Source organism: Armigeres subalbatus, chromosome 3 (assembly GCF_024139115.2).
Source record: "Armigeres subalbatus isolate Guangzhou_Male chromosome 3, GZ_Asu_2, whole genome shotgun sequence".
Lineage (NCBI taxonomy): Eukaryota > Metazoa > Arthropoda > Insecta > Diptera > Culicidae > Armigeres > Armigeres subalbatus.
This window is the reverse complement of record NC_085141.1, coordinates 294,839,004-294,983,182: the sequence shown is the minus strand read 5'-3', so window position 1 is coordinate 294,983,182 and position 144,179 is coordinate 294,839,004. Positions and strand designations below refer to the sequence as shown.

Here is a 144,179-nt window from a genome sequence, read left to right as displayed (position 1 = left end):
CTCCTAAGCGTTATGTAATTTATGGATATCCCCAAGAGGTTAATTTAAATTTTTCGAACACATCAAATTTCTACACTCAGCGAACTGGACTATCGAAATTCATAATTGGCGCCTTATGAATCTTCGACTGATTTTTCAACCAACAGTGCAAAAAGAAGATAGATAGCTATGTTTGATACTGCCCTCGATACTGCCTTCCTTCTTTTATCTCATCTTTTCAGGGCTCAAGAATTCAATTTTTGGACACTTCCTTATTTATGAGCAATCAAAATATTGACTGCTGAGAACGCACTGGAATTTTTGCTGAGCTGAACCAGTTTGACTTCAGCAGCCATGACATGGACGAACTAAATTGGTGAGAACGTTCCAATTCTTCACTTTTCTTTCATTCATTGTTTCACCAATATATAAATTCATAGAGTTTACCACTAAATACGCACAGGGCACCGTTTGCTACTATTGCCGCGGATATTGTAAGAGTCCCAGGTATCCGGTTCAAGCTTTAGTCAGCTACGGTGGCTCTTTTCGACCTTCTACTCCCTGAGTAGTTACTACGAATAAGGGCGTCCTTGTGATGTTTTGCTGTACCGTTATGAACAACTAGTACACCTGTGTTCAGAATAATAGCAGCGGAAGCCGTTTTTCATACAAAAAGGTCAACTTTGACAAGCTGTAACTTTGTACCCCGATGACTGATTGGGCTGAAATTTTGGCACTGAACTACAAATATGATGAGATTTACAATTTTTACTACGTTTCTACTACGTATCAATTTTTTCGAATGACGCGTTCAAAAATTACGCACTAGGTCAAATTGTTCAAAATAATAGCAGTTTTTGTTTTGTTATCAATTTGAATTCAGGTGCTGCGAGGTATATAATTCGGGCCTGGTGGCCTCACAACTAGATCTCAAACAACGAGCTCCATCGTCGTTGTCACCAGAGGCCGATAGCAACAGAAATTCGGGATCGGAAGTGGGGCTGGGTCGGCCACACTCTACGTAGGGGCGGAAACGAAATCTATAAACAAGCATTAGACTGGAACCCAGCGGGACATCGCAGCAGAGGCAGACCCAGAGGCTCATGGCGGCGAAGCCTCAACGAAGAAATAAAAGAAGTCGACCGAAATCTAACCTGGCAACAGGTTAAAGCGATAGCCGGGCAACGCTCAGGATGGAGATCTTTCAAGTCGGCCCTTTGCACCACCAGAGGTGTAAAGGATCCATAAGTAAGTAAGTAAGCTGCGAGACACTAAGTTTATAATTTAAAAAATATAAATTGTTGAATTTGAATTGGGCAATATATCATAAATAAAAACTTCTATTTTTTTGAACAATTTGACCTAGTGCTTAATATTTGAACGCGTCATTCGAAAAGATTGATACGTAATATGTGTAAATTTCATCATATTTGTAGTTCACTGCCAAAATGTCAGCCCAATCGGTCATCGGGGTACAAAGTTGCAGCTTCCGCTGCTATTATTCTGAACACAGGTGGGGTCGTACACTTATAACGCAAGCAATTTTTGTGGTTGTTTCTACCCCCCCTCTCCACATGTTAGATTTTTAGATTTTTTCAGACAAATGATTTTTTATTTATATGAAGCGGAAGGTATTGACCGACCCCCCTCCCCCCAAAAATGCTTACGTAATATGTGTAACGCCCCTTTCTTGCTTCAGAAGTGCCTCCTTTTTGTGGTACTAGTCTTTTTAACGAAAAGGGCACCATTACAGATCATGAGATCTGATCAAATTTTTCGTAGTACTACTTGACCAACACCCCCAGCTGGCAGTAACCTTCCCGAGTATTCAAGCGTTGATGGGCATGTGGTCTACATACCGGCATCCCGACCCTGACGTCCATGGTTCGAACCTAGTCTGCCGCACTTTATTTTTTTTTTTTTGAATGAAAATCATCATTCATAAGGCAATATATTAATATTCATACCGATTCCTTGTGGGAAATTTTCATAAGGCGTTTGATTGAAAATCATACGTCCATTTTCCTCAGTGAGTTCACTTGAGCTTAGATTAGCTTAGCTTAGACTGACTGTACATATCAATGGTTGCTACTCCGTGATTGATCAGAACTGGTGCAAATTGCACTACGATCCAAGTGAATAATGGTTGGGGTTTACCATTTATTCTCGAAGTGCACTTTTCAGCACCTCACAAATGTTGATCAATAACGGCGCCGGCCAAGTCCTTACAGTCAGTTGGGGAAGGGAGGAAATGTTAGTGTGTGGTTATTGTTGCCACTAGAGACCGAGAATACCTCTGCATCTCCATAATTACCACGGGAAGGAAGTTGTGTTAGTTGGCTAGGGTAATCAGTAACATAGATCGGGATTCACCATTGAAAGTGATGTGACTATGCAACTTCTATACTACAGTATTAGCATTTCCTTGTTTTGTTCAATTGTTTATTCTTCGCGAGAATAAACAATCAATAGCTCAAAATGAGCGATTGTTCATTTGAATTTCGGATGAGGCGCCCGCGGCATCATTTCTTCAACACAAGAAAAGTAAAAAAGAAACGGGATTTAAATTGAAAATAAAATAATAATCACGGCTGTTCAACCAAATTGATAGTAATCGGAAAGCTAATTATGCTATCTCTATTTGACGTTAAATAAGAATGTTCAGCCAGACATATTTTGTTAATTTACGTTTATTTTACATGTCGTTTATTTTGCATTACTTTCGCGCGTGTTTTTGTCGCTTTCCGTGACCAGTATACCGTAATCAGGATTTCACTGGTATTAATCCTGATGGGCTTGTGCGCTTTGAGCGGCACACGGTCGCTTTTCAGTCAATATAAAGTCGTACATGGTGCAATACAAGATGCTAAAATGGAGACGATATAAATACACGATATACATACATATTGTATGGAGAGGCACCTATATCGCCTCCACTTCGACACCATATACTTCCATGTGTTGACTGGGTTTGATAGGGCCTGCCTATAGACACATGCAGCTTTTTGCAGAGGTTCAACAGAGCCCACTGTCAAACTCCACCACATCCTAGACAGGCCCCCTAACTCGCAGTGGCCATGGGAGGGGTCGTCATGCCCTCAGTGAGTTCACTTGAGAGAACTAAGTGGTAGTGATGCAAGGTTAGTCCCTAATATAAAATAATTTATTTGTTGTAATTTTTTTGTTTTAGTTTGTTACGATTTAATTTGTTTGAGACACAATTGTTAGATTAGATCAAATAATTATACTGACAACGCTGTAAATTATAAACTAGTAGGAAAATAGGCCCTGTTCCGTACGCCGCAAGTGAAACACCCCTGCTCCTGCACTTCACTCTACCAATGCAACGCTCTGCAACGATACAAGCATATGCAGTTGAAAACCAGTTATCGGACGGCATGCTAAAGCCCGTTAGCAGACACACGCACACAAAGGCGCATCGGGAGAGGACTCCGGGCAGCCAAATAAACGTCGCGTCGCACAACGAAAAAACAACACTCACATCTATCCAGTAGGCGACAATCACAACCCACTGCGAGAGGAGAGAGAAGGAATAAAAAACAGAAGAAAATCTACACACGACACTGCTGAATGTCAGAAAATCACACGGGAGAAAAGGATGGCCACAACTCTCTCGTTTGTTCGACTGCTCTGAACGCAGCACTGATCTCCAATCAACGCGCGTCGGGCAAAAGATAGAGAATCGTCAGATAGTTCACATTCTCCAGAGGAACAAGTCGTGCGCGATCTACCGTCGTCGCGTTCCGTGAGCTTAAGTAGTGATCAGTACGGCAAAAGTTAAAACTCGCGGTAGCGACTGACCTTTGAGCGGTTTGCAGTAGCTCGGTCGCGAATCCATTTAGTCGGTTCGCAGTTTGAAAACCGGTGTTTAAGCGCATCCAAACCCGCTGTGCGGTGATTAAACACAGCACTGGGTCTAATAGAAGCCGTTAGAGAGTATTTAACGCCAAGTCAGGATTGTCGTTTCCGCTCCGTGCGCCGGAGATCAAGGCGGAGGTTTTCAGCAGCAATTTAGTTGCCCGGGACGACAAAAAAGACCAGTGAGTTCACACGACGACACGACGCCTCGAGGAAGAAGAAAGGAACAATCGCACCATTCGAGCACGTGCCAGTGGTTCCTAAACGCCCCTCTGTTGTTTTGACACGCCAACAAAGGAAACCATCTCTTCGTCGGAAAAAAAGGCCCCTTCACAGGGGTCTTTTCGGCGGATCTTATTCCGTAGATTTGGTCCTTTTGTTTGGCAGGTGGTGATCGTCAGCTCGTTGGGGATTGGGACGAAGGTGGATTGCGGTTCAAGCCAGGAAGTCACGCCAGGGCTCGCGTTGACCGTTGACGCCGAAAGACAGTGTGCGTAGAAAGCATTGATGCTTAGTATACCTGCGAACTCAGCGAGGGAGTGAAGCGTGGTCTGCTAGGTGGCCAGTACGATCGACGCGGGAGTCGGAGGCAAAGCTCGGAGGCTAGAAGCCGGCAAGGCTGGCGTGGTAGTGTGTGTGCGCGAAGCGGATTCAGAGCCAGCATGCAGGAAGAATGTGGCGTACGGAGGCGGCATAGATCGCGAAGCAACGTATTCTTAATACAGTAAGACGGGCCCGTCCGTGAGTAAAACTAGTTTTAGTATGAAAAATAGCCATTAGAAAACAGCGTAGGATTATTAGCCAAGAGCTAAGAAGAGAACCAAGTTCGGATGAACAATAAACGTATGTAAAATGTAAGATTTGTGTCTGGGTGCTTTTTGATTTGTGTTTGCCTAAGTATTCCTCAATCGTTAAAGGTAGATTGCTCTATGCGCTACCGGGAACTTGCAACAAGTTTTTTGATTTTTTCACAAAAAACATATTGTCTTAGAAGTGCCAACCGATAAAAAACATGTTGTCTTGAAAGAGCAAACTGATATGGATACTCAAAATAAAAAGATAGCGATTTGATCTATTCTATGACAAAGTTTTGGTCCCAAGCGGCGATGATGCCTTTCTCGTGCATCATAAAATGTATTGCTCTACAAAAAACTGAAAAAAAATTAAAAAAATCAACAGAAAGGTCAAACAAGCACTTTAAGGGAATTGATTGCATGTACCCTCGAAAAAAAAAACAATGCTTTTTCAATAATTCCAAAATGCAAACAATGGGACCGCATCCCCGTCGAATGCATCTTGTTGCGAGTTAATCGAGTAATGCTTAGTTCTGTGTGTCTACCAAATTTGTACACATACACACATACAGACATCTGGCTGCAAAATGGTGAGTTGACGTCTGGGAAGGAGCGACCTACACAGCTCTGGTCCTCACAAGTTCCAATCTCACGCTTCCACGGGTCTTCCGATGACAATCGACCGCCAGCTAAGGGTTTTGTACTTAGCTGGTAGTGCAGCCTGGGCACTTTTGTCATTCTGACATCAGCTAGAGTGAGGTGGTGCGACCAGGGGGATCATCGTCCCTAACCCCTAATCCCAAGGCGTTGAGCGACCCGTGCCGAGGGGATGTATGGCCAGGGGGGGTGAAATAAGGGGAGCTTGCTGAAACTTCGAAAGTCGATGTTGGACGACAAGCTGGAGAGGGCGGTCGGGACGGCCAAGTGCAAACCCGTGAAATCCGTGGAGTCTAGGTTTATCCAGACTGAGGCCCAAGGATTCGTGGACTCTGGCAAGGTCGAATCGACCGAGGACGTGCCAGCGAAGACGGTGGTGCCAAAGTCTACCCGGACTGAGGCTCAAATATTCGCGGGCACGTCGGGGGTGACTGCTCCAATGGAGCAGACACAAAAACAGGGCATGAGCTCCCTGGGGGCCGCTCCAAAACGCGGAGAGTTACTACCCCGAACAAGGGTAGTGGGGCTGGTAAACTGAACCCCGGCCAGGTATCTACAAAACCGGGAGAGGAACAAGTTTCATTCGACGGGGAATCTTGTCCCATTCTTTGTTATTGAAAATTGGCTAGATCGGACTATGGGATCAGAAGTTATGGCCAAAATCCTATTTTTTATGCCCAAAACACGCCAAAAAATATTCTTTTTTTTTTGTAGTATTTTGTGCTCGAGAAAGGCACCAAACCCGCTAGGTAGATTAACCAGAGTCTTAGGGATTATGTCGAATAAACTTCAAATCAAGATTTCTTGAGATTCCTCCAAGAGATTTTTTTTTAAATTGCTCCAGAGGTGCAGTATTACCACAAAAATCGAGCCCTCACTTTGGTTTCGATGGTCATTTTTATTTTATAATAACGGTCTACCGACGCACCGTATGGTATATATGTTATGTTAGAGGAGAGCACCCCAGTCAGCCTCGTATTTTTTTTTTCTTGCTAAGCAATGGAGGGGGGATCAGCTCAACAGACATCCTGAGTTGTCCAGGAAGTGCGGGGTTAGGGGCCACCTCCAACAGCAAACGAGGGAGGCAGGACTGCATCCCCGACTCGCTAAACCGTTTCCATTGCCGCCAAGCCCATCGTCCCTTCGGTACAACCATAAAGAAATGCTTTAAAAAGGGGCCAGTGCACAACGCACCCTCGAGGTTGGCTGCGTGTCCTTGCAGCATCGAACATCGTGACTCGATTTTTTCAGAAGAACACCATGGTATCGTGCCAGCGCATTGCCGGCTTTACAGGTGGCCTTACCACGCCCTATGTCCTCGGAAGGTGGGGAGGGTCGACTTCGCGCCTGCTCGGCCTATTCGCCAACACACAGAGGGACTTGCCGACGCGGTGCCTACGCCTGCCCCAGCCTTGACCAGGACCCCTTTCCATCTTCGGGCTCGGAACCCGCCCGGTGGATCGACGCTGCGAAAGCGACGATACCATGTTGTTCTTCGCGCGGCCACTTGTTCGATAAAAGGATCGAGTTCGACCACAGGGCACCGGTATGACCCATGAAGCCGACTCCGAACCCTTGGACCACCTCTTATTTGCGATTGAACTAGCCATTCCTCGAGTCCACGCGCCACCTTCTGTGTAGCTCCGAGACGATTTGAACGATAGCCGATAAAACGGCGTTCCAGCCAACTTCATCTTTACACATCCTCCGGACTAGGTTGTCCGGGGTAGTGTCCAAACCACATGTGGCAAGCATGTGGTCACGCATTGTGCGAAAACGCGGGCACACGAACAACACGTGTTCCGCCGTTTCCTCTAAACCTACGCACACCGGACACTCGGGCGAGGCCGAGTGTCCGAACCGGTGTAGGTACTGTCTGAAGCAACCATGGCCTGTATGGACCTGGGTCAGGTGGAAAGTGATTTCCCCATGGCGCCTCTTGACCCACGTATCTATCTCCGGTATCAACCTATGTGTCCATCTACCCTTAGTGGAACTGTCCCACGCACGCTGTCATTCGACTATTGAGGCCAACATGACAGTCCTACGGATGCCTCTCATGCCGCGCATTTCGAAGCACTCTATGTCTTCACCGATAACGATGTCAAAAGGCATCATACCGGTGATGACGCAAAGTGCATCGTGCAAGACGGTACGGTACGCGCTCGCAACTCTTAGGCACATGAGCCTATACGTACTTTCTAACTTCGTTCTGTAGCAGTTAATACCCAGGGCTGTGCCCCAAGCTGGCCCCCCATACCTCAGTATGGACAGAGCGACGCTAGCCAGAAGCTTGCACTTGCTGGCATAAACCGCAGAGCTATTGGACATCATCCGGGACAATGCCACTATAGCTGTGGAGGCATGCTTGCAGGCGTAATTGACGTGGCTACCAAAGGTGAGCTTATCGTCGATCATTACCCCCAAGAGTTTAATGGAGCGTTCAAAGGTGACCGCGCAGTTGCCTGCCCTTATCACCGCTTGTTGCTCTGACTTTCGGTTGTTAACAATTTCCTGGAACTCATCCACTCCTCCACAATTGCGATCGAGTGGGCTGCAGTCAAGTCCACCTCTTCAATCGATTCGCCGTAGACCTCCAGCGTAATATCGTCAGCGAAGCCGACGATTACCACGCCCACCAGGAACTTCAACCTCAAGACACCATCGTACATGACGTTCCATAACACCGGACCCAGGATGGAACCTTGCGGAACCCCTGAGGTTATGTCAACGCACTTCCGACCTGCCTCCGTGTCGTATACCAGTACTCGATTCTGAAAGTAGCTTCCAAGAATCTTGTACAGATACTCGGGTACTCAGGTACAAGACGCAGGAGCGCATCTGCAATAGCTGCCCAACTGGCACTATTGAAAGCATTCCTCTCGTCGAGAGTCACTACTGCACAATAGCGAAATCCCCTCCTCTTACGCTGGATCATCCTTATTTATGCAGACGATATGGAACTATTTATGAAATTCAAAAACACTATTGACAATGACATCTATTTGAACAAAAAACGCATATTTGATAACTAGTGTAACAAAAGTTTACTACAACTGAATGTCAAGAAATGTCATTTGATCACTTTCAGTAGAAAACACTCCTCGTCTTCCCGGATGATCAGCCCGACTGGCATCATGCTCGATATCACGCAGGTTGCATCGTGTGATATCGTGCGGTAGGAAGATATCACTCTGAGACACAGCAAGCGGTACGTGCTCTCTAGCTTCCGCAGATAGCTGGTTACCCCAAAAGCACTCGTCCAGGACGGACCACCGTACCTAAGAATAGATACGGCAACGCCTGCCAGTAGCCTACATCTACTGGCACACACCTTGGAACTGTTGGATATCATCCTCGATAATCCCGTAACATCAGTCGAAACCTTCTTGCACGCGTAGTTGACATGGCTGTCGAAGGTCAGCTTGTCATCTTTAACGAACACCATGTTGAATCATCTTGCGGTTGTTAACGATAACCACCTCCGAATTATGCTGAGTGAGTTCGAGGTCTCTAGCGATCATCCAATCCGCCACCGTTCTGATCACGTGTGCTGCGTTTAATTCTACCTCTGGAATTGACTCCCCGTAGACCACCAAGGTCACGATCTTAACACCAGTAATATGAACGCTCCTCTGACCGGCATCGGTCTCGTGTAATAGTACACGGTTCTGAAAAATAGCTTTCAAAATCCGGTACATGCCCACTGACAGGATAATCCGGTGTAACAAGAGCGCGATGGTATTCCATCTTGTGCTGTTGAATGTGTTCTTCACATCAAGTGTCACTAACGCCCTCATTATCGAATACCTCACCATTTCTGATGGATCGCTATCTGGGCGGTTTTTACCACCGAGTTAATAGTGTCCAACGTGGACTTACCCTTGCGAAAACCACACTGACAGGTCGATCCTCTCTATCAACTTGCCCGTCGTGTCTATAAGAATGAGTGGTCTACACGCCGATGGGTCGCCCGGTTGCTCCCTGGCCTCGGCAATAACACCAATTTCTGCCTTTTCGATCTTTCGGGGAATCTACACTCATCAAGGCATCTTTGCATTGCTTGCCTGAACATGATCGGGTTCCCTATGATTGCTGCCTTGAGAGCGCTGTTCGGAACTCCATCAGGCCCTGGAGCTTTGTTCGTTACCAGGAATTCGGCCACCGCGAGTAACTCCTCGTTCGTCACCGCAGCCACCACTTCGGCCGCACACAGATTTCCTTGCGGTGCAGAAATTGAAGTATGCGATGTTGCATGACACGCTTTGATTAGCAAACGGAAATGTCCCCTGCTGCATTTTTTCCCGAGGAATTCCCTGAGGTACCCGAAGTGGGCAATGAGGTAGTTCACTCTTTTTGAAGAATTCCGTTGTTTATTCGAGAGAAATCATGAACGTCCTTTCGCGTTTTGGTCTGCAAACGTAAATGTTTCTGCCTACAGGTTCCCATGAGGAGCTTCGTGAGGTTCCGAAAGTGACCAATAAGATCGTTTGCACTTTAAAGACTCACCAGAAGTTTATTTGTGAGAAGTCACGGCGAATGATGATCAGTCGCATGCCCCGATTTGGTTCCCAAATAGAAACGTCATCTTGCTACACGGCAGGCTTGCCAAAAACTCCTCGCCGAGTAGAAAATGAGCAAGAGTAAGCGTTTTTTTGAGGAGCAGAAGTAAGCATCAAAACTCACAACATTGTGCATCATTAAACCCGAGCTTGTGCGTCGCAAAACAAGAGCGAGTCTATCTGTTCATCTTTTTCTTGTGGTGCGTCACTCACTTACACTCACACTCAAAACAGCCTCCAAGATTTTTTCACATACAACGCGTCGCTCCGGAGGCTCAATGGATGCTCTTTCGCCCGACGCCTCACTCACATGTGTTTTTATTTTGCTTTTCCTCACTCTGCGTTTTTGTACCTCTGCTTTTTTACGCTTCCACTCAATTGTGAGGATGCGAAGGCAGTATTTTGCTGATGATGATTTTATTTGACTCTAGCGAGGGTGAGGAGTTTTGTCAAGCCTGCTACACGGTTTTCCGACGTACTCCATTTGGTTCCGGGAGTAGCCGATAATGTGTTTTAAGGTCACTCCTGACGTAATCCAATGTTAAAAGTGCTCGCGTTTTCGGGGGCACACCACTCGATACGGAAGCCTCGCACAACTGTCATTTTTATTATTTGACGCAGCAAAGCTAAATCAACAAAAATGACAGTTGTGCGCCGCCTCTGAATTGAGTGGTGTGCCCCCGAAAACGCGAGCACTTTTAATCTTGGATTCCGTCAGGAGTGACCTTAACTACATAAAAGATTTTAGATGTTTATTCGTGAGAAAACATGATGATGGAACTATCGCATGACACGTTTTGGTCTACAAATGAAAATGTCCGCTCCTAAAGGTTGCCCGGGACACTTTCCGTGAGGTTTCGAAAGAGGCTAATGAGATCTTTCGCACTTTACAGACTTACCACAAATATATTTGTGAGAAAACTTGCAGAAAAAACTCTGTCGCATGACGTGTTATGGGATAAAAACTTAAATACCCCATCCTACAGTTTCCCACGAAGCACTCCATTTGGTTCCGTAGGTGTTTTGCACTTTACAGTTTTACCATAAGCTTATTCGTGAGAAAGCATGACGAACGAGCTGTCGCATGTCACCTTTGGTTGCGCAAACTGAAATTTTCCTTACTACAGCCCAACAAACATTGGGAACGGAAAAAGGGGTTACTAGCTTATTCAGCTAAAATTGTTTGTTGGGAGTGTGGTGAATCGATCGAGGTGACAAGCCTCGATAACATTGATTCGCAACAACGACTGTACTCCATAACAATACTTTAGAGACTGATTTTTCCCACAATGCCGACTCAATCAGACCCATTCCTCAAAGACGCTTTGAGCCGACCGGACCCGAATGAAACCGAAGGTTTTCGTTCAAATATTTCGTGAAGTTCCGCTCATCATTGTTTTGTTCATTATCATCTATCATTGACCAAGTTAATGATTCATTCAATCAAAAACACACATAAAGCAAACGAATCAGAATAAAATCAATTTAACTTTCATAAGTATCTAAATGCACTAACTAGCATTGAAATGCATTTGGCTAAACTGTAGAAACAATATAGAAATATTACGATCTGGAGGAAGGATACCAATCATATATACCACAGGGAGGTTCCCCCGGAGCAATCCCTGAGGTTCCGGTGGTGTCCAATGAGGACTTTTGCACTTTGCTGACTTACAAAAGATTATGTTTGAGAAATCATGATAAACAACAAAGCTGACGCGTGACACGAAGTGGTCATAAATCGGAAGTGACTCCTTCTACAGGCTTCCCCGGGACACTCCATGATGTTCCGGAAGGGGCCAATTGACCATCATAAAATCATCAGAAGATTAGCGCATGACACGGTTTGGTCTTCAAACGGAAATGTCCCTTCCCACAGATTCCCACGGAGCACTCCTTGTGGTGCCGGAAGTGGCCAATGAGGTTTTTTTTTCATTTTTCACCCTTACCAGAATTTAATTTGTGAGAAACCATAAAAATAAGCACGTTTTGGTCTAAAACTGGATATGTCCCCTTCTATTGGTTTCCACGGGGCACTTCGTGATGTTCCGAATGTGGCCAATTAGGTCTTTCGCACTCCACAGACTAATAAGACGTTTAATTGTGAGAAATCCTGAAGAAAGAGCTGTAGCATGACTTGTTTTGCGTCAAAAACTAAAATGTCCCTTCCTATGTAGCCTTCCTGAAGAGCTTCGCCTTTTGGGTGTTGAGTTGAGTTACTGCAACTAGTGTAATATTTCCGTTATTAGTGAAATTCAAACAACGAATCATTTGGCAGTGTTGTAGAAAACCCTTCGCACTAGACGTCCACCATACAATACATTTCGAAATTCCGCCTTTGGAATTAGTTATTGACCAACTGCCAAATGATTTATTGCAAATCTCTACTAGGGTTATGCGCTAATTCGTCCATGGCGCTAGCATTCGTCATATCAAATTCTAAATCACTAAATAATCGCGAATCGTAAACTAAAATAATGAACTAATCATCTGGCGAGATAGAAAAAAGTGTACACTAGGATCTGCATTCATTTAAATTACATTCCGGTGTTACTTACTTGAAATACAGTTAAATTTAACTTTGCGGCAGTGACTTTTGCACAATTTTCTACGTTATCCGTGCGACGAAGGAAAATCCAGTTCATTCACCGCTGTAGAAGACGCGCAACACCGTCACCAATATCAACGTAATTCACTGATTTTCACCGCAGTTTTTCACATAAATTTCTCATTGCGCACTAAATAAAAGCAATGTTTATTGCTCAAGTGAAAAATAACTACCGGAAGGCGTTCAAATGATCTGTATTTTCAAACTTTAGAGCATTTGAAATTTATTTTCTTCGTCGCCTTGTTTATAGCCGAAAAACGCGTTGCCAAACTGGCGGTTTGAACAGAAATAATCTTATGTTACACATCTGATAATACATCATGTAGTCAATGAAAGTGGGTTTTTCAATTATTTTCCGCTAGTGTAATAAAAGAAAAGTCTTCCAAATAAATATTTTTCATACACACTCGTCATTCACACTAAAATTTTCCACTATTCCAAAAGTTTGAAACAGGAGAAATAATTTCATAACAGAAATCTGTTGGCAGCACTACCCACGTACATGTTAAGGATGTGTGTTAGTTGTTTGACAGACTGAGGCATTTAACTGAATGGCAGCACAATCGAAACCATTTTTATGCGGTCGAAATGGGATTGCAATAGGAAATTTTTGTTAACTGGAACCGAAAATAAACTTTATGGTTTGACTTTCAAAATTGACCGAAATGATAGTTATTCTGCATAAAGTCACAAATAAGTCGTCCAGTTATCTAAGAAATGGCTTGGGCTCAGGAACAAAGATTTGCAGTCCTGTTTTAAGTATAGTACATGCTCCTTGTGGTACAGAGAAAAGATACGTAGATGATCAATTTTCCGGTTTCAAATATGGAACATGCTCTCTGTAGTACAAAGAACAGAATGCGTTCACTGCATATGTTCTTGGTCATCCAAGAAATCCCTGAAGTAAGGCCTTTCGATCTACACGCGTAACTAAAGATCAATTTTCCGGTTTCAAATATGGTACATGCTCTCTGTAGTACAAAGAACAGAATGCGTTCACTGCATATGTTCTTGGTCAATCAAGAAATCCCTGGAGTAAGGACTTTCGATCTACACGCGTAACTGAAGATCAATTTTCCGGTTTCAAATATGAAGCATGCTCTCTGTAGTACAAAGAACAGAATGCGTTCACATCATATGTTCTTGGTCAATCAAGAAATCCCTGGAGTAAGGCCTTTTGATCTACACGCGTAACTGAAGTTCAATTTTCCGGTTTCAAACATGGTACATGCTCTCTGTAGTACAAAGAACAGAATGCGTTCACAGCATATGTTCTTGGTCATCCAAGAAATCCCTGGAGTAAGGCTTTTCGATCTACACGCGTAACTGAAGATCAATTTTCCGGTTTCAAATATGGTACATGCTCTCTTCATATTGAATACATTTGTGTTGAACTTGATGTTAAACTTAAAAAACACACAAATAAAGGGATGATTCAAATACTTTTGAGATTTCTAGAATCCCCCTCCCTCCTCTGTCACGCTTTTTTGTATACCTTGTATATGCAGTGTCACAAAACATAAGACCCCCTCTCCCCCCTAAAACCAGTGACATCATTGTTGAACGACCCCAAAGAAAAAAAAAACCCAACTTAATTCACCGAATAGTGATACTGCCTTTCTCGCATTTAGTCAAGACACCAACCTTATATGTCGCTTATATGGCTCGGTTCAATGTACCATTTTCGTAATAACTTTCAAACGCGATCAACTAGGCTTTGCCTTCTATCGTATAAAACTTGTTGCGAGAAAATTGGCTAAGGATTACTATAAGAAAAGTTGTCTAATGTTTTTCTTAGCTTTCGTGCACACACATACACACATGCATACAGTTCGTTGAGCTGAGTTGATTGGTCTCCGGGCCTTCTATAAAAAGTTCATTCTTGGAGTGAAATGATAGCCTTTCGGTACAACTTTGTTGTACGAGAAAGGCAAAAATAATGGGTACATTATATATTCAAAACAGGCCTTTTGATCGTTGCCCGAATAAAAAAGTCCAATAGAATTACAATAGAAATTATTGTAACAATACGATAAATTTAATTGTTATTACAATAATATCTATTGTTGCTCACAATAGAATAACAATTAAGAATATTGTTTTCCACCATAAATCCTATTGTAAATGGCAGTTTTACAATAGAAAATAGGGGTTGTTAGTTACCGTAACAATAAAAAAATCGTTTTTTCCTCAAACAAATTTTTTCAATTACAATAGAATTTATTGTAATTTTGTGGTCAAAATTTTTCTGGCAATAGATTTTATTGTACGTTAATTGGAACAACAATAAGGCAATTTAATTGTAACAATAGAAGAACAATAGAATTGAATGTTCATAAATAAAATGTATTGTACTTTTATGATATTTTAATGTAATTCTATTGTAGTTTCTATTCGGGTGGTTACGCGTGTCGATCTGAAATGATCCACTTCAGGTATTTCTTGGATAACCGCGAACGTCTTCCATACGCAGATTCTGTTATATGTACTACAATGGGTACATGACATTTAAAAAAACAAGCCTGTAGATCGTTGGTTACGCGTGTAGACCTGAAGGCATGCACTTCAGGTATTTCTTGGATAACCGCGAACGTCTTCGATACGCAGATTCTGTTATATGTACTACAATTGGTACATTACATTAACAAAACAGGCCTGTAGATCATTGTTTACGCGTGTAGACCTGAAAGCCTTCACTTCAGGGATTTCTTGGATAACCGTGAAGATCTTCCATACGCAGGTTCTATCATATGTACCACAATGGGTATATTACATTTACAAAACAGGCCTGTAGATCATTGGTTACGCGTGTAGACCTGAAGGCCTTCACTTCAGGTATTTCTTGGATAACCGCGAACGTCTTCGATACGCAGATTCTGTTATATGCACTACAATTGGTACATTACATTAACAAAACAGGCCTGTAGATCATTGGTTACGCGTGTAGATCCAATGGCCTCCACTTCTGGTATTTCTTGAATAACCGCGATTGTCTTCCATATGCAGATTCTGTTATATGTAATACAATGGAAACATTACATTTACAAAACAGGCCTGTAGATCATTGGTTATGCGTGTAGATCTGAAGACCTCCACTTCAGGTATTTCTTGGATAGCCGCGAACATCCTCCGTACACATATTCTATTCAATGTTTCACAATGTACACATATCATATTCAGAACAGGCCAATATTATTTGAATTTATGTTATTTTTATGACACGGTATGATACCGCATAAAAAACTAATTTGGTGTACTTGTAGAAATCGCACACCAATACCAACAGATTTATTTGACAGCAATCCATCGAGTTTTAGACTGGACGAATGAAAATTCTCATGGACGTAAACAGATTTTCATAAGACAAATTTGAAAAATTTGAAGGGTATTTTTGATTGCCGATTCTCAATAAACTATGATTTGTTCAATGCGCTAATAGTACACAATGAAAACTAGGAACTCTAAAATACGTGTTACATACAACTTAGTTAGAGTAAGTAGTTGGGCTGGCGTATAAATTAGATTTGAAAACCAAGCACTACATACTACGACGGGAATTAGCTTACTACCCTAAATGATCGAAAACATTCTTGCTTCAATGGGAAATGTGATATTATTGAAGGATTTCAATAGGGGAACATCCATTGTTCACAACGCGTCTCTTCTTTCCCATTGTCGCGTTTTTGTACCGGAAGCCTGAATTTTCGTAGAAAGAGCATGGCGTAATGGATGGCCGTTCGTCAAAACAAGTTTGCATTATTTTTGTATCAATTAGTTTTATTTCAGTTTCATATTTTGTTCATATAACAGTAAATATCAATAAGTGCCAAATATTTTGTTTCTTACAGATCCGCCTTACTTGCTTCTATTTTTCGTTTTTTGTTTCATTTTTTTCTGTTTTCACATATTAAAATTAGTTTTCAGTTTTTCGTTTTGCTGTTGTTTTCGTTCATTCCAGAATTTTCCACTTTGCTAATTTGCTCATCCCGGCATTTTCTCGTGTTTTTTTTTTCTTCGAATTAAGTATATTACAATTTTGAAGAAGTTTGTTAACTACTAAAACAAATGATCAATAGAAAGAATAAAAATCAAAGTTGAACAAATTCAGAAAATTGAATTTTTTGAACAGAAGATCATAAAATTCCAATAGCTCTCGAACAATTATCGCCTACTCGACTTTTCTTCTTCTTTTGTTTGCTACACTTATTAATTTTGTGTGTATTTTTAGTTCACTCTTTTTCAGCCAAATTGAATTTTGATTTTCAATTTTTGTTCATTTTCCTTACGATTTTTCCTTCTATAAATAATTGTGCCTAAATAACAGTTAAATTTTTACTTTCATTTGCCTAAATTGCATTCCATTACAGTTTAATATTATTTATGTTTTTTTTTGTTTACGTCCAAGTCACCTCTGGATTTGCTTTTCTTACGTGTCGTTTTTAGACTTTGTTTAAATTTTACATTTTTCCTTACTGCTTAGTGCCGAAAACATTTCTCTGACTATAGTTGCTTACCAAAATCTCTGGTACTCTTTATTTACAGACAGCAATAATTTTGTTCCTTTCAAAACAACCGTTAAACTGAATAAGTGTTCCTTTTTTTATTTGGACATAAAACTAAGACAAACGTAGAATCGTTAACATTACAAATTGATATCACATATCGAAAAAGTACAAATTTCAGATGTTTTTACTGTATTTCTCTGGGCTCGTATTCCCGACGGTTTTGCTGCAATCGAACGATCGCACACGTGAACGCTTTACATTTCTGCTTAAAAACCACCTGAACCAGTATGTCGTTAATCCATTGTTTGTCGTAATGTATTTTTAAATTCTATTTATTTTATTTCTGCGCTCATCATTGTGTTGTTTTGTTTTTGTTTTGTATGCTTTGTTTAATGTATATGAAATTCATTAAGTTACCCTGTTTTATTCTTTCCGTTTTTCATTTGTTGTTTCAATTGTGAGCAGCTGAACTTGTTTGCGTCTGGTTGAACTGAGAGTTTCCTTTTAATTTTGATTCAATCCGGATCGGGGTAGATTTTTGGATGCATTGAAATGCGGTAACTCAAAAATGGTCTCATAGTTTTTAACCATCGAATCTTTGGGTTTAAAGTAGATTGTCTATTGCTGAATGTTTGTCTTCTGGATGCATGCTGAGGTTCATTGGAGGGGATAATTTCCATTGCCAATTCGGAGATGTTCAATCGGTTCAACTGAAGTTTGTTCTGTATCATTTTGTTCTCCGTATTATTGTAGCTACGTTATTTTGTACATGTGGTTTACAGAATTACATTATATTTAACCTAATATATTCTTCAGCTTCCAATTTGGAATGTGACAATATTTTTACACCTGTTTAATCACGATTTCTTTGTTTGCATCTCTTTCATCGCTGCACTGAGATTCCGGGTTCTCCTCTTTCGGGAAGATTAAATGGCGACTGACAGAAGGTTGTTTGCTGTTTTTGAAAAAGTGTGCTCACTTCGAATGTTTCTCACGATATTTCCAGCAAAGCTGCTTGCTCCTTCAATTTTGACATAATTTAAACAGAGTGTGTGACATCTAGATCCCAGGTCGTATACTAATCCGAAAATGTCCTTTTGTTTTCGTTCGTTTTGTTTGTGGTATGCTCGTGGGCTAATTCCTACACAAAACTAAACGTGGTCGCATCCGCTGATTATTTTTCGTTTTCCGCGATATTAAATTTGCACAAATATCTCCTAAATTCAAGACTTTAAGACCTTACAACACTCAGTAGATTTTGTACATTCCTTAAATGTTAGTATTTGGTTTTGCTTTTAAACGTGCTTCTTCCTAAATTGAGTTTTGCTGCCAAAAGATACAAAATAGACTGATACCTCAAACCGTTTTGTGGTGCACACTGGACTGGTGGGAGATCAAACTAATTTTACAGCAAATATTCGAAATGGTTTATTAGCAAAGTAAGAGTTCGCCATTTTGTTTCGCTCATGTTCGGCTGCGCCGATTTCACGCTTCCGTTAAATCTGTCGTATTGCAATTGTGTTCTGTTCTGTAGTTCCACTGTAAATAATAAAAATATATTCGGTTTTTGGCTCTATTGGTAAGTTTAGTATATCACTGTGACGTTCGCTGACTATTAACATTCGTCTCTATCTGTCTCGTGTGTTCGGTTGCTCCTATATTGTTCGTTCGGTAATAATAGTTGTAGAGGCGCCCCACCTGACCGTCGAACAGCGACGGCAGGCGTGGGAGCGAGGGGTTTGTAATAACGAAAATTGAAAAATGCATCCCGTTTCTATTGTAAATCCTGTAAGTCATCGGCGTTTGTTTGTATGAAATTGTATAAATAACATCAAATGTAATAATAAGTTATCTATAGGTAGTGTCCTGCTATGTGACTGGCTGCTTCAAAATTTCTTTGCAAGCAGCATTCTTTATGTTTTCATATTTTTTTCAATTTAATTGTTTAGTTGACTATTGCTTGTGAAATGGATTTGTGAATTACTTTCTAAAAATTTTAGACATTCCTTCAGCAAAATATTTTTTAACATACAAAACATTGAACTAAAATTAAATAATGGATAAGTACCCTGATACCGTTCAAAGTTACTTATATGTATTTGGATTTCATATCCTATTTTACTCATGCAAACTTTTAGAAAAATAGTTTTTTTTTTCTGAAAGTATGAAGTTATTTTTCACAATTCAAAAAATTCACTGCGCCGAGTCATGCCTCAACTATCGAACACAATTATAGCAAACATTGCCGCCGAAACATGTATTCTGAAGAATCGCCGATTTTTAGATCTCAAAAACCATCGATTAGATTACATTAAAATGTTGTTGGATTTTAAGTAATGTGACCAGACTTCGTTTTACAAATTTACTACAATTCATACAGCCTGACAAATATTTTTACATTTTTTTTGGGCCAAAAACTAGGCGAAATGCTCTTTAGGAGGATTCACTTTCAAGCCAGTGACGCTATCCAGATAGCCGTCCCGCGTTTTGCAGGACGCTTGCTGGAAATTAGGACTTACTTCTCCAGTCAGCTATTTTGATATCAACTTTCTACATCTCTGCCTCGAAGGTCATGTTCTGCGCAATCTGAAACGAAACAGATTCAAAGCAGTGCGAAACTACACCAACTTAAGAAATCAAGAATCAAAGTGTATCTTAGCCACTAGTCCCTCTACTTCCGCCACACCATACGAACGGACTGTTCATGACTTCCAAAAGAAAGAAAGTAGATATACCAAACGCAGTGTTTCTGAATGCTGAAGTGGCTGATACAAACGAATCAGTTTACAAACGTTGTTCTGGATGCATTCAACAAATTGAAATCCTCACCGGTCCCTGGTCCTGGCGCTTTACCATCGATTGTTTTGTAAAAATATGTCATTCGGCTGAAAAAGCCGTTTGGTCGAAATGGTCGTTTGACAAAAAAGAGCCATTTGGCTGAACAGGTCATAATGCCGAAAACGTTGTTTAACCGAATGGTTCATACCGCCGAACAGGTCATGCAGATTAAGATGCCATTTGATCGGATGTTTTGTTTGGCAGAAAGGGTCAATTGCCTAAAATTGTCATTTAGCCGAACAAATTGTACGGCTGTAGTTGCTGTTTAGTGAACGGTCTTAAAGCTAAAAATGTCGATTTTTGTGTGACGTGAAAATGATAATTGGGAAGTGAGAAGTAAGACATGAAAAGGGAAAAATAAAAAATAAGAAATGAGAAATAAAAAGTAAGAAGTGAGTCATCTTACTGCTCACTTCTCGCTTCTCACTTCGCAATTATCACTTTTAACAATGAGGAGTGAGAATGGGGAAGTGACTTTGAGAAAGTAAGAAATAGGAGGCACAAATCGAAGAGGGAGAAGTGAGAAGTCAGACGTATCAATTCTCACATTACACTCTTTATATTTCACTTCTCACTTTTCACAGTAAGATAAGACCAAATTGAGAAGTGAGAAATGGGGAGAAAGAAATAAAAAGGGAAAATTTAAAGTGAGAAGTGAGACTTATCACTTTTAACTTCTTATTCACTACTCCTCACATCTTAATTATTATCTTTAATCACTTAACACTTTCCGCATTCACTATTGTTCGGCCAAACGACATTTTTGGCCACATTTTTACATTTTCGACAGTCCAATGACATTTTGGGCATACTTTCCACCAAAGTGGCAATTAGGCCAATCCGCATTTTCGGCCAAACGACTTTTCCAGTCAAATGACTTTTTTAGATCATAGGCATATGGCCTATTTTATCAAACGCCATTTTCCGCCGTATGACCCCTTCGGCATAATGACATTTTCTATCGAACGACCATTTCCGCCAAACGACATTTTGGGCCATGCCCCTTGCGCCAATTCAACCATACATGTTCGGTCAAATCACCCTTTCGGCCGTGTGTCGCTTTCACCCTAATGACATTTTCGATTAAACCGTTTTGGTATAATAACCGTTTCGGCCTAATGGAATTCGGGTATATGAAATTCAACCTAACGTGTTATTCGGTCAAGTGGGATTTGACCAAATGGCTTTCGGCCGAATGACTTTCCGGAGAAACAACCATTCCTCGAAAATGTTTGATGTTTCTGAAAAGGAAGATTGCATAGAGCTGCAGCATATGATAGATCTATTTTAGAACTGATGTCCAAGAGATCACATAATAACCACAAGCGATCAAAAATAGTCATTCAACAGGAAAACATCACCTAGAATAAGGATTACAAGATGTAGAACACAAATTCAACGGGTTACAGTCGTCGAAGACTGTTGATTACTGCTGGATACAAAACTGGCTTTCTATGATCACTTCTCATTATTTCTAAAACGAATTTGAATATGACATAATTCCGTAAGGAGCATTAAACCTTGAGAGCAAGGTAAGCTTGAGCGGTAGTTAATGGTCTGTTTTTATTTGGTGAGTCCTGCAGCGGGCTGACAGTTGTATGAGCGAGGAATACCTGTCGGACCTCACAACAATCCTAATCTACTAGGCTTCCATTGTCACGCACTCGCTACCAGTGGTCTGACAGTAACGAGGGGGCTTGTCTGCCACTAACCATAGGGTTTGGCACCATCAAGGAAGGGCCATTTTACCGAATTCCACTAGGCCGAAAGTTGACATTTGGTCTAACAAACCATTAGGCTGAAAGTCATTTGGCCGAATAGATCATTTGGCCCAATAGAGAATTTGCCCGAAAATGTCGTTAAGCAGAAAGGGTCATTTGGCCGAAAATGTCGTTTGACCGAAAAGGTATTTTGGCCGAAAACAAAGTTTGGCCTCAATGATCGTTCGGCAAAAATGACCACTGTAAAAAGTGAGACACAAAAAGCGAGTGCGAGACGTCTCTCCACTTACTTTGCACTTCTCAATTTTCACAGAAAAAAGTAAAAAGTGAGGAGTGAGAAGTGAGAGCTGAGACGTCTCACTTCTCACTATTCAATCATCATTTCTTACTTATCTCTGCGAAAAGTGAGAAGTGCGAAGTAAGACGTTATAAATGAGAAGTGAGAAAAGTTAGAAGAGTGAAGTATTAAGTGAGATGCTTTACTTTTCACTTATCATTTCTCATTACTCACTTTTGGCTGCGAAAAATGAGAAGTTCGAAAAAAAAGTGAGTAATGAGAAGTGAGAAACTATGAGTGAAAAGTGATACTTATCACATCTCACTGCTCACTCCTTATTTATCACTTCTCACTGTAAAAAGTGAGTAGCACGAAGTAAGAAGTAAGACGTCTCACTTCTCATTTCGCACTATCAACATTTTACAGTGATAAGTGAGAAATGAGGAGTAAGAAACTCACTTCTCACCCCAAAGAGTACATTGTTTCTAACTTCTCAATTCCTCCTGCCTCCTTCCTCACTTATCATTTCTTTCTTCTAATTTTTACTTTTCGCAGTGAGAATGGAATTATGATTGAGATGTGAGACGCGAAAAAACATGTTTGGCCAAATGTCCTATTTGGTCAAATGACCTTCCCAAATGTGTAATGGCGGACTTGGTACAATTCCAATCAAACCATATTGATAATATTTCGATAATTGTGTATTTTTCAATTTTAAAGCTTTGTCTTGTACGTAATATGCATAGCGACCAGTAAATCAAAGCCAATTGAATCTTGACCTCCACAAGCAAAGACAATGGTTACAAAAGATCGAACGAATGAACAATCTTCTTTGCAACCTACCTGATCGAAACAAAATGTTTCTTAAGAATAAAGAATATGTTTCTTAACTAAAATCTAGAATTCAATGGTTCGAAAGCCTACGATTGAGAGGCATCAAGGTTTTTTTTTCGAAAAGCTTGGTTGTTTCGTTGCAAGAGGATTATAAGCATCTTTCTACGCTTCTCGGCTGCGTTCTTCCAAGCTGCTCGAAGCCCATTTTTTAGGAGGCCATTCAAAAGGCCTGGAGGATTTTTCAAAAGGTCTGGAAGCCTCGTTTTAAGAGGCTCGGAAGCCTCCCTTTAAGAGGCTCGTGGGCCTACTTTTAAGATTATCCTTTCAAGAAGCCCGGAAGCCTCCTTTCAAGAGGCCCGGAAGCCTCCTTTCAAGAGGTCCGGAAGCCTCCTTTCAAGAGGTCCGGAAGCCTCCTTTCAAGAGGTCCGGAAGCCTCCTTTCAAGAGGCCCGCGGGCCTCCTTTCAAGAGGCCCGGAAGCCTCCTTTCAAGAGGCCCGGAAGCCTCCTTTCAAGAGGCCCGGAAGCCTCCTTTCAAGAGGCCCGGAAGCCTCCTTTCAAGAGGCCCGGAAGCCTCCTTTCAAGAGGCCCGGAAGCCTCCTTTCAAGAGGCCCGGAAGCCTCCTTTCAAGAGGCCCGGAAGCCTCCTTTCAAGAGGCCCGGAAGCCTCCTTTCAAGAGGCCCGGAAGCGTCCTGTCAAGAAGCCCTGTAGCCTCCTGTCAAGAGGGCCGGAAGCCTTCTTTCACGAGGCCCTGAAGACCCCTTTCAAGAGGCCGGAAGCCTCCTTTCAAGGGGCCTGGAAGCCTCCTTTCAAGAGGCCCGGAAGCCTCCTTTCAAGAGGCCCGGAAGCCTCCTTTCAAGAGGCCCGGAAGCCTCCTTTCAAGAGGCCCGGAAGCCTCCTTTCAAGAGGCCCGGAAGCCTCCTTTCAAGAGGCCCTGAAGCCCCCTTTCAAGAGGCCAGAAGCCTCCTTTCAAGAGGCCTGAAGCCTCGTTTCAAGAGGCCCAGAAGCCTCATTTCAAGAGGCCCGGAAGCCTCGTTTCAAGAGGCCCGGAAGCCTCCTTTCAAGAGTCCCGGAAGCCTCCTTTCAAGAGGCCCGGAAGCCTCCTTTCAAGAGGCCCGGAAGCCTCCTTTCAAGATCCTTTCAAGAGGCCCAGACGCCTCCCTAGTAGCACACATGTTCCATATAGGTTACTGTAACTCACATGTTACCAAATTTAGTCGCGATCAAGTTGCTGCAACCATTTTTATCAGACTTGCGCTGCTCGGGCCCCCTTTCAAGAGGCCCGGAAGACTTGTTTTAAGGGGCCCGGACGCCTCCTATCAAGAGGCTTGGAAGCCTCCTATCAACAGGCTTGAAAGCTTTCTATCAATAGACTTGGAAGCCACCTTTCAAGAGGTATGAAAGCCTTTTTCCAAGATGCTCTTAAGCCTTCTTCAAGTGGCACGGAAGCCTTCTTTCAAGAAGATCGGAAGTCACAATGGCCATATTCAAACACGGTGACGGGTAAACACCTACTTCTAGAGAAGGGATCACATCCACCATTGCCTTAATCCGGGCAAGCAACTACTTTTAAAGAAGGAATTACATCCACCATTGTCTTAATCCGGGAAAGCGCCATATCATATCGGGAGCGGGATCATATCCACAATTGCTTTAATCCTGGCGAATGCATATTTTTAAAGAAGGGATCTCATCTGCCATTGCCTTAATTCGGGCAAGCGGCTATACCCGGTTAATTATGCGTTCTTCGGATGAATTACGTCTCTTCAATTCTATTATCGATCTATTATCGTGTTATGTTTCTCACTTGAAAATAAATTGAAAACAACATTTTTTTTTAATGTATGCTGAATGACCCCCCCCCCCCCCCCGGTGGCGTGAAGAATTATTGTGCTATGTACTATGCAAACGCGACTTAAAGACTTAAAAAATCTTTAGGAGGGCAGCCTAGTTTTTTTTTAATAAGAACAGTATTCAAACAATTGTTGTTTTATTGGCATCATTATTCGATGTTGAGCTGCTATGAAAACAATCGATAAACAAAATTAATCTCCAAGAATTGCACCAGCACTCCTGAACAAGGCAGAAGGTGGTCTTTACATTTGCACTGCGATTTTATAGTGGGTCTGAATTCTCGTAGATCGTGCTAAACGCCTTCCTAACAGTCCCGTTCTGCCATTTTGGTGCAAATGACTAAAAGATTTGTATTCCTAGTACTCATATAAAACATTGTCCGAAATACTACATTGAATGAAACAGTTGCCTGTTTCTAAAGTATGAATACTTTAATTCTTACATCGATACTCGTAGTTCAGTGCCGACGCCAGCCACGTTTTTATGCATATTAGGGAATGGACATTAATTCGTTGTTGCCCACCTTTACATATCCTTGATTGTTACAGAAATTAGATTTAGTTAATAATGAATGCATTAGAACGTAACACACTTAAAAATGCCCATCAAAATTCGGCTTTTTATCGAATTCTTCTGGAACTTTTTGACTATGATTCACATTTCTTATTTCCAGGATTCGTACTTTTCGTTTCGATGAGACGAAATCAAGCGATTTTTGGGGTTTTTTTCGTAATTTGTGATGAATAACATCTTTCACTTACAGTTTTTTTTCCCCTAGAACGAATCTGTAATATAAAGAATATCATGCCAACTGGATGAAAATATTTACTTACTGTGGGGTTTGAGTAAAATGCCTTCAGCGTGTGTTAATTGATTCACACATCAGCGTGTCAATCGGCGAGCAGCAAGCCATGACTTCCTATCTTCTAGTCAGACCTCCGCGGCTTGCACACGAAAATCACAACAGCGCTGTCACAACCTAGTTCCGGCCATTTAGGGTAGGGTGACCATATGAAAATTTTCCAAAGGAGGACAATTCCTTCAAATCGTGCCGAAAAGGAGGACATTTGATTGAAAAAGGAGGACATGTGAAAGAAATTATCAAACCAAAAATTTCCTGTATTTGATATTAAATTGACTGTTTTTTCTGACGGTGAGTCAAATACGACATGAACAATAACATCTATTAAAATAAAATAAAAAGAACGAACTCACCATCTTTATAGTGTTATTCTATTAAACAAGCTTCAACCTATCTGAATAATAGTACGCAAACGTTTGGTGGATCAATATGCTGGGCATATATTTTAGGCAGCAATGCACAGAATTTTAGCAAGAAAAACTGAAATATTATTATTTTCGAATGACTTAACCATCTTATACAAGCAATAGACAACTGATTGTATAATACTTAAGACACCCAGAAGACCAGCGGAGATTATTCCTTGAATATCAACAAGTTCATGGCATGCAATTGCACCTAGACGGCATACACCATGACCACGATGTCTTCAATAGTTGTTCGTAGAAATACAAAAATGTTTTTAGGCTGAATACAACTACGGAGATTTTCATGACGATTTTAAAGTTTTGCGGGGTATTATTTTCAGATGAATCCAAGAAAGATTACGTTGACTAGGGAATATATTTTTGCACCCGTCTTTGCAATGGGGTCATAAGTTTGAGTCCCATGTTTCCTCCAAAACATTTTATCAAGCTCTTTTAGAGGAATGTATTTATCTGTTATGGGACCACGTTGCGGTGGAATTAAATGGAATACACCTGATTCTGGTTTTACGGCCGTGTAAAAAATCCCATACAAAATTTTTGCAAAGTTTGCAAGATTCGTCGAGAAATCTTAAAAAAAATTTTACACGGATTTTTAAATTTTGAACTGAAAACTTTTTTTACACGGAATGCATCTCCCGTATAATAAAGAATAGGATGTAGTACATATTAGTACTTACCTCGACTTATGACAGGTGACCGTTTTAAGATTTCTTTAGACTTATTTTGAGGAAACGAACCATGTGTTACGATCGAAATAAGATTTAATCATTCAATGTATGCTTTCTCGCAGTACACCTTGAGAAGCATTCGAATCATTTTATTCATAGCCCATTACTCACAATTTCGTGAAATTATCAAACTATAATTTCAAAACATTTGTTTGACTTCTTCTTATACACTCATCTAATGTTTGGTATTAACATTGATTTTAATCGGAAACTAGATGGAAAGGGTTCCAAGTTTTAAAGGAATTCAACGCGAATGTATATTTACAACCGTACGTTTTACTTACGAATGGATCTTTGTTGTAATATTTTCTTCAGCGATAACAAAAAAAAAACTCCAGAAATTAATGTCTAGCATTGTTAATTGTTTCCTTAAAATGTACAATAAGGACATTTCAGCGCAAAAGGAGAACAACAGATTTTTATTGGAAAAGGAGGACATGTCCTCCTTTAGGATACCATATGGTCACCCTAATTTAGGGTCACACATTTTTGGCGATCCTGTCAGTCTATTATTTGGATCCTGTCGCTGATTTCATGAGATGAGTTGAATTCAAGTGGTTTAATTGTGACGAGTGATATATTTCAGTTTGCAAAATCACAATCCGCAATAAATTATTCTTGGGTGTAACCAAAATAATTAATAACTCTAAAGTCACGTTGTTTTCATTAGCATTAGCATTAGCATTGAGCAATTCGCACATATTCGTAGGTGGTACAAGCCAAGACTATTGTATGAGAGTAGCATCACTTTCATCCGTTACCACAGATATTGATTTGGGATTAATCACTATCTCTTAGATGGAAGCAATGCACTCTCCAATAGTCCAGATCTGTCCTGGCCACGTCCTTGCGAATGCTGGGGAAGGGGAAGGATGGTTAGTCGGACACCTACTTAAGAAAGATGCAGAGAACTCTACGACCTCTCATAGGTGCCACGGGAGTTTTTTTTTGGAATTGTTAGTGTGGAAGGTTACAACAGTAGGAATCGTTTTGGTAGAACGTGAAACACAGAAAGAACTATGATAGAAATACAAAGTAGGAAAGAGACGAGCCTGGAATTGAACCCCCGACCTCCTGCTTATAAGGCAGAAGCGGTAGCCACTATACCACCGAGCTCGTCTCATTAATTCATGTTGTCTTCATGTGATAATATTATTCTTAAAAAATCAATAACTCTCAAAAACCCACCAAGGAAAAGTTTAATTTCTCCTTTGCATGTGATAATCAATGTTCTATTGAGTGATCTAGAACAGTTTTCATTTTTTGCAGTATATTTAGTGCAAATCTCATTCAAATCTTGAATGATAACCAATTCGACGCCCTTTAAAATTGTAAGGTAAAACGATCCCGTATAAAATATTTCATATTATTACTTCGATTATTATAATCAGAAATGATCAGACCCACTGTTCGTTTTGTTCATTGCATCTTCCCAGTAGTAATGGCTTCTGATAACATCGCCTAAAAACTTGAAAATGGAAAACCTATACACAAATATGTAACTTTGAACGCACCATTGGTTGAGAAAAAAAAGTAGAAGGTTGTATTAAAGACACGACCGCAAAATTGAACGTAGAATTATTTATATTTGGATGGTGGATGCAAAATTTAATTATTTTGTGCATGTTCATTGCGGATCGATATTGCCGAAATATAGGCAATATAGGCAGTGAAATTTGATCGCTACCTGTCGAAATTGGATTTTTAATAGTTAAATGCATTGAAACAATTGTTTACAATTATTTGTATGAAATCTTAGAGAGTTAACTGATCGATTCATACCAAAATCTTCAGAATCCGTTGAAAACCGGCTGAGTTATTGGCTCTTACTTCCTGACCTCTTTTCGTGACGGTCCCAAATTTGAAATTTTGGAATGACCCCCCTATCTTACCGAAAGACGTAATTCTACGTCAAAACTTTGGTTCAATGAATTGTTAACAAATCCAATACAACTGCTGCGACCCGACTATGACTATTGGTTTGGTTGTTTGTGTTGTTTTGTTTGATTTGTTGCTATTGTTTGCCGTCAGGCGGCTTTGGCTATTGTTGTTTTGCGCAAAAAAAAACTTTTGCGCAAGCTTGTATGTGTATAATCCTGTTTTGTAACTCTGCCGTCATTCAATCTGATTGAGGAACTATTGTTTGTTTGTGATCCATTTGCTTTGAGTATGTGTGTTTAAGTAAGGTTTGATTTGAGTTACGGCAACAATTATTCTGTTTGGTAATAAAAAATAGTCTATTGTATTGCATTGCGTTTGTAGTTGTGGTTGTTATTGTTACTGAAACAAAAAAACGGAGGCATCTTACCGTATTTATCCCCGATACCGACTTTCTGTATGCCATTTTCTGCTAGTAGAGTAGTTTGAGGTAATTGAACAGATTTGCATTTATTACTGTCTATTTCCTATTTCAACTGTAACCGAAAACCAAAAAGCGAAAATCAAAACCTGCGTTTGAAGACATTCACTTGGGCGAGGGGACCGCGGTCCACAACGCCGCGTTCTCGTTATAACCTATGTAATGCGAGTTAAAATTAGTTCCATTTCAGTTTCCAGTTTTGCAACTGTGTTTGTTTTCTTTTGTTTGCTACTGCCCTATACTATGGTAGCGACTACGGCCCGTTCCCGCGATATTTTTTTAATTTCAGTATCTGTTGGTAGTTTTGCTGTAGTTGATGATGTAGTCGTGTTTTCCATGCCTAATTATGACGTTTACCCTACATGTGTAACACTGATACATAAATCGAATGTATTTTTGCTTTGGTTGGCCTTTCAACTTACGCTTGGCTATTTCGTTTACTATTTCAGAAAAAAATATCGAAAAGATAATAACCGAGGAAAAGTTTCTTCAAAAACAAACAAAAGTCAAAACAAAAAAGGGAAATATCAGTCTTTTATTGATTATATGTGGCTGTCATGGGTAGGGGTGATCGTTCAAATAAAGAAATAAAACAAAACCAAAAAATCGAAGTTGTGTAAAATTGCTGTATTTATTTGATTAATACTGTATCGTTTGTTGTTTTTTTCCCGTTTGCTTCTTCTTGGAAGTACGCTGGTGGTGCGGAAAAGAGTAAATAATAGAATATACACAAATCATAGCAGCTCGAAATGATATCCACTATCAAATTGTTTAACAAAAATAAAAATTATGCTACAATGGAAACTAAACGTAACCAAAATATACTGCTCCTACTATGACATCAGCGTTGTGTGATGCTTGCGTTTACTTAGTTATGATTTCATAAATAAATTAGCTATTGTTATACGTAGTTAAGTAGATTCCTTCTTTCGTTTGTTTATGTGTGTTTGTGTGTGGTTGTCCTGTACCATCTATTTTCCAGCTACTTATCTCAATTAGATCTGTGTCGCATTCGTTTCTCTGCCTATAGTTTCACTGTAGATTGGATTTTAAAACTTATACTTTAACTTATATACTCAGGAAGCACGTTTGTTCATTTCTTACGTTTAGTAGTTCTATTGTTTTTCGTGTTTGTGGATGTTCTCTTCAGCTTGCTGAAAGAGACCTGTCATTGTGCTGCTTTCACTGCATTTGTTTTTCTCTTTTAGTTATCGGTCGGTGTGTTTGGCTTTCGCAAGTAAGAACTAAAACTTATATTCCATAAAGCACCATCTCACTGAACTTATCATAAAAGACACGAAACTAAACCTATTTTGCTCTATTCGCACAATTTTTCGAGTATAAATATTGCCCCAAAGGATTTAACTTGCATATTTTTGCTTGCTCACTAATCGTAATAAAATAAAATATTTTACAGTTTCTCATTACAAAAATAAAATATTGCATTCGTTCTACTATAACATTGCATTTAAATAATGATTGAACTAATATACCATTAATAAAACAAAGAAATAAAATCATTAGGAATCATTCGAACTAACATAAAACCTAACCGCTATCACGTTTTCGTTTGTTGTTTTTGCTCTCTGTTTAATTTGTGCAGATTTTGCTGCCGCTGCCGAAGCTTAGTCGACATGCAGCGGCTCATTCGCTCCAGCCGTCATCGGCGGCCAGCTTTCTCACTCCCGGACACCAACCACATCGATAAAGTAGGGGCTGGCGCGCACTTTGCTCGGAGCTTTATCGACGTTCATCGCGTCACCAATTTGTATCACACAGCCGAAAGTTGTTTGTTGCTTTTCTCACTCTTCACTCTTTTTCTCCCGCGCTTTCGCCTCTCGATTCCCTTTCGCTACCTTTCTCAACCTACCCACTTGGGATACCGCGGCATTGCCTTGAGTCGGTCAAGAAAGTACATATATTAGTCCTGTCCGTTCTGTTGGTATATCTCCCGTCGACTGTCGGTGGGGGGTCCATCCAACCCCCGATCCGAACCGCCGCTACCCGCCCCGGATCCACTCAGGGCGGAGGACCGATTCAGTGCCAACGGTTGTGGGAAGTCATCGTCCATGGACTGCTTCGATCGGTCGCTCTTGCAGTCCTCGTCGATGCTCATCGGAAGCTGGTGCGCACCGGGATGGTGCCGATCCGGAGGCAGGAGATTCAGCATACTGAGGGGCAGTCCCGGAAAGCCACCGGGAAAGTCCGGATAGAACCCGGGTGGGAACGGATTAAACAGGGCATTGGGACTGGACAGCAGTTCCGGTTCGGAGGACGCCGATCGGGGGCCCCGTTGGTCCGACCCGCTTCCGTTACCACTTCCGTTCGGATTACCGCCCGGGTGATGCAGCGGCATGTCCTTGTCCTGGCCGTCCTTTTTGTCCTTGTTGTTGTTGTTCATTCCCATCTGGAGCAGCTCGATCGGGGGCCCACTGATGCAATCCTTTCGCAGCTGTTCCAGCTTGAGACTTTTACCGTACTTTCCCCGGACGTACATGAGCAGGGAGTTGTACGGGATGCCGAATATCCGCGACGCCTGGCTGGTAGTCATCTTTTTGTTCCACACGTGCTGCAGCGCTTCGGTCAGTTCGGCGTTGGTCCATGACCGGGGTGGGCCTCCGCGGGGTGCCGAGTGCTGTCCCTTCGGTCGATTCACTGGAAGTAGAAGGGGATGAAGTGGGTGGTTAGATTTGTGGTGTAGAAAGAAGTAATTAACTCCGATTCAAAATATCAAAAGTTTATCATAATTATGAACCTTTAAATTGTTTCTTGATCGTCGAGAAGTGAATGCAAATTCGTCTCGTAACTTATCATATACAAAGGACCAAACCATGGAATGAAAGCGTTCAATTACAAGTATCTCATTCCGCAAAATCTGAAATTAATGACCCTTCCCTCTCACTCCCGAGAAAGGTCGTCCGATCATCGGAGAAATCATAACTCACTGCGATCTGTGATCTACTGGGTTCTGCCGGTGCGCGATGGGTTCCCACTGCGCACGGCGGTTCCCACCCAGTCGCACAAATTATTATCATCATCCGCAGTCCGGCGAAGACTCCAAGGATTCCACCCCATTCTCGCAAATGGGCTGCTGCTGCTGCGGCTGGACCCGGCTCACTGCCACAAGATAATTAATACGATCGTCTAATTCGATGCTTGTTCAGCCTAATTGGACAATTTGACTACTTTCTTTCGAATGGTCTCCGCCGCGTGTTCCACCACCAGCACAATGGCAACAACAACAGCAACCACCACAGCAGTCTCGCTCGAAAAAACATCCAAATCGGCCCGAAACAAGGAAGATAAAAGGCATTCCACCATTCAAACGAATGACGAACGCTGACGCGAATGCGGACCGTGAAGTCAGGCGAAGGGGGGGGAGGAGTGAGAAGATAAAAAATCACTCCGGTTCCACCCCCAAACAATTGAAAAGTTTGTTCGAGTCACGACTTTTGGCTCTCTTGCGGAGCAGCAGCAGCAGCAGCTCCAGCAGCCAGCAACCAAACACGGCACGGTGGAGCATCATCGCCGCAGACTCACGGAGTTCACGTGTTGTTATGGAGAACTACCGCACCACGACAGTTACCGGTCCGGTTCGGCCGTTAGCTCACAGGGAACGCGCGCTGGCTGCTTGGTTGGTGAGCGCCCATCGTTGTCGTGTTGTTTGCTTGCAACATCGAGTCAGAACTGACTCCCTGCACACAAAGGTAGCGACAAGGGGTATGCGATGTTGAGATGACGCTCGAGACGCTCGATGATAAAGGTTTAAACAGGGGCCACATTGTGCATCGACTCAACTCATCAAGTCTTTTGAATGATACGAAATATGGTCTGGTCGATTTGACTAAACTGCACTTATTGGTTCCAATTCGAAGAAAGTTAGTGTTTAGAAAAACCGCAATGCCCAGGCATCTTATCACGGGCTTGACAACTTGAAGAATCGGTTGTGCCACGGTTAAAATGATTAATACAATATTGTGTTCCATTCACACAAAATGATTGGCCAAGTGGCCCACGGCCCCCTGAATATGTAACCCTGAAATCGAGAACAAACGTAAATTTTCAAGTCAATTCATTTCAATTCAGCGTGATTTTTGTGCTAGAATTTGTGATAAAAGCTTCGCTATACGAGTTTTCGTGTCTGATAAATCCAATCCCAAATCGTCATCAATGTACAACGCTCCAACGCTGGGTCGCTGTTTTGAAATACGACTTCGTATATTGCACACCAAAACTAGCTCAAGTTTTTTCACCGACTAATTCACGAGATGATGAACCATTCCGCATGTCGAAATATTCATTCTGAATTTCATCGCCACGGCTAACCACGTCGAATGTAATCAAAAATGGACTGCAAAAGCATCTTTTTGAGTCAGTCCAGGAAAATATTGACCAAACTGTTCTTCCAGTGAGTAAAAATCTGCCATAGTTTCCTATTTGAGATCTACATTCAATTTAGTTGATCTTTCGTCAACCAAAATGCTTAAATAGTTTAATCAAACATTGTTATTTATATGTCCGACACTCACTTTGCATTGCCACGAATGCTTACAAATTGTCTTTGAACTGTGATTCAGGGGCACGTGACCCACCAAATCAAATATTTTCCCTAAAATTTAATTACATAGGCCAAAGTTTTTCAGGAGAAAAGGTTTTCCTTGAATTTCAAATAAACCTAAAGAAATTTTCAAAGGAATTCTTGGAGTTTTCTAAAGAGTTTCAAGAGACATGAAGAAAATTCCTTGGAAATTCCAGTAGGTATTTCTCCGGAAATTCGATTGGAAATTCCTTAGGAAATTTCTTTAAATTTTTTTTCGAAAATTTCTCAGTTTTTTTTGGAAATATCTACAGGATTTTTTTTCCAATTCTCTCCATCTTATTTCAAGAAATTCCTTCGAAGACTGTTGGAAGAATTTTTTTGAATTCCTTCGAAATTTCCCTCAGGAATTTCATTAGAACTTCCTCCAGGAGTTTTTTTTTTCAACTCTTTTATGAACTCCTCCCGAAGTTTTTTTTAGCAACTCTTCCAGAAATTTTTATAGACCTTTGGATATTCGTTTTGAAATTTATTCTGAGCGTTCTTTCGGGAATTTATAGAAGTTTTTCTAGGTATCCCTCGGAAGTTAAATTTTGGAATTCTTTCGAGAATTCCTTTGGAAAATGCTTTCGAAATTTCTTCAGGAAACTTGGAAGGAATTTTACATTGTTTCAGTAATTTTTTTTTTGCAGATTTTCCGAATGAATCCCAGGAAGAATATTCAAAGGAACTACTGGGAGAATTTTATAAATTATTCTTGGAGGAGTTAACGAAAAAAATCTTGAGGATTTTAGAAGAAATTCGTGGGGGAATTTTCCAATGTATTTCGGAAGACATTTCAGAATGAATTCTTGAAGCAATTTACAAAGATCAACCTGAAAAGATTTGAAAAAAAAATCAAAATAAATTTCTGAAGGAATTATTTAAAGAATTTCCTAAGGAATTATGAAAAGAATCCACGAATTGAAGATTTCATATAAATGTTCAGATTTCTACAGGAAATTATTTCAAAAACCTCCAAAAAGTACTTCAGAAACTCCTGCATGAATTCCTTCAGGAACATCTGAAGAAGTTCCTTAGGGAATTCTTCCAGGACCAAAAGACCAAAAGACACAATCCTGGGGGGTGCCCCATGGAATTCGACGACTTTTTGTTTCCTGGGCCAGTCTAGTGTCCAATTCAGGATAGTCAAACCACGAAAAGGGTGAATTCTTTCCAAAGGTCTGACGCCCTCCCCTGCTGAACAAATTAGTATATGATCGTAGTACTGTAAAAGCTAATTGTAGTTTGATGTTCAAAGTAGTGCGACTGTGCAAATGAATCAGTGCGCGAAAGTATCCGTAGTAAGATATCAACAGTAAGTGAAACGTTTCTAGTGATGGTTAATTTCATAAACTGATAAGAACAAACATAAAAAAAAACTACCATATGTTGTATTCCTTAAGTCCCGTATTTAATTATGTTGGAAAGAAAATGATTAATAGTTTGTGAATTAATTCCGTGCTAATTTTCCAAAACCTTTGAGTTTCTGAAATATGGATTGGCAAGGTATAACTGTTTAATGACAGTCCATTCCATAAAAACAATGAGCCCCAAAAACAGATAGAGAGATTTTTAGACATGTATGTATTTATCTAGACCATAGTTTCCCAAAGTGGAGGGTCGCGACCCCCCAGCCTGTGTAAATCTTATGGAAGGGGTCGCGACCCACCAACTTTGGGATGCTATGATCTAGACATTTGAGTATATGCATGCCGACCTTTTTCAGTTCTTACAGACAATATAAAGTTTGTTTATTAAAGCTGAAGATACCTCGTGGGAATTTGTAAATTCAAACAGCAGAAAATAATTCTTCCACTAAGTTTACAAAATTTTTAGTTTCTGGCTAAACTTATTGAGGCGAATAATCGTGGGTGTTCCTATAGTTGCGGTAGTATACGTTTAAGACAATATACGAACTAAACGTAGCAACCCACATTGACAGTCAATCAGTTGATGTGTCACAACACAAAATAGAAGGAAACAGAGTGGGTTTGCAACTATAGGGACATGAGTCAGTAGTAAGTCAGTAGTAAGGCTTTTTTTACCATTCTGTTTATTTGTGAGGCTCAGTTGTTTGATAAAAACTCTACGAGGCCGAAAACATTAGAAATAATATTGCGGATCTTTTCAAAATTTTCCATTTTGCGGATTCCCTAAAGTTCTTCCGCAGCTGTCAAAGTTCTACCGCAAGCCTGAAAATCTTCAATACACTGAAACAAAAATCTGATATTTGGCGTTGTCATCTTAGAATGCCATGCCAAACAGCAGAGAGAAAGTATGAAGTAACAGCTGCGGCAGTTTTAAAATTGAACCGTGAGGACGAAAGTTTTCTTTAGAACAGCAATATGAATAAATTATTCCGAAGAAGTTTCAGAAACATTTCTACGAGAGGTCTTCTTTGGTGGGGATCGGTCCATCGATCCTTCAGTAACCAAACGATCCCGTCGCTGACTCGTGGACTGCGCTTGTTGCTTTTTATCCTCTTCCTCTCTCATTTTTCTGTAGGAGTCCATGTAGCCCATGATTCCCTTCTTCACGAACCAGATCCGATCTGTATTATTCTTGAAACTCATAGTTTCTGCCAACTTCCCCAGTTCCACCATTAAATCAGGGATTTCAAATGGTTTCACCCGTTCAGTTGAATCGGTATACAATTCAACCACGCATCCTTCCGGTGACCTTCTGCTCGGCACATGAAACATTTGTTACGCAAATCCTGGTAGAATACCTTTCCTGTCCAATTTGACACTTCCAACGACGAGGGAATTTCCTTTTTTACATCGATGTACACGCCTCTCACGCCGCCCGGTGTACATGTGGTCCAGACCTACGTTTGGCGGGAATTTTTCCCGGCCACAGAATCCACTTTCCCGTACTCCACAAAACACTGCTTGAGGTCGTTATCCGGCAATTCTGGTGGCAAGTCAAACACCCGGATGTACTGGACATTTCTACCGGCAATCGTCATTTTTACTTCCACTAAACTTTCACTGGAATAGTGGAATTTTCGCGGTTCCCGATTCTTTATTAATGAATCCTTCATTGCATCCATCGAAACGAATTTCACAAACAGCGAGCAATCCACCGCTGTTTTATATACTGCCTCCATAAGAGATACATCAGTATCCAACTGTCGCACAAACCCGGCGATCTCCACCAAAGATGGTCGGGGAGCGGTATGCGGAAAGCGAAATTGAACGGTATTGACTATCATTGTTCTAATCGGTCGCACAGAGAAACCCGTACGAGCTAGAACGACAAAACAAGCAAAGCACGTTGCTACCTACAGTGCCGGTGACTACCACAGTCCAAAAGCAAACAAGCTGATAAACGTCCGCGCGCGACAAGTGCAAAACAACAACTGTGGTAGTAAGGCTTCTCAAAGTAAGCGAAATAAAGTATAGATTTAGTGCAAATTCCGTTGGAAGGCGCTTATTGAATCTTTTAACCCAGGAAGCAAAAAACGGCAACGGAGTTAATTAAGAATTGATGAGGGACATCTAAAGAGTTTTTGCCTTTCTCGTATACTAAGTAATAGGAAAGGCTGCAGAACACTCCAAAACTGAATTTTGAATAGAAGGAAATGAAATATGAGAAAATGAAGATTAACTAATAATTTGTAATGAAATATTAGCGATTCTGAACCAATTTGAATCAACTATCTATGGTGCTTCCGAGAAAGCCCTAAGTGGAACCAACGCCGAAACTAATTTTCCACACCTAACCAGCGGATGGCAGATTTTAATAAGTTCTACATAAAAACCTCACTGAAACTAAATACAATTTCGGAAGATTTTAATACAATCGTCGTAGAAAACGTAATATTGGAAATTAGATTGGAGCTAGTGTGTATGAAAACACCATTTGGGTAAAACATTTTGAGATTTGTGAGATGTTGAAAGTTGATATCTGTAACAAAGTGGTTCGAAAGGCGGAAAACATAGTATTTAAGATTAGATCGGGTAGGAATTCAGCCCCTTGGTGGCGGAGTTTATGAGATTTTGGAAGTTAACAACTACAACAAAGATGTCTTCTACATGCGACCCGAGTAACACAAGTCAGACAAAATTGGTTGCAGCAACTTGATTGTGACCAAATCTGGTCCTATATGAGTTACAGTAACCTATGTGGAACTTGTGTGCTGCTAGGAGAGTAGACGTTCGATCCGGGTGGATCATTAGAAAGTAAATCCAACCCGATGTTTTTTTTTTTTTTATTTTGACGCAAGACTGACATTCCAGAGCCAGGTAAGCTCTATGCATGACTTATTGAACAAGATCAATGTTTTAGTAGCGAGTAGAATTCATAAATCGAAAAGTGTCGCTCGTGGAAAATCCCGAACATGATCATCGCTCAGCTCAGTTTTGTGACGAACTATGTTGAGGACGGATGTGTAAACAAAACGAAAAAGAAATCAAAAATAAGTTAAGTTATTTATTTATAATAAAGAAAAATCCGACACCCATGAGATTGATTTTTATCCAGATGATGTACAACAATGTAATACTACCATCAGAGTGCCAAGAAAAGCAGATGCAATCGAGCAGTGAACACAAAGCTAAAAATTAATAGAGAAGAAAGAGAAGAAAAAGGCCACGATTCAACATCTGATATCTGCAGAGCCGGCAGACAACAAATCTCAAGCAAATAATCCCAGCCCATCAACATGCGGGATGCTGATAAACACCATGATCATGAACAACAAAACAAGCTGGCAAATTTCATGGCTCGACTGAAGAGATGATAAAAACGAATAAAGAGAATCGATCGTAGAAGGTCGAAGAATTACAACTACGATGAACATGACTTCAGATAAAATCATTTTTTAACGATAAATTATCACAATAAATATTTAATTGTATAAATTCAGTACTAATGGTTCCGACAAATGCTATAAAGTTGAGCGTTTTGAATAAACGTAATCAAGATAAAAAAATGCTTAACAAATTTTAAAATACTTGCTTAGGAGTTACGATGAAATTTTTGAAAAGTCCTAACATAACAATTAGATAGATTTCTAAAAAAGATTGAAAATTTAAAAAAAATATACATCAGATACAAACCTTATAAACTACCTCAGAGACCAGCTTTTTGCAACTCTACCTCTTTAATAGAATCTGATAGTTTTGAACATTTTACCTCACGGCGTGTTCAGTAGAACAATATTATCACAAAAAAATGAGCATGGCTAAAATTTCAACTACGTGAAAATAAGCTTCTTATCTTTCATTTCCTGGGTATTTTAAAAAAATCTACCGGGGGGTCCCGAACAACTTTTTTTTCCTTTTCAAATGGAACCTGCATTCTAATCTAATACCAGCTGCCAGTCACGAGTCCCTCACGAGTTGACTCGTCATTTATTTTTTTTACTATTTTTCATGAATTAAATGCAAAGAATGAATATTCTTCATGTTCTTTTATTTTGAACCTAATTTAAAAGGCTCAAATATGGAGAAGCATGACGGAGCCAAAATTATTAAGTTCAACATTTGGCTAGCAAACATACTGCTTCGCAAGGGTTGAACCCACTAATATTTTTAACAGTGTTTGTTTAGTTTCAACTTTATACTTTTTGGATTTAAATGAAAATTAGCGAAATTCGTAGAAATTATTCCAGATAATTGAGAAATTTCAAATTGATTGTTTGAGCTCAAAAAACGACAGGATTCCGACATTCAAGACATAACGATTTCTGAAAACCTAATGATTTTGTATAACATTTCCAAGATAACATAAAACTATTTTAACCTACCGAGATAAGCATGCCAAGACCATGCTGCAGGTGGCTGAGTTGTATTCCCGGTTCGGTCTAGAAAATGTTTAGGTTGGACATTTCCTCGGCATTTCTATGTGGGATGGTTTTATAAAGATATTTTTGGTTTTGAAAGTAAGGAATACATTTTATTCTATGGAGTTTTTATAAATATTAACGGGGCTTAATAATTAGTAAAGCGTTTCTAAATTACGCTTCTGATCATTGTTGAGCTAGATTTTTTCCACTAGATAGATGAATAAAAGTAAAGCTCATCGATTACTTCAAAGTCTGGTGGTTGTACCAAGAGTCATGAAAATAAGTGTCTTTTTAGAAGAAGATGCATTTGATGCATAGGGCAGGAGATTGATTTTCGTTTACTGGTTAACTTTTCTGAACTCTTATGCAATTTAGATTTTATTAGAGTCATCCCTTCAGCACGATTTTTGAGTCTAAAAATTCAAACTCTTCTCCAAAAACTTCTAAAACTACCCTGGTTCTGATCGTCCAGGTTTTGTGTTTGCGTTTTATGTTGGTGGTATTCAGCTTGACCAAATAATTGAACGTTATTGAAAGTGATTGCCAAAAGCAAAATAGCAATAATGCGACAACACAATGAAAAGTGGACTAATTTTTAAATTGGTAATGAATTTCGAGTGAAAAAAAACGTTTCGAATGAGTATTTCTCCAAGCTCACACAGTGAATATCATAGAAAGTTGCATGTTTGCCACAACATTTGTAGTAAAATGAATTTGCTAGTTTGGATGAATCATCACTCGTTCTCATCAACTATGCATCGCAGCGATATGATCTCTAGGACAAAATACAGTACATATTTTTAAGCTTTTTTATACCCTTGTCACTTTTTGTTGAAATCAGAAGAGATTTTATTTTAAACTAAAAGCTAGATATCTACTACCATTTTTGCCTTTATTGTGCACTTAGCATGACTCATTTTTGCGCTCATCTGTTTACCGTATATCAATTGAAGTCTGATTTCTATTTGAATGAGGTATTAAGGATTTCTATGAGCATGTTGGATAGTTTTTAGTGATAAATTGAAGTTACACAATCAAAAATACGACAGAAAAAAAGTGTAAAAAGTGAATTATGTGTATCTACATTACTTCTCCTTCTTCGTTTTGGCATTACATTCCCCACTAAGACATTGCCGCCTCACAGTTGAGTGTTCAATCAGCACTTCCACAGTTATTAACTGCGAGATTTCTAAGCCAAGTTACCATTTTTTACCATCAAATTTACCACCAAAGTTTCAATTTTGGTATATATTTGGGAAAGAATTGGGTGTATATGTGCATAAGATGACGATGCAGAGCATAATCTCCATCCAAGCCTTTCTTAGCTGTTTGCAGGGGATAACATAAATATATCGAGTTCGGCTTCGTCATGCACTTTGACGCTTGAGCTCCAACAAACTATTAATTTAGACTATAACTTGGTAATTTCGGTACCCCTGAGTTTATATACGATTATTGGAATAAAAAAATCCAGGAATCTCATTTTAAATGGGACGCGATAAATAATAATCGTTGGTCTTCCAACAACAAAGATCCGTTTCAGGGAGAAAAAAAAGTTGTTCGAGACCCCTCGGTAGATTTTTTTCAAATGGTCACGAAATGAAAGCTTAAGAGCTATATTTTCACGTAGTGAAAGTTTTGGCGATGCTCATTTTTTTGTCATAAAGGTCCCCCATACACACGCCGTGACCTATTTACAGAACCTCTTAAATCCCGCACAGATAAGTATATGAGAAACTTTAAAAAAGAAGTAATTTGAATTTCTAAATCAACATAGAAGCTGAGCATCAAAATAGCTGACAATGATTTTTTTTCTATTCTTTCCAGTTAAATTCATCAGTGCAAAGTAATTTTTTTCTGGAAGAGTGGTGAATGTTGGTCCTTTTTGGTGATCCAAGTAGGCTATTGACATCCTATTGTTTGGCCCATCGCCAGATCGTAGCCAGGATGTCCCGAAACTTAGTAATTGAGCACGTGATTGTGTGAATTTCTCACATTCTCTTAAAAACCTAATTGAGTTTGATGACTCATCACTACAGCTCCGATGACAAATGCTTTCCTTTGAATAGAGATTTTAGATTTTCCTCAGTTGATCTAAATATTAGCTCATTAGCTAAGTAAATAAAACTGCGGGAGAGAAAAGTAATCGGCCTGACAGTGAAATTCATACCGTGCAAACTCAAACTTCGGACGCTTAAGCACTTTCTGATAGACAATCATCCTGTTTACTTACATTTTAAATCATACCGTTCAAATCACCATACCAATAACTAAGTATAGTATTCATCTTTGAACTACGTATTTAATATGTGCAAGATATTGCGAAGAATATTTGCAATTAATGAAAATGTCCGGCTTCTGTTTGATTCAAACCTCGGACACCGGCGGGGTTGGATTCATATTTCGGACACAAAGATTCAAACTTCGGACACCTGATTACACAGTACCGGGAAGAATAATTGAAAACAATTCTCACTGCACAGCTCAGAGCGTCTTTTAATCATTTCGCCGCATTGAATTAACATGTCTCAATACAACGTAACTATACTAAAACAAGCTTAAACTATTAGTCCTTTCGATCCAGCTTGACGAAACATTTCGATGAAATATTTCAGAATATTTTCCATACGAATTGATGCGTCCGAAGTTTGAGTGTGTCCGAAATTTGATTATCCACGGTACATTTCTACAGAATCGTTCAATCGTTCGTTCAGCTTATTTTGTTGAAGACTACAAATTCTAAGAGTTATTTTTTCTTACGGCATTCTACATATCGTACACCCTTAGCAACCGTACCACTGCAGCAACTCGCATACCGACTCACTGACGCGGACTGGTCGACTCTCGACTGAATGTGACTGAATCCAGAGGATCTTCAACTGGGTGGTGCGGTACCCAAATGACATCACGGCAAAGATGAATCTCGCGTAGCAAAACACGGGAAATCTTTTACCAGAACGATGCGTTTCGGTTTCGTTTTCGAATGCTGCCGAGGCGGGGGGTTGTGTTGTTGGAGTTCGACAAATAACATCAACGCATGTTGCAGCCACTTCACATGGATGGAGCTTGTTTGGCTGCAGAAGTTGATGTTAGTTTCTCGAAGCAGAGGGATAATTTGTCGCGCTGCGTGGTACCACCCGCCCAAACCAGGGTTGCCGTTGAAGCTCGGATATGCGCTGCTGTGGAGTTGGTGCTCGCATTGATGGAAGGAAACAACGAGTTTGATAATACAATATTGAGAACTGACAACACTGCCACGATCTTTTTGTGCATTAATCTTGGTCTTTCACTCAAGATAAATCCTAGATAAAGCTGATGAAGAAGCATCGTTATTGTTACATCGTTCGACCATGAAACGCAGTTTGCACTTAATTCATCGTTTTGAAGGCTGAACTGTTAGAAAAAATGAGCTATCTTGAAGCATCGCTCACTGAAGTAGCCTGTAACTTAATTTGACTAATTCAAACACCTGCAACTACATACCCACAAGTTCAATGCTTTCAACCACGGGAAATGCCCACTTCCTTGGGTGGTCTTCATAGAGGATTCAAATGCAAAGCACTATTCGCATCGATTCGTTCCGTTACAGAAGAATTAGCCTCGCCTAAGCTATCGATTACCCGCAGTTCCCGTAATCGCCGAAATTGCTTCCCATTTCCTAATCTAATATATGCTCTTATCAAAGAATTTACCTAACGTTGCTGCAATGGACCGGTCGATACGGGGTCAGACAGTACCCCGGCTGCGTTTACCACAGGAAGCTCCCTCCCCCACCCGGCATGCACCCGGAGCTCATATGATTTTTCTCACCTACTGCCGTGTTTCCCATATTCTTTAAATCTCATCATCGAGCACCACTCGCGCACTTAGGCTTTAAATTAGCCGAAAAACGGTGAGTTTTCAATAGCGATATTAGTAGTTCCGAGCTGCAGAAAGTTAATTGCCGGTTTGGACACCGCTTTGTTTAATCAATGGGCGAGTTCCGAGCAGCGCCGACGCACAATGGGATTTTTCGGGTTCAGCAGGTGTTCAGAAGTGCTTGCATATTTGTTCTGAATTGTTTAATCATGTGTGACTAATTTATCAAAAATATAAAATAGTTGAACGATTAGGAGAATATATTTTCATTGAATTTTATTATAATTTGGATCTAAAAAGTTTGAAAATGCCAACAAATATCTCCATTGGAAATTAATAAACACTATGGACAATTCTTCACTCGGTAGATCACCATCCCATCAATCTTTTTAAAAGCCAGCTACAAATGAGCCTACCAAATAAACGAATGAATAAAATATAAAACCTTCTTTAACATCACACTGAAAGCACCGACCGTTTACTCCCGGCCCCGGCGTCCAATCGACCTTCATTTCTTTCCACATATCCACACATAATCACCGCCAATAAATCCATCAATCGGATCAGACTGCGGCTCGACCCGACGAATAACCGGCGAAGGTAGGGAAGGTGGTAAGGGTTTCCCTTTCAGCGCACTCAAAACATTTCGCGAGATGAATGGGAAAATCATTCGTCGATATGGAATTGGGGGGAAACCCAGTGGAAAAAGTTCACCTATAGGGGATATCGAGCTGGTGTTTCAGCACATCCAAATGGGTAGGTTTACCAATTTTTGATTTCAAAAAATTTGTTTTCTAGTGAAAAGAGAACCTTTCTGAGCAGGAGCTACGTTATGATAAATCCCGCAATGAATCGCGCCAACCGACGATTGAATGGGAAAATCGAAACAAATGCAAAGTTTTTTTTTTCGAATGCATTCGAAGGTGAGTGCCTTTGTGTGGAGGCAAAAATTGAAAGCCATATAGGAGGTGTTTCGAAGGAAGCTGCCGTTTGACGAAACGTGTCGATGGGTTGATATGAAAAAAAAGGTGCTTTTTTGCTCGCAATCAATCGAACGATCGAACTGGTTAAATGGTTGCACTTGAGATAAGTGCAGCCCCGAAAATGGCAGAAGCTGCCATGTCCATGATGCAATTTGAAATAGAAGCAATTCTGCTGTTTTTTACGCTATCCAATCGTATGATTTAAATCGTATTTCGTATGATTTGATTTGATTTGAGGATTTATTTGTAAACACTAATTTAGGAATTTGCATTTGGGCCAGATTTCAGTTAATTTCACAATTTAACTCGGATTCGAGGATTTTCATTGGCGTAACTATAGCCTCGATGCCTACGTGGGCTATAGCACATTCATATTTTTTTTCTATATTTCGAAAATTCTCGAACATTTTACCAACTCATTAAGTTATCTTATTGGTAAATGCGGTCCAACCACCTAAGGCAATTGCAGAACAATCACACTTACCAATATTCTCTTTTCTCAAGCACGTGCTTTCTTCTGCGGGCCACAGTATCGAAGTGTGTTTGTTTACTAGTCGATGATTGCTACGAATTGATAGCGTTTGGCTATTGCGTCCAAGTGTAGTAGCGCTCGGCTTTGTCCCGCACACTCAAAGGACAATAATGTGTTTATGTGACGGATTTATATGTTTATGTGACGGATCGCCGTCAGGCTCCCACCAATAGGCAGTGGATATTTTTGCAACCTTCCTCCAAGGATTCCGACAAGAATCCTACAAGTATTCCGATAAGAATCCTTTAGCGATTAAGACGGGAATGTTCCATTGATTCCAAATCTCTAGGGATTCCGACTGGAATTATTCTGGAATTCAAGTGGGAATATTCCAGAGATTCCGAAGGAAACGTTTCACGGATTACAATGACAATTTTTAGAGACTCCGAATGGAATCCTCCAGGAATTCAGACGGAAATATTCCAAGAACTCCGACGGGAATGTTCCAGGAGTTCCAAAGGGAATGTTCCAAAGAATCCATGAATTCCAACGTTAAGAATTCCGAAGCAATCTGTCGAAGGATGCAGAAGCAAATTGTCGAGAGACTCGAGAGAGAGGATATTGAAGCAAATCGTTGAGAGATTCCGAAGCAAATCTTCGAGGAATTCTGAAGCAAATCATCGAAGGATTTCGAAGCAAATCGTCGAATGATTTCAAATCAAATCGTCAAAGGAATTCCGATCGTCGACTCCAAATTGAGTATTCAAGGGTTTCCCAAGCAAATCGTTGAAGTATTCTGAAACAAATCGTAAAGGAATTTCAAAGCAAATCTGCGAACGATTCCGAAATAAATCTTTGAACTACTCCGGAGGAATTCCGAAGCAAATCAACGAGAGATTCTGATGTGAATTCTCCATGGATTATGTAGGGTATCCTCCACAGTTTCCCAAGTGTATCCCTCGACGCAACTTTACTGAAAGGAATCCAGTATGATTTTTTCTGGATTCCGGTTGGAATACTTCGATGATTCTGAAAGGAATTCTTTAAAGATTCCAATGAGATCTCTTGTTGGATTCTGATGGGAATTCCTCTCGGATTCTGATGAGAATCCTTCTCGGATGCTGATGGGAATTGTGGAGATTACAATTATAATATATTATTTAATTATATTATAATTATAATAATTATTAGGCGGTCTGTGATGGTTGACCATATGTTTTTGACTGATGTACCACGATTGCTTTGATTGATATTTTGGTGGCTCTCCGTTGTGTTTCATATGTAGCTTACTTTGATGCTTTCAAAACAATGAATCGCGCATTTTGAGCGGGCTTACAGCGGCACACTAGGAGTTAATATTTCCACTAATTCATTATACTATATGATGAGAATTGATATCACTGCTAACTTCTAAAATCCTAGGGAAACTAATTTGGATTTGCATTTTGTTTTAAATTGGAACTTGTCTTTGAATGTTAAATTAGATTAGGATTTTTTGGATTTGATTTGAGATTAAGATTCGAGCTCCAATTTATATTTGTGACCTGATTTCAGTTTCAAAACATATTGAGGTTGTATCTTGGAGAAAAAAAGTCGGATGTGAATTTTTTTCATTCAAATTATATTTTAAATTAAGATTCTTTTTAAATTGGGATTTGAATTTCAAAGCTTCAAAACTTTCAATTTTAAATGCGTTTGAATTTGAATTTTGATTTTAATATGGATTTGTATTTTGAAAGGAAGGGTCTCTAGGCCGAATTCCATTTAATCGAACTCAACTTTTGGCCGAAACAGTTATTAGACCAGAAACGGTTTAACCAAAAGGGATATACGAGAGGAGAGCACCGCCACCGCCGACAGATTTTTCATCCCGAAGAACTTCCGAATTTTTTGTGAAGAAATTTAGAACCGCAAATGGCGTTTGCTGAACAAGTCATATGACCGAAAATGTCATTTGGCCAACAATAGTGTACCATGTAGAGAATTTATTTGCTCATTTATTTAAACAAAGATCTAGGAAGAGGGAAAAGCCCGCAGAATGTGAAGTGATCAATGATAATTGAGAAATGAGAAGTGAGAAGTAAGAACTGAAAAAAGAAGACAAAAAAGTGAGACGTCTCACTTTTCACATCTCACCACTCATTTTTCATTTCCACTGTGAAAAGTGAGAAGTTCAAAAAGAGAGGTGAGAAATAAGATGTCTCAGTTCACACTGTAAGAGAGGCTGAGAAGCGAGAAGTGAGAAATAAAGACAGGAACGAAAAACGTGAGAAGTGGGAGAGAAATGAGGAATAAGACTTAAATTCTCACTTCTTACTTGGTACTTCTCTTTCCTCACCTCTAATTCTCACTACTCACTGTGAGAAGCAAATAATGAGAAGTGAGAAGTTACAAATGAGTAGCAAGAAGTGAGATTTGGGATGTCTCACATTGCTCGTTTCTCACGTTTTATCGTAAGAAGTAAGAATTGACTGCACTTAATATAAAAAGTGAGATGTGAGACTTCTCACTTTGCACTTCTCGTTTCTCACGTCTTACTGTAAGAAGCAAGACGTCTCACTTCTTACTTCTCACTTCATATACTTCTCGCTTAACTTTTCAAAAGGACCTAAGTAACATTTGTTTCATGAATTATTTTGAATAGCGCAATCAACAGAAAAACATGAAAGCTTTTGATTGCAGTACTCAAATAATTCATGAAAAAAATGTTACTTGGGTCCTTTTGAAAAGTTAAGCGAGACAAGCAACCAAAAGTTCGGATAAGAAGGGATGTTTTGGCTTAATTAGCTCGCATTTTAAGTAATTTTTTGTATGGTGGGAGCGCAAAAGTGAACTTTGAAGGTGTTTGGAACTCAATGTGAACCAAAAGTGAACCAATTGGTTCGGTTAGGAACAAATTTAAGTAAAATCTGAACTTTTGGCTGCTTCGGTCATTCTTTCTTTTCTTTGTATCTTGTGGGTTGTGGGTCACTACTCTAGTCTTTCTGCACTACACTATTTCTGTTCAACCGACATTTTGTATATTCAATTTATGTAATCAAGTGGTAGTCAAATATTGCATACAAGTTATGTAAAGTCAATTTTGTTTGTCATTGCCATTATCATGGTTATTGTTTATCTGGTTATGCCGAATGTCATCTGAGAAAATAAAATGTATGAGTCATACGCGGAGGAAGGGGCTTCGAAGGCTAACCAAAACCTGTCCACGTGATAAGAACATTATTTTGAGATTTTTAGTGGATGAAATATCTTCGCTTGCCATAAGACGAATTTGTGCTATTCCATTTAATTCCACAACTTGATTGTAACTTCAACAGATACGTTGTACAACTCGTTTTATGCCGTGTCATTTCTGTCAAACTACTATTTCGACGAAAACGACATTTTTGACCAAATGATCCCGTCACCCAAACGACTTTTTCTGCCAAATTCGCAGTTCAGCCAAGCGACATTTCCAGCAAAACAACCATTTATTTACGCCGCCGCCGCAGGCTAAACTAAATTTCGGTGCTACTATGCAAATTGTGACAAACGCCGTAAACGACGAATTCCGAAAAAACTCGTTCAGTTGTCTGATTATTTGGCCGCAAGAGTTGTTTAGCCAAATAGGTTATTTGGCCGGAAATGCCGTTTGTCCCAAATGATCGTTTCGCAGAAAGGGGCGTTAAGCCGAAAATTTCAATTGGGCGATCAGGTCATATAGCCTGGAATGTCATTTGGCCGAAGGTTATACGACTTGAAAGGTCGTTTTGTGTAAGGATCATATGGCCGAATATACAATTTGCCTGTCATAAGACGAGTTTATAAAATCCCGAGAACTGTTCGATGTGCTTTGACGGTATTCTAAATTATCAATCGAGTTCGGGTCGAGTTTCGGGTTTTGGTCGTGGTCAACTGTGTTGTACTTGTTTCTCGGGGTAGTAATAATTGTTGCAACTTTAATGTGATTATTCTTGAGAGAGTCATTTGCGTTCCAATTATTTCCTAAAGTAGTTCCCGGAAATCCCGCCTAAGACTGACCGGGCGTGCATTCATATAATTACAAATATTGTCAATCATATTTTTATTTGTCATACTACGAGTTGGCTCTGGTGTTTGTCATGTTTTCTTGTTGATGTTGTGTGGATTTCTCGTTTAACTTTTAGAGGGGACCTAGGAGACTCTTTATTCATATTGAATCCGAGTGCTGCAATAAATATATCTTGTATACTTATATTTAACTATGTATATCATATACCTATGCGTTTATTTGATGCTCAGTTGATTTTTTTTTCTTGGGGAGATCTAAAAAAATATGTGTTGAAAGTTAATTAGGTTTGAAATTAGTTTGTTCCACTAGCCTTGTAGTTAGCAGTCTGAATCCTGGTTGATCGTGTTAGAAAACTGGCTAGCTGGAACTCGTACGCGCTTTCGGTTAGAGCACAGAAGTTTGAGATCGGAAGGATTGGATACGCTTTTTAATTTCTGTTTTTGTTTTTTTTATATTTTCGAATTCCCCTTTTTACATATATTTATATTTTCTATGTCTTATTCACACAGATATGTATAATTTTATATATTTATATATTTCCATTTTTTTTTCTCATATCTTGATATTTCCATTTATCCGTAGTTATCATAACCTTATAATTAAATGCTTCACATTTTATCATTTTATTTTTTTCAAGCAACTATCTATGCTCATTTCGCGGATATAAATTAGACTCGATTAGTGGATGATCTGGTGACGCTGATTTTTCGAAGCTGAGGTCCTTTGGCCAGGGACACTGTGATCTATTTCTCAAATAATGTAATCCCAATCTAAATATTTATATTTCCTATTTCAGCTAAACCAAGTGTTGCTGGTGAAGTTTGTTTCGCACCTAGGATCAATTTGCTCTCCATTGATTTTTATAAATTTCAACGTTTTTTCTACACTTATTCTTAATATTTCCATAGATTTTCTTAAATTACCACGAAGCTCCATATATTTTAAATGATCTCGCATAAACATTTATAAGCAATCATCTTGTCATAAACGATTTACCTAACCAAATGACAATTATTGATCTTCACTTTTAGAAACATTGGGTGCTGACGAAGATTCTGAACCAGCATCACACTACAAAGTCTAATATTACTACAATTCATTATTTCAGAAATATGCTGCAGAAAATTCAGAAAATCAATGCAATTGTTTTGCCAAAATCTATTTATTCATATTACATTCAAGAACAAAACATCACCTTTTACAATATCAATACCAATAAAAATATAATATTTACGCTTTTTCGCCAAGAAAAGCACCCTTCAATAACCCATCCAAACTCCAACTCCAGATACTTATGAAGGTCGCGCGAGTTCTCCGCATCTTCTTAAGTAGGTATCTAATCAACACTTCCCACCCAAATCCCCACTGATCGTAAGGACCTGACCAGGTGTTGAACAAAGGGATCGTTGAATGAAAAACATGCCAAGCCCCAGGCTGTTTTTCTGGCGCATCTAACGTCCCTATCGACAGCCAACCCAGGATAGTGTGCGGTCAGATATGCTATGCTATGCTATAAGACGAGTTTATAAAATCCCATTGAATTCCGGAAAGTATTTTCCGGAAATAAATTCTTATTTGATTTTGGAAGAGAATTTGAAGTTTCAATTTTAAATCGGATATCAATTTGGGATTAACTTTGGCACGATTTTTTAATCAGATTCGTATTTCAATTTGGTTTTAAGTATGGATTAGAATACGGTATTTTGATTTCTTCGGATTTAAATTTGAATTTGAATTTTGATTTTCATTAGATTTCAGATTTGAGTATGCAATTGAATTTTGATCCAATCAAACGTTTTAAATGGATTTGAGAGTATGAATCTGAATTCGATTTTTTTTGTGTTCTGATTCGGGTTTGACATTAAAAGCGACCCAATTGTGACTGAAACGGGTCAAATATAAGTTACTGTGACCTATGTGTACATGTGTGGTGCTCAAGGAATATTCATTTTAATTGGAATTTGGTTGAGAATTTGTATTTTATTTAGGATTTGAATTCCAATTTGAAATTTAAATATTTATTTGAATTTGGATTAAATTGGGACTGATTTGCGATTTAAATTTGGGACCAAATTTGGATTTGAATTTAAATTTGATTTGATTTGAGATTGGTTTGAATTTGTGTTGTGATACGGGTTTGAATTAAATTGTTTTTTTTTTGGTATTCAGTTGGAGCTACCTGGCGACTTGGTTTGGCAAGGCTGAACCCGTCCTACGTTCCTTCTACTAGGACACAGACTGACAATGGACTAGCCTTTGACGACCACTTGAACATCGTGTGCAGTAGTTGGATCTTGTGCCGGGGTAGTTTTTAAAATTTGCAGTTTCCCGTTATTAGCGTTTGAGTCCTATTCCCATTTCCCATCAAACAAAAGAAGATCAGGAAGATAATTTTCAAATTTTAATAGGTCAACATCAAATTTTAAAAACAACTCATCCGCTTCTGCCGGCAAAAAATCAAATGTCGATCGGAGAAATCCAACAGCAGGATCACGCAGATCAACATCATCAACAGGTAACAGAAGCATTCTACTACGTATTGATGACTCTGGTCCACGCTAAAGTACTATCGGACTCATCTAATCGACATTCGCATCCCCGCGCACAAAAACAGAGCACTTTCAAAATTTGGTATTGAGTATCAGTCACATGAGTCAGTTTTTTTATTAGTTGATGATGAATTAGAAAACTGATTAAAACGTATCTTGAACAATGATATAGCCTAAATTTTTGAAGATTATTTAGTGAAAGCTTCTAAAACTTAATCAAAAGGCCAAAGCGGGCCAAAGTTCAGACTCATTCATCTAGCAATAATCAAAAAAAAAATCAACCCACAGTTTTAATCATTACATATTCTGAAGCTTATTCCGAGAAAACCCCGAATACTATTTTTATGGGTCTATGGTGGTCTTAACAGCATCAAGATCGCCTCCTAACAAGATTCAACAGTTATTGAGTTTCCAAACATTACATGAGCTTCAATTTAAGAAGCTTAAGGAGCTTAAGAAGTCTAATGGTCTACACGGAACATGTCATCCAAGAAAACGCTTTTGCAACTGAATCGGAGGGAATCATGAGGTCTACCTAATGCTAACTAACTTCGTAATATTTTGAAGTCATTTTTGTCATTTTATAGTCAGAGTCGAATCATATTGTCAGTTTTTATGTTATTTATGATGATGATGATGGTCCCGCCACATACCCCTACAAAGGTTTGAGCTAGACGATTTATCTTTAAGATAATTAATTGAATGATATAATAACAATTTAATCAGATTTGCAAAAAACAAAAACGATCTGATTACCATCACAGGTATGAATTACTTAACTTTTCATTACTATCCAGCAAAAAAGGTAAATTAAGAAAAAAAACTGTTGTTTTCATCTACAGATTCTCATAAGCATCGGTAGTGATACTTCGAGTTTATACTAAAATGCAAAACTTGTGATACCTCTCGCACAGATTTCAAAAGTTCCACCAAGAATCGCGTTTCATGTTTATACAAGACCACTTAACGTTTATCACTCGTAAGCATCAATAAAATTAATAATCTAAGTCGTCAACAAAACTAAAACTTGTGTTACCGCTCCGTCGATATCAAAAGTTTCGGTATCAACCACGGAACAAAACTCTACCAGATAGCCCATTACTAATCCGAAGAATCATTCAAACAGTTGAAAATGCGCAAGACTGTACATAAATTTTAAAAATCATCCATATCTGCTTTGCGCGCGCGAGACTCAAACTTTTGTAGACTACACAAAAAGGTCAAATTACAATTACGTCAATATATATAAAATCCATCATCATCATCGAGGCGAACAAAACAGTTTATCAGTGCCTCAATAAATAAAAAAATACAATTGTCTAAACAAACAATCCGTAGGTAAAACTTCGTCAAGATACAAAATTTATTGAATTATAAAAAGTCAACTAAGTAGCTGCTTAAAAGGCTGCTTTTACGTGTGAAACACAAAGTTTCTTAAACTGTGATAATGTAGTTGCACGTTTGATATGTGTAGGCATCGAATTGAAATAATTAATACCTTTAAAAAACAAAAAAAAAATTGAGAAGCTCCATGCAAAAAGTACGGTGTTCTTATATCTTCCGCGTTTCTAGTGTTATATCTATGAATGTCACTTCCTCTTTCAATTCGATCACACAAATATCGAGGCAGCAATCCGTTAATTACTTTAAAAATGAACACCATTGTCAAATACACAATTCTTTGCTTCACCGAGAGCCACTGCAAAGCATCCAACAAAAAGTTGAGGAAGTGAATCTGCTACATCTCAAAATCAAACGCATAATCTTATTCTGCAAACGCTGCAATCTCGATATTTGTGTCTGATTTGCTAAAAACAAAATGGAAGGACAAAAGTCCAAGTGAGGAGAGATGATTGATTTGTACAATTGTATTTTGCTAGCAATATTTAATTCGTTTTTCAGTCGACAGAGGATTCCATACTTCTTGGCTATTTTCTTGATGACATTGTCAATGTGTTGGTCAAATTTCAATTTATCATCAATAATCACGCCAAGATATTTAATTTCCCGTACGCGATCAAGTGTCTCGTCATCAATTTTCACAGAGACATTATCTATTGAACGATTTCGCGAAATAATCATATACTTTGTTTTACTAATATTCAATTTCAACTGTTTGTACTTCAACCATCTACTTAAAGAATGCAAATCTTCATTCAAGCGTTCAATCGCATCTTCTAAGTCTCTAGCTGCAATGAATAACACAGTATCGTCTGCAAATAAGTTTATATCACAAAAACGTAAAACCCGTCGCATGTCATTTATATACATAATAAACAAAAGGGGCCCCAATACACTTCCCTGTGGCACTCCTAGGGTGTTCTCCACGGGACGAGATACAGAATCATTAAAAGCAGTCCGTTGAGTTCTGTCAGACAAATAGCTTTTAAACCAATTGTATGCAGAACCCGAAATTCCAAAGCGCTCTATAGTTTTCAACAATAAGGGCCTAGAAATTGTCTCAAAAGCGCGTTTCAGATCCAAGAACACAGCAACAATCGTATCTTTACGCTCTATGCTTTCTTTCCATTTAGCTAATACCAAGTTCAAAGCGGTTTCGCAGGAATGACCTTCCCGGTATCCCGATTATTCCGGTATTAACAAGTTACTATTTAAATACATAAGCAGCTGGCCTTTCACAACAATTTCTAAAATTTTCTCTACTGTGTGCAACATATTGATGGGACGAAACTCTTCGGCTTCAATCGTTCCAGCAACTTTTTGAACTGGAATCACTAACGATTCCTTCCAAACTTGCGGCACGTGCCCAGTTTGCAATGATTCATTTATCAGGTCCAGCAGGTTGTGTCCGATGACATGAAAGCAATCTTGTATAATTTTAGCATTAACATTATCAATACCAGCCGTTTTTCCTAAATTAAAACAAATCGTTTCAAGTTCTTGAAATGTTATGGGGTGAAAACTTTCGAATCTTAAGTTACTGTTGACTGGCTGTTTTATTTCGTCAGGTTCATCCACTAACTCGATAGATCGGTTAATGGTTGAAACACTGTCAACAAAATAATCATTAAATTTAGACGCAATTACTTCTTCTGACTCTTCTAATGTGCCATTAAAAGTTATGGATCGCGGTTTACAAGAACTAGGTTTTAACAAAGATTTTAATATTTTCCATAACTCTTTGCTGTTGTTTTGATGCTGATAAATTTTCCTCTGAATATATTCGCATCGAGTATGCTTTAAACATTGCGAATATTTATTCCGCGCAACCTGGTACCTATTCCAATGATTTTCATTATTACTTTTACGACATTTTTGTACAACTTATCTCTTTTACGTTTAAGACGTAAAAGATCTAGATTGTACCAGCTGTTTGAATTATTCAAAGTTACTAATTTCTGTTCAACTAATTGATTGGTACAGGATTTTAAGACGCTCGTGATAACAGCTGCTCTTTGATCTAAATTACCAGTATTTTCTCGAAAATCCACGTTTGTTTCGATAAGGCTCGTAATTGCTTGTTTCGAATATTTTCTCCAGCACTTAAGTTTTACCAAATCGTTATTATTACTACTGTCATCTGTAATGCTAATGACTAGTGTTTCATGATCGGTTACTTTTAAATCACAATTCGTAACACTAGTGACAGAATCAAAGTTAGAGTAAACATGATCAATCAAAGTTCTACTGTGCCGAGAAATACGCGTATACTCATTTACTTTTGTTTTAAATTAAAAAGTCAACTAATCGCTCCAAATGATTCGAATTTGAATCGTCACACCAATTGATATTAAAATCGCCAGCAATCAAATTTAATTTACTAGGATCTATAAACGACTCTAACCAGTTTTCAAAAATTTCCAAAAATGCTGGTCATTAGCACTGGGAGAGTGATATAAAATACCGTAATTACCCAACTTCATGCCACGTACAACTGCAATGCCTAAGAACCAATTGCCATCGCAAACTTCGTTCAATTGAAGCTTGAACTGAACTGATTCTTTGACATAAATAGCAACTCCGCCGGTGTGTCTCGAATGTGATAGACAAGCAGCAACACTATATCCCGGAATACTATATTGATCAAATGCTTCTAAGTTAACAATATGAGTTTCAGATAGAAATACTAAAAGTGGACGTTTATCTTCTACAATCTTACGTAGTGCAACGTAGTTTGTAGACAAACCAGCAATATTCAAATACAAAATATCTAAATTATTCACATTTCTACTGGAACTTGGTTGCTATTCATTGAAACGTAAGCTGCTCTTTTACGATCAAATAACCTTTTATAAACTTTACACTCAGTACTAAATGCTCCGTGGTTTACGTCCAGATTCATTTTACGTTCTTTATTCATTTTCAAACAATTGATACATTTCAAAGCAGTTGACGTGCAATCAGATGTTTTGTGACCTTCACTGCACTTAGAACACGCAATACTATTCTTGCATTCCGTACTCATGTGCCCAAATTCTCCACATTGGAAGCATCTTAGAACACTAACTTCGGGAACTACAAGGCACCGATCAAACCTTATATTCACTTTCTTCGCGGTCAGCAAGCAACTATGAGTATCCTTATCGACTTCAATCACAACATTGTATTTGTTGTACTTGAAACGTGGATTTTCGTACGTCCTGATAACCTTTACTTCATTTATAGCGATGTCTTCATTTTGATTTTTAAAATCTCGATGAAGTCATCGGAGGATAATTTATCGCACATGCCCATCACTTTAAGCCTTGGCACCGAAGTGGGAACAACAGCATTATAGCTTTCACCCAGATCACTTTGAATGCCATCTTTCACAACATTTACATTGTATCCTGTTGCACACTCAGCAATAATAGAGCCGTCTTTCCCGTTCCTAAAGTTACTGATTTTGTGTGTTTTTGGATCTAATTTATCGTTCAAAAATTTCCGAGTAGCATCACTACTCTGGTTGGACTCTTTTGGTTTAATCACAATAACCGGACGAGCCTTACGTTTAGTTTTCGCTTCCTGTGAAACAGCGATTTTATTACTAATTTTAACTTTATTCCCAGCTTTCTTTTTTACAACATCCGCGAAACTAACATTCTCAGTCAACAAATTCTCTGACGCTTCATTAACATCATCCTGAACTTTACGCTTTTTAGGTCTGGGAGTCTGACCTGGCTCTGAGGCCGGACTTGAAGTACCATGCATTACATTCATTGCAGCCAAACTTTTATTCGAATTAAATTGAAAAAATGAACATTTCATATTTTCCAACTCTTGACCAACAGATTTTTGGAAGCCACTAATAGCCTCAACCAAAACGCAATTCAATTTATTTGCCAATTGTTCCATACCGAGCTTTAACGCGCTATCTATCTGGGCAGCAATGTGATCTCGGATACCACCAATCGAATCGGAGAGAGAAGAAATTTTCTTCATCTCTTCCTCAATACGGGTAACATCCGGCACCTTAACATTCTGCCCGTCGCAAAACCGACTCGACAGACAGTCCGAACACTTGAATAGCACATTTGCGTTCTCCGTTATCAACCTCGCTGCTGCCTTATTCTCGATAGGAGAACAGCGGGCGTGAAAGTGCTTATCGCACTGACAACAACACAGCGGAAAATCGTTGATAGCGATCCCCACTTTGCACTTTTCGCATTCCATTATCGCTACACAGCAGTGGATACCAATATGCAAAACACCACACAATACACAGAGATAGAAAAATCAAAGGTGCAAAAAAAAACGACAACGACAGCTTGCCGCACGAAACTATAGGTTGTACTACGGCTTCGCGGGATGCTGTGTTGGGTAATAAATCATAAAATTAGATATAATTAGGCACAGAGATAATATATCTCCTACTTATCCTGATATAAAAATACTTCAGGCACACTTTAGAAACTAATTTCTCGTGGCACAAGTACACTTTCACACGTAATAATTATATTTTTATCACTGCACAGAGGCAAACAAACTATCATGTCCACCATCACCACAAGATGACGGATATAAATTAGACTCGACTTTAGATGTCTATTGCCATTATGGGTGCTCAAAATCTACCGAAGCTTTTTTATTTTTTTCGACTCACATGGAATCGGAAGTTTTTTTTTATCAAATATGTATAAGAAAGTATTCAATTCCCGGTTCATGATAATAACAAGTTTTGAAGCAGTTCTCTAGCCATACAAGAATTATGTCGTCCATGAGGGCACTGTTGAACTGGCTCAAAAGACATTATATTTACAATTTTGATGGATATTCTCTCCCATTATCCCATTCCTAATCATGCAGATGGATCTCGGCCTTCTGTCAACCCCACTTCCTCAATGATAATATCAGGTGTCTGTTTGCAGATTTGTCTTCATCAAAGATGGATCTGTACGTTGTCATTTTTTTCTTTATGGTCAGAATGTTAACTGTTTGTTCTATTGTTATCTATAATCATTAGTAGGATTAGTTAGGAGACAGCTATAGGATTCACTTTTCGGTGGCAAAATAAAGCTTCAGCTATCTATTAATAAACATTATCGAGAATGAAGCCGTCATAAGGTTGTTCATATATAGCATCATTATAATGTATATGGTATTTTAGATGATGACAAATTTAACAAAATAAGATGGCGCCACGTTCCTAGTTTTGATAAAACTTCTTCTCAGTGAATCCAACAGTTCGTTCCCTATGAATGTCGTTAAACGTGAACACATTTTTAATCAACCTATCTAGCAAGTTTTAAACGTAGCTACGACTCATCGTCACAGAGCACGCATCAGAAAAGGATCAGTGCTTCAATGCCAGATATGTGACGCGACACCAAACAAAAATAGTCAACATGTGATACCATCATGACAGGAGATGTCTTTGGTTGCCATCTCAGTCCTAATGGCGTGAGCTCACCCATCGCATCAAGATAACATATCCGAGGGTAGGAAGTTTGAAATAAATTGGGACTTTATTTTCAATTCTGGATTTCAATTGGAATTTTTAGAATTTTGATTATTTTTGTATTGGGATCTTTTATTCAATTGGGATAGGCAAGAGCACGCAACTCAGGTTCAGTTCAATCAAAGTTAATTGCCTATTGAACTGAACCTGAGTTGCGTGCTCTTGCCTACGCAATGCGGTCGGGTCTGAGCTTGACGACCGACTGGCAAATAGCTTACACAACCTCACTTGATCAGTACATTTGCTGATGAAGAATGTGTATAGCCGCCAGACATTCTAAATGCTCACGCTCCTGTAATGTGGACGTGTACTATACACATCTGGAAGTGTTGGTTTGAGAAATGGATTGCGAGTGATTTGACTATGCGTCCAATTTGGGAATCTTGAGCTCGTTCAGTAGCCGCTAGGTTGCGAAGGCCGACGGAGGTCCTTCATAGCTTAGTTGGTTAAAGCACCAGTCTAGCGTACTGTAGGGTCATGGGTTCGATTCCCATCGAAGGGAAAGTGGTTACCTCCAATACATTTTCCAAATCAATATCTTCCACATAACGTACATAGTCACATATGAGTTTTCATAACATTGTAAATTAACGTCCAACCCGGGTGGTTTAATCCACGGAAATAGGCAATTATCTTTGATTGAACAGAATTATTGTGTTTGAATTTGAATTAGGATATCAATTTGGATTTGAAATTGAATCCTGATTTCAATTTGAATGTGTACATATTTCAATTCTGGTGTAATTAGGAATTTAATTTCCATTTGTTTTTGGATGAAAATGATATTAAAGAATGTTCTGAGAAACAATTAAAATTTGAATTATTGTTTGTATTTTGATTTGATTAAAATTAAGATTAGATTTTAGGCCTGAATTAGAAATGAATTTTGATTAACTTGGATCATATGAATTTGGATTTGAATTTTGATTGCAACTTAGACTACACCCAAAAAAATCTGCACGTTCTTTCCACCTGAAAAAATACGTAGATTTTTTCCACCTGAAATTCACGTAACTTTTACCTGATTTTCCGATAGAAATTTCATGCTGCGTGAAAATCAGGTAAGTTCTACCTGAGTTTTGGATAGAATTCACCGGACACGTAAGTTTCACCTGAATTTTCTAAAGCATTTGCAGCTACGTGTGAACGTAAAATGTACCTGAAAATTCAGGTGGAAACATCGTTTAGATTATTTGGAGTGTAGGATTCGACTTTAATATTGAATTTGGATTGGAATTTTAAATTGAAATTGAATTGGGAATTGCATTCGGTTTTGAAAATAGATTTCTATTTAAATTCGGATTTGAATTTAAAATGTTCAAAAAATGTTGATCGAAATCAGGAATCGAATTCAGATTTGAAAATTCTCGCTTAACTTTTCAAAAGGACCTAAGTAATATTTTTTCATGAATTATTTGAATAGCGCAATCAACAGAACAACATGAAAGCTTTTGATTGCAGTACTCAAATTAATTCATGAAAAAAATGTTACTTAGATCCTTTTGAAAAGTTAAGCGAGAATTAATTTGCATTTGAATTTGTTCCCGTTTGAGTCAAGTTACGAATATGCTTTTATGCTCAGGAAGACAATTTCCAACCAAAAAACCGGACCGGCAATCAAACCCAGCAATCCTCAGCATAGCCTTATTTTGTGGCATCGAGCAATTATTTTCGCAAAACCGACCTATTTCGATAATTAATTGATCCATGCAGTTCTCATGGCAAACATCAAACCATCTTGAACCACGATCGGGTCAGTGCTTCTGTTATAGAGCCCATCGAAGCAAGCGTTGTTTGTCGCCGTGGTTACCCCTTGGCCTCGGCCCTCCACATCAATCAGCACACGCCTGCTTGGACCATGGATGAATTCCTTCAGCCGGTCGCTAGATGATTGATTTTCCATGTCGCGCACCATGCGTACCTACTGAACCGGATAATGCTTCAGCAGCTAAGGTTACGGCAAGTGTTTTGGTCCCATCATTGGCTGAAGTATCATTAGAAGCCTAAGACGAGAATTGGACCCCGGACGAATAAACCTGCCATAACCCTTACACCGATCGATGACAACAGAACAGAATCGAGAAAACCACATCGACCAAAATGTGTCACCGCGTCGCTCGCCGGTCGCCTATCCACAAGCAGCGTATTTATGTTTTGAGACCTTTACACCCACTTCCACACCCCAACTGCCTGTGGCAGAGCTCCTTCAACAGCGGTAGCAACAGTCCGTTTTCACTTGACAATGACACCGAGAACGCTTTGAAGCCGCGAACAAATCAACCGTAGTCGCGCAGGTTCTCCAAATGGAACTAAACCACCGAAAGCAGTCTGATTTGTTGCGATTGGCTTAGCCTCACACCATAATCGACGCAGCGAGCGCGAGTGGTAAGAATTCTTTACCCTATCGTACGGGCGACTTCTTAAGAAGCCTTCCCAAGACGCGGTTGATCAATTGCGTGTGAAGCACGCACACAGCACTATGGCGAATAGATATGTGCCATTAGTCAAGTTGTCACATTGAATCAAAACCATGTATCATAATCACGGCGCGCGGTTCGGTGGGTGCTGGCTGACCGCAATCTGGTGGTGGTGATTGTCTCTCGCAGTCTCCGATGATTATGGATCAGGTTCGAAGACACACGGGAGCGAAACTGTCACAGCGATTCCGATGGGTGATCTTCGAGTCAAGTTTTTTTTTTCATCATGATTTTATTGTTTCTCGTCGGACGTGTGTGCCAAGGGCATGTGATCCAACCGGCAGAGCACCAGAAGCAAGCAGCAGCATCGGCAATCAAACGATAAATCACATCAAAAAATAATAAAATGACGATTTATTATCGTGGTGGCGGTTGAAGCATCTTACTGTGTTTTGGGTTAGTGCGGGACATTTGGCTAAACGAAGTGCGTATGGTGAGTGAACATGATTGTGCGCTAACGTGCGCTCATGATTTAATAGAGATTCATATTATAGATAGCAAATATTGCAGAAAAACCAACTTAATTCACCGAGTGGTGATACTGCCTTTCTCGCATTTAGCCAAAAAACCAACCTTATATGGCGCTTATATAGTTCGATTCCATTTTATTAATCACTTTTAAACGCAATGGTTTATCGTTATCAAATTCAATAGTGATCAACAAGGCTTTGTCCCCTGTCGAATGCAACTTGTTGCAAGAAAATCGGTCAAGAATTACTATATGAAAAAGTGGCTAATGTTTTCCGGTTTTCGTGTGCACACACACACACATACACACGGACAGACATACATTTGTTCAGCTCGACGAGCTGAGTCGATTGGTATATAACATCGAGGGTCTCCGAGACTTCTATAAAAAGTTCGATTTTAGAGTGAAATGATAGCCTTTCGGTACAACTTTGTTGTACCGGAAAGGCAAAAAACATTGTTCAAGCATTGCATATGAGGTGAGGCTCAGTATGTAGGCACTACAAATTCGTTTATTACCTTGTATTCTTGGATGTTTCTATGAAGGCTTGAAGGTGCTTGAAAACAAGCACCATATTTAAAACATTTGTGTGATAAAACATTGAATCTCAGTTAGCAAACATCGCATCATTTAATGACATCACTCATCTTCGCATTAAACGATCATAATTGCCAATCGCACTCACATCCATTTATCACCCCGACAGCTGCTCCTCAAGCAGCACTCCATCCAAACAAACTCAAAATCCCTAAGACCGTCATTTTTCAGAACTGCACTCCGGTGTCGTGTGATAAAATTATTCATATCGGAGCTTTATCTGGGGCTTGATCAAGACATATAACCCCCATCTGCACGCGCGCACGCTTTTACGGTTCATCGGAGCCTTTTCCTTCTTCCCGGGTCGTCTTCACCCACCGACCGCTACCGGGTTGTTGCTCGCTGCGCTCTTCACCAACTGATTAGCACACGGCACTACTGCCACCACGCCGCGCCATGAACTTACGATCATAAATGATGCCAGCGTCGGCGACGACGACGTGCGAGAAAACCCTTCCAGCGTTGCCCCGGCCCGGCTAACGAAATCGGCTTCAAAGTCATCCCGAAATAAAAAAAAATGTCGAGACCACAACCATGAAAACGATGATGAACGATTTTTCGCTTCGAAGTCGATGGTGATGGCCCCATGATGGAAACCGCTGGTAAAGGGGATGACGACGGGAGCGGCGATGACGAAGTTAAAAAACAAACATCCCCCCATCGAAAGCTTCCTCCGAAGTTCATATGTTGAAGTGCAGAATTGGGTTGACTTGACGAGGACGAACTTCTCGAAGCAATAAAATGCTCGATTAAAACTGTTTCAGTCTACCGGCACAATGATGTACATAGGTCAATTTTCAGAACAGTTAGCCATAAAAATTCTAATGCTTTGTTATTTAACCCAAAATGTGATTTCAATTAATCTCCCGTTGACTTTTTTTACGGAAAATCTGTTGATTGGAACAATTTGAGTTACTTTGCTGTCGAAGAAAGATTCTAGCTTTTAATTACGTTAGAGCAAAAATGCTAAATAACCTAAATAACAGCGAATGAAAAAGATGCAACGACCGTGTTTCCTTGCATTACACTACTAAAAGAGGGACTACAATGTAGCCAGCCCCACTCCTAGCTGCGCCAGTGCCCTCTGGAGCGAATCTTTAATATGTATCAAATGATTTCAACCACATTGCAAGTGGAGTAGGAGGAAAAATTCAAATCCTATACTTTAACGCACGCCGCGCGAAACACAACGGACCCCGGAGCTCGCGGGAAGGATGGGGCAGATAAATGATCCCGCTGGGCTCACATGACAATGTGGGAAATTATTAATCATCTCACCCATGCGGCCTCGCCGTTTGCGCTGTTCCTATCGAGGCTGCACCACGCTGCCGAATGGCTGGCTGCTGGGTGGCAGTTCATGTTATGCGCGGTGAAAGAGATAACATTCGTCATCATCGCATCCATCGCAATACGTAGGCGCGTTGCGCTACGATGCGATGGGCCGGTCGGCAAAAGTCCAAAAGCATACCACCATATGGGCCAACAGCGTCGGGGGAGGTGTACCGCGGCGCGTTGATCGGGATGCCGGGATCTATACGCTCGTATTTGATTACGATGACGATCGAGCAAACAGCGTTGTTCGATGCGGAGGCGGCAGGGCAGCAAAGGGAGTGTGATTGGTTCGTGCGAAAATCTATCACGTGCCAAACGTAAAGTGAGATTGATCATCGGGCGGCGGCCCGATCAGCCCAAAAGAGCCGAAAATCGTGAGGTTCCTGCAGCTTGCGGGTGGAATTCGAACTATCCTGGTGCGGTGCTTTTGAATTTGATGAAATTGAAGAAGGTGCTTTGTACTGGGATATGATGTGGCAGACTGTGAGGCGTTTTCTCTTTTCAGCGTGGTCTATTTATAACTAGACATGGTTGCCATGTGCAACAATTTCAACGATTTTCCCATCGATGATTTTGAATATTACTGCATTCAAATGCTAACCTACTTGTTCATATGCCCGTCCGTTTCAATCTTTTGGCACATCTCCAAAATTTATCGAATTCATCTAACCATGTTTCGAACGCATCGCCATAGTCCAGGCCCGTAGTTTCATCACCTCAAGCCGTAAAATGGAAGACATTTCGGTGATCCCTATCGGGTTCACGTTTGAGCAAGATTGATTGTGAGAATTTGGATTTGTGTCGTTGGGGCGAGCGAGCATAACCAACCAAATGCGACACCATGATCGAGATATTCCACAATAAAGTGCGGAACCTGTTTCGCTGACGGTGTTTACCGATCCGATGGTGCCGATGGGCGATAACATCGCTGTGTCAAATTGAATGCTAATTCCTGTATCGGGTGGAGAAAACAAAGAATGGCACTTGGTGGGCCGGGTGAACGTGTGTGGTCTCTACGCGCTTTGCCTAGGAATGTCAGGTGTCCTTGGCCGTAGGAAATATTCACACGCCCCAGTTGATTGACTAGGCCTACGCTGCACAGTCGGTAGCCGTTCTGATAATGCGGAAGGTGGTGTCGTGATCTATAACGACAGTGATAAAAGGAGCATTTTCGTTCACTGCCGTGAAGGATGGGCTTCTTGTTATTTACCGCATGATAGAAATTCACGTTGTGAATTTCTATTTTGTTTCAAAATCGTATCTTCGTAATTGGTTTACTTTGTATTAGACAGACAGCAGACAGGCAGAATCACCGTCTTCGGCTAGAGGTTGTACAGACTTAACACTTAACTCCTAGCATGAGACAACGGACTGCCCAACAAACAGTTTAAGCTGAAGAAGACTATTTTCGATTGAACAAACGCTCGATTAACTTCCAATGTTTGTTGGGAGGACATCAATACATCAATACACAGTGGAGAATTTTTCGTATCTCGAAAAGTTTTTTCCTTACCGAGGCGGGAACCGAACCCACACTCTATAGTACATGCTAACCGTGCTTACGCCAACCGCACGACAATGTAGCCCACTATTTATGATGTATTAAATTGAATAATAAGATTGCAATAGCTTCCATAGACACACGACTTGGGATTTTTTAATTAAAAAACCAGCACTGAATCAGACGCAAGCAGCTCTAAATTCCCTATATATATAAAGGACTATTTTCTGGGATTCTCCAAAATCTTTCCAAGAAGCTTCAATAAAAAAAAACTTTTAAGTTGCGATAGCAAACATTTTTAATGTAATTCAAAACAGCATATGTTTAAAAACGAACAAATTTATATGAAATATGCAAAAAAGAATCCACGTGAAGGGACTGAAACCCTCAACCTTCTACTCTCTAGAGAGGCGTCGAAAGGCGTGATTATCCCTACACAACAAGGTCACTTAAGGTCACTCCTCACGGAATCCAAGTTTCAAAGTTCTCGCGTTTTCGGGGGCACACCACTGGATACGTAAGCAACGCACAACTGCGCACGCAGCAAAGCTAAATCAATAAAAATGACAATTGTGCGCCGCCGGGAGCACTTTGAAACTTGGATTCCGTGAGGAGTGACCTTAAAGGTCACGTTTGCGAAAAAACGGTCAGAATCCGAGTACCAACCTCCACCACGGTTAGCTCTAATTTGAATATCTTTCGGATGCTTGATTACTCCAATCGTCACATGTGCTGTACTGTTGCTTATTAACAATCAAGCGAGCCCACCTTGTTTATTATCGAGAACTTTACACACTATGCTGCCAGCAACGTGCTGGGCGGATTTGTATACCGTGGGGCATCAAAATTCGTACACTTACACACCTCAATATATGGAAAATTCCCTAGAAAATAGGAATTGAAGACAAATGAAAAATTTCGTTGATACAGACGCACGAAGAGGCCTCTATTTTTAAAGTTTTCAACAATTATATTTGGATTATAATACAATATTTAAATTTATTTAGACTGATTGACTACCTCCCTTCGGTTTGTACATATTTCGCTTATCCTAATTTATGATTCGCAAGTTGCAATTAAAACACAGCTACTTTTGGTGCAATTATGTTCTACACGAAAACAAATGGCGCCAGAAACTCCGCAATTTGTTTTTGATGTTGTTTTAATTTTAAAGCCTGCTTCTCACACCATTGTAGTAGTTTAAACAATTGTTTAATCATCTGGGACGAGCCTTCATCAGCTGTACAAAATAGTTCCTCTAAAAGTATAATTTTAAGGTCAAAGTCTAACCAAGCAACAGGTTAGAAAAATTAAATTTCTAACTGTAAAATTTTCAAAATCTTAAAGGATTTTTTTTCCTTGTTGGGTATTTTAATCACTGCGACCATTTGTTAGATCTATTGTGATATGATCTTAAAGAATAAATTAAAAATTTTTTGAAATTCTATTTTTTTTAATTTTTCAGTTTTTATATTTTTAAATTATACTAAATTTTTAATTCTTTAAACTTTGAATTTTCAAATTTTTAATGATTTTATTTTCAAATTTTTAAATATTAAATTTTTTAAATTTTTAAATTTTTGAATCTCTAAATTTTTAAACTTTTAAATTTTTAAATTGTTAAATTTTTAAATTTTCAAATTTTTGAATTTTTAAATTTTTAAATTTTTTAAGTTTTTAATTTTGGCCTATACAAATATTTAAAATCTATTTTGTCTCCCCACCCTCGGATTTTTTTTACCAAAAAATTATATTTTGAGGGGGCAGTGAAATTAAATTCGGATGATTTTGAGGATTTTCAAAACATTATTCTTTAACAAATCCCTCGGAGACCAGTAGGACAAAAATTTAATTAAATATTTTAAACGGCCTATTAAAAAAAATTAAATCTATAAAATTTTAAATTTTATTTTTCTTTTAATTTTTAAGTTTCAAATCTAAAATTTTTATAATTTTGAATTTTAATTTTGTTAAATTTAAAAATTTTTAATTTTTAAACCCTTAAATTTTTAAATTTCTAAATTTTTAAATTTTTAAATTTTTAAATTTTTTAAAATTTTAAATTTTTAGATTTTTAAATTTTTAAATTTTTAAATTTTTAAATTTTTAAATTTTTAAATTTTTAAATTTTAAAATTTTCAAATTTTCAAATTTTTAAATTTTTAAATTTTTAAATTTTTAAATTTTTAAATTTTTAAATTTTTAAATTTTTAAATTTTTAAATGTTTTAAATTTTAAGTTTTAAAATTTTTATATTTTTAATATGTTAAATTTTTAAATTTTTAAATTTTCAGTTTTAAATTTTAATTTTTAAATTTTCAATCTTTGAACCTTAAAAATTTTAAATTTTTAAATTTTTAAATTTTTAAATTTTTAAATTTTTAAATTTTTAAATTTTTAAATTTTTAAATTTTTAAATTTTTAAATTTTTAAATTTTTAAATTTTTTTAATAGGCCGTTACAAATATTTATTTAAATTTTTGTCCTACTGGTCTCCGAGGGATTTGTCAATACAACAGAATAATGTTTTGAAAATCCTCAAAATTAAAATTTTTAAATTTTTAAATTTTTAAATTTTTAAATTTTTAAATTTTTAATTTTTTAAATTTTTAAATTTTTAAATTTTTAAATTTTTAAATTTGAAAAAAAATTTATTTTAAAATTTTCAAATTTTCAAATTTTGAAATCTTGAAATTTGTGAATTTTTAAATTTTTAAATTTTAAAATTTTTAAATTTTTAAATTTTTAAATTTTTAAATTTTTAAATTTTGAAGCTTTAAATTTTTAAATTTTTAAATTTTTAAATTTTTAAATCTTTAAATTTTTAAATTTGTAAATTTTAATATTTTCAAATTTAAAATTTTTTAAATTTTTAAAATTTAAAATTTTTAAATTTAAAATTTTAAAATTCTAAATTTTTAAATTTTCAAATTGTTAAATTTTTAAATTTTTAAGTTATTAATTTTGAAATTTTTTAATTTTGAATCAATAAAATTTTAAATTTTTAAATTTTTAAATTTTAATATTTTTAAATTTAATTTTTAAATTTTTAAATTTTAAATTTTTAAATTTTAAATTTTAAATTTTAAATTTTAAATTTTTAAATTTTTAAATTTTAATTTTTAAATTTTTAAATTTTTAAATTTTTAAATTTTTAAATTTTTAAATTTTTAAATTTTTAAATTTTTAAATTTTTAAATTTTTAAAATTTTTAAATTTTTAAATTTTAAAATTTTTGAATTTTTAAATTTTTAAATTTTTAAATTTTTAAATTTTTGAATTTTTAAATTTTACATTTTGAAATTTATTTTTAAATTTTTAAATTTTTAAATTTTTAAATTTTTAAATTTTTAAATTTTTAAATTTTTAAATATTTAAATTTTTAAGTTTTAAGTTTTTAAATTTTTAAATTTTTAAATTTTTAAATTTCTCAATTTTTCAATTTTTAAATTTTCAAATTTTTAAATTTGGCCGTTAGAAATATTTAATTAACATTTCGTCCTACGAATCTATACCATTTCGTCGAAAGACAATTCGTCGGATGACATTTAGTCGAATGAAATTTGGTCGAAAGGACATTACGTCGAATGGACGTTTGATCGAAGGGACATTTAGTCGAAAATATTTTTTTAATACACTAGAGACGTAGGACATTTGGTCGAAAGGACACTACGTCGAATGGACATTTCTCGCTTAACTTTTCAAAAGGACCTAAGTAACATGCGTTCATGTTTTTCTGTTGATTGCACTATTCAAATTAATTCATGAAAAATATGTTACTTAGGTCCTTTTGAAAAGTTAAGCGATATTTAGTCGAAATCAAATTTTAGAATGAAGAATCTTCGTAAATTTTGTCGAATGACCTTTGTCCAAAAGCGGATTATCGAATTAAAAATCTTGGTACATTTAGTCCAATAACGTTCCGTCGAATGGCTATTTAAAAAAAACCTTGGTTAATAACAATTAAAAATCAATGATTTATTATGGTATTTATAAAAGTCACATTATTATCGTCTTTATTTAAGAGGTTTTAGGAAAAGTCACATAATATTGTTCCAATATTGTCCAAAAGAATGATGGGTTCATAAAAAGAATAAATAATACGAAAACGGTGAATATTCCGAGAATATTTCCGACTGAATATTGACTTTGACGAACCCCTCTAACCGACTACGATGAATCTATTCCACCCGGTGAAAAGAAATTCAGTTGAATGATGTTTCGTCAATAGACATGACGTCGAATAGATTAGGTCATATGACCATTTGGTCGGAATTAAATTTTCGGACAATAATTAACGAATTACGGTTGGAATTTTATTCTGAACGAATTATTGCATAAATATTGAGTGAAAGAAAGAGTTTCAATGAAAAGAATAAGAAAAACATTGCCATTCGACTAAACGTCCTTTCGACGAAATGTCATTTGACCAAATATCATTAGACTAAATGTTCCAAAGCCGACTACGATGAAGTATTGGTATCATTGGTTTTTGACCATGTGCCGAAAAATAGATTAGAGGGTATTTCACCATCAGTGCCTAATATTTTGCTATTTCTGTAGGATTTAATTTTTCTATAATCCACCAGGGTCTCCAGCAGTTTTTGTTAGCTGTTGGAGACCCTGGTGTTTCTGCAACCTCATTGACATCCGTATTCGTTTCTTCCGCTGCTGATTGGATTTCCTCACGTCCACTGAATTCCTCTAATCAGTTTATCAATGTGTCTTGTTGATTATTTACTCAAATTTAACCAACAATCTATTGACGAATTATCTATTTAACTAATTACCTATTACCGACTAAACTCTTTCAACATTCGACTAAATTTTTATTTGACTAAATGTCCTTGCGACTAAATGTCCATTCGACTAAATGTACTTTCAACTAAATGTCCATTCGACTAAATGTCCCTTCGACCAAATGTACTTTCGACTAAATGTCATTCGATTAAACGTCATTCGACGAAAAGTTATTCGACGAACTGTCCCAAAGCCCGTCCTACTGGTCTTTGTTAAAGAATGTTTTGGAAATCCTCAAAATTATTCGAATTTTATTTTGTTGCCCCCTCAAAATATTATTTTTTGGCAATAAATCCGAGGAAGGGGGGAGACAAAAAAGCTTTTAAATATTTGTATCGGTCTTTTACAATTTTTAAATTTTTAAATATTTAAATTTTTAAATTTTTAAGTTTTTAAATTTTTAAAGTTCTTAATTTTTGAATTTTTCAATTTTTAAATTTTTGAATTTTTTAATTATTCAAAAATTCAAAAATTTAAAAATTAAAAAATAAATAAAATTTAAAATTTTAAAATTTTAAAGCTTTAAAATTTTGAAATTTTAAAATTTTAAAATTTTAAAATTTTGAAATTTTGAAATTTGAATATTTTAAAATTTTTAAATTTTAAGATTTAGGTCTTTGAATTTTTGAATTTTTGAATCTATAAATTTTAAAATTTTTGGGTTCTTAAATTCAGAAATTTTAATTTTTTTTAAATTTTTAAATCGTTAATTTTTAAATTTTTAAATTATAAAATTTTAATTTTTTTCAAAATTAAAATTTTAAAATTTTAAGGTTTTCAAATTTTAAAATTTTAAAATCTAAAATTTTAAAATTTTTTTAAATTTTTTAATTTTTTAATTTATAAATTTTAATTTTTTTTTAAATTTTTAAATTTTAAAGTTTTCAAATTTTTGAATTTTTGAATTTTGAATTTTGAAATTTTGAAATTTTGAAATTTTGAAATTTTGAAATTTTTGAATCTATAAAATTTTAAATTTTTGAGTTCAGATTTTTAGATATTTAAATTTTTTTATATTTTTATGTTTTTAAATTTTAAAATTTTTAAATTTTTAAATTTTAAAATTTTTAAATTTTTAAATTTTTAAATTTTTAAATTTTTAAATTTTTAATTTTTTTGTCAAGTTTTTGATCGACGGCGTTTTCGACGTCACGCAGAACACACTCACATTCAGCTACTTAGTGACTGAGTAAAATTGTATTGTCGTGCCTTTTTTCCACCGAAATCTTTTCAATTTTCTCCAAAAGCGAGACTATTATTAAAAGAAAATTGACTAAAATTTCCGTGGAAGAAAATAGAAGGCAGAACAATTTTTCTCAGTCATTGAGTAAACGAAAGTTAGCGTGAAAGCCATTTTGGCCGTCGGTGGCGGTGGTGTGAATCAGCATGACGCCAATATTTTATCAATGTTTTTTTCTTGAGTTTTTTTGAGATATGTTTTATACATTGACAGGAATTTCCATGGAAGATTCTTTAAAGTTTTCATATTTTATGATTCCAACATTTTTACGGCAAAATGTTTTCACGGGAAATTCTTCGGAATATGCACGGGAAACTCTTTGGAATATTCGCGAGTGATTATTTGAAAATATTCAGAATTTTGTATGGAAATTCTGCGGAAGTTTTACAGGAAATTATTTGGAATTTTCACGTTTTTTTTTTCACTTTAATGCGAAGTTATCCGAAACTCCGCTTAAATTCTTTCAAATTCCTGCGTGGCTGAAATGGTCCTTCGACAGAGGGGGCCGTTTGGCCGATAACGTTATTTGCTTTACGGGTTGCTGAACATGGCCGAAAATTTCAACCCGTCCCACCAAATGACATTTATGACCAAACGGCTCTTTCTGTCAAATGTCTCATCAGACCAAACGACTTATTCGCCCAAACAACTAATTCTGCTAAAAGACTTATACGGCCAAACGACTTATTCTGCCAAACGACTTATTCGGCCAAACGATTTATACGGCAAAACTACTTCTTCGTCCAAAAGATTTATTCGACCAAACGACTTATTCTGCCTAAAGACTTATTTGGCCAGAAGACTTATTCGGCCAAACTACTTATTCTGCTAAAGACTAATTCGGCCACACGACTTATTCTGCCAAAAAAAAAATCGGCCAAAAGAATTATTCGGCCAAACGACTTATTCTGTCAAAAGAATTATTCGGCCAAACGACTTACTCGGCCAAGCGACTTATTCAGCCAAACAACCCCTTCGACCAAGCGACTTATTCGACCAAACTACTCATTCGGACAGACGATTTATTCGGCCAAACGACTTATTCGGCCAAACGACTTATTCGGCAAAACGACTTGTTCGGCCAAGCGACTTATTCGGCCAAACGACTCATTCGGCCATACGACTCATTCGGCCATACGACTTATTCGGCATAGTGACTTATTCGACTAAGTTACTAATTCGGCCAAGCGACTTATTTGGACAAACGACTTACTTGGCCAAACGACTTATTCGGCCGAACAACTTATTCAGCCAAACGACTCATGGGCCAAACGACTTATTCGGCCGTATGTTCATTTCGATTAAATTACTTTTTGAAAACAACCATTTCGGCTGAACAGAATTTTAGCCGGAATATTCTGAATTTCCCACCCGGAATTCTATGAACGACTTTCCAGAAGTAAGGAGTGAATAATCGGCTAAATGATTTTTCGAACCAAACTATTTTGTCAAACGAAATATTTGGTCGTATTTTTCTCTTGGTTCTATATTTTTATTCCACCAAATGACAGTTTAGGTCACACGACTTTTTCGGCCAAACTACATTTTCAGCTGTACAAACCCTTGCAGCTAAAAGAAATTTTCGTTCAAATGGCCCGGTTTTCCGAACTTGATCGGCCAAAATATGACCTTTTCGACCAAACAACCTTTTCAGTCAAATGACCAGATCGGCTGAACAACATCTTCAACCGTAGGTCCGTTTAATTTAAATGACATTTTCCGCGGAGTAAATACGGATATAGCATCTGCGAATAGGACTTATTACGGACTTCGTAACCAGTTTAGGTCCCGCTGGCGATCGAAGACGAAGTTCGTAGTATACAACTCTGATTTTTCAGGTGACTTTAGGGAGGCTGATAGTAAAGCTTTTGGAGTGTTTGAGCATGAATCAGAAGGTATACCAGGGTTATGAGGGCTGGATATTGTTGGGCTTATACACTGGCACGATGTTCGTATCTCGGAAGAGTGTGGAATGAAGATAATATTCAGTAGAGAACACGTAAGAGGACGTAGGCTCCGTGGAAGGCCGCGTTGATGATTCCTTTTCTCATTGAAGAAAACATGAGGGTGCTAAACGTTCTGGGCAACTGGAAGCCATTGGCCCAGGATTGAGTTCAGTGGAGGAGGTTTCTAGATCTTAGGTTATCGAGGAGTTGTAGTCCATCAAGTATCGAGTAAGTAATGCTTAAATGATTTCTTCACTTGACTTAATGTTTCAATCTTCTCTTTTCAAATTTGTTTTGTTCTTAAAATTTCCTCAATAATTTAGTATTTTATTTTTAGTTTGCCTCAATTGCTCAGTATTTGCCTATTTTCTCAGACTTCCAATTCGTTTTGATATCTTTAGCTTTCCTTTATAATGCATTTAATTTCCCAATCTAATTTTCAAACTTAAAAATCGATTGTAAAGCTTGAAGACAATTGTTCGTGCCCAGCTTTTGCACAGTCAGTTCAGACAACGAGTGGTTCCGAAAGAGAATTGATTTGAAAGTCATCTGATGATCACGCCTGTCGGGAAGAGTTATGAAGGATTCCGAAAACATTTTGAACGCCTTCACTTCATAGGTTTTACAACCTAAGCTTTAAAATGTTTATCAAATTGTAGAATAACATCAATATGAGGCATGCCAATTTATTCCACATAAATCATCGTTTGTTCCACATAAATCAAATCATTGACAGCCTCCGGTGTGATAGAATGCAGCAAGATGGGTATTAGATATTAAGGATCTGTTGGGAAGATTTTTGGCAGAAGACATGAACTTTTTGGAGGCCGTTACTGCAATGACCTTATGATCTAAATTTCAGTGCAATTCACGAATTCTAGAATTTATCACTTTGGGACATTGGGGTATGCCTAAATTTTTCATCATTTTCATCAGCAGGATGACCTGAGATTTGTTTGAAATACACCTTACACATGATTGCAGATCTACCGACCTGATCTCAAGAACATTTTGGATAACCTTTTGTGTTATGGAATGCACCAAGTTTGGTACCACGTGTCTTGACAGGCATCTAAGGATCTGTTGGGAAGATTTTCGACAGAAGCCATGAACGTTTTGGAGGCCGTTACTGCATTGGCCCTACGGCCCAAACTTCAAAAAGTCTCGCGAATTCTAAAATCTCACTTAGGGGGTCGTTCATAAATGATTTCACATTTTAGGGCTTTAGGTGAGTGTCGTCTCGTCCTTTTAAGGGTTAACGATCGCTGGCAGCACCAGCCGTTGGATTTTTTATACACCTTTAGAACACTCAGCGTAAGAACAACAGGCTTTAGAAACAAAGGCTTGATTGCGTTCGGTGGTGCTTTCTGAGCTACGCTACTCCATAATTATTGAAACGCGAATCACTCCAAAATTATGACCAGAAAATATTATAATTTGCTCAATCGTCAGTACCAATTTGCAAGTTTCGTTGTCTTCCGAATTTATGTATAAAGCAAAAACGAGTGCTGCCAAGATGTTATCAGGATATTGGAACCTTATACTACGGAATGAACAACCTTCGGATTTTTTTTTCAAAATTTTCTTCTGAGTATGTAAGCCATTTCAAAAAGAAAGATGAAGTAATGTTTTTCAACCAGTATTTCCGTATTTTGTCTCGTGATAGTTCTGAAAAGTTAAATTGATCATTTTTTTAAAATAAGGTTAAAAGATTTTAAAAACAAATTCAATGCTGGCCTCGTAAAAATCTCGCCTTGCATTTGTTTTAACACTCTCTGGGCGTAGCAATTTGGAATTAAATTGTGATTTTAAGCTATTCTGTCTTCAATGTTTTTATCACAATAAACTGAAATGCACTTCAACAAAACAGCCGTTAGACTATTCTTGAGCCCAAGTAGAATTCGACGTTTATAATTGTAAATGGGTTAAAATCTTGATTATGTTCTTTTTTTTTTAATTCGCACGTCAAAGGCCTCTCAGGTACACTAAAGACAGTTTCCGAAAAAGTATCATTTACGGGATAATGTCCAACATAACGAATTACTCGACTTCGTGGGACTCATTGTTCGGACCCCCGAAAAAATTCCCACCCACATTCTCGTTTTCATCAAATTGCGTCCCATTCGCTCTAATCACACATGATTACCTTCATTCCCGTTGCGCGCACCGCTCGCTCGCTCTGCCGACTCATTGTTGCGTGCAGTCTAACACACAGTCCAACGCATCGCGCGACAGAAAGCCAGCCGAGCAATCCGTCAACCGCGAAATGAGATACACTTCACACCAGATCTAATGACCCTCGATTGAGACACTGGCCAGAATCAACACATCGCAGCGGAGGTAAGTGCACGTCGGACCCGCCGAGGTCGTCATCGATGATGGTTAGCGTGGTGTCAGCATCGTACTTCCGGTATGAACTGTGGAAGTCTTTTCGGTTTAACTCGGTGCAGAGCCGTTCTTCACACGTCTTTTGAAGCCACCTCACCTTGCCACCTGCTGACACTCGAGTCGGGAGGCACACCATTCGAATCGAATAAAAGGGAGAATCCAGCCGGAACGATTGAGTCTTGGGCCCTTCGTCGTACCTCCGCGTTGTCTGTACTTGGGTTTCATAGAACCGACCCAAAATCGTTTAAACTGGATTCTCGATGGTGATCAAACTGTCGATTTCTACCACATGAACCAGCCTAAGTCTTTTACTCCGCTTTCGGAAGAAAAGACTCCGCGGAGGGAGGCCGCGCAGGTCACGGGGCAATTGAATTACCTCCTCGATCATTCATGACGACGACGACGACGAATGACGACATGGTTGTTGGTCGTCGGTAGGTGACCGCGAGTTGGCGGCATTCGATGGTCATGTGAGAAGACGACCACCGCAGCAACATAGAGAAAGAATCGCCGTGGGAATTTTCCTGCCTGCCGCACCGCGCGTGTTGGACGCGAAATTGTGAAATTCTGCCCCCATCTTCAACAGGTTCGGTGTCAGCGCAGTGGCAGAGCAATTGGATCGTTTTGATACATTGTGGTGGCTGAGCTGAGTTCAAGAAGGAATGTGCATTGTTTGGAGATCTCTCGCTCCGTCACCTGAAACAGTTCCATTTGACATCGCGCGGGGTAGAGTTCCGAATCCAAAACAGAGACTTTAGGACGCCATAATATTTGAAAGACCTTTGCGTTATTTTTGTTTAAAAATTCAAATAATTTTTGCATTTGTCAAAAAGTATGAGTTTCTGAACATTTTTGAAAATTTAATAAAATTTTTACTTGGTTAAGTTAAATGTTACGATTTTTCCACTATTGAGTTATTGAGCAACACCCTATTGAGGAAGCGCATAGAAATTATGTGATTCGAATTTTCAACCGGATCGCGACTTTTCCAAACATCCACCACATTCGCCTGGGAACAGGTCTCCCCAATAAATGAGCGTTCAAATTGACCCAGATTGCAAAAAAACAACAACACCTTCCGCGGGGCCTTCAGTAGTGGAAAGACAATTGCGAAACCTGCGAAAGGCCCAGATGGAGGCCAGCAGCACATTTGTCAAAACACGCCAATTGGTTCTGAGCAATTTCTATCGAATCCAATTCGAATGAGCTTGCCGCAAGCCGGGCAGACACACTTCCCGAAAAAAATACAAATAAAAAATCCAAATTTGACAACTAGACCCAGTCTGCGAGACCGGCGGGCCGAGACTGCCGCTAGTGATGGGAGGCGGAGAGCTCGAGTGCCGTTTTAACGATTCTTCTGGGTTTGTTTGCTCGTTTCGATCGTTTTTTTTTTTGCGCAACGACCGGTTGTTATTTTCTAGTTTAACATCGAAACTGCAACGATTTTCCCACACCCCCGGCGGGTGGCATGAGCCTCCCCCGGGCGCTGTACCCGCTGCAGCAGTAGCAACAGCAGCAGGCGTTCGAGTTCCCAAAAATTTCTATTCGGTCTTTGATGGGGCTTTTCTCGTGCGATTCGGTCTCCATTAGGTTTGCGGAATAATGTCCGCTGCATTTGAAGAAGGAAAACAAAAAGAAGTGAAGCAGTGAAGTATTAGAGGCTAGAGACAAACGGAAACAAATACAAAATGTGCGATGGGACGCGTTCCGACAGTGAAGAAATTGAAATTAAGAAGCCTGAATCGATAAACTTTTTGAAGAAATTTGGTTGAAATGAATTTTATTGATAATTCGAATGATTTCTCCTTGAATGAATTTACTCTGGAAATTCGAATAATTTTACACAAGAGGTTCGAATGAATTTCCGCTTGAAATTTCGATGAACTTTTCCTAGAATTTCTGATGAAATTTTTCTGGAAATTCGATTGAATTTCCCTGGAAACAAATGAATGAAATTCGAAAGAAAATTCGAATGAATTTCCTCTGCAAATTTGAATGCAATTCCCTTTAAAGCCCGAATTAATCTCTCGTGGAAGTTCGAATGAACTGTTCCAGAAAACTCGGATGAATTTCCTCTGGAAATCCGGATGAATTTCCTCTGGAATTCGGAAAAAATCGAATGAATTTCCCCTGGAAATTCGGATGAATTTCCCCTGGAAGTTCGGATGAATTTCCCCTGGAAATTCGGATGAATTTCCCCTGGAAATTCGGATGAATTTCCCCTGGAAATTCGGATGAATTTCCCCTGGAAATTCGGATGAATTTCCCCTGGAAATTCGGATGAATTTCCCCTGGAAATTCGGATGAATTTCCCCTGTAAATTCGGATGAATTTCCCCTGTAAATTCGAATGAATTTCCTCTGAAAATTCGAAAGAATTTCCTCTGGAAATTCGAATGAATTTCCTCTAGAAATTCGAATGAATTTCCTCTGGAAATTCGAATGAATTTCCTCTGGAAATTCGAATGAATTTCCTCTGGAAATTCGAATGAATTTCCTCTGGAAATTCGAATGAATTTCCTCTGGAAATTCGAATGAATTTCCACTGGAAATTCGAATAAATTTCCTCTGGAAATTCGAATGAATTTCCTCTGGAAATTCGAATGAATTTCCTCTGGAAATTCGAATGAATTTCCTCTGGAAATTCGAATGAATTTCCTCTGGAAATTCGAATGAATTTCCTCTGGAAATTCGAATGAATTTCCTCTGGAAATTGGAATAAATTTCCTCTGGAAATTGAATGAATTTCCTCTGAATTCAGATGAATTTCCTCTGGAAATTCGAATGAATTTCCTCTGGAATTCGAATGAATTTCCTCTGGAATTCGAAAGAATTTCCTCTGGAAATTGAAGAATTTCCTCTGGAAATCGAATGAATTTCCTCTGGAAATTCGAATGAATTTCCTCTGGAAATTGAATGAATTTCCTCTGGAAATCAAATGAATTTCCTCTGAATTGGAATGAATTTCCTCTGGAAATTCGAATGAATTTCCTCTGGAAATTGAAATGAATTTCCTCTGGAAATTGAATGAATTTCCTCTGGAAATCGAATGAATTTCCTCTGGAAATTCGAATGAATTTCCTCTGGAAATTCGAATGAATTTCCTCTGGAAATCGAATGAATTTCCTCTGGAAATTGAATGAATTTCCTCTGGAAATCGAATGAATTTCCTCTGGAAATTGAATGAATTTCCTCTGGAAATTGAATGAATTTCCTCTGGAAATTCGAATGAATTTCCTCTGGAAATTGAATGAATTTCCTCTGGAAATCGAATGAATTTCCTCTGGAAATCGAATGAATTTCCTCTGGAAATTGAATGAATTTCCTCTGGAAATCGAATGAATTTCCTCTGGAAATTCGAATGAATTTCCTCTGGAAATTCGAATGAATTTCCTCTGGAAATTCGAATGAATTTCCTCTGGAAATTCGAATGAATTTCCTCTGGAAATTCGAATAAATTTCCTCTGGAAATTCGAATAAATTTCCTCTGGAAATTCGAATGAATTTTCTCTGGAAATTCCAATGAATTTTCTCTGGAAATTCGAATGAATTTCCTCTGGAAATTCGAATGAATTTCCTCTGGAAATTCGAATGAATTTCCTCTGGAAATTCGAATGAATTTCCCCTGGAAATTCGAATGAATTTCCTCTGGAAATTCGAATGAATTTCCTTTGGAAATTCGAATGAATTTCCTCTGGAAATTCGAATAAATTTCCTCTGGAAATTCGAATGAATTTTCTCTGGAAATTCGAATGAATTTCCTCTGGAAATTCGAATGATTTTCCTCTGGAAATTCCAATGAATTTCCTCTGGAAATTCCAATGAATTTCCTCTGGAAATTCGAATGAATTTCCTCTGGAAATTCGAATGAATTTCCTCTGGATTTTCCTGGAATTTCCTCGAATAAGAGAGATGGAGATTCGAATGAATTTCCCCTGGAAATTCGAATGAATTTCCCCTGGAAGTTCGAATGAATTTCCTCTGGAAATTCGAATGAATTTCCCCTGGAAATTCGAATGAATTTCCCCTGGAAATTCGAATGAATTTCCTGGAAATTCAGATGAATTTCCTGGAAATTCGAATGAATTTCCTGGAAATTCGAATGAATTTCCTGGAAATTCGAATGAATTTCCCTGGAAATTCGAATGAATTTCCTGGAAATTCGAATGAATTTCCCTGGAAATTGAATGAATTTCCTGGAAATTCGAATGAATTTCCTGGAAATTCGAATGAATTTCCCTGGAAATTCGAATGAATTTCCCTGGAAATTCGAATGAATTTCCTGGAAATTCGAATGAATTTCCTGAATTCGAATGAATTTCCTGGAAATTCGAATGAATTTCCTGGAAATTCGAATGAATTTCCTGGAAATTGAATGAATTTCCTGGAAATTCGAATGAATTTCCCCTGGAAATTCGAATGAATTTCCCCTGGAAATTCGAATGAATTTCCCCTGGAAATTCGAATGAATTTCCCCTGGAAATTCGAATGAATTGCCCCTGGAAATTCGAATGAATTGCCCCTGGAAATTCGAATGAATTTCCCCTGGAAATTCGAATGAATTTCCTCTGGAAATTCGAATGAATTTCCTCTGTAAATTCGAATGAATTTCCCCTGGAAATTCGAATGTATTTCCTCTGGTAATTCGAATGAATTTCCTCTGGATTTTTCTGGAATTTCCTCGAATAAGAGAGATGGAAATTCGAATAAATTTCCCCTGGAAATTCGAATGAATTTCCCCTGGAAATTCGAATGAATTTCCCCTGGAAGTTCGAATGAATTTCCCCTGGAAATTCGAATGAATTTCCCCTGGAAATTCGAATGAATTTCCCCTGGAAATTCGAAGATGAATTTCCTGGAAATTCGAATGAATTTCCTGAAATTGAAATGAATTTCCTGAATTGAAACGAATTTCCTGGAAATTCGAATGAATTTCCCTGGAAATTCGAATGAATTTCCCTGAATTGAATGAATTTCCCTGGAAATTGGAATGAATTTCTGAAATTGGAATGAATTTCCTGAATTGAACAATTTCCTGAATTGGAATGAATTTCCCCTGGAAATTCGAATGAATTTCCCTGAATTCGAATGAATTTCCTGGAAATTCGAATGAATTTCCCTGAAATTGAATGAATTTCCCTGGAAATTCGAATGAATTTCCTGGAAATTGAATGAATTTCCTGAATTGAATGAATTTCTGGAAATTCGAATGAATTTCCCTGGAAATTGATGAATTTCCCTGGAAATTGAATGAATTTCCCTGAATTGAATGAATTTCCTGGAAATTGAATGAATTTCCCTGAAATTGAATGAATTTCCCTGGAATTGGGATGAATTTCCTGAAATTCGAATGAATTTCCCTGGAAATTGAATGAATTTCCTGGAATTCGAATGAATTTCCCTGGAAATTGAATGAATTTCCTGAATTGAAATGAATTTCCTGAATTGAATGAATTTCCCTGAAATTGGAATGAATTTCCCTGAAATTGAATGAATTTCCCTGAAATTGAATGAATTTCCTGGAAATTGGAATGAATTTCCCTGAATTGGAATGAATTTCTGAATTGATGAATTTCCCTGAATTGGAATGAATTTCCTGGAAATTGAATGAATTTCCTGGAAATTCGAATGAATTTCCTGGAAATCGAATGAATTTCCTGGAAGAATTGAATGAATTTCCTGGAAATTGAATGAATTTCCTGGAAATTGGAATGAATTTCCCTGGAAATTCGAATGAATTTCCCTGGAAATTGGAAATGAATTTCCCTGAAATTGAATGAATTTCCTGGAAATTCGAATGAATTTCCCTGAATTGAAATGAATTTCCCTGGAAATTCGAATGAATTTCCTGGAAATTCGAATGAATTTCTGGAAATTCGAATGAATTTCCCTGGAAATTCAGATGAATTTCCCTGAATTCGAATGAATTTCCTGGAAATTGGAATGAATTTCCCTGAAATTGAATGAATTTCCCTGAATTGAATGAATTTCCTGAAATTGAATGAATTTCCTGGAAATTGAATGAATTTCCTGGAAATTGAATGAATTTCCCTGAATTGGAATGAATTTCCTGAATTGGAATGAATTTCCCTGAATTGGAAATGAATTTCCTGAAATTGAATGAATTTCCTGGAATTGGAATGAATTTCCTGAATTGGAAATGAATTTCCCTGAAATTCGAATGAATTTCCCTGAATTAGAATGAATTTCCTGGAAATTGAATGAATTTCCTGGAAATTGAATGAATTTCCTGGAAATTCGAATGAATTTCCTGGAAATTCAGATGAATTTCCCTGAAATTCGAATGAATTTCCTGAAATTCGAATGAATTTCCTGGAAATTGAATGAATTTCCCTGGAAATTCGAAATGAATTTCCCTGGAAATTGAATGAATTTCCTGGAAATTCGAATGAATTTCCTGGAAATTGAATGAATTTCCTGAATTGAATGAATTTCCCTGAAATTCGAATGAATTTCCCTGAAATTGGAATGAATTTCTGGAAATTGAATGAATTTCCCTGGAAATTGAATGAATTTCCTGGAAATTGAATGAATTTCCCTGGAAATTCGAATGAATTTCCTGGAAATTCGAATGAATTTCCTGGAAATTGAATGAATTTCCTGAAATTGAATGAATTTCCCTGAAATTCGAATGAATTTCCCTGAAATTCGAATGAATTTCCTGGAAATCAGAATGAATTTCCCTGGAAATTCGAATGAATTTCCTGGAAATTCGAATGAATTTCCTGGAAATTCGAATGAATTTCCCTGAAATTCGAATGAATTTCCCTGAAATTGAAATGAATTTCCTGGAAATTGAATGAATTTCTGGAAATTCGAATGAATTTCCTGGAAATTCGAAATGAATTTCCCTGAATTGGAAATGAATTTCTGAATTGGAAACAGATGAATTTCTGAAATTCGAAATGAATTTCCCTGGAAATTCGAATGAATTTCCCTGAAATTGGAATGAATTTCCTGGAAATTGAATGAATTTCCTGGAAATTCGAATGAATTTCCTGGAATTCGAATGAATTTCCCTGAATTGAAATGAATTTCCTGAATTGGAATGAATTTCCTGAAATTCGAATGAATTTCCTGGAAATTGAATGAATTTCCCTGGAAATTCGAATGAATTTCCTGAAATTGAATGAATTTCCCTGGAAATCGAATGAATTTCCTGAATTCGAATGAATTTCCCTGAAATTGAAATGAATTTCCTGAAATTGGAATTCATGAATTTCCTGAATTGGAATGAATTTCCTGAAATTGGAAATGAATTTCCTGAAATTGGAATGAATTTCCTGAATTGGAAATGAATTTCCCTGGAAATTCGAATGAATTTCCCTGAAATTGAATGAATTTCCTGGAAATTGAATGAATTTCCCTGGAAATTGAATGAATTTCCCTGGAAATTCGAATGAATTTCCCTGAAATTGAATGAATTTCCCTGAATTCGAATGAATTTCCCTGGAAATTGAAATGAATTTCCCTGGAAATTGAATGAATTTCCTGGAAATTCGAATGAATTTCCCTGAATTGGAATGAATTTCCCTGGAATTGAATGAATTTCCCTGGAAATTTCGAATGAATTTCCCTGAATTGAATGAATTTCCTGGAATTGAATGAATTTCCTGGAAATTGAAATGAATTTCCTGAATTAAACGAATTTCCCTGAATTGAAATGAATTTCCCTGAAATTGAATGAATTTCCCTGAATTGGAATGAATTTCCTGGAAATTCGAATGAATTTCCCTGAATTGAAATGAATTTCCTGGAAATTGAATGAATTTCCCTGAAATTGAATGAATTTCCTGAATTGGAATGAATTTCCTGGAATTCGAATGAATTTCCTGAATTGGAATGAATTTCCCTGAAATTGAATGAATTTCCTGAATTGGAAATGAATTTCCTGAAATTGAATGAATTTCCTGGAAGTGAATTTCCTGAAATTGAATGAATTTCCTGAATTGAATGAATTTCTGAAATTGAATTTCCTGAATTAGAATTTCCTGAATTGAAATGAATTTCCTGAATTGAAATGAATTTCCCTGAATTCGAATGAATTTCCTGGAATTAGAATGAATTTCCTTGAATTGAATGAATTTCCCTGGAAATTGAAATTGGAATGAATTTCCTGAATTGGAATGAATTTCCTGAATTGAATGAATTGAATGAATTTCCCTGAATTGAATGAATTTCCTGGAAATTCGAATGAATTTCCTGAAATTGAAATGAATTTCCCTGGAATTGGAATGAATTTCCCTGAAATTGAAATGAATTTCCTGAAATCGAATGAATTTCCTGAATTGAAATGAATTTCCTGAAATTGAATGAATTTCCTGAATTGAATTCGAATGAATTTCCCTGAATTGCTGAATTTCCTGAAATTGGAATGAATTTCCCTGAAATTGGAATGAATTTCCCTGAAATTGAATGAATTTCCTGAATTGGAATGAATTTCCCTGAATTCGAATGAATTTCCTGAATTGAAATGAATTTCCCTGAAATTGAATGAATTTCCTGAAATTGAATGAATTTCTGAAATTGAATGAATTTCCCCTGGAAAATCAAATGAATTTCCCCTGGAAATTCGAATGAATTTCCTCTGGAAATTCGAATGAATTTCCTCTGGAAATTCGAATGAATTTCCTCTGGAAATTCGAATGAATTTCCTCTGGAAATTCGAATGAATTTCCTCTGGAAATTCGAATGAATTTCCTCTGGAAATTCTAATGAATTTCCTCTGCCAATGCAAATGAGTCTCGCATGGAAGTTCGAGTAAGCTCTCCCAAAAAATTGGGATAAATTTCCTTCTCGGATGAGTTTCGTACTCGAATGAATTCTTTTTGACAAGCAATAATCATCCGTTGAATTCATTGGTTTCAAGCTTTCCTCCATCGGCTTCAAAGACATCCTTTTTCAATAGTTATTTAACACAGTAAAATCAAAAACAAAAAGTCCTGCATATTTCACCGAACTCGAAAATTTGCTAACAGATTCCTAAAATTATCGCGCACGGGAAACTTCACAAAGCCTCTGACCCCAACCCTACCGGGGCAGTTTTTTTTGCTCTCATACACATGAAAAACGTTGCGGAAGTCTCCTTTTAATGACTTCGGTTGCACCACATCATCAAACACATTCTCGACCTTCCCGCCGACACGATAGGAGAACTTTTCGGTCTTTCGTCGATGTCGCGCAGCACGCATCCTTTTCCTGGCACCTACTCGCATCGCAACGCATCATACGATGTGATGCGACGACTCTTTGGCTAGAGGATGATAAACTTCAGACCAGAGCGTAGCAAAGCGGATCCTTCCTTCCGTCGTAGTCGTCGACAAGTTGAATGTTCATGTAGGTATCATAGGCGATGTGTCTCAACTCATCCTCGCCTCGCAGCCAACCTCGAAGGACGAATCCCGTATGGATGACGATAAAGTTTTTTGATTTTGTAACTCTTCCTCCCCGCCAGCAGGAGATCCTGAGAAAGGGTAATCCTTTTATGGTGATGAAGGCGGTGCAGGCGGACTGGGAGCCCAAACAATTATTGCGAAGCATCAAAACATTTGGAGAGAAGATTAACTTTTTGCCATCTTTCGTCGTACGGAGGCTGCGGATGCGTTTTCTCGCATCACTTGAGACCGGCGTAAGAGGTAGCGAAAAAAACTAAAGTTTAAGTTCGTATGTAACCAGATGAAAGCGATTTCTTTTGTTGTTTTTTTTTCGAGTGTGGATCCGTCGAAGTCAATTTTTGCTCAACAACTTTAAATTCGATTTTTATTGTGTGTAGCAACTTTTGAACCGTATTGGTCACAAGTTCATGTACTGTTTGGTCATTCGATGGAAAAAGACGCGCTGAATCCATGATTAAACTATTTTTGTTATTTTTCTGGTAGCAGTTTATCATTTTAAAGAAATTTTGTCTGAGTCCGAATGGTCGAATATTTTGACATGAATCAATCGACCGTATAATTTAGTTATCTCAAGTTTGTATTGCGAACCATGAGCAGTCTGCCAGTCGTACAGCACTTGATCCATCAGAGTAGTGGCTCGCGACTCACTGTTTAAGAGTCGCTGTGTTGCAAATTTTCCCGTTGTTCAAAGTGAATAGGCTCGGGTTGTTGTGTTTTATTGCCATTCGAAGCGGGTTTGCTGATGCTTTATTTTTAAAATTTCGATTAAACAATCCCACTTCGTCTGGACGGCATTGCGGTTCACCCGCGCCACCAACTCCAGCCTGTCAATAAAACGAAAACGGCTCGGCGGTAGTCATGTGCAACGACGGTCGTTATCGTAGTCGTCGTCGCCGCCACCGTAGTTTGTCGAATGACCTACCCTAGGGCGAAACTTGATAAAACTCAAACTCAAGTGTGCGGCCCTGTTTCAAACTGCAGCGGGAAAACGCTCCTTCCCGTTTGATTGACAGTGTGTTGATGGAGCTCTTACTCATATTTCGGTGGTAGGCACATGTTCAAATTTTCGGCAAGCGCGCGGTCCCACCAACAAATCGATACACCGATTCTTTCCATTACCTAATTTCGATCGCCTGACTCGGCGTGCTCCGTTCGCCAACCCTGGGCTGTCTTCCGTCATTCGTTCGCCATAACTGTTCTAACCAAATCGGTGACTAATCATCGGCCCCACTTTTCATTGGTCCTAATTTTCCAACCGCACGGCAGTCTTCCGGTATTGAACCGTACCAGCAACCGCCTTTCTCTGTGATCTAACTCGTTCCAACGGCAGCTTCTCATCATTCGGAATTGAATCAATTACCGCTCTGTCAACCAGAGATACAGCCCTCTTCCTTTCCCCAAGCCCTGAGCTCGGACTCGCTTTCGGATCACCGGGCCCCGGCAGTGCAAATCCACTGATCGGATGGAATTTTCTTCGTGATTCTTCCTCTGCCCAATTTCGGAGCCGAATCGAAGAATTAGTGCCGTGCACAGCCAAATGGGAACCACGCTGACGGCAACGACGACGAACATCAAGTCAAGTAGCAACCGACAGAAATCGGTATAAATAAAGCACTCTTCTATGCTACCGGAGCCAGACTACCGCGCTGCCTAAAACGTCTACGACGACAACCAGGTTCAGGTTGGTGTACATATTGCAATGAGTGTTGTTCCAATTTTGCTGTCAAAAAATCATAATTCCTTGTTTTTGGATTTGTGCCGTTGTTGTAGCGTGGACTGTTACCACCCTCTCGAGAGCACACGTACAGAGAAATCGAAATCAAAATGCAGTGGTGAAATAAATTTGGCTGTGTAAAGTTTTATTGCAAGAATAATATTCAATACTACATAAACACAGAAACAAACCTAAAATCTTTGATCGATTTTCAAACTTTTTATCGGTTTATGTATATGATGTTTGAGTAACAACATCTCGTAGTATGTTCTCAACCAACAATATTTACTGATTAAGCTATTTGATTACCTTAAGAAGTCGATTGGGATTAAGATTAGAATTTGGTTATTGAAATCACTGAACTTTTTCAATAGCAAGCTTGCTATTGAAGATTTAATTTCTCAAAAGACATCCCATCTTTATTGTGGGTTGATAGAAACTATAAGAGATTTTATGGAAATCGAAATCCACCATTTCACTTACTATCGCTATCAAGCAGTCGATTTCAAATCCCACATGTAGGATATGCAAATAATAACCCTTGTAATAGACCATCATTACGACCAATAACATTGCATAATTGCAATAATCTATCGAATCATCCTCTCGGCACATACCCGTGGGCAATCGCCTCTCTCAATAGAGCACTTAGCCGTATCGTGAAAGGAGATTAAGCTCCGAAAACTGGAAACCTGCACCTCAATCCAGTCAGCCAGTCAGTCAGTCAGTGAGCCGGCACTGCCCAGACCTGCCTCAGACGATCTCTGCAGATACCCAAATACACACACACAGACATACGTGTACTGTCGATCGTAACTCGTGGGAGTTGCACCCTCTTTGATTTACCTTTCCTGGTGCAACGAGCAATTGAGGGAGCAGCTTAGCAAATCAACTTTCCCGCAGGCAAATTGGCTCTGGTTTCCCTTCTTCGGCCCGACCTAACTTGGGAAGATAATAATCCCAAAATTCAAAATTCAAAGGAGAATCGAACTTTAAGCGCCACAAAGCCGATTTTCCGTCTAATATGGTCAATATGGGTGAGCGACTGCAGCAGCAGTGCCCCTTTCTACATATAATCGATTAGCATAGGCATATGCTCGATTAGCGGAGGCGGGTCGACCGGTAGTTCGGCTGCGCTGGGGAAACTGCGCCTCACTACCACCACCCGAAGCAGCAGAGATGATCGATTTCGCAGACGATGTTTACCTTTTCGTTCGGTGCGCTTTGGGTGGGTTAATATAGAGAATGGAGATGCGCTTTTCCGCAGTTAGCTTGTATTGAATGCACGCGCCTTGGTGCACTATGGGAAAATTGATCAACTGAATTTTAATCATATAATAATCATTTAATTCATTTGAAAATCAGATCCATATCCGAGCAAAGGCTGACAACATACAAAACTAGAAAACATAACACATATCGAGATCATACTAGTATGAAAATCCTGCCAGTACTACAGAATTTTGCAAATTTTGTTGTTTGACTTTGTAGTTGACGAATAAAAAAAATATACAAACATGCATCGGTGGAGAGTGGAGAGCTGTTCTAAACATCGGGAGGAAGGAATGATGTGATTGCGTAAAAATTAAAATTAGTCTTTGATCGTTGAGTTTTCAAAAAAAGAATGTGGTGGCAAATTTTCGGCAATGTTAGATTCATCAGTTTTGAATACAAACAAGGTTGTTACGGGGATCCTGAAATATTTTCCGCACGACATAAAATAACGCGTAACCCAGAACTAAATTCTAAACATATACATGTGAAATATCGATTTTGGTTACTACAATTTACTGGACGTCTTCTTTTCAAGTTAGTTTTTTTTTTTAATAATACTAACTTTAAATATGATTTTAAACCCTAACAAGCACCGTTTTCTAGGTGAGATGATAATGATAAAAAAACTGCCTGAGCCACAATTTCTTCTGGAGTAATGAATTATACAACTTTGTCGTAATTACCTTGCGTAGAGATTAAAGAATTATACCATACAATTTCGTTTTTTAAACAAAACTTCTTCAAGTCCTTCTTCAATTCTTTTGACAAGTTTCTTTAGGATTTCATGCAACCACCAATTTATCCGCAATTTCTCGGCAGGAATTGCGGTGGCGTTTGTTTACTACAATTTCTGCCAAAATCTCCGAGAATATCTGCGAATATTCCTGCAGAAATTCACAGATTTATCCCAGAAATGCCTGCGAGGAATGCTCCGGAGGCGAGTTGTCGTGGAAATTATTTTGGAAATAATTGCAGAAATTCCACTGCTCTTGGAACTTCTGCAGAAGTCGCTCCAAAATTGTCTGCGGAAGTTTGTCCAAGAACTGCGGCTTTTTTTTCTTTAGAAATATCTTTTGAAAACCACATTTCAATGTTTGAACGAATTTCAGCGGAAGCATCCTACATACAATAAAGAAACATTTTTTGTTTTCAATTGTTGTATAAAAACTTTTTCGTTCTAGATGAATGCCATGAAAGCAATGTAAAATGTTAAATACTATATAAGAATTCCTGACGAAAAAAAACTTTAAAAAAATATACTATATATCAGGCTGTGGTTCATCCTAAAAGGAATAATCAATCAGAAGCTGACAAATATCTCGGAATTACGACAAATATCTCGGCGCCCCTCTCCTCATACATTTTGAATGAATGCTCAAGAGTGTAATCATGACATTCAATAAGGGCTTGCAAATATCCGGAAAATAATGTGAGTAATTGGCTTCAAACATAAATTTTGCTCTCAACAACATTTGCTAACGAAAATAAAGCCCATCGAGATGGATATTGTCGTTCCTATTTTCAAATAGGGACAAGGCAGGTATTGTCGTGGGGGCTACAACCGACGGAAGCAACGTCCATTTGCTAGAATTCCACTTTATAGCTGAACGTCTATCCTGAGCTTACGATTTGGAACGGATGGGTTTGGCAAAAAAGTGTCTCTTTTATTGGTTTTCGAGACTATGACGAAAAGACGAAAATACCTGCCTCAACCCCAAACGTCCCTTTAGCATTGTAATTGACCATTCTCGTCAAAAAAATTTATTCGCTCAAGCGATTCTTAAATAAAAGATTAAGGACAATCCTCACAGAATCCAAATTGAAAAGCACTCACGCTTTCAAGGGCACACCACTCGATATGGAAGCAACGCACAACTGTCATTTTTATTAAGTCACGCATGCTACGATGCAACAAAACTGGAATAATAAAAACGACAGTTGTGTGTTGCTTCCGTATCGAGTGGTGTGCCCTTGAAAACGCGAGTACTTTTAAATTTGGATTCCGTGAGGATTGTCCTTAAGGTCAACTTTTCCGAAAAACCCATATTTTTTAAGCCCATTTTAAAAAATAAAAAAACAAAAAATAAAAAAAGTGCTGTTTTTTTATATTGGCCTAACATTCGCCCGATTTTGAACGATTGATTTTTTCAGGTGAAGCACTTTTTCGGTCTTTGTTTTCATTTTTTAAAATACCTAGTTAGAGGCTTAAAAAATATGAGTTCTTCGGGAAAGTTGACATTAAATATATCAAATAATCGACTAAGACCATAAAACAATGCTGCTCAAAATAGTGACTTTAGTGACCAACGTTGACGAAAAAAGAGACCAAATAGTGACTTTTATTTGCAGAAATAGTGACCAAATAGTGACTTTCAGTCAGTGTCAAGAGAAATTAAATGGCAAAATCTTTCAAAATTCGAAACATACAAATGACTCAACGTAATCATAAAATATATTACAAATAGAGAACGTTTGTTACCATTACCATTTAAATATATTTTTTTCAGATTTTGATCACGACTTAAGATGCAGAGAAAAACTTTCAAAGCTCCGATAAAATCAAATCGGGGGTTTTTATAAGAAATCTAGGAATTTTAGTAAACTATAATTTCCTAATGAGAATTATTAATTCAGTATTAAACACAGTACAAATTCTTGCTGGAGACCGAAGAATCATTTTATACCTCAATAATTTGTTCAGGGTTCCAAAGAAGTTTATTTACAATATCAAATGGTAATTCAAATACAAAACTAAAATTCCCAACCATTTCATTGGAAATTTTAAAAGTTATGCTACTTTAAATGTAAAAAGGGGAAGGGCCGTTTGGCCGAATACCGTTCGGCCGAATGCCATTTGGCCGAATGTCGCTAGGCCGAATGCCGCTAGGCCGAAAGTCATTTGGGCGTGGTTCAGCCGAAAGGGTCGTTTTCCGAAAGGATCATTAGGTCGAAAGGGTAACTTGGCCGAAAGGGTCGTTTGGCCGGAAGGGTCGTTTGGCCGAAAGGTTCATTTGGCCGGAAGAGTCGTTTGGCCGAAAGGGTCATTTGGCCGAAAGGGTCATTAGGCCGAAATGGTCATTAGGCCAAAAGGGTCGTTCTGCCGAAAGGGTCATTTAGCCGTATGGGACATTTGGCCCAACAGGTCATTTGGTCGAATTGGATATTTGACCGAATAGGACATTTTATCGAATAGGACATTTGACCGAACAGGTTATTTAAAAAGTGAGAAATGAACGTTTATTGTAAACGTCTCACTACTCACTTCTCATTTCTGACTGCTGCGCTGTTACAAACTTCCCTTCGATACTCCAAATAATTCCATTAAATTAATTCAATTTTTTTTAATAATTTTCTCCGGTGATCTCTTTGAAAATTGCACTCCATTGAAACTTTGAAGAGCTTTCCGTAAACATAAATTATTTGTGGAAATTCTGAAGAATAATCTTGACGGACTCAAAGAATTTCCTTCCAAATTCCATATGATTTTCCATTAATTAAAATTTAAATGCATAAAAATGAATTTTTGTCTGCCTGACCCTTATAGACTCGGAAACTACTGAACCGATCGGCGTGAATTTTTTTATGAAGAGGTTTTTGGGACCGAACCGGAAGGTTCTTAAGATGGTTCGAGACCGCTCCTATCTTGGGAAAGGGGCTTCTATGCAAATGAAACACCAATGTCGTCATAACTCGAGAATTATTCAAGCAAATGGAACCAAATCTGGCATGTGGGTGGAAGTTTTGGAATGGAAGATATGTGGTGGTCGGAAACCCCTCCCCTATCTGGAAAGGGGGCCTTACGAAGATATTCCGAAATATTTCACGTGAATTTTCAGAATGATTTTCCGAGGATTCTTTTTAAAGTTTTTTGCAAATTTTGAATCATCCTACAACCCGATTTCGATTTCTTAGTTTGATAATGATTTTTTTTAATAATGTACTTCAGATTGTTAAACATTGTAGAATTAGTGTAATTTTTGCAATTATGGCACTCTTTGGCCATCGTTTTCAGGCGTTAGTCACCCTTTATGACGCAACCTGAGCAGCGCAAATCAAAGAAATACGGTAACAGCTACGTGATTGTGACTGGCTACTTAAGTTTTGCAGTAACCTGTGTGGAACATCTCGAGCAGACAAAAATAGCTCAACAATATCAAATCTTGATACGGATATGGTTGATATAAGACAGCGGTTCTCAACCCCTTCAAACTTTTGTATTAATTTAGTTTCCCCCTATTTTTTGCCGTAAATGAAAATAATAAGCGAGATATACCAAAAATTAACCTTAAAACTCGATGAATTTGGAGACATCTGAGCCTTATAAGCAGCTCTGCGGTTGTAATGAATAGCGTAATAAGTCTTATTTTCAAGGGCCACAGTGTTTGGTCGTAATATTTATGTTAAGGGTTAAGGGTTTGTTACGTGTTTCGCGCCACTCATACGGACAAAATAATTGCTGGAACGGATAAGTGGTTTAGCATTCGGACAGCTCGGTGCACGTTGTGCAAGTCGCGTGTGAAACGGGAAAAATCCTCTGGTCCCGGTCGCATACCACCCGGCGATTCAGCTCAACCGCTGGAGCGAGTCCTTCGGGAGAGCATATCACTCGAGGAGTGTCTTCAATTGCAGTAGTAGACCGAACTGCCACCGAAAGATCAAGGGTGAAAATTGGCCGATGAGTGAAAGCAAGGACGAATATCGCTTTCGAACGGACAGGCACATATCACACCTTGATGCTGGAACGGTTTCACAGCTTTAGATCTTCAAACCCCAACGAGATTCACACGTTTTCGCTCCTCGCACCGGCATCCTGACGGAAAATAGAAGCCCACACAAAACGAAAAGCCGGCCGCGGATCAGTAAATTCCGTTGTGCAACATCACTGAGACGCAGAGATTCGATTTTGACGTTCCGGAGAGCAGCGAGTCCGGGTAACAGACAGCAAGCTCACTTGAGAGGCTACGAAAAGCTAACGGAAAGGCCTTCTAACGAAGGCCTTTCTTTTTCTATTTGATTCCTTTCAACATTCAAAGGGCCCAAGCAACCAAAAATACGGATAAGATGGGATGTTCTGGCTTAATCAGCTTGCACTTTAAGTAATTTTTTGTATAGCTGGAGCGCAAAAGTGAACTTTGAAGTTCCGTTAAGGTGCTTGGAACTGAATGTGAACCAAAAGTGAACCAATTGGTTCGGTCAGGAACGAATTTAAGTAAAACGTGAACTTTTGGTTGCTTGGGGGGGTGCCCTTGCCCGGTATTCACGGAAAGAATACTCAACCATCGGTGTCTGCGAGACCCCACGGCCACGAAGACCACGTCACGACAGGTCGCCCGTAAGTTGGGAACGCTCAAGGCGGATTGGCGAAGAGTGAACCGAAAATGCCGACCATTCGCTCCGTCGCGTGCAATTGTCGAGGACCATTGGTCATGTCGGCGAATTCCCGAGGTTCATCGAACACTACCATCGAGTCATCACATCGTCCGTGCGCAGCATAAGCCCATGTAAGCTCGTTCCAGACCGTGATTATCCTGCCCATGTTAGTCAAATTTTACTCTAACTGTTACGCATTATTATCGATATGGATTACACGCATTTGACTGACGAAGAGGTGACCTACGGGTTAGCTTTACGCCATGTAGTCAACCTAGGTCCAACCACCCATCGAGGAAAAATCCTCCGTCTCAAGGCACTCGTTCAAGAGGAGACCTTGAGAGATAGTAAGCCCACTAGCTCAGACCACATAATGAGCTCACAATCAAACATTGAACATTGTGAAGTTCAAATACACAAATTGCCAATTTGTACTGCAAGTCATTTTGTTATTAAGCAAAGTAAACGGAACAAGTGCTGTGAATGGTGTGACAGTGCAGTGAATCAACCGGCGCAGTACTCAGGAGCAACGCCATTTTTTTGTATCTTTATTAAGGAGACTTTCAGCCCGAGGCTGGCTCATCTCCGAGCAACGCAGAAGAAGACAAAGCCTTTGGAGGAGTTGCAGAGGCAACCACACCAGTTGCTGACAACTTGATTCTGGGAATTCCGCTAACGACATCGAACCAACCACCAGAAATAAATTCGTTTTCGGGCGGGCAAGAACGAGGATTGCTGTTTTCGAGTTCGTTCCAAGCACGCGATAACGAGGGCGGAGGACAATTGAATTCGGATCGGCGAAGCAGCACACCACCACCTCCATATCTATCGCGCGATCATACAGCCTGGAATGACCCGGAAAGTGAAGTAGAACGAGCATGGGAAGCAAGAATAAGGGATATGCAGGACAGAGAACAGCGTCTGCGGGAGGAACACATCAGAATGCGAGATGAACTAGATCGGCTCATTCGCCGAGAACGACCAAGACCAGCGCGAGAGGAGGAACGACGATTACAAAAGGCTAGTATCAGCATAGTATCGACGAACTCGCAGAGCAGGTAAACGCACTGAAGCTGAACATGGAGAAGAACACCCAGATTTGTGAACAGAGTTCATCGATCCGAAGAAGCACGTCAGCAGTTCGGAAGTGAACAGCAAACCAGATTGCAGCCACAACGGCAGCAGTTCATGCAGTCGCAGCAACATCAGCCACAGCAACTACTTGATAGCATACAAAGAACGCAGAGATGGCAATCGCGCCGGGACATTCGAAACTCCAAAGAAGCATTAGCTGACGCTCCTCAGCAAAACTATCGACGGCAGCCGGATCCAGCCAGACGGGAGGATAATCACTACGAGGATCAGCAGGAATCTTCGCGCAACCAACGACCAGTCATGGTTTGTTGGAATTGCGATGAGGAAGGGCACAGATTCATGGATTGCCCGAAACCACAAGCAATTCTATTCTGCTATCGATGTGGGCGAAAAGGCCACTTGCTTCGTAGCTGCTTCACCGCTCCGAAATTCAAAAATTTCAGAACCTAGAATCAATAATTGTCGATCCCGTGTGTATAATCTCTAAAGTGGAATAAAACTTAAAATGTTACATGTTACTTGGGATGCTATCTCTACTGTCATTGTTTTCCGAAACTCTGCTTAAACGACATTGCTTTGAAAGCCAAATTCGGTACAAGACAGAGAGCAGTTGGATGCACACTTTTGGAAGCTCGTTAGCAATCTGGTTCCCACTGGATAGTTCATTGGTTCTGAAACTCATCTCTATTTCACGGTTCTGAGTCTCTAGAAAGTAGATTTCCAAACTTCTTTAAAGAATAATTCCGAGCCCTATGAAGGGAGACTTCAAAGCCTCTTTAAAGGAGCTTCCGAATCTTTTGAAAATAGGCTTTCGCGCCGTTTCAAAAGAGGATTCGGAGCATTGAATAACGGTTTTCGAGCCACTTAAAAAGAGGCTTCCTTTGCATCGTGGAATGACGCTTTTGAGCCTCTTAAAAGTACGCTTCCGAGCCTCTTGAAAGAAGGCTTTTGAATCTTTTTAAAAGAGGCTTCCGAGCTTCTTAAATGGAGGCTGAAAAGTAGGCGTACGAGCCTCTTGAAAGAAGGCTTATTAACAAGCCTCTTGAAAGGAGTTTCCTAGCCTTTTAAAAAGAAGGCTTTCAAGCCTCTAGAAAACAAACTTCCGAGCATCTTGAAGAAGGACACGAGGCCTCTTGAAAATAGACTTTTGAGCCTCTTGAAAGTAGACTATCAAGCCTCTTAAGAGTAAGGGAGCTTCCGGGCTTGAAATGAAGCTTAAAATGAAGCTTCCGGCATTTGAGCTGCTTGGAAGGCTTCCGAGAAGACTGTGCTGGTTGTGGAGGGTAGGATTCAATTGGCTTTGATTTACTAATCATCATGAATATTATGTACAAGACAAAGTTATGAAATAAAAAAAAACGCCGTTATCAAAATTTTATCAATAAGTTTTGATTGGAATTGTAATACGTCCGCCATTATGCATTTTTGTCCGAGGTACCCCCTGGAGCCAGCAAAGGTACCCCCAAGGGTACATGTACCCCAGGTTGAGAATCGTTGATCTAAGAGCTAGTGATTAGCCCCAAATCAATATCTGTGGAATCGGATAAAAAAAGTGCTACTATCATACAATAGTCCAGATTTGTATCACCTACGATATTCAAAAACATGATATTTTAGGCCAATATTATTTTCGGAAAAATGTTATCTTCGAGAGAATAATACTTCCGGGAAAATGTTATTTTTGGGGAATGTTTTAACTTGGAGAATTGGTTTCTAGGGAATTGTATCTCCTTGAAGAATGTATATAAAATAAGAAATGGGGGATTTAAATTATACTCACCGCCAGGTATGCCTAACATTCTCGCCCCATCTATGATCCAGAGAATACGTATTCAAAGTTTTGTTCAAATCGACTCATGCGTTAAAAAGACAATGGGGGTTGACAATGGGTCTGGGGGTGAGAATGGGTCAGCGTCCTCACCAACAGCTTCAAAGTGGGATAACAAAATCTTCCAACAAGCGTCTCTTATATTTCAGTTTTCTTGTCCTCAGATACATTAAATCTATTCCACAAGCATTCTATGTGGTTGAAACAATGGTCCATTCTCACCCCCATTTGACCCATTGTCACCCCCGACGACGGTATAGGAATTTCTGATTTTTTTGTTTGCTTCCAACGGCGATTCTGATCTCAAACCATTAAAAATTTTAATTTTGTCAACCAAATATGTCTAATAGTCCATCCAAATAATCAAATAACCAGATTTAGATCTATCTTAATCCGAAAAACATCCGATGGTGATTTCGGCCATCAACCAACCCTAACAAAAGTTTTTTTTTTACTTGACTGCGTTCGATTCTTACGGTTGATCATGATCAATATCTTTTCCATTTTTTTGGGATGATCTCTTTAATCGTTCTGTCTGGTGCCCTGATGCTATGGACAAAACTTGGGCGGTGCTAAACTCATTGGAAGTTCATATGGAAAAATATATGGAGAAACATCGAAAAATAGTAATTTGAAGCTAGATGGCACCATTTACACTGAAGAACTGTAATACTCCTTCTGTTCTTGCAAAATTAAATACAGAATGTTATGCTTAAAGCCGCGAGAAGATTACTAGACCATCATTTGAAAAGGGCGTAACAGCCAAAATGTATGCCTTCTAATTCTTCGTCTACATATATAGCTGGACGAAGAATCAGAAAAAAAAAACAATTCTGACTGTTACGCCCTTTTCAAATGTTGGTCTAGATTAGAGCTTGTGGGCAATGTTATTAGCATTTTACGGAAGTGTTAAATGAATGATTTTATTACTTTTCTAGTGTAAAAAACCAAACGAAATTTGATCAAACTACACTTCAGACGTTGACCGATTTGACAGAAATTTTGTCCAGAGCACCAGGACATCAACAGAACAGAATAATTTAAAATTAATTTCTCATACGAATTTGAGCCACCCTGCTCTAGAGTTATATTTTATTGATACTCAACCAGGTTTAGTATTAGATCCAAACCATCAACACTCCAGAGTTGAATTTTTCATCTGAGGAGCTCCTAGGCAATTCCGATCATAGGCCGACCCACTTCGGAGTTTATGGATTTTATTGACTTTATTGAACCTACCAGAAATTCGAAGAAATTTCAAGATATTTTCAGGAATGAATACATATTTAGCAATCCCTTCCTCCTCATCGTGTTTTTGTTTTAAACAACTCAAGGTTTTACGTGATTTCCAATGCTTTTTTGACGCCCCTTATGATGAACTTACAGTTCGGCTCCGCAAGAATATATCTTGCAAATATGTAGGGGAAGTGTTCCGATCTCCATCTCACTGTATTGAACATTGCTTTGAATAATAGTGATTTTAGTTCAGGTGCTATATCACATGACATTTCTAGAATTGAATACGACTAGTGTTGTGAAAATACGATAGGTCAAATAAAACATAAAGGTAAAAACACTGCGAATGCAGAGTACTTGTAATATAATTTCCATCTTATTATTTTTCCTTTTAATAGTACAAACACATATGAGCTACTAGTTCGAGATACTCGTTTTCGATTTTTGACCACCTAAACCCCCACAGTGCAAAACCCGCCACTCTCTATCGGGATCTCACCATCGCGTCGGATGCAATGAATCGGAATGGATGGTGGTGCGAGATCGGTTGTGGTGTCGGGCTGGGAAGGACAGGACGCGGGGATTTGTATGCAAATAATGGTGCTGCAATAACGGCACGTGAAAGGTGAAATACCACCCCAGCGCGAGGTTCGACTATTGTTTTCGGGACTCCCCTCGCGCCACAGTCAGTCAGTCAGTGTGCCAATAGAGATGGGCGTCTAACCTTTACCGACCGAGCCCCGGTTTGGGCCTAATCGGTGTGTATGTGTTGCTGGTTGGTTGGTTGGTTGGCAATCGGCAACGATCGATGATGATCGCCGGTCGATCGTCGGGGTGCAGTGCGAGTGTGGGTGGTGGCTCATAGAGTAAGCTTGTAAAATCAGATAAAAATTCATCAATCGGAATGAATTGTCTCAGCTGACTGCGAACAGCGCGGTCGGAATTGCCGAATGCCACCCCGAGGCGGTTTCCCCAAATAGACCGATGCTGGAGCGGCACTACCAGCGGAGAAGGATAAATATTGGCAAAATTACTATCATCAGGTCGGTCGGCTATCGTCGATGAGCGTACGAGGCAGTGACGTACGAACGGGCTTGAGGTTCGATCGAGTGTTTATTCACTATTTGTTTTGATTTGAAAAATATTGCCATTTACTGGCCCAGAAGAGAGGGTCGTTTGGGTTCGTTGCCGGAGGCAGATCGGGAAAGGTCTACCTTCGCGTACCGATGATCTTCTCTGAATGGAGATTTTCAGTAATTGAATAGTCGTTTTGGTCCGTATAATGACTCAATTACTGGCGTCTGGAATGGGGTATTTGGCGAATTGATATGGAAGTCTTGAAGATGCCTCGAAATGGAGGACGTGAAAGCGAGCCTACGATGCATTTAGTGGTGCATGTTTTGAACAGCTTGTTCAAAGCAGTCAAATATACTTTGGCAAACTAATTATTCATAATAATAACTGTACTCACTTCTGCCCAAGGACATGATTTTTAATAAACAATCAAACAGTTATCCTTAACTCATAGTCACCAGAGTGGAAGCGGCAAATTGCCGATGACTTCACACAAGATAACTTCTGCAACCTTTGCCATCGCATATCAGCTTTGGTGTGTATCTTTCCTAACCACATTATTCCTTTTCATGGCTATAGAACGAGCTTGGTTACCTTTCCATCAGGCCATAAACCAAGCCTTATGCAGTGGCACTTGGCCAACTCCACAGGACTATAATGGACTGCTTTGCCTTCCCAAATAAACCAAATACACAAACCACACCACAAGAACGACGACGTACCTCGTACGAGTCGTCGTTCAGCTCGGTTGAACCTTCACATGGATAATCACACACAGTCGGAATGTGAACGTGGAAACCGAATTTATTTGGCAAATTTCCGCCGAAAATGTTGCCATCTCTCTTCGGTGTGTCCTTCGAGCTAGCGAGCAAAATAGAGCACCAGGAAGCACATGCGGGAAGCATGTGGGGTTCCTGTCTTCCCGCTTTGGCTTCTGATGGTGAACTTTGAACCACACCAACTTTCATACAGTAGCTACGGCTGGGCGGGAGGTGCGGAAGGAAGAAGCATGCCTGCGAGCTAGATCGAGCGCTCCAGAACGACGTCGACGACGACACACGCCACGAGTGGAATCCGACCCAGAAGAGACAGACATGTAAGTTTATAAACATCGTTATGAATATGAACATCCGTTATTTTTTCGGCATTCACTGTCTGTGTCCTGCCGCCCCGTCTGATGTGGGAACTTAGTTCTCTTGGCAGAAGGCGGTAGTCGAAAAAAAACTGTGCGATAATTTCATATCCTCTTGCCGGGGAGTGCTGTGTGGTGCTCTCGCACCACGAAAGCAGTCCATCGTTCAGTTTGATAGAGTTAAGCAAAGTTTCAAATCTAGTGGAAAATAACTCTTTTCAGGTGTCGTTTCAGTCGTGTGAGAAGAGCATTGGAATCGCCTATCATGTGAAATTTTTAGCAAGCTAAGAGGAAAATTTAAATTCGTCTTTGCAACATAACATAATTAGCAGTCGTCGGTATTGCCATACAAATGCAAGTGAAGACAATCGTTAAATCACTCAAAATTTTGTTATACTCAAAAAAAATGCTGTAATCCATCTCAAGGTGCATTAATCCGAATTTTATTTTCACTTTAATTTTTGTTTCGACATTGCAACTTTTTTTAACTGTTTTTTTTTCAGATCGGTTACATCAATAACCCCGTAGCAGCGACCGAACCGACTTCGTCTGCAATGCGGTGCAGGCAGACTCTCTTCACGTTCCATCATTAGCCGAAGAAAACATGCAGTCGAATTTTCGGGGCTATGATGGTTGTAATTAATGCACTTTGGGGCACCGATTTAGAAGCCTTCGGACGTGGAAGAGGGTTTTTTTTTAATTGGCACTAGAGTGGCACGCGGCCCGGTTCTGGATTTGGCAATGCTTGTACTTACGTTTCTTCTTCAGATGGAACGGTGGGCCGTCGTGGTGCATTCCACGGGGGTCGGACATTTCCAGCAGCGGGCTGTACATTTTACCGGGGTCCATCCCCGGGGGAAACAGGCCGAGCGGGGAGTCCAGACCAAACACTGAAAATGGTAGAAAAACGGGAAAAGGGTTAGCATTAGATTAAACAACTGGAATTTTTTGTAACTAATTGAAACGGAAGTAACACATTCAATGTAGAGAGATTTTTAATGATTGATTATTTGCTCGAAGTTCAGACACTTATCAGGGAGATAATCTTTTCGATAAATATAATGCCAATTAATTTGCCCCACAGTTGACATTATTAATTAGTTAAGATTTGGATTATAATTTGGGTTTCGAATAGAATTTGATTTTTCGAATAGAATTGAATTTGCACTGGATTGAGAATAGATTCAGAACGGAATTGGATTGAGCTTGGACTGGATTAAAAATAGTTTCAGAACGTACTTGGATTGGATTTGGATTGGATTTAGATTTGAATTTTAATTGGAGTTGGATTGGATTTGGATTGCATTTGGATAGGATTTGGATTGGAGTAGAATTGGAGTAGGAATGGATTTGAATTGGATTTGGATTGGATTTGGATTTTGATTGAATTTGGATTGGATTAGGATTTGAATTTGAATTGGAGTTGAATTGAATTTGGATTGGATTTGGATTGCATTTGGATTTGGATTAGGATTGGATTTGGATTGGATTAGGATTTGAATTTGAATTGGAGCTGGGTTGGATTTGGATTGGATTTGAATTGCATTTGGATTGGGTTTGGATTTGGTTTGGACTGCATTTGGATTGCATTTGCATTGGATTTGATTTGGAGTTGGATTGGATTTAGATTTGATTTGGATTAGATTTGGATTGGATTTGGATTGGATTTGGATTGGATTTGGATTGGATTTGGATTGGATTTGGATTGGATTTGGATTGGATTTGGATTGGATTTGGATTGGATTTGGATTGGATTGGATTGGTTTGGATTGGATTTGGACTGGTTTGGATTGGTTTGATTGGTTTGGATTGGTTTGGATTGGTTTGATTGGTTTGGATTGGTTTGGATTGGTTTGGATTGGTTTGGATTGGTTTGGATTGGTTTGGATTGGTTTGGATTGGTTTGGATTGGTTTGGATTGGTTTGGATTGGTTTGGATTGGTTTGAATTGGTTTGGATTGGTTTGGATTGGTTTGGTTGGTTTGGATTGGTTTGGATTGGTTTGGATTGGTTTGTATTGATTTGGATTGGTTTAGATTGGTTTGGATTGATTTGGATTGGTTTGGATTGATTTGGATTGGATTTAGATTGGATTTAGATTGGATTTGGATTGGATTTGGATTGGATTTGGATTGGATTTGGATTGGATTCAGATTGGATTTGGATTGGATTTGGATTGGATTCGGATTGGATTGGATTTGGAATGGATTTGGATTGGATTTGGATTGGATTTGGATTTAATTTGCATTGGATTTGGATTGAATTTGGATTGGATTTGGATTGGATTTGTATTGGACTTGGATTGGATTTGGACTGGATTTGGATTAGATTTGGATTAGATTTGGATTGAATTTGGATTGGATTTGAATTGGATTTGGATTGGATTTGGACTGGATTTGGATTATATTTGGATTGATTTTGGGTTGGATTTGGAATGGATTTGGATTGGAGTTGGATTGAACAGAAATTAGAAATCAGAAATCAGAAATCAGAAATCAGAAATAGAAATCAGAAATCAGAAATCAGAAATCAGAAATCAGAAATCAAAAATCAGAAATCGGAAATCGGAAATCAGAAGTCAGAAATCAGAAATAAAAAATCAGGAATCAGAAATCAGAAATCAGAAATCAGAAATCAGAAATCAGAAATCAGAAATCAGAAATCAGAAATCAGAAATCAGAAATCAGACATCGGAAATCAGAAATCAGAAATCGAAAATCAGAAATCAGAAATCAGAAATCAGAAACCAGAAACCAGAAATCAGAAATCAGAAATCAGAAATCGAAAATCAGAAATCAGAAATCAGAAATCAGAAATCAGAAACCAGAAACCAGAAATCAGAAATCAGAAATCAAAAATCAGAGTTCAAAAATCAGAGATCAGAAATCAGAAATCAGAAATCAGAAATCAGAAATCAGAAACCAGAAACCAGAAATCAGAAATCAGAAATCAGAAATCGAAAATCAGAAATCAGAAATCAGAAATCAGAAATCAGAAACCAGAAACCAGAAATCAGAAATCAGATATCAAAAATCAGAGATCAAAAATCAGAGATCAGAAATCAGATATCAGTAATCAGAAATCAAAAATTAGAGATCAGAAATCATAAATCAGAAATCAGAAATCAAAAATCAGAAATCAGAAAGCTGCATAAATCAGAAATCAGAAATCAGGAATCAGGAATCGGAAATCGGAAATCAGAAATCAAAAATCAGAAATCAGAAATCGGAAATCAGAAATCAGAAATCAGAAATCAGAAGTCAGAAATCAGAAATCAGAAATCGGAAATCAGAAATCAGAAATCAGAAATCAGAAATCAGAAAAAAGGAATTAGAAATCAGAAGTCAGAAATCAGAAATCGAAAATCGGAAATCAGAAATCAGGAAACAATAATTAGAAAACAGAAATATCAGAAATCAGAAATCAGAAATCAGAAATCAGAAATCAGAAATCAGAAATCAGAAATTAGAAATCAAAAATCAGAAATCGGAAATCGGAAATCAGAAGTCAGAAATCAGAAATAAAAAATCAGGAATCAGAAATCAGAAATCAGAAATCAGAAATCAGAAATCAGACATCGGAAATCAGAAATCAGAAATCGAAAATCAGAAATCAGAAATCAGAAATCAGAAACCAGAAACCAGAAATCAGAAATCAGAAATCAGAAATCGAAAATCAGAAATCAGAAATCAGAAATCAGAAATCAGAAACCAGAAACCAGAAATCAGAAATCAAAAATCAGAAACCAGAAATCAGAGACCAGAAATCAGAAATCAGAAATCAGAAATCAGAAATCAGAAACCAGAAACCAGAAATCAGAAATCAGAAATCAGAAATCGAAAATCAGAAATCAGAAATCAGAAATCAGAAATCAGAAACCAGAAACCAGAAATCAGAAATCAGATATCAAAAATCAGAGATCAAAAATCAGAGATCAGAAATCAGATATCAGAAATCAGATATCAGTAATCAGAAATCAGAAATCAAAAATTAGAGATCAGAAATCATAAATCAGAAATCAGAAATCAAAAATCAGAAATCAGAAATTGAAATCAGAAATCAGAAATCAAGAATCAGGAATCGGAAATCAGAAATCAGAAATCGGAAATCAGAAATCAGAAATCAGAAATCAGAAATCAGAAATCAGAAATCAGAAATCAGAAATCCGAAAACAGAAATCGGAAATCAGAAATCAGAAATCAGAAATCAGAAATCGGAAATCAGAAATCAGGAAACAATAATTAGAAATCAGAAATATCAGAAATCAGAATTCAGAAAAATGTCAATCTAATTGTGAGAGGATCAGACCGAAGTAGCATTAAAGAATAACCATCACATGATTAAGCGAAGATTTTACATAAGTAATGAATAGTGCTTTGTGTTTCATTATGAACAATTGAGAAGTAAAATAAATAAATTTTCTGAAAGCAAATTATTTTCAATTAGGGCACTGTTGTGTCCGTACAGAATTTTGAAAAAAAAAAGGTTTCCGGGGATTACGGGAAAGTCAATCAGAAAAAAAGATTTATTTTTTCATTGTACGCCATCGAACATCAAATTGATATGACTCTCTCGCGTTTCCATTTTCAGGCAGGAGCCACGAAAAAACTAGACCAACCAATCTAAACCTGTGCGGCCCATAACACTTCGAGAATGTTTTCTGGGACACACATTAAACCACTCAATCAAGATTGGACGCAATGTTTTGGCGTTCATAATTGCACCCCCCGCGGTGAGGCGGTCCGCTGCTGTTTGTTACCTTCTGCAGTGCCTCCCACCCCCGACGCCGGCACATATCTCCATATAAATGCCATTTGTCCGAAACTTTAATCACCACTCTCAGCGTGCAACCGAGGCAAGAAAATACATCCTAAATTGCCGAAGGGTCACCTAACGGGCGCGAAAAACATCAACTGTATGGGCGCAATAAAAATTAAGATATTTCCATTGTTTCGGACCGGACCGGCCCAAGGCAGCCGGGCCACGAAATCGTTCTCATAGTCGTCATCAAACCCTGGGAAAACAATGACCATATAAAGATACCTCCCCTACATATACATATTCATTTCGGTTGTGGTAACATTTTGGCACTTTTTGTTTTTGGTTTTCGGGAAAAATCTGCACCCACATCCCACACCACTTGAATTGCGCTTACGTCTCACACTCGAGACGCTCGCGGTCGCATTAAGATTAGGATCGTAAAACGAAGTTTGTCCGCGATATCATCTCCATTTCGTCTGTCGGCGATTCGGCGGACCCATCCGCGGCGCGATGTGTAGATTTTGGGTGGCGGAAAATTCACCGTTAGAGCCACATTTTGGACGGGAAAATTTTCAGTGGGACACCCGGCGAGGTAGGCAGGAGGCAGGGACGTTCATATTCTTTTGTTTTCGGATTACGGCGGGAATCGTTAATGATCCACATACATATACGCGAGAGACACATCGCAACCGATGGATGGTCTCGCAACGCACAATTAATGCCCCGAAAAGAAAAGCAAACGTTGAAACATTCATATTTTGCACCTTAATATATGTGAGAAAAACGCCGAATTATTCCGGCCCGGGCCGAATGCGTGTGCCGTCGCGCTTACGTTCGGATTGCGTCTTCGGCTTCGAGAGCGCGGAAAAGCCGTTTCACTTTGTTTTCATATGGGAATGTGTCCGTTTGTGCGGCAATTGGACCACGCTTCGTGCGGTCGCGATCCGTGGGACCCCCCGCCGCTTCGCTCCGTCGCATCGTGGTGGAAATTCATATCAATTAAAATTGTAAAGAGACTACCGTGCTTGCGGCTTGGGGCGCCGAAGGTTCGAGGGGCAGTGAATGGAAGGCCAACGACTGGCGCAGCGCTGCGTCGGGGTAAGTCGCCGATAAGCAAAAGCGGAGTCGCGGTTTTGGGCAGTCAGTACTCGGTGTTATAAATTATTAATCATTCATTTTTCGGGGCCGAAGTGGTTCGCTTGATGGGAACGAGTGTGTCATCGCCGGTCCGTCCAAGGTGCTCGTTCGGAGCGGTAATTACGTGAGAGCGACGACGGATTCATATTATAAATTGACGGAGAAAATATGTGAGATAAATTGGGCTGAATGGATGAATCGCATTAGTGGAAGCAGACTTGAGTTTCGTCGTTGGTTAGTTAATGCCAATGGGTCTTCTTACGGCACACAAAGATGTTTTGGAATGAAAGAATACATTTGAAGCTAAGTGAGTGTTTATGAATTGATCATTAGAAATGTTTCTCGTATTGACCAGCACAGTAATAGTGACCACGAATGTGGGATCCTGTATCAGGTCATAAAGAATATTTATAAGGTATCTCGAAAGCTTCAACAAAAATTGCTTGTTAAAGTTCCTCAATTTGTGGTCATCCCAATTATTCATTCCCTTATTTTCTTAAAACATATTCCATCATGCGTTGTTCTGAACAAAAGTCTCACACTGTGAGTGTTCACGCGAAAAGTAGAAATGAAGAATTAGAAATTCAAAGTAAGAAGTGAAGTAAGGAGATTTTATTTTCAGTACTCATTTCCTCTTCTGATTTCTAGCATTTAAAGTTTTACTCCCTAAATACCACTTCTTTCTTGATGCTACGAAAAGTGAGAAGTAAACGATAGAAAAACGATGAGACAAACTAGGAGAGTAGAAAGAAAAAAGAAAAAATAAGGAGAAACAATAAATCACGAATATAAAAAAGACTATAAGTAGAAAGAGGAAAGAAAAAGAAATTAGAAAAGAATGAAACAAACAAAGGAAATGAGAGTAAGGATAAGGATAAAAAAATAACAAGAAGAAAGAAAAAGGACTGGATTGGAAAATATAGTGATAAAGAATTGGGGAAAGAAGCAATAAAAAATAAGGAAGAAAGAATAGGAAAGCATTAAGAACGAAAGAGAAGAATAGATCGACAAAAGCGAGAAACCTAAGAAAAATATATAGAAAAAATTGATTAGAATGGATATAAAATAATATAAGTGGTGAAAAAATGAAGTAGGGAAGAGGAAGAAAAACAATAAAAGGAAGAGGAAAGACAATGGATAGAGATGGAAGAAGAACGAAGAAAAAGAAGAGGAAGAAAATATAAAGAAAAACTAACAAGAAATTTGAAAAAACACAAGATACCAAAAAGAGAAAGTGTGAAGATGCAGAAGAAAGGATCAGAAAAATAAAGGAATAATTTACAAACAGAGAAAAACCTCAATATTACCCAAGGATTTTCTCAAAAAAATTCTCCTTAAGTTCCTTTTCTAAAAAAAACCTTTTTAATAGGAATAGGTCCGAAACAAGTTGGGACGTCCGGCAAAATAGATTATTTTGAAATGTGTCAAACCCAGAATTTCAATTCTTAGATTTTTTGAAAAATTCACCAAAATTTATGGCCATGAATATTAATAATCAGAAAACTTTAAAAGGAGGTTCCGCAACATGTTGGGACGTCCGAAAAATTAGAATATTTCTGGAATATATTATTTGAAGCAATCTGCAAATAAATATAAATTATGTTTTTTATTTGGTATCGAATTTGGTATTTCGGCAACGCTACGCCTAAGTATGAAATCTGTCATTAATGGAGGATTAAAAAATGCACTCTACAGACTAAAACGAAACGCAGAAATGAGACACTCGTAAATTTAAAATAATTCGCAGAAATTCTATCTTGGTAAGACGTTGAAACATTGTCTGTCAAATGGCTGTTGAGATGACGGAATCAAATTTCTTAAAACGAACTGGATAACAAAATGCATTTGTTATAAGCCGTTTGATTCTCGAAATTGTGTCTTGAACTTCTCTTTAAGGTGCCATTACTGAGCTGTTCCAATATTTATTTAAAAATCCTGGAAAAAATGCATTTTCATACAAAAAAAATACTCACTGTGCGGCGGTGTCAGCGTCAGCGACGAAACCGACGGCATGTGCGGAAAGGACAGCGGCGAGTGCGGCGGTCTCGGCGCCCCACCGCCGTCCGACTGGTTGAAGAACGGCGGAAAATTTAGCGTCGGGCTGTGTAGAAAATCCTTCGGGCCCAGTCGGCCCTCCTTGCCGGGGCCCATTCCGAGCGAACCGCCGGCACCACTGCCGCCATCCCGACTGGATCCGTTTCCCATTCCCCCCGGGCCGGATCCACTGTTGTTGTTGTTCTTACTGCTACTGCTGTTGTTGTTTTCGCCGTCCGGTGTGAGTCCCGGTGGTCGCAGCTGGGGCGAGGAGTTCCGGTGCGAAAGATGCGCCAGCGGGTGCTGATGGGCGGCCAAGGCCAGGTCCATGTGGTCTAAAAAATGGGACCCGTCGTCGTCGCCGAGCCGATCGTCATCGCGGTCTTCCAGTTTGACTCGTTTCTCCGAGAGGGAGAGGCGCGACGGAGGGTTGTTGTTCAGGTGAAACGAAGGTGGAGGCGATAGGGAACTCATCGAACGGACCAGCGAAGAGCGATTCAGATGCCGGATGTCTTTTAACGAGAGTCGACCAATTGTGGGTTCCGGGGGGCTGTCCTTCAAGCTCGATGGATCCGATAGCCGAGAGCTGCCGTCCTTGTGCGAATGGGAGGAAATGTTTCCGCTGCTGGAACTACTACTGGAGGATGAGGATTTCTTCATGCACAGGTTTTCGGGACCTTCCATTCCTGAAAGACTGGCCGTAGAAGCGGTCGAGTTATTTTTGCTGTCTTTTTCGTTGTCTTCCTCTTTGCTTGGCGTTTTCTGTGGGCTGGAATCCTTTTTGTCATCACTTTCGCTTCTCCGAATGATTTCTTTGATATCGTCATCCTCATCGTCCTGTTCATCGTCATCTTCGCGGTCGATTTCGTTGTCTTCGTCCTCCTTATCGTCGATACAGGGCGGAACGGGGCTGGTGGGTTTACTGCTGAGATCTTGAGGGGCACAGTCACCTGATCGGCGTCTTGGGCGAGCCTGCTTTCGGCGTGGCATTGGAGATGTGCAGAGATCCGGATTGGTCAGGTTCAGAGCAGGGTCGGCGAACACCTGCGGTGGCAGCAGGAGCTTTGGTGTGCTGGCGCTCAGCATGCTCGTCGCCGCGGGGTTCGGGTGCGAGTGGCGGGCATGGTGGTGGTTGAAGTTTGGCGACGGAAGTGACGGCGAAGTTGGCGATATTAGTGAGGAGTCGAGTAGGCTAAAGTCCTCTGGCGACTGCGCTGGAGTCGGTGTGTTTCCTGCTACGGGGTGATCGACTAGTCCACGAACTTGAAGAGATTCTCCTGCTTGAATAAGCACCGACAGCCGTTCCTGGGGAACGCTGATCTCACCGCGGTACATAAAATCGACAATCGCTTGCACAACCCATCCGCGGAAGTCTTTCAACACTATCACAGGATGCTTGCAGGGAGTTTCGGAGAACACTCGTTGAAAGAAGGGCGAGCACGCCGACAGGACGACCTTGTGCGCCCGAATGCTCGTCTCGGCACAGACCAGCGTGACGTCAACGAGAGTTTTGGTTTGCAGCAGAGTGTCGAACGCCCGCAGAATGTGGTTCTGGTGGTTATTCCACCGAAGACTGTAGTGCTCCTGGTCCGTCATGATTTCGTACTTTTCTTTCATCTGGCCTTTAGTCAGGCAGCTGCATGCGCGACAGTTTGCGGAGGGTCTCGTTCAGAAGACGATGTCGCTCGGTCTGCAATGAGAGAGGAAAAGGAAAACTGTTTTACAATGGCGTGAAATCGATCAATGGCAGCAATGTATCGCGTTAGTCGAGGAAATGAAAACAAATTGGATAATGACTTTAGGTAACTGAGCGAACCGTTTTGCGAGTAAAGTTTTTCTTCGCAACGCGGAGCAGCTGGAAATCAAAACCATGAAACCCGGGTAGCGCTTTAATAGCTCAATTTTTCAATTTACAAGGCAAGCATGCACCGTAATTTGCCTAACACGAATGCTTCAGCTATTTAGCGAATGGCACACGCTTCTCGGTGGCAATAAAAACCCACATGCAAAGAGCGCATATATTCCTCCCGCAGTCGACAACCTTGCGAACCATTAGGATCAGCGTGTTTACCCTTAAGAAGAAGGAAAAAAAACCACGGACAGGTCGCTTTCCAGACGAAGAGTAGCACCACGGAAAAAATATTCAATTTATACCTTCCCCATCCTCGGAAGTTGGGCGGCGTGGTTAAGCGACTTCTGCTGCTGCTGCTGTTGCTGCCACAGCGAGATCCAAAAGACGAAACGAAGCAAGCAAGAAGGCAGTGACAGTGAATTTCAATTTTGTTCCCAGATTTTGCTTTTCGTTTTTCCACTAAAAAAAAGAAGTTTTCTCTTCTTAAAGATTCACGACTGCAGACTGTTTTGGACGCGGTGTCGCATGGTGGGGTAGCACTCCGGGCAGCAAACAGTGCACAGTCTCGCGGTCTTTAGTGGTCCCATTGGACGGAAAACTTTAATAATGTTTACCCTGATGAATGGTGACGCAGCGATGACGGATGTTGTTTTGGACTACCTGTGAACGTTTCGAGTTTTTCTTAGGGGAAAATCGATCGCTGAAGAGACTAATAACAATTTTGTTTGGACTCGAATTATTAGTTTTGGTCTAGTCATGAACTTTGGGTCATTCAATCGGACGACAATTGACTTTTCCCGTCAAAAATTGTATCTCGTTTGATTGTCTCAGTCGATTTTTTGGCTTAATTATGGTCAACCTTACCAAAGAACTCATATTTTTTTAAGTCTCTAACTATTTTTAAAATCGAAAACATCGAATCGATTGAGCGAAGTTTGAGTGATTTTTTACCGGAATAATACTTAAATAGTTCAAATTTTACGAACAAATATTACTCGGACTAGGACTCAAACATTTAATTATACAAAAACTCAAACATTGCAAAATTTTTGATGTTTGCTAAAAGGATAGTTTTTAAAATGGCAGATTTATTGATTATTGTTTAAATGCGAGGGGTGCGACACATCTAGATTGACGATTTGATAGCTATCAAGATCAAGGAAATTTTTTAGATCAGTGTACTTTCATCTGATTTTTTACGCTGCATCTTTTTTCGGAAAAGATGCGAAAATTTGCGGAGATTGATAGAACGATGCAAAATTTGTGCATGCGCTGCTGCAGCAGATGTCACATGATGTTAGTTTCCGGAGGAATTGTTAGTAAATTCGCGGAGAAATTCGAGAAATCGTTCCCGAATTGCCGGAGAAATAGTTGGAAAAGTGCCGGAGGAACTGTTAGCGGATCGCGGGAAAAATCGTTCGTGAATTGCCAGAAAAAATGTTGACGGATTGTCAGTAGCATTATTCACGGATTGCCAGCGGAGTTGGTCTAGAATTGCCAGAGGAATCGTTCCCAAATTGCGAGCGAATGATATTGTTCTAGAGTAATGCCGAAGATATTGTTCTAGATTGCCATAGGAATCGTCGCAAGATGCCGTAGATATCGTACCTGGATTGTAGGAGGAATCGTTCATGGATTGCCAGAGGAATCGTTCCTTGCCGAAAAAAACGTTTCTGATTTGCCGGAGGAACCGTTCGCAACTTGTCGAGGAACAATTTGTGGACTGACGGAGAAATCGTTCCTAGATTGTTGGAGGAATCGTTCATGGATTGCGAAAAAATCGATTCCAGATTACCGGAAGAATCGTTCGTGGGGAGCACTCCTAAGGGAATCCGGGAAAATTCGATCTGGGATCCAGGGATTAGTTCGAAAATCCAGAGTAGACTTCTTGTAAAACCAAGTGTAAATTCGTTTGGGAATCCAAGAATGATTCATTACAGAATTCCGGATAAATTCCATCGAGAACTCGGGGTAGATTTGTCCAAAAATTCAGAGAGGACTAATTTGGATATCCAGAATGGACTCATTTTTGAATACAGGAATGGTTTGCTGAAAAATCCATGGTGCCTTTCTTTGGGAATCCGGGAACGATTGCTACGAACAACTGCTCCAGCAATCAGAGAACGATTGCACCGACAATCCGCAAAATTTTCCTCCGGCATTTCACGAACGATTCATTCGTCAATTTGAGAACGATTCCTCCAGTAATCGACGAGAATTTTGAGAAAAATTCTGCTGACAATGCGTGAACGATTCCTCTGGATATTTACGAACGATCCCTCTGGAAATTTGAGACTGAATCCTCTGCTAATGCGGGAGCATATTTTCCGGCAAATTGACAAACGATTCCAGCGACAATCCGGAAGCGACTCCTTCGGCAATCGTCCAGTAATTCACGTACGATTCCTCCAGTAATTCTTAAATTATTCCTCCGGCAATTCGAGAACGATTCCTCCGGCAATTCGAGAATAATACCTCCGTCAATTTGGAAACGATTCTCCAGCGCGAAAGATTCCTCAGGCAATTCGAAAATGATACCTTCGGAAATCTTCGAACGATTCCTCCGGCAATCTGCGAACGATTTATTTTGCAATCTGCGAAAGATTCATTTGTAATTCGGGAACGATTCCTTCGGCATTTTGAAAGCGATTCCTTCCGCAATCTGCGAGCGATTTCAACGGCAATTCATGAATAATTCTCCTACAATACCATTCCAAAAACCATTCCTTCGGAAATTTACAACTCAGTCGATACTTTGGCATATTTATGCTCAACTTCCCCAAAGAACCCATATTTTTGAAGCCTCTAACTATTTTTAAAATGGAAAAAGTGCTGTTTTTTTAAGATTGGCCCGATTTTGAACAAACATCGGGTGAATTTTTCAGCCCGGTTTACATGTGCAGCATTTTTTCGGTTTTTGGCTTAATTATGGTCAACTTTACCAAAGAACTCATATTTTTTTGAAGCCTCTAACTATTTTTAAAATCGAAAACAAAAACCTGAAAAATTCATCCGATGTTCGTTGAAAATCGGGCCAATATTAAAAAAACAGCACTTTTTCGATTTTTGTTTTAGGTTTTAGAAATACTTAAGAGGCGTAAAAAAATGTGAGTTCCTTGGGAAAGTTGACCTTGAATAAGCCAAAGAATCGATTGAGCGAATATTTTTTTTTACGGGAAAGGTTTATAAGGGAACGAACGGTTCAAAATCCCGCCCCCATTTAAAATGTACGGGGACCAAAATCCTGCGGAAAATTTTCCCGAGGTGTAAGGTAGCCTTAAGACAGCTGACGATTTTTGTTTTCCTTGAGTTTTTGACAGATTCTGACCGGATTGACAGAACAATCCAAAAGAAATCGTTAAGCGCGGTTTACACCAGAAGTGAGTTGCCTTCAACTGCATACCCACTTTGTTTTGATTTCGATTGTCAGTACCACCCCCCTGGCGTCCTATACTATTACAAGGGGTTTGACAATAGCCACCATGTCCACGGACGGTAGCTCATTACCGTCCATTGTTATTGTACGAAAATAAACATAATGTGTTTTGTTTACTATTTGTTTTGGTTAAATCTGAAAATTGTTTTCAAAATAATTTGCAAGATTTACATCTCTGACCATGGGAATTATGTTATTTGATCATAAAATATAATAAACTTACGAATTGGAGGGAATCTACAGGTGATATCAAACGCTACACGAAATCATATTTCGTAACTTGTTCTCCCGCTCCGAATCAAACAAAAGATATTATTATTGTTTATACTGTGAGCATCACAGTTGAAATGGTCCGGGGATGCAAATCGAACGACATTCATTAGTGAAATTGAAATCAAATAAATGTTGTGCTGAAAGATGTTTTAGGATTATATTTACATGCCAATAATAGCTGGTATTATTTTTGACCAAATTGAAACAGTGTAGCCAACAATATTTTGGATGAAATCCAGTTGCTTGTAAAGGCACGATTCGGGAGAAGTACTTTTCAAAATGTATGCTGGACATATTCATGAAGATGTTGGCTACGCTGAGAAGCATCTCTTGCCACGGGGCTGGTCAGTACCATCGCTGAATGTCCTTATGGATAGGCTAATTCGAGAGCAATTCCTCTGGCAATTCACACATGTTTTTTTTCCGTGTTTTAAACCAAACTTCTGTATAAAGAATTATTTGAATTCGTTTCAAGAAACAAATAATGCAAAATCAAACATAGTTGCTCAAGTCCCGACGATTTGTAAGTCAGAATCCTGAGTTAAAATCGTGAATTCTTCGGAAATTTCGGAGAAATATTTTCAGAGTTTTGAAGCGAACTTTCTTCAGGAATTTATCAGATAAACTTCCGTTAACTGCATTAATTAGTCTGAAATTTGAGCGGAAAATCTTTTTTTTCAATTTTTGTTACAAGAATCTCTAGGAATTGATGCAGAAATTTTGACTAAATTTATGCGCAAATTATTCCGCAATTATTCAGGAGGAGTTCCTTTTACTATAATATCAGCTAAAATATCCCAAAGAATCTGCGGAAATTCCTCCGAAAAATTCTCCATTGCATCAAGAATTCATCAATTGCAGGGTTCGTACTTTTCGTTTCGGTGAGATGAAAACAAGCGGCAGCAAAATAAAATTTCCATTAAAAATTAGAAATTTTCCATAAACAATTAGGAAATTGCCAATAAAGAAATCAGGGTATGAGCAATAAATAAATATGAAATTTCCGCAAATAAAACAAAATTTCCATAAACAATTAAGAATTTTCCACAAAACAAAAATAAATAAGCACTTTTAGAAGCAAAAATAGCAATTATAAAAGGAGAATTTTCCATAAAGAAATGAAAATGTTCCACGAAAAAAATACAAAATTTCCATAAATAAATCAATATTAGCAATAAAACAATTACAACATTTTCCACAAAATATTTTTTTTTTCCATAGAAAATTAAAAATTTTCCACAAAATAATCAATAAAGAACAATAAAAAAATAAGAAAATTTCCATAAAAAAATACAAGAAAGCAATAAAGCTGAGGAAATTTTACATGAACTTTAAACGCTTTTAAAGAAGGGGTTATCTATGAAAAAAGCAGTATGATTGCTTTTTTATATTTCTTTATGGAAATTTTCTTATTTTCTTATTGCTCTTTATTGATTATTTTGTGGAAATTTTTTATTTTTTATGGAAAAAATATATTTATGTTGTGGAAAATTTTGTAGTTTTTTAATGCTAATACTGTTTTCTTTTTGGAAATTTTGTATTTTTTTCGTGGGACATTTTATTTTTTTTTATGGAAAATTCTATTATTTATTTTTGTTTTGTGGAAAATTTTTAATTGTTTATGGAAATTTTGCTTTATTTGTGGAAATTTTATTTTTATTTATTGCTCATACCCTGATTTCTTTATTGGAAGTTTTCTATTTTTTATGGGAATTTTCTAATTGTTTAGGGGGAGTATTTATTTTAGTCAAAACAAGCGATCTTCGGGACGAAGGTGAATCTTTTTTTGAAGACTGTGGCGAGAAAAATCTTTCGCTTGCTACTTTTTTTGTGTAATATAATCCTGAAAGAAAAACGAAATCGTGCCTACTTGGGGAGCATTCATAAATTACGTAACTCTTAGAGGATGAGTGGGGGTTTGAATGAAGTGTGACCATCCATACAAATTATTTATGTGTTTCATATAAAAAGTGTGACATAGAGGGAGGGGTGTTGAAAATGGTTGATTTTTGCGTCACGTAACTAATGGACCATCCCTTTATGAAATTCTTATGCTTCACTCATAACTCGCAAAAATTTTATAAAAAAAACATTCGCTAAAACTTATAAAAAAATTATGACCGCAACGGGATTCGAACCCACTATAGTCACACCACATGGACTGCTTATTCGGGATACGTTGTTTGTTCCATAAAGACTACTCTTGTTCAAATTGGTGAAGGTAAGAAGAGGATAAAAGAAGAGAGATAACGAGCAAATTAACTTTTCTCGGCACTGAAAAGAAGAAAGAGAGAAAAATAGTTATCTCTCATAAGGCAAAATGATTTCTCGGCGTGAGTGAGCATCCTTTACTTGTGTGCAGACTGCAGATTCATCCCAAAAATTCCTGTCATGCATTCTCCGGGAATTTTGCTGAAATTCTGCTGGCAATGTTTGCAGAAATCCACCTACACTTTAATCTGCTGCAGGAGTCGCTCCAATATTGTCTGCAGAAATTCTTTCGAGAACATCTGTGGAAATTCCCTCGGATATTCTTGCAAAAGTTTCCCTGGGGTTTATGCGCAAAATTCATTCATGCAAGCGGAAATTCCAACATGAATTCCTGCGAAAATCGCTTTGGAAATTTTTGCAGAAATAAGTTACTTCCTGCGGATTTTGGAGGATTTCTTAAAGAAATTACTATGATTATCGCTTCACGAATTCCTGAGGAAATCATAACATGAATTCCTGCGGAAATTTCTCTGGGAATCTCTGGAAATATTGTTCTGGGAATGTTTTCGTAAATTACTCCATGAATTTCTATGAGAACGGCTTTGGAAACTTCTGTAGCAATTACTTGGTGAGTTCCTGTGGTCAACCATCCGGAAATTCTTTCGTAAATACAAGGTGGCATTCATTTTAAGTTACGCACCGCCCCAAGAATTTTCGCGGAAATTCCTTAAAATTTCTATTAAGATGTTGCAGAAATCCTATTTTGGCTGTAGAAATTCATTTATTCAATTCTTCATACAATAATCCTTGTGAAAATTTCTTACAATGTTTCTTCGTAATTTTTATGTGGGTATTCCTGTAAAAAAACATCGAAGTTGAACGAAAATATCGTAAATAATCCTCCTGAAATCATTGCGTTTTATACCCGAAAAAACTTTTTAAAAATCTTTATTTTTTATTTTTGAAAGAATGTCTGAGGAAGCACTTAATAAAATTAAGGATCTGCATGATGAGAACCTGATGAGAAATCTTTCGAATAATGATATGATGCTATGTGGATCATCGTAAAAAAAAACAATCAGAAACTGACAAACATCTCGGAATTATGACGTTAAAAAATGGGTGTTCATGATCTTCATAAGGGCCCCACACACGCTCCGACGTGTTGTACAACTTTGACTCCGCCCCCAGGAAATTTGTTTCGGTCGGAGCCAAGTCGGAGCGTCTGTGGGCAAGTTGTATTGTCCAACAGTCGTGCAACTTGGTTACAGACGGTCCGACTAGGCTCCAACCAAAACCAATTTCCTGGAAGCGGAGTCAAAGTTGTACAACACATCGGAGCGTGTATGAGGCCTCATAGACATGGTTAAAATACTTCACTATTCCATTTACTTCCATTATATTCAATAGACATGTTGTGTATGCATTATGTGAATGGATGGATTAAAAATTACAACAATTGGCGTCACTCTTCTCATAACATTTGTTTACTGAATCCTCAAAGGTGTAATCCATGCCATTCAATAAATGCTTGAAAATATCCGAAAAATAATGTGAAAACGACTTCAAACGTGAATTTTGTTCTGCTAAAAAAATCATTTAAGGCTAATGAAAATGAAGACCATCAATTTCCTAAAAATTGTTTTTAGATATGGAGTTTTGTTTATTAAATTTTTATCTCAAACTAAATTCGCACCAAATCCGCGCGAAGTCCTGAAACCGTTATGTAAATCTGCGCCAATGTACGTTGCCTACGATGTAGGCTATCAACGTTTACACGGGTCAGCGACTGGTTCTCCCTGCTCAAAAGTCTAGCGGGTAATAAGAAGGATATTATTGATTTCCAACATAATTCCTACATGGTTCAATTCAACCAGAGGAAAAATTCTAACTGCCAGAGGCAATTGAAATGTATTAATAATAACTAAAAGCGTAACATAGCAAATAAGGATGATAGTGTTAAGAAAACACGGAACACCTAGTCTAAGAGATGAATGCATGTATATAGATAATTAGCAAATAAAATTAGTTCAAAAAAAAAAAAAAAAAAAAAAAAAAATTGATTTCCAACCAGATTTTCGGAGCAGCTTCCTCGCAATGATCGATATTTATATGCTCGAGGTATCTAAGCTATTGAAATAGCTTCCTAGCATCTTGATTCTGAGCAGAGAAGTCCAATATCTACACGGTTTGAGCCTCCATCAACCAGTACGTATTCAACGAGTCTCGAGCGAATGTTTCAGGCCATTGTACAACTTAATCAGATCTATACTAAAGTTGTAGCTGTAGTTCTCGTTGTAGAAAAGCCTTCGAACTAGAAGCCCTCCATACAATACATTTTGAAATGCTGCTTCTGAAGAGAGTTATTGGCAAACTACTAAATGATCGATCCCAAATTACTGAATGATCGAAATTATATTTGTACCGTCGACTGGGGGGAAGATGATCATTTTTAAGACAAAACATGCAATAACAATGTGTGTTTACATTATAAATCGAAACAAATATTTTCAAAACATGTACTGCTATACGTTGCAATAATCAACAACTTTAGTTTTCTGAAATGCATTCGCATTTATGAAAATAAATTAAATTATCACACATTTTTTGAGTAATCTGGTTTGGGGTGAAGTTGATCAAGACAGCTCTACTAAAATAATTATGACCTAGTAGTCAAAATACACTAGGTTATTTGTATGAATGTTGAATTTACTACGTAAAGAAGTCTACGAAGTCAATATTTGAAACGAAAATAGCGTCATTTATGACTATCTCTCTCTTTCTTTCATAAAATACATTTTCATGATTATAATCGAAAAACTCGGATTTCTACCTAGCGGTAACATTACTTGAACGGAGAATATTGTTGACTACCGTTTCATAAAAAAATTTGGCACTTTTGACTGACACATCAAATCTCGCTCAACTTTTCAAAAGGACCTAAGTAACATTTTTTTCATGAATTAATTTGAGTACTGCAATCAAAAGCTTTCATGTTGTTCTGTTGATTGCGCTATTCAAATTAATTCATGAAAAAAATGTTACTTAGGTCCTTTTGAAAAGTTAAGCGAGAAATGATCATCTTCACCTCAATGATCATCTTCCCCCCAGTTGACGGTACTAAACATCACCGCTCGTTTCTATCATTTGTCTGTTGCGATGTGCTAGTGCTCTGCTTCAGCAGCCCCTGACAGTTTCTTTTCAATTGTACTTCTGGCATACGAAACATTTTAGTTCAAGCGGGTAACGTTTAGTAAAGGTATATGCGATAGGCATAATGGAATGGACGTTAGTGATCATTTAAATTTCCCATTTTTTATATCATTCAAAAATGATATTTCTCTGAAAATGACATTTCCCCGAATACAGCATTGAAACTCAAGACATAGGGCTTAGAATAACAGAAGCTTCGATACTACCTTCCAGAGATGTCCTACACAGTTGGCAAAAAATCTGCTCTTTTATTTTTTACAATTTTAAACAATCAAATAAAATACATCTAGGATATTCGAGCTTTCGAAATATCACTTCAATCTGACAAAATGGTGCACGCCAGATACACGTGGGCGCGTGCACAGTAAATACACCGGCGTGTGTTACACACTGCCATAAAATCGGTGTCAATGAAAATTGTCAACAAGGAAGAATGGAAACATGAAAGAAAAATGAACAAAAACCGACATTCATGGACAGACATGGAAATAAAATAATATTCTATCATCGGAAAACTGAATACAGAATTCATTCGCCTGCAGTAAATGTTTTTGCGCGTTCAAATTGCTGATAGGACTAGGTATGAAAAACAGTTCAATGAAACGAGCCACCAAAAATATGTTATTTAGAACAAACAAGTTTGGGCAAAAATTAAATCGGTAAGTTTTTATTATTAATTTAATCTCAATTTGTATTGAAACATTTTTGGTTCATTAGTGTATGTGTAAACATTATGTAATGCAGCGGTCAATACACCTTCTAGTGGTTTTGAAAAAGACTTCTATAGCTGCTATTACATTATGGGCACTGCTAGAGGCTTCTAGGCACTGCCATCGGGCAGTTGTCGTATAAAATGATGGTCGTAATCAACTCTTGCTTGCATAATGATCAAATATGGTGCTATCGTAGGCGCGTGTGCATGGTTAAGTTGAAATAAAACAATTCAAAAACATCATTTGAATTACTACACATAAATCTGATAGGGTCATGCTGAAATTCCGCTGGCGTAGAGTTCTTGCTGGAGCGTTAATATTTATTTTTAAAATTTTCGTCACAAAAACAGTTTGAGCGATGGATCGTCGTCGTTCTAGGGTTTGTAGTCCAAGAAGTTGGCAATGTTCTTCATATGGTAGCAGGTTTGAAGCATTATTAAGATGGCTTGATTCACCTGCTCGTTGAAGTAATCATTTGTGTCATCCACACAAGTTGCCGTCTCAAGAGTTCGCCAGTCAATGGCAGAGATTGTATCACTCAAAGTAGTGTAATCGACGCGATGAAAATCCAGGCTATGTATATCCGCGACATCTTCGTATACCATTGGGATTTTCAGTTGAATGATGATCTCAAGAGCCGAATAGTTCAAATCGAGGTCGAGCAAGGTTCCGTAGCATTAAAAACAGAAGATTCACTTTTGATATTGTCGTTGACTAAAACCAAGTCAAGTATACGGCAATAGGGTTGATTTGCGTAAGGCCATTAAAAATGAATCTGTCTAACGAAATTGAACTAGAGGCCGGGAGATACGATTGCTTCACATCCAAAACCAGAAACGTATTTTGCGGAGCAGACCAAACCAGATTGAATTGATTGTAATTTTCAAGCTGAATTGACACGCCGAAATCATTCAAATCCAAAAGAATTGCCCGAATACTATCGACGTGATTATTAATATCAGTAACATTTGTTCACCGGTATGCCGGTAGGTAAAGAACTCCGATGCTAGCAATACCAATGGGGATATTAATCCTGATCAATAGTTGTTCGAGGATGTCACAGATTGGTGTACGATCTACACAACAACCTAAAGACGTCGATACGGCAATTGAGACACCTCAGCCATTTGATTTAGTGCTGTTTCATTATTTGCGATCATTTCGGAAACTGTATACGAGGTACTGAACAGGTGCGTAGACAGAAGGCGGTCATCAAGCCATGTCTTTGTAAGGACTATGACATCGTAGAATGCATCCGAGACAGTTCAGAAAAATATTGGCTAAGCTTTTAACCTTCTGATAGTACATTTTAAATTGATCTTCAGCTGAATCATTACACGCAAAAAAAGCGTTCATGAATTCGTGAACTAACGAGTTCACGGTGTATTTTTTCGTGAACAACAGTCACGTTTTCTGGAATGTTCTGGGAAACATGACTGGTGTTCCCTAATCCGTGAATTAAATCACGGTGTATTTTTGCTGGTTCACGAATTCGGGAACGCTTTTTTTGCATGTACTATTCCTGACAGGAAACTGGTGGACATCAAAGTTATCGGCGTCAGAAGATGTACTGCTGCAATGCGAGGGTGCATCAGGCAGAGGAATTGAAGAACAGTTAGGGTACTTGGCTTCGAGGAAATTTTCATATAATTATGCCTTATACCGGGTAAGCTCATCAACTCCTAACTGCAACTATACATGTTACTAATACTCGTTTTTTTTTAAATAGTTCCATTCGGGGAAATTATCTTAGTCACAATCGTTCATTTTATTTTGTTCCTAACATACATTGCCTGTTGTTCATTTAACCTAAAGTCCTTATGCCTACAGGGAATACCCTTTTACTTCTTGATAGTTCGACCGAAACGATATACTATGTTCCTGTTCCTTCGATTGAACAGGATGACTACTTGCTCCATCAGTGGCACGAACGAAAGCCTTCTCACTTTTTGTTGCTAATCTCTGCCTTCTCAATTGAGTGAGCTTGCAATTTGTAACCACCCACACCACACCGTTCTGCATTAGCCAATGCCAATAAGAAGAAGAATCTGTTCGGTCAAATGACTTATTCGGCAAATTACCCGTTTGGTCAAATGACTTTCGGCCAGATGGGTTTCGGCCTAATGGTTTGTTTAGCTTAGTGGCATTCGGCCACGGTTTGATGCGGTTTCGCTTAATCTCAACCATATGAACTCAACCATTATAATTTTCTGGTGACAAACAATATAAGGGCCTTTCTTGGCCTACCAGAAAATCGTTTTCAATGATGATAATTGATGCCAGTCTAGAATATCCCTATACAATGCCTTCATCTATAGAAAACATCACGAACAAAATTTTTCACCTTAAACGACTACCATATGGTTTAACTTCGCCCAGGCTGCTGATTGTAAGTTTGAAAAATTCCCCTCGTGACACGACCTTGCAGTTTACCGTCAGGTCGCCGGTTAACAGCAAAGTGCGAAAAAACTGCACAACCCGTTTCCGCCGCCTCCCCACGATGCCATTCACACCACCACAGTCACAAACACAGGTTGACGAACCAACAGCACCCGCCCGCACCCGTCCTTGTAGGGAGAAACCGAGCTTTTGGAAAGGAAGTGTAGCGGAAAATAATTACAACGAGTGTCGTTTGTATTTCTTTTCCAGTTGCTCCGGCGTCTTTTTTTTCCTGTCGTCTCGACATCGTCGTCGTCGTCAACACGTCAGGAGGTTTCCTCCCTGGAGAATCCCCCACCCCGGAGCTCCGGTGTGTCTCCGGTGGGGGGGTCGACCGGGAGGAGACGGAAGGTAGTTCCGCTTCCCGAGTTTTGCATGCATGTACGAATTTGTTATTTTATTTAATTACATGTGCATTCCTAATTTGACTGAAATGCGAAAATGGGGAAAAGGTGTCAACACGGATGTTGCACACGGCAGGAGGGAAAAGCAGAAACGAAATGAGCAGCAGCCGGGAAATGAATTGGGTGCACTTAAATTATGATTCCTGCTCTGGAGCGGGACATTTTTCACTCTTGATGAAATTACCCAACCAGAAGTAATAATTGAACGAAAAGAATTGTGAATTTAATATTTCAGTGCCGGGGATTTCTCTCGTTCTTGTTCAGCCACGCTGTTTCTTCACATGAATTCACCAAGAAGAAAACAAGATTTATTATATTTTTCATTGTAATACTGGAAAATCTCACAAATAAAAAAAACAGAACTGGGGAATCAGAAGTGAACAAAAGGAAACAGGGAAATCCTTCCATTCAGCGCACTGTCGAATGTGTATCAAGCTCGCGTTTGTATGGGAGGACGCGGCAATGCAGAAACCTGGAAAACGTAAAATCGACTTTCGCGTTTTTCGCACAGCATCTTTCACTTTCTCATCGCTGCTGCACGGTGGCCGATGGATGAAATGGTTCAAATCGATGACCAACTTATTTAAATCTGTTCCGACATTTGCTTTTGGCTTTGAACACCAATCTCCTAAGCATCATAATTAGAAGATTTTTAAATTCTATTCATAAAGCCCCACTGTGTGACAGTTTGCATGCCTGTTTTTGTGCACCACTCGTCATCCATTCATATGACTCCCCACGTACCTGCTGCTGCATTGGACGCCCAGGCAGTCGGAGATACCAACGGGTAGTCCCAATGCGGGAAGATGTTTGCTGCAATACTTCAAATTTGAATAGACCCGTTACCGGTCGGCAGTGACGAAAAAAAATAAGTTAAGGAAGGGAACCGTGCGGAACTGTGCGGAATGTGGATCCCTTCCGTTGATGTACACTAAGAAAACACAAACACCGGGTCTGTTTTGTTTGCTATTAACGATTTTTTTTGCTGCGTCCTATTTTTGTCGGTAGTCTTTCTTTGCTTTCCGAAATGACTCGCAGTGCAGCAGCAGACGACCCACAAAGGAAACATGGATCCTTAAAGCTCCCGGCCCTCCTTTCGGATGGTCGCGAACCAATTTAAGTCGCGCCCGGCGCTCTTGAAGCGCAAATTCTTTCAAATAGCCCTAAACTTTAAGGATCGGACTTTCTTTCTTTCTTTTTTGCTGGCTGGCTCTCATCTCGTTTACCAGTGCCGATGCGGCGATGGTGGCTTGTCGCACTTTTTGTGGGAGATTTTCTATTATGTTTGCCAGAGGAGCTGAAGACGAAAGACCTTTTGGTCCTCAGCCGTCGAAGGACAAAGTTTAAAGTACGTGCAGTTAAACTTGAGCAATTTCTCTTTTCTTCCATTCACGAGGTTGGTACTTGTTTGCGAGGATGTTTTTTCGGAGTATGCAGATTTTCGGAATGTGACCAACACAGAACTTTGGTTCACAGCACTGTGAGTGCAGAATTGTTAACATGTGTAAGTATGGAGGCAAGGCAAAGTCGTCCAGAGGAAATTCATCCGAATTTCCAGAGGAAACTCATCCGAATTTCCAGAGGAAATTCATCCGAATTTCCAGAGGAAATTCATCCGAATTTCCAGAGGAAATTCATCCGAATTTCCAGAGGAAATTCATCCGAATTTCCAGAGGAAATTCATCCGAATTTCCAGAGGAAATTCATCCGATTTCCAGAGGAAATTCATCCGAATTTCCAGAGGAAATTCATCCGATTTCCAGAGGAAATTCATCCGATTTCCAGAGGAAATTCATCCGATTTCCAGAGGAAATTCATCCGAATTCAGAGGAAATTCATCCGAATTTCCAGAGGAAATTCATCCGAATTCCAGGGGAAATTCATCCGAAGGGGGGGAAATTCATCCGAAATTCATCCGAAATTCATCCAGAGGAAATTCATCCGAATTTCCAAGGGAAATTCATCCAATTCAGAGGAAATTCATCCGAATTTCCAGAGGAAATTCATCCGATTTCCAGAGGAAATTCATCCGAATTTCAGAGGAAATTCATCCGATTTCCAGAGGAAATTCATCCGATTTCCAGAGGAAATTCATCCGAATTTCCAGAGGAAATTCATCCGAATTTCCAGAGGAAATTCATCCGATTTCCAGAGGAAATTCATCCAATTTCCAGAGGAAATTCATCCGATTTCCAGAGGAAATTCATCCGATTTCCAGAGGAAATTCATCCGAATTTCCAGAGGAAATTCATCCGATTTCCAGAGGAAATTCATCCGAATTTCCAGAGGAAATTCATCCGAATTTCCAGAGGAAATTCATCCGAATTTCCAGAGGAAATTCATCCGATTTCCAGAGGAAATTCATCCGATTTCCAGAGGAAATTCATCCGATTTCCAGAGGAAATTCATCCGAATTTCCAGAGGAAATTCATCCGAATTTCCAGAGGAAATTCATCCGACTTCCAGAGGAAATTCATCCGATTTCCAGAGGAAATTCATCCGAATTTCAGAGGAAATTCATCCGATTTCCAGAGGAAATTCATCCGAATTTCCAGAGGAAATTCATCCGATTTCCAGAGGAAATTCATCCGAATTTCAGAGGAAATTCATCCGATTTCCAGAGGAAATTCATCCGATTTCCAGAGGAAATTCATCCGATTTCCAGAGGAAATTCATCCGAATTCCAGAGGAAATTCATCCGATTTCCAGAGGAAATTCATCCGATTTCCAGAGGAAATTCATCCGATTTCCAGAGGAAATTCATCCGAATTTCCAGAGGAAATTCATCCGATTTCCAGAGGAAATTCATCCGAATTTCCAGAGGAAATTCATCCGAATTTCCAGAGGAAATTCATCCGAATTTCAGAGGAAATTCACCTGAATTCAGAGGAAATTCATCCGAATTTCCAGAGGAAATTCATCCGAATTTCCAGAGGAAATTCATCCGAATTTCCAGAGGAAATTCATTCGAATTTCCAGAGGAAATTCATTCGAATTTCCAGAGGAAATTCATTCGAATTTCCAGAGGAAATTCATTCGAATTTCCAGAGAAAATTCATTCGAATTTCCAGAGAAAATTCATTCGATTTTCCAGAGAAAATTCATTTGAATTTCCAGAGAAAATTCATTTGAATTTCCAGAGGAAATTCATTCGAATTTCCAGAGGAAATTCATCCGAATTTCCAGAGGAAATTCATCCGAATTTCCAGAGGAAATTCATCCGAATTTCCAGAGGAAATTCATCCGAATTTCCAGAGGAAATTCATCTGAATTTCCAGAGGAAATTCATCCGAATTTCCAGAGGAAATTCATCCGAATTTCCAGAGGAAATTCATCCGAATTTCCAGAGGAAATTCATCCGAATTTCCAGAGGAATTTTTTTTTAATTTTTATATTTTTATTAAAGAGACTTTCAGCCCAAGGCTGGCTCGTCTCGTAAGGGGAAATTCATCCGAATTTACAGAGGAAATTTCCAGGGAAAATTCATTCTTGGCGGTAATTTCCAGGGGAAATTCATTCGAATTTCCAGGAGAAATTCATTCGAATTTCCAGGAGAAATTCATTCGAATTTCCAGGGGAAATTCATTCGAATTTCCAGGGGAAATTCATTCGAATTTCCAGGGGAAATTCATTCGAATTTCCAGGAAATTCATTCAATTTCAGGAAATTCATTCAATTTCCAGGAAATTAATTCAATTTCAGGGAAATTCATTCGATTTCAGGAAATTCATTCAATTTCCAGGGAAATTCATTCAATTTCCAGGAAATTCATTCGATTTCCAGGGAAATTCATTCAATTTCCAGGAAATTCATTCGAATTCAGGGGAAATTCATTCGAATTTCCAGGGGAAATTCATTCAATTTCAGGAAATTCATTCGAATTTCCAGGGAAATTCATTCGAATTTCCAGGAAATTCATTCGATTTCCAGGAAATTCATTCGAATTTCCAGGGAAATTCATTCGAATTTCCAGGGGAAATTCATTCGAATTTCCAGGAAATTCATTCGAATTTCCAGGAAATTCATTCGAATTTCCAGGAAATTCATTCGAATTTCCAGGAAATTCATTCGAATTTCCAGGAAATTCATTCAATTTCCAGGAAATTCATTCGAATTCCAGGAAATTCATTCGAATTTCCAGGGAAATTCATTCAATTTCCAGGAGAAATTCATTTGAATTTCCAGGGAAATTCGTTCGATTTCCAGGGAAATTCATTCAATTTCCAGGAAATTCATTCAATTTCCAGGGAAATTCATTCGAATTTCCAGGGAAATTCATTCGAATTTCCAGGGAAATTCATTCAATTTCCAGGGAAATTCATTCGAATTTCCAGGGAAAATCATTCAATTTCAGGGAAATTCATTCAATTTCAGGAGAAATTCATTCAATTTCAGGGAAATTCATTCAATTCAGGGAAATTCATTCGAATTTCAGGGAAATTCATTCGATTTCCAGGGAAATTCATTCAATTCAGGGAAATTCATTCCAATTTCCAGGGAAATTCATTCGATTTCCAGGGAAATTCATTCGAATTTCCAGGAAAATTCATTCGAATTTCCAGGAAATTCATTCAATTTCCAGGGAAATTCATTCGAATTCCAGGGAAATTCATTCGATTTCCAGTGGAAATTCATTCGATTTCCAGGGAAATTCATTTCAATTTCCAGGGAAATTCATTCAATTTCCAGGGGGAAAATTCATTCGAATTTCCAGGGGGAAAATTCATTCGAATTTCCAGGGGGAAAATTCATTCGAATTTCCAGGGGGAAAATTCATTCGAATTTCCAGGGGGAAAATTCATTCGAATTTCCAGGGGGAAAATTCATTCGAATTTCCAGGGGAAATTCATTCGATTTCCAGGGAAATTCATTCGAATTTCAGGGAAATTCATTCGAATTTCAGGGAAATTCATTCGAATTTCAGGGAAATTCATTCAATTTCCAGGGAAATTCATTCAATTTCCAGGAGAAATTCATTCGAATTTCCAGGAGAAATTCATTCGAACTTCCAGGGAAATTCATTCGATTTCCAGGAAATTCATTCAATTTCCAGGAAATTCATTCAATTTCAGGGAAATTCATTCAATTTCAGGGAAATTCATTCAATTTCCAGGGAAATTCATTCAATTTCCAGGAAATTCATTCGAATTTCAGGAAATTCATTCGAATTTCAGGAAATTCATTCAATTTCCAGAAATTCATTCGATTTCCAGGAAATTCATTCGATTTCCAGGAAATTCATTCAATTTCAGGGAAATTCATTCGAATTTCCAGGGAAATTCATTCGATTTCAGGAAATTCATTCGATTTCCAGGGAAATTCATTCGAATTCAGGAAATTCATTCGATTTCAGGAAATTCATTCGATTTCCAGGGAAATTCATTCAATTTCAGGAAATTCATTCGAATTCAGGAAATTCATTCGAATTTCAGGGAAATTCATTCAATTTCCAGGAAATTCATTCGATTTCAGGGAAATTCATTCGACTTCAGGGAAATTCATTCGATTTCCAGGAAATTCATTCAATTTCAGGAAATTCATTCGAATTTCCAGGGGAAATTCATTCGAATTTCCAGGGGAAATTCATTCGAATTTCCAGTACAAAGTAGTGAAGGGCATTCCAAAAGATGAAAAGCGTTCCTCCATACAAGAAAAAAAGTCTTGCCGCCAATGAGTAAACCAATATTAGAGTGTAAAGGGAGCAGCCACCAGCAGCGACAGTCGGAAGCTGGGAGTCTGCTGGTGGATCGGAAACCATAACGAGGGGTGACACATATTAACACATCATAAGGAATATGTTATGCGAGGGTACGGCTCTGTTCCGCCAAGAGCAGTCAGTAGTAAACGTCGCTCGGCCGGGCTGGCTGCTGCGGCAGCACCGGAAGCGGTCCTCCCTGGCTTGGCATTTTGAACTCACATTCCACCACCATGTTGGTTGGATACGGCGGCGGTGATGCCTGGAACATGTAGAACTAAGGATAGGTACGCAAGCGAGCAAGTGCTCTTTGAAACCTCGAGTCTTTTCATTGCCGGGTGCACTTGTTTCTGCCGCATCGTTGCCATTAGTCGCAGGAGGCAACAGCTGTGAAAGGTCGCCCATGTAGTGGAAATGTGTGCATTTGTGCCTTAGGGCTTTCGGGACTTTACGGTTGACGATCAAGAGCAACCGAATGGGTGTCGGTTTTTTCCGGGGAGTTTCAATTCATGAAACTTTTACTTTGGGTGGAATAAAAGAAATTCTTAGTCTTATGGTGTGAATCGTTAATCTTGGCATATGCTCTGTGATCCTTTTCACAGTAAGTTCACTTAGAAGCGTAGGTTTTCCAGCTATTTTTGGTGAGGTCAAACAAAAGTGTTCAATTCTACAGTTTTCAAAACAAGTAGAAAGGCAGTTCCAAAGAAGTTGTATATCAAAGAAGTAGCACCAGCGTTTCCTAATCAAGTGCTTCGACTTTTTCTAAATATCAAAATCCATTCACTTTCTCACCTTCGGTTCCAAACTTGAGTTATGCATATGAGTCCGTGCATTAGTGCCGAGGGGATAAAAAGCAACTGATTTAATTAAATACAATATGATTTCTAGTAAGTAAGCGTATTCTAATTAGTTGAGCTGCATGCACCTTCGCACTCGATTTTTCTGTAGATTAGAATCTCATAAGAAACTTCTACCTGATCCACAATTGGTGCGGTACCAATCGCAGGATTACAATCACATAATTGCTATCATAAAACAGTTTTCGTCCCTATCCCGATGACCACCAAAAGGGTCGCAAGGGTCAAAGCGCAATTAAATCCCGTCCCTAACTATCGAAATCGGGATTGAGCTCTCGAGCGAGTGTGTGATACGTACCACTAATTGTTATCGCCTATTCACACGCAAACATCCCTTAAAATTACGGTTTCGAGTCCCGACTGGGAAGGGGTCCGCTTGACCAGCGGTCAGCAGCAGATTGATTCCACTTGATATCAAGTGTGGCGGTAATGTGATTATAGAGGTTTTTAGTCCTATTCGGGTGCATAGTTCGCCGCCCTTCCGTTATTGAGTGAGTGACCGGGCGGGTGCGGTGTGTCACTCGTTTAACTGTCCGTCCACTACCGCACGGTAACGATCAGAACTGACCAGTCGGCAAGTACCGGTCCGCGTTAAGCTCTTTAAACTGGGATAGGCCTAGTTTTGATTTATGACTCCGGCCACCGATGGATGTTGATGATGGGAAAAGTGAGCATTCAGCAGTGGTGTGCGGCAGCACAGCATGTGGAGTGGAACGGACCGGGTTTACATTTTTCACACCGGATTTCGGGCTGGAGATGATATCCGAGGGAAAAAGGTAAACCCGAGGGAACATATGATTGTTCTAGTTAGCGTAGGAATCAAGCCACCGAAGACGGCGGCGTGGAATCGGAAGAGACTGCTTTATTTTTCGGGGATTGCTTACCGACCGAACGGGGCAGTTCATATGTTCGGTCGGGCATGGAAGACGGAACGGAGCAGGGATGAGAAAGGGTTGGCAAATTAATTAACATAATTTATGCCGTGACATGATTCCGGTGGGAAAATACCACTTGATGCTGTCTCCGGCATGTGTTCTGTGTTTGAGAAAATATTGCAAAGAAGTGAAAGATGAGTGATATTTTTGGGTGGGAATTTATTCTTTTGTTTTACTCCGAAATTCGGATTAGACAAATGTGCTTTATATGAATCCAAATTACGGTGCTTCTTGACGGTAAATGCTGTTCTAGCGATACAGGAATAGTTAAATATATATGTGTAAATGGACTTGGGGGAACTGTTCCGATCTCCATCTCACTGAACATATGGATCATCGCTAAACAAAAAAAATACGGAGCCATGATATGAAGTCCAGGAGCAGTTCCCCTATATATTATATTGATCATTCCTTGGAGTAAGACACATGTCAAAATCAAATATATTTAATCTAAGTTAATAGCGTCTCTTAACAATTTTGTAATATAAGAAATTTTTGCATTGTTTTGTGTAGCCTAACCCCGACCTTATCCTTTAGATGAGGTAATTCTATTAAAGGAAGTTTTGCTTGGAGAAAGATGCCTGGCGATGAATTATAAGACTAATTTTAGATAACACACTAAACCTGTAGTAATAAAATATCTCAGCACTTTGTGTTCTATTTACCAACGCGTATCAGTAAATATATTTTTGATGAGTTCTCACTGAAAGTGGTACATGTTTCCTGAGGTTCATTTTAAAAATGATCAAGCTGCGGTCATTATTTATCACATCAATTAGTTTTAATAAGGAATCTCTTTTAATTCAATACAGTTTTATTTACATTGTTGCCCTATACTTTATCATGAAGAATTTTGGTGAATCTCACCAGGGCAAGCCCCTTGAATTCGTCGGCGAAGAAATTTCAAGAGGATTTGGACCATTTTGTGAATGATTTTGATTATGGATTCGAAATAACAATTTCAACTAAATGGAATCACTTCTTAGATTTTATATCATTGTTAAAAAGCGATACGGAAGAACTAGTTCTTGTCGAGAAATTCTGTAGTACTGAATTTTCCTTACCTTACCTTTTTCAGTAAGCCAATTCTGCCCAGAATTGGAGCTCAAAAATATTGAGTAAATGAAACCAGCTATTGAGGTTGCTATATTAATAAAAGTTGAACACCCAGCTAGGCTCCAGAAATGCAGTGAGTTATGACTAAGTATACAGTTTGGCCACACAGCAGATTCGTTGATGTGTCAGGCATCAACATCCGTCGTTCCGGATAAAGTGTCATTATTGAAGAAGATTTGCCTTCCATGTGAGGTTTATTCAGAATTATGATTAATTACATATTATTCGGCAAGATCGGCCATACGAAAATATTTTTTTTTGTTAAATATCTTGGTTGTGCATATGCACAGCACATGTTCCAAAATGGACAAATTGATATGAAATGTGTGAAAAAGAATCCACGTGTCTTGGAGGGACTCGAACCCTTAACCTCATACTCTCTAGATAGGCGTGATAACCCCTACTCAACAAGACCACTTTAAAGGTCCCGTTTTCGAAAAAGTGATCAGAATCCGAGTACCAACCTCCAACGCGGTTAGCTCTTTTTTGCAAATTGAATATCTTTCGGATGCTTGATTTGCCCAATCGTCACATATGCTTCACTGTTGTATATCCACATTGGAAATAATTACGCTTTGGCTTTTTAACGGCGACTGCTCGGAATTTGTGTCAAAACGGTTCCATATCTACAGAAGTAACTCCGGATTACTTAGTGGATTGCTGCGGAAAAGCGTCTATCGAAATCGGTTTCTAAAAAAATGTTACTTTAACAACAAACAGACAATGATATTTGCGATGGATGCTCGTTCGGCTACTTAGTGTGGAGTGAAGCGAAGCAGCTCTGCATAAACGTTGAGAAAGACTCTTCAGCATACGCTATTAGAGGACTTTTGTAGAAACGTGAACATTTATGTCGTAAACATCATTTTGTCCGAGCTTCTACCCAACTATTTACAAATTACGTAACGCTTTAGGGGACGGATATGGTCGGCTCAAGCGTTACAGTTCACACAAAAATGTTCAATCATCCATAAAAAGCGTCACGAGGAGGAGGAAGGGATTCTAAAATGGTTAATATTCGCGTTACATAATTGGAGAACAGCCCCTTACCATTGCTGTTCCGTTGCATATGCTAGGAGAAAAGTCAAAAAGAAAAAAAAAACTTTAAATAAAATTCCACAGCAAGATGTGGGATACAATATATAATAAATTTTTTTAAAAATTTCAAAATGATATGTATTTGAAAATAATTAGGAGCACTGCACTAGGTTAGATTTTTGATTACCTACATCGTACATATATTTATATGATTGTTTATTAATTTTTTTTTCATCCTAAAGCTTAAGTTAAAAATATGTGCTGAGGAGAATATCGCAACAAAATTTTCTCAAAATTTGAGAATTTTCCCTTTCTTTCACTTGATTGTTATCAAAACTAGATCAAGATGCAAGTACCTCACCGTAGTGGTTCGGCCCACTAACCCAAATTTGAATATATTCAATATTCTTAATGTCGAGTTGATCTAAGTCAACTTTGGGTAAATTAAACTTAGCTTTGGGTAAATTGTTTGCATGTGAAAAAAGGCAAGCGACCTAGTGCTAGAAAAGTCAGTTTACTCAAATCTGGGTTATTGGCTCAAAGTACGATTTTGAGTGAAAACAACCGACTTTAGGGTAATGTTTTTTTCTGTGTTTACGTCCGCTCAAACGTCAGAATTTTCTTAGAGGCAGGGATTCCAGACATACAGACTTGTCTATATTTATACAGACATTTGGTCTTGCATACATACATAATATAGACTAGAGGCCTGAATAAGAGAAACGCGGATAGGTATGTGCCGCCAATCGAACCGTCAATTTTTGAATAAACAAATTTTAATGAATTTAACATTAGTTTGCAATAAAATATTAAAGTTATTTATAGATCATTAAAAAAAATGCATTGTTTATTGGATTCTATTGTTATGTAATGTGGACACATTGAATAGCGGATTGTGAGATTTTATCTACATAAACCATTTCTTTCTTTTCATGTGTTGGTCTTCGATGAAGAAGATTGACTGCAGTGTCATAATTTCTATCCGCGTTTCTCTTATTCAGGCCTCTAATATAGACTACAGACATTATACAGACTATTGATTGAAGTTACAGATTTTTACATTTGTTGTTTTAGAAAACTTTGAGCTTTTATACAGAATTCTGTTGGGCTTTGCAATTGAACCGTTTTGAGTTTTTAAACACAATCGTTATGGTATCTCGCATTCGATAAGGTTTCCGAACGGTATCATTTTGGAATTCAGAGCCGAGCCTTTCAGGCTTCTAAACGGGATTTTTTGGGCTCCAAACAGAATCCTTTTAGAAAGAGTCTTCGATTCTTATGGGAAGCCCAAAAATATTACATTCAGAAACACAAAATAAATCCATTCGGAAGCCCAAAATAATTCCGTTCGGAAGTCCAAAAGATATCCATTCGTACGGATTTCTGTACAGATTTATGTGAACTACCGAATGTAATCCTTCTGGGTTCACTAAAGGAGTCCCTTCGAGTTTCTGAACGAAATTCTTTTGAGTTTTCGAAATAAAATCACTCTGAGCTTCACAAAGAAATCCTTCTGGACTTTCAAACGAAATTATGTTGGGCTTTTGAACAAAATCATACTAGATATACGAACGAAACCCTTTGGACTTTCGAAAGTAATACATTTGGACTTTCGATTGGAGCGTTGTGGACCTCTGAACGGAATCTTTTTATATACTACCGAAACCCCCAAAAAAAAAATATTCGGAAGCGCAAAAGGAATTGATTTCAAAACCCAGAAAGAGTTTCTTCCAAAAGCCAAAAATTCTCCGTTCGTAATCTATAATCAATAATGAAGAAATTATTTGGTATTTCTGAACGAAATTCTTTTGAGCTTCCAAAACAGAATTCTTTTAGGATTCCGAACAGAGCTTTGTGAGGCTTCCGTGCGAAATAATTTTGGATTTATTTCAATCTGGGCATCTGAATGAAACTTTTTCTGTTTCTGTACAAAGGATACCAAATCTATAGTCTTTTAGGATTCCGAAGCCTAAAAAGATTCCGTTCGGAAGCCAAAAGGATTTGTTCCAAAGCGCAATTTATGTTAATATAAGAACATACACATTGATAAAAAACATGATTTAGAGCTTTTAGTGTAAAATATTCACTTGTCAAAAGACGAGATAATATTATCCCATTTAATTCCGCCACTTGATTGTAACTTTACAGTACCTTCAAGAATACGTATTTCGACCTCAACAGTAAGACCGACTTCAGTATCTCGTACTTGACTCGACTAAGTCTTACACCGACTTTTCGATTGTCAGAAGTGAATGGTTTTTGAATAATGATCTAGTTCCTGTACCTCATAAACTCCATACAGGCAAATACAGACATTTTGCTGAGATTGATACAGACTTATATCAATTGTATCTGGCATCCCTGCCTAGAGGAGTTCATTTTGGGTTGGAGTTCGAAGTAAATAGACCAACACAAAATGAACTTCTAGTAAAATTATAACTGTTTAGATAAGATTTTCTGAGGTAGATATTTAATGGAAGGATCGCAGCAATCGACGGGCGCGGTTGGCTTCATTTTTACTTCCTGTCACGGACTTTTAGTTTTTCCAAAATTCCTCAAATTTTGTTTAAAAAACGCGCTTTGATTCTGGTGTAGATAAAAATAAAATGACGTTCTTGCATGATGTGCTATTGTGTATCTCTCGCTTAACTTTTCAAAAGGACCTAAGTAACATTTTTTTATGAATTAATTTGAATACTGCAATCAATAGCTTTCATGTTGTTCTGTTGATTGCGCTATTCAAATTAATTCATGAAAAAAATGTTGCTTAGGTCCTTTTGAAAAGTTAAGCGAGATTTATATTAGTTGAAATATGCTTATTTGTCCGAGCGAAACTGGAGCACTTGTGGGTTTACAAGGAGTTATGCCCAAAAAAAAAACCGGATGACCATTTCTTAGTGGAAAAGTATTTTGAATTTGTTATGACGGAAGAAGAGACGATGTGTTTTTCTTTTTTTTCAATGAATTAATTATATTGATCCTTCAAATGTCATTTTAACAAAAAAAAAACCTGATTAATCCACCTAGCGGTGTAGGTGCCTTTCTCGAGCATAAAAATACTGAAAATATGAGTGAGTGATTTTTAGCGTGTTTTGCGCAAAGAAAATAGTATTTTGAACATAACTTCTGATCCAATAGTTCAATCTGGACAATTTTCAATAGCAAACAATGGGACAGGATACTCAGTCGAATGGAATTTGTTGCGAGTAATTCGGCCAATGCTAAGTTCCAAAAAGTGTGTCTACAAATTTTGTACACATACACACACACATACATACATACATACACACAAACAGACATCACCTCAATTCGTCGAGCTGAGTCGATTGGTATATAACACTCTGGGTCTCCGAGCCTGACATCTGAACAGTTATGTGAAGATAAGGTCGCAGAGAAACAGACGTACTCAACACATGTTCTATCGTCCTCCTTTTCAACGGTGGATTTAAACTTTTTGTAGGTTGTCAATCGGCCACCGATGGCGCTTTCATCGATTTTGCTTGTGTTTGACGTTTGCACACTATTTCCATCTGGTTACCGATTGACCACACACAGGAAATTTTGCATTGTTCGGTAATGGTTTCGTGACAATAATTTTGTTTGTTAATTGATTGCATTTTTTTCTAAGTGAGACGTCTGTTTCTCTATTGTTAGGTTAACTGTAGGGCTAGATTTTTTCTTCATTAATTTCATATTGTTTGTATAATCGATGTGTCACGTTCTACCATTCTTCAAAATTTCACGCGCAGTATTTCCGAATTTCCAAATTCCGAATTTCTTCGAAAAACCCTTCAAAATATTCACGACTAGTTCTTACGGCTCCCACAATATATTTTTCCAAATTTGAACTAGAAATTCTTCCGGAATTTAAAAAAGACACAAGGGAGAAATTGTACCTAATTTCCACGCAAAAATCTTCTGGATTTCTAAGAGAAATTCGATCGTGTTTCCAAATCAAATTTTTAAGGATTATTACAAGCAATTTACCCGCTTTTTCACGAAAAGTTCATTTATATTTGCCTGGATTTTGGTTTAATTTCCAAGGGACATTCTTACACATTTTCTCGGGATGTCTTTCCTACATTTTAATGAAACTTTCCTCTAAATCTCAAAGAGAAATTCTTTAAATTTGGTTTTCTAGCTTCCATATGATTTTCTTTCAAAAATATCCAAATCAAATGCTTGAACGTAAAAAATAATTTTCATTATCAATCCTTTCAGCGCACCTTTCGAAATTCTTTTCAATTGATCAAAATGATATTATAAATTGAATTCAATTAGTAAAAATCACTAAAAAAAGTTTAAAAAATAAAAAAATAAAAACATATGAGGTAAGACCACTCCTAACGTCTTTTCTTAAAATTTCTACCATTTGCATATACTGATACTCCTAAAACACATACCTGACCAACTATCCAACTCCTAGACATCCAAGAGGGCGTCGGTGAGTTACTGGCCTCTCATTAAGTAGATGTCATATCATAATTTCCCTCCCTTCCCTAGTAACGAAGAAGATGGGCATGATCAGCAATGGTAGCTTTTATCAAACATACTCTATTACCAATATAGTTCACTCTGGATGATTTGAAGAGACAACGCAATAGCGCCGCGGTGTCACAAAAGGCAAGCAATGTAGTGAAGAGACATTCCGAGGGGTGCTTAAACGTATGATTCAATAGTAGTATAACATCTCGAAATGATATGCTAGAAATCATTCCATGACCCCATCTTGATATCTGAGTTTAAAAATGAAATTTTGAAAAATGTAATTCAAATTTCCAAAAAAAAATTGTAAAATTAGTGTTGTTTTGCAATTATCGCACCCCTTGGCTATCGTTTCCAGGCGTCAGTTACCTTTTGTGACGCAAGAGGGTGTGAATGTGCTGTCTCTTGCCTAATGTACGGGCATACACGAAGTGGACTATATTGTTAATATACTATATTTGCTTTTACGCTTTATCGTTTCGGACACCCAATTGGATTACCATTAAAACCCAATGGTATGAAAGTTGAAGAAGATACATGACAGCTATGCGATCTACGAAATACTAACTCCGGTTCAACGTAACGCGAGATTTCCTGAGATATTTAAAAAGTTGTCTTTAACTAAGCCAAATAATCGACCGAAACCATAAAACGAGATAACATTTTGACGGGAAATGTCGAATAACAAAGTACTGTAATGTTAACCGGGTCGGAAATTCGTCCTAATTTTGAACCAAAATCAGATGAACAGCAGGCAAACATTATATTGCAGAGTTATTTTTGAAAGCTTGCGAAAAAAAATAAGGAAAATTATCAATAAGGTCAATGACATTTTTTACGGAAAAGATCAATGCACTTTTCCCATGAAAATTTTATTTCGATCTATTGTCTCAGTTGAGTTGCGAGCAGATTGGTTGAGACTAAGTGCCTAAAAATGAGTGACACGCGCATTTTCTTATTACTAAGGCATATATTAATATGACTACATAATTTCAATTGGGATCGCATAACGGGAAGGGAAAATTAATATATTTTATATTCTTTCTCGTTTCAGAGAGCGAACAATGGCGCTTAAACCTAGGCTAATTACCCGAGCAGCACAAGTCAGACTAAAATGGTTGCAGCAACTTGATAGTGACCAAATCTAGTCGCATATCCGTTGCAGTAATCTATGTGGGACATGTGTGCTACTTGGTTAGCCAGGGCAAGTTTAATAGCTTCGCCCCATCCCAGGACAATTAACAATGGAGTGACAAAAATTTCTTAGCATGGTCACTCCCAACGTCTGTTTAAACGCATTATATCATTTGCTTATGATGATATTCCTAAACTATATTCCCTACCAACCATCCAACTCCTTAACATCCATGAGGGCGTCGGTGAGTCGCTGGCCTCTCGTTAAGTAGATGTCATATCATCATTTCCTTCCCTTCCTTAGTAACAGAGAAGATGGGCGTGGCCGGCAATGGTAGCTTTCATGCTTTATCATTTTTGACCCCCAGTTGGGTTGCTATTAAATCCCAAATAGTAGTCCATAAGCATAAGCAACGCAACGCAACGCAAAAATGAGTAACACGCGTATTTTGTTTCAAAAAAAAATGTATTTTGGCCATGATTCCCGACCTCGTAGTCCGATTCGATTTGTTTTCAAGGCAAACAATTGGACAGGACGACTGCAAAGCTAGGGGTGACGAGGCCTTTGTGACGAAAAAAAAAGCTTTAAGACAATAAAAAACACATTTTTCTGCCCAAGATTTCGTATAACAGATGCAGTTAATCACAAGTCGTATCAGATATCCCTCTACTCCATTACTGAAGATATCCTTCAACAAATGTACTTATGAATTGTAATGAAATGATAACCGTTTTCCTTTTACGAGCACAATGTCACAAGCCCAAGAATAAGCTGCTTGGTGCGGTTTTGCAGAACTCAGACCTAAGGCTTTTAAGATGGTAGTCGCCTTGTTGTACATGGGTGTGAAACGTTTTAGGATCAAAAAGAAATTTGGTAGTGAGGTATATTTACAGAGTATCAGCATCAGTATAATGTTCTGAACATGTAAGTCTTTTGCTACCAAAAAGAAAGGTCTTCGTGACGAAAAAGTTTTAAAGATAAAGCGATCTTTGAGGCTTTTCCGCCAAAAACTTAATTTTCCATGAATATCTGCCTAGAACGCCAATTAAGCTCTCCCGTTAAATATCACATCTCATTTTATTGTGTAAGACGATTCTTTTTATAGTTTCTCAAAGATTTATTCTGATTGATTGAAAACAACAATTTCATACAATGCTGCAGCATTAACTAGTCTAATGTTAATCCAAAATCAGGCGAATGTCATGCCAATGCTAGACTGGAGCATCCTTAATTTTTTTTGTTTAGGAATTTTGGAAACAATTAGAGGCGAAAAAATATGGATCCTTTGGAAAAGTTGACTTAAAAAAAATAAAGATACAATTGAGTCAATAATGTTTTTGCCAGAAAGCTCAATTTGAGTTTTTAGCATAGACAAAAATAAGCCAATTGGAGTAATCGTAGTAGGCGAAGCGACCACTGCACTGGTAGCGTGCGAATCTATTTTGTTCTGGTTTGACGTTTGATCACTATGGACATTTGGTTTTTAATATTCCTAAGTTGGCGAAAACATTAGACGTCGTTGGCACAAATGTGTGTGATGACGAATTTGAAGAACAATTGTCGCGCTTAGTTTCATAGGGGCGTATCTCTTAATCGATTTTATATTTTGTTGATAACTCAATTGTTTTAAAAGCTACAACCGTGACTATTGATTCTGGCGCACGATACAATCATCCTTTATCACACCAAACCATTAAATCATCGACAAACTTGCGCAATCCGGTACAATAATAAAAAGACAACATCTACGAAGAACAATCGATTTATACAGTTACTTCCCCACGAAACTAAGCGCAAGAACTGCTCCATGATGTACGTCTGTTCGTCTGCAAGCGGAGAGTTTTATTTTTAGCTATTTATTTATATTTTTTCTGAATCTCTACTCAAAATCCCGTAGAACCTTCATGAGAAACACATTCAATCAATAGCACTATTCGAACATCTTGCACTTGTAACCATTTCTAGTGATGAGCACAGTTTATCAATACGAGCCATAATTAACAAGCTGACCCAGCTCCAAGGTGGAAGGACACAATGGGCAGCAGACGTTCCAAGAATGGCGGATAAAAACATTCCGAAAAAGGCATTCATTTCATATCCGGTTGAAATAAGAAATCATGGAGCACAGCGAGTTTTGCACAGCAAAGCTTTGAGAGCATGGATCCCACCGAGGATAGAGGAAACGAGTTGTTTATGCGATTTTATCAAACGCTTCTTATGTAGGTAGTACCAAATAGTAAAATACAATTCGTGCAGTTATTTTAAAATTCAACATTATTTTTTTGTACATCATAATTTATCACTGTACTGTTCATGCTATAAGGTACACTGGGGGAAATGGAAAAGAAAAAATCGATAGTTCATGTTCAACTTATTGTAAAAGCAGTTTAAATGATCTAAATGCATTCAATCATTATGGGCTCTCAAAAACAGGCTATTTAGCACCAACTATGCGGTAATTCATGCCATTTTAATGCTTGATATTTATAAAAATAGATTTGAACTTTAGGAGCTATTTTTCCACTTAACCAAGTGAAATGGGGTAAGTGGAAAACTCAAGTTATCTTGACCTTCAATTGAGATCAGTAGTGATATATGATTAAAATCAAGACGGTAATTGCTCTGAGTATCTTTTGTTGAATAATTTCGTTGGATTAAAGGAATAGGTCCCCAAGGAATTCTTGTAATAGCTAGGGGAGGGGTGGTTGTGCCTTCTCAAACACTAAGTGTACGTAAAATCTGTATGTTCACCCCAAAGATGAACTTTTTTGAGGAAGAATGAGACTTACAGTGTTATAAACTTATCGACTCAGTTTAACGAATTGAGATGATGTCTGTGTGTGCGTGTTTGTATGTATGTGTGTGCACAATACACGTACAAAATAATCACCTATTTTCATGCATTTGTCCTTCACCGATTTGTTCGCAACAAATTGCATTCAACGGCGAAACTTGTTATGAATATAAAGGAATATGTATTATGGAATATATTTACCTATCAGTGCTATTTTTATCGCTCTCATACATTTTTTTCATATGTAAAACATGTGAAAGGCATCAACATCGATAGGTGGATTAATCAGGTGTTTTCTTATGTATATTAATCCAATCACCACTGAAATCACAATGATAACAAAGAAGGAACATATTAAGATTCACAGTTATCGAAATAAACCATGGAGGGAAAAGAAAAATTGCGTGATCGGAACATTATCCACTTCCCCCGCAGTGTTCGATATCAGGGGTAAGTGTAAAATCTTTAAATAATTTGCTTTCATCGTACAAACCACTACAAACTGAACGTGATTAGTTAAATTGTATTATAATGGTCACCTGTGGTGCAAACTCACAAGAAAAAGGAACAATTTATGCAAGTAAGAATAAATTATATGAATGCAAAAACTATCTTCTCGCGAAACCTAAAATGACAGCTCCAGCGTAAACTGTGATAGTGTATGTATAACACAGATTTTAACATAGTATTAGTGTGAACATTAAAGTATATTTTTGCACAATGTTATGGTGTGGTAAAAACTGTAAAGTCTGTACAATTGAAATTTTTTGAGTCGATTTTTACACTTACCCCCTTTTTCCACTTCCCCCAGTGTACCTTACTGAAACTGCAGCTCACAGAAAAAAAGGAATTATCATCATTTGTTTTATCTTCAAGTCTCTAAAGTTTTTTTTAACTCGCGTGTATCAAACACGATGAAAATAAGCACGAGATTATCAAGATAACTCGGTTTTAAGTTAAGAAATGGTTTCTGTCGATTAGTTTATTATCCTCCAATAAACCCGTCCTAGTAGCGATTTTCGAAATGTGTTATTTGGTCCACTTTAAACGCGATATTTTTTATACAACTTCGACTAACAGTACATTGCTGAAAGTTTAGTGGTTATGGCAAGAAGTTGCTTGTTTCACTCAATATGCATTTCATACATTAATCATTAATCAGTGTAACTAGCGCATAGGCTCTACATCTAATGAAAATTGAACAGAAAACTGTTTTCTTCAACATTCAGCTTCTGTAATGATCTGTACCTCAAATTCTGACTAAATCATTGGAACCTATCCCGACCAATTCAACAGCCCTACAATAACTGTTATGGATATTCAGCTGTTTAAATTGTGAAATCGTTTAATAAGTCTTTTCTGTTACTCTGAAATGGAAATTCGATTTATATAATTGGAGAATTGGTTTTAGTTAGTAAGGCTGGATTCTGTAGCAATTCAACACTTTTTATGCAAAATATGTTTTTTTTTGTGCAAATTATGTTTTGGTTAAACTCACTTTCAAGGTAACCAAAATAAATAAGTTATAGATTTATAGATTTTTATAGATTTTTTGGAGCTTTTACCCTAATTATTATCAGGAGAGATTTTTAAGATCAAACTTACTAAAATTTGACGGGTGGCAAATAATATTCTCTTCAAATTTAGACGTCATATGTTTTGGTTTTACTGATAGTTGAAGAAAAACCAGCCGGAGCCAATGGAAATTTTTTTTCAAGCATCGAGCACGCATGTTGGAGTAAACGAAGCTTGTACTTTGTTCATTTATTTCATCATTGGATGAATTTGTTTCAATGTTACGATAAATTGAAAATTTCTCTCTAAATGCATGATATTTGTATGCAAACGAAATACATCCTCTAGTTGACATGACGACTTGAGGTGAAAGTTACCTCTCCAATACGTCTAAGAAAATCTAGTCTTTCTGAATTTCAAGACACTTCCGAACATAACAACAACACACAGTTTTAAATGCGGACAGCAAATCGAAGGATCAACATACTTTGAAGGCAAATTTGTCGGAAAGCAGTGTGCAACTTTAAACGTTTCCAAACAAGCTCTTGAAGAGACATTAATTTCCACGAAATATTTTAAAACTCACAATTCTTTAATTCTTTTAAAAAAATCATTTGTCTGTGACTGTCAACCACACAATTTTGTGCATATTTAGATTCAAATCACATGTTTTTCAGATGTCTGTGCGAAAACGTAGTTAAATTTGTACTCATTTTAGTAAGAGGCATATTGAAAGTGTGAAAAGAAGATCAAATCTTGCCAATGAAAGACACCAAAACTTAGTTCACAATGTTAGTGAACATTATTCAATTTTATCGCTGGCGATTTTCTTTCCACATTTTTATCATATTGTGTAATATTCCGACTGTTAGTATACAAACAAGTATAATATGCACTAATTTGGGAGATGCGTTCGCCAGCAAATTCCTAGTAATACACTTTTCACCAGAAATATGGTTAAATGATTTGGCATACTAATTTGTGTAAACAAATTTTAATTTTTTAGGAAATCTTTTTTCACATACCTTCAACTAGAAACACTTCCTCGGAGGAGAAATGTTTTAAAATCCGTTTACGTAACTTTTGGTCTCCTTCCTTCGCTTATTGTTGTTTACGGCGAACATTCACACACTAAACACAGAAAACCACATCGACATTCACTGGGTATCTATCGTTCACTACAGCAAAATATCCGAAATATTTGTTCCAACTCAGTGATGATAACACGAAACACAAATCGAGTTAATTGTAATTTTGTTCGGCCTTAATTTATTGGAATTTCCACAATTGGCTGACCTTGCTTTCAGACACCAACTTAAATTCACGACGATTTTTTGTTGTCAGCTCGCTTCTTTATTCTACGCACTACCAAGAATCCCGAAAGTTGTTTTGATATTTTTTTCCTCAAACTCAATCACAATAAGCACTTTTTATCCGTTTCGAAACTAGGTTTTTCTTCCTACTACCTTTCGATAATTTGTTCCACAAAAGTCCAGAAATTTTGAGCGGTCCGAAAAAGGAACGATTGCACCCCGACAAGCATGGGCAATTTGGCTGCTCAGCAGATAATCGTTGTTGTCGTCGTCGTCGTCCGTGTGGCTTCCTCCCTGTTGCCAAACGGCGAAGAAATGTCTTCCCGAACCGAGCTACCCTGGATCATCGTCACCTGATAGAGCGGTGACATATTTTATTGACCTTCCTGAGGTCGCTGCGCCGCTGTCGTCGTCCTTTTTACGAGCGAGCAATGACGGTACACAATGCGACTGGCTTTGTTATTTCAGGACGGTTCCACTCGCTTGCATGACTCCAGGTAGGCTGCCTTTCGAGTCCTTTGAACTCCGGTGTGACCCTTCTCGAGTGAAGCAATAAATTAGATCATGCATCGGTTCACATATGAGAGCGAGCTGAGATCCTTGAGTTGGCAGAAGGGTATTTCCAACCGTAAAATCCAGACCTTTCCCGGGTTCTTTTGTTTGGCAGGAATTCCCAAGGAATGGTTGTTGTTTCTTGCTGGGTGATGATGCTGCGATTTTGTCACTTGGTTTGTTTGCTTCGTGAGAAAGCTTCAATCACTGCCTTTTTAGGTTGAGTTTAGAACATAACTAAAATTGCACAATTTTTCAAGATTCCGAAACACTTGTCGATGAAATAAAATTCTTCTTTTCGTCGGCCCAAAGGTTTTAAAAATTTTCTTCTTTTTCTTTTTCGGTGTCGCATTCAACTACGATGCCAATCTTCGCAGCAATATCTGTTTTGATCGCGTTTTTCTTCGAATAAACCACATCCGATCCGATCCGATCAACAGATTTGGCCTCTGAATTCAAACCACTTTCCTACACCTGTTCATACGAATCACTCCCTTCCACAACTGTCCGAATTGCAACTCTTTCTCGGTTGGTGGTGCAATGTGTATTGGATGTCCAAAAAACTCTAAATAAACCAAATTTTAACAATCGAACCGCACATTTTGAGCTTTACGCCGTGACTGCTTGAGACCGACTGAAAGGTTGTAGCGCGACGGCCGGAGTCTCTCAAACATATATCGCAAAACACATTCGGAAATCATACACAAGCCGCCTGCCGTGCCAAACAGGCTCTGATCGAAATGTACGAGTGAGTGAGCGCGCCGGAGTACCCCAGGCCGAGCAAGCGAGAAGCAAATCAACCTAGCTCCCACCTGCACCGCTCGTTCACGCTCTCTCGCGGCGACCAAGCTCTCCCACCGCATCGAAAAATAATAAGAGTTGTTGAATTTTTGATTCTTACAATTTATTCTTATGCTCACACACTCCCCCGCATGAGGACCGCAACCGACGTCGGCCAGATCCATGTGAGTCCTTACCCCACACTCACTCACACTCGCGCGCGCACACACTCTTTCCAAGTACCGCCGCCTGCTCTCGCGATACATGAGCTTTCGCACACACCGCACAGTCCCTTCGCTGCTGTGCACCCATACAGTCACCCAAAACATCGTACATAACACCCACCGAAAGAGCAAGCATAAGGAGAAAAACAAAAACATCACCCCGTTTCCCATGCTGTAAGGCCGTGGCCGAGTCTTGGCACTCGGCAAGCTCTCTCCGTGGAAAAAGCTCCGGCTGTCTTAACTCGTTCACACAGAGACGTTCGCTCGCAAGGTAACTCGCATTCCAGTGAGCAAGCGCCCGTGTCCTCTTCTGAGCGCCTCAATACATAATTCTCA

At 38.5% G+C, this 144,179-nt stretch overlaps 1 protein-coding gene across 1 annotated transcript; it reads right to left on the bottom strand.

Moving 5' to 3' along the window:
- Positions 1 to 29,490: 29,490 nt before the first annotated feature.
- Positions 29,491 to 143,537, bottom strand: LOC134224882 (protein jim lovell-like). Its single transcript, XM_062704522.1, has 4 exons — positions 142,000 to 143,537; positions 106,803 to 108,553; positions 99,687 to 99,821; positions 29,491 to 31,537 (listed from the first exon to the last, which is right to left on the bottom strand). Exons 2-4 carry the CDS (start codon positions 108,478 to 108,480, stop codon positions 30,804 to 30,806), a joined length of 2,547 nt encoding a protein of 848 aa, XP_062560506.1. The 5' UTR covers positions 108,481 to 108,553; positions 142,000 to 143,537; the 3' UTR covers positions 29,491 to 30,803.
- Positions 143,538 to 144,179: the final 642 nt, after the last annotated feature.

Excerpts from the sequence above, each read along its gene's own strand:
- LOC134224882 (XM_062704522.1), bottom strand. The coding sequence starts at position 108,480 with ATGAAAGAAAAGTACGAAATCATGACGGACCAGGAGCACTACAGTCTT. Across the intron at positions 99,822-106,802 it reads GACGCTGACACCGCCGCACA|TGTTTGGTCTGGACTCCCCG; the intron begins GTGAGTATTTTT and ends TACCATTTTCAG. Across the intron at positions 31,538-99,686 it reads GTTCCATCTGAAGAAGAAAC|TGAATCGACCGAAGGGACAG; the intron begins GTAAGTACAAGC and ends TTCTACTTCCAG.